This window comes from Nipponia nippon, unplaced genomic scaffold (genome assembly GCF_047370975.1).
Source record: "Nipponia nippon isolate SJK-2023a ecotype South Korea unplaced genomic scaffold, ASM4737097v1 scaffold_1, whole genome shotgun sequence".
NCBI classification, from domain to species: Eukaryota; Metazoa; Chordata; class Aves; order Pelecaniformes; family Threskiornithidae; genus Nipponia; species Nipponia nippon.
The window spans coordinates 122,297,468-122,415,954 of record NW_028262290.1 but is presented as its reverse complement, the minus strand read 5'-3'; the positions used below and the strand labels follow the sequence as shown (position 1 = coordinate 122,415,954).

The following is a 118,487-nucleotide window of genomic DNA, read 5'->3' as shown; positions in this document are numbered from 1 at the left end:
TTATAACTTGCAGCATGTGGGTTAACAGACAACGTATTCAGGAGCAGCCCATCCATAAGAGAGGCACTTAGCAGGTGAAAGATGATAACTGCTGCTACTTGAATCCAGCCTTATTTCTGGAAAGGTGAGGTTTCCTCCTTTGGTGAAATTAAAGCCAGAGTATCGATTCTCTTCAACTGAGGTGATACTCGCTTTCCATCAGCCATCCGGTGCTCCTGGAGGCAGAAGAAAGTAGGCCATACCTTTAATTAGCTAAAAGGTTTTGAACGGGACATAAATCTCATACCAAGACTTTTAATTTTCCAGTTGTTAAACCTCGTACACTTTTACACAGACTTGCTCATGTACTTCGGCTACAACCCCTTTTGCTCATCTAATCCCCACGTGAGAAGCAGGAGCAGTATTTCTGTAACATGACAACGTCACCGACACTTCAGCCTCACCACTGAGGAGGAGTTTACAAAAGCAACTTGCAAGGGATTAGGCTGAAATTCTTCTTGTAATGCTTCAAAAGGCATAGTGAAATGCTCCCGTGTTTTAAGGCATTAATGGCATCTCCCATTAAGCAGCAGGTTGTGTAGCCTGAGTACTTCTGGAAAAGACACGTAAGCCTTATTAAATAAGGAAAAAAAATTAAGGCGATTTCATTTTAATGTAGGAATGTTAACATTAATTTGCTTGTCTTGCAATAATTTCTGGAATGGTTGCTTTTAAGAACCTAATCTTAACAAAGTCATAGGAAATGGAAGAAAGAATTTAAATTAACTTACTTCATCCATTTATAAATTGTTTAGGTTAATCACAGTAAGCCAAACAGGATTCAGCCATACTTAAACACAGCCTTTGCCCAAGTATAAACTGTTTATTGTATCCATGACACACAACCAGAAAAAATTCATTCCTCATCTGGGGAACAGTCTAATTTGGTTTTATTAGTTCTAGAGGAAAACATTTTGGCAGAAGAAGGTTCGCTTTTCAATGTAAAACATTCTCAGGAAAACTCTCCCGAGAGTGACCGATGGATGCAGCAGAGTCTCATGACCTTCACCACATCAGCAGCTTGGCCAAAAATTGGCTTCTAAGGCAGGGCAGGCCCTTCCCCAGTGGGATCAGGGCTGCGCAGGGAGCCAAGAGGGAGCCTGAGCACCAGCAGCAAATGGTCAGACAGCTGAAGCTTGAAGAGATGAAGCCTACTCCATGTGCCTTCATGTGCTCACATTAAGAGACGTTTAGTAAGAAAGACCATCCCTTCACCCCACTGTAACATCCTGAGGTCAATAGGTTTGACTTCAGCACTTTGACCTATTACATCTATGGATTACAGGCAGATTTTTAGTACGGACAATGTGCTTTTCATACCAACATATGGAGAGTGATCACAGACTAGCTTAAAGAGTGGTTGTTCTTTTCTTTACGTGTCTTCACATTGCTTCTAATGATACAGAGTATCAGGTTCAAAAATCCTAGTGAGAAATAAAATGGGTTTTTACAAAGAAATTTTTGCCTTTCAATTTTCCAATGAGACTTTTGACAATCCTTGGGGAGTCTTGATTGCCACATGGGTTGACTAGGCTAGAGCTCTGTATTTTTGCACTACTTGCCCTGATGTGCAAAATCAATCATATTAGCTTCTAAAAGAGATGGAAATTTATTTCATGGACAAATGCATGAAATAAGCTTTGGATACAGGGTCAGACAGGTCAAGTGATGATGTTCATCTTTTTTAATCTCCTTTTCTGTATGTGCGGCCAATGCATTAGCAATTGGAATGTATGAATGCTATAGAGCGAACGGTTTGTCTTGCCATCATAGCAACACATTTCTTGCTTGAGCCACACATTTTGGCAATAATAAAATTATTAACTTGAGGATATTAAATGCTCTGATGAATACCTTGTGTATGCTTGTGACTCCATTTTGGTAAGAATTGCATTTTTAAATAACTGCTTTAATTGTCTTCCAGGAGTAATTAAAACGAAATTATAGGTATTGTGAGCTGCATGTAGTTCTTTCATTAAGACAAAAATTATAGGGGATGGGCTCTTAATCGGGCATGGGGCTTTTTTTTTTTTAACATCTTATGCAAATATCTCCTACATGATTGCCTCATTAGACTCAATACTCTGGGACCTTGTCTTCCAGTTCTAAAGAAACCCAGCGAACTAAATAGTACGGGTATTTTTTATGAAGAAAAACAGAAAACATAAAAAAAACACCCAGAAAAGAAACCCCTTCAGGAAGAACTACACAACTGAAAAGAAGGGTGGCTGGAAAGGCCAAAATGTTTAGTATTTGTTTGGTTGTATTAGTCCTCTCTCTAGCTGCAATCAGAAAATGAAAGATTAATTCTCATACTAGCACAGGATAAGAAAAAGGTGGAAAACACTCTAGTATATTGTATTGTTTCAGCCTGACTGATCTGGACAAAACTCATCCTTGCAGTCTCAGATCCATTCATGCTTGTCTTTGACTACCCTGACTCTCCTGCACAAAATAGGAGTGCTTGTCCGACTCCAAATCCAAACACACATCCCAACCACATCATGGCTCTGTACTGAGGCGAGACTTTGATGGTCATCCATCCTCCCCTTCCCAGACCCCTGCTTTCCTGCAGCATCAGCACCTGGGCACGTGGCCCTGCCAGACCTTTCAGCACCCTCCAGCCTCAGCTTCACCCACAGCCAACCTGAGGCTCAACTACTTGAGGACCAATTTCTCCGAGCTGCAACATGCCCCAGAAAGGATTCTTGCAGTCACATAGCTTGCTCCCATCTTGCCAAAGGGACAGTGGTGGTACTTACCGTTTGAACAGGGGTGAGAGAAGCAGGGCACCCGTTCAGGTCCCCGCGTCTCAGGAAATTACAGAGGGTGGGAGGAATCAAACTATTTGAAGGCAACTGGAAAAACAATGAGAAGAGGGTAGCAGTCAACACGGATTCATCATGTGGGGTTTTTTTTCCTACAGGGCAGTAGCTCTTGTAAAATGGAGAAGATATACAATACATATCATATGGCTTGAGCTTAGAAAGGCTTTTGACATCACCTCAAGTGATATTATTAGCAAACTAGGGAAATGTTGTCTAAATTCAAGTACAGAGCAGATGCAAAGCTGGCTGGGTCCTTAGGAGATGTTGAGTACAGTTCCACAGCGACCCAGGTCTAGCCCATATTCAGTATTTTAAATAATAGCCTAGGTGATGGATTCAAATATATGCTTATTAAATCTGCAAACTGTGTTGCACTGTGAGAGGCTGCATGGGTGCTGCAAGATGGGCTGACAATTCAAATTGTTCTTGACAGATTGAATAAATCATAGAATCATAGAATATCTCAGGTTGGAAGGGACCCATAAGGATCATTGAGTCCAAGTCCCTGCTCCTTGCAGGACTACCTAAAACTAAACCGTATGACTAAGGGCATCATACAGACGCTTCTTGAACTCTGACAGGCTTGGTGCCATGACCACTTCCCTGGGGAGCCTGTTCCAGTGACGAACCACCCTCTCAGCAAAGAACCTTTTCCTAATGTTCAATCTGAACCTCTCCTGATGCCGCTTCATACCATTTCCTCATGTCCTGTTGCTGATCACCACAGAGAGGAGATCAGCACCTCCCCATCCACTGCCTCCCTTGAGGAAGTTGTAGACTGTGATGAGGTCACCCCTCAGCCTTCTCTTCTCCAAGCTGAACAAACCAAGTGACCTCAGCCATTCCTTATAAGTCTTGCCCTTGAGACCTTTCACCATCTTGGTCACTCTCCTCTGGACACACTCTGATAGTTTGATGTCCTTCTTATGTGCCCAAAACTGCACAGAGTACGCGATGTGGGGCCACACCAGTGCAGTGTAGAGTGGGACGATCACCTCCCTCTACCAGCTAGCTATGCTGTGCTTGATGAAAAAACATGATCCTCTTTAGTGGGGACACTTACAAAGGAGTAATTAAGTATACAGAGATCTAATGGGGAAAAGCCATGTAGAGCAGTTGTTGGCCAAAGAAGCTCTAGGGCTCAGAGTGGGTCACAGACTTAAGAGTCAATAGCATCTTGCTGGTACAAAAGAAGGTGAACATCACACTGTGATGTACAAGCAGCAGTGGTGGCTGAGAGATGTACAAAGTAATCCTGCCTCTCTTTTAAACCCTGACAAGGTTTCAGAGGACTGCTCTGTCTTGTTCTGAGCAGCAGAATAGTCAGAAGACTTTTAGAAAAGTGGCCTCTGAGGAAATGTGGGAGGAGTGACTGTAATTCAAAACTAGAAAAGAAGATGGTTAAGGGGCAATAAGATAATAATCTTTCTTTGAATACGTAGAAGTTGCAAAGAGGAAAAATATGTGTTGGCCCTAATCATGGTGGATAGATCAAACAAAGCAGGGAAAATATAGATTATCCATTAAGAAAACGTCATGGGAAAGCTGCAGGATGTCCAGCAATTTTGGTCATGAATTATAGACTAGGCAAAGGTTAGACACTAGTTCTCTGGTATCACTGATCCTATCTCAGGAGGGAGGTCATGTTGTTTCAATGACAGCTTGAGATCCTTTGCTGCCACAGGGGCTGCAGTTCTATGTTCCATCTGTGTCTCCAAAGATCTGAGTTCAGGGTGGTCCAGAAGCTGGAAATTTTGTTCTATGGGAAATTCCAAAATGTGCTGGGGCACGGGGGCAGGACATCCTCTTTTGTAACTCACTGTAGGTCATCTATATTTCTCATGGAAAGGAAAATATTAAAAATACCCAGACATTTGGATTGCTTCAGAATAAAATCAAGCCTGGAAACTCGTCACTCTGAAGCCATACAGCTTAAAAGTGGCTTGCATGCTCCTGAGTCCATTTTTAACCTTGGTAAAGAGCAAGAGTAAGGAACCACTGTTCAGCTGAGGGGCTCAGAGTTGGGGAAGTGCATTTTTCATGGCACCCTGAGCTCCCCATTGCTCAGCTTGGCTGCCCCAAACACACTAGTGTTGTTATGGGTTACACAGCATGGAAACACATTCCCGTCACTATTTAGGTGGGATGAAAAGAAATGATAACAGGTCTGCATGTATTTCCTTAAAGTCCATTGAAATCCAATGTTTTCACAGGACAAACAAATGATAGAATCATAGAATCATTAAGGTTGGAAAAGACCTCTGAGATCATCGAGTCCAACCGTTAACCTAACTGCCAGGTCCATCTCTAAACCATGTCCCTAAGCACCACATCCACACGCTTTTCGAACGCTTCCAGGGACTGCGATTGCACCACTTCCCTGGGCAGTCTGGTCCAATGCCTAAGCAGTCTGGTCCAATGCCTAAAGCCTAAAGCAACATTTTCTGACAAATCATTTTTGTCTGAAAAATCCCAAGAAGTTTTAGTTCCAATTCCCTCCTCTGCCACATCTGAGATGTCCAAGAGGGCTATTTGGAAGAGACATCCTGTGTGTGGCACAAGTTGGTTACCAGAGGACACACCAGTAGATGGAGCACACGACTAGGCAGCACTGCTCTTTGGCTCTGTAAAACCAATTAATATTCTCACTGTTCACTGCTCGCAGCTCGAGACAACAGAGCTGGGGGATAGAGGCCCGGACTAACCATGGAGTGCTGCCCAGCTAGGGTTTCCTTGCTGCCATGCTCCAGATGAGAGACGAGATCTGCTTTGATGTTTACCACCAAATTTCTTGGCTGGCTGACTTTATTTATATGGTATTTAGGCTTAGCTCATACACTTCTATTTATGCCATCATAATACTTATCCCCACAATTTTCTGTTTCCCAAGTGTGTAGTACATCCTACCTCTAATCAAAAAGTTCCTGCAGCTTTTTGCAAGTTCCCAAAGATTTTGCACTTTGTTTGACTGAGTCTCCCCTGCCACAAGCTCTTAAAATCACCTAGTTCTTCATGCATGTCAAACTCTAAAACTTCCAACATAGCTTCATCAGCAAATGTCATGAACATAAGTGTGATCTTTCTGAAAGGGGCAGTGATGACCGTATGAAGCTAGATTAGCCCAGAATCAATACCAGTACTTGAGTGGTATCTTTCTTTCTCCATCACTCGTCCTCATCTTTCACTATAGTCCTACCTACCTTACCTTTTCCATCTTGCTTTCCATCTTATGCAGGTTTTCCCAAATGATACCACATCAAATACTGTAAGAGTCCAGCCTAGAAAATAAATTTTTTTCCCCAGAAAGCTCTCTGGTTAGCCTAGCACCATCTCCCTCTGCTAAGCCTATATCACACTATGTCCCATTTTTCACTCACTGCTGTCTTCCGGTAGTGACTCCTTCAACGATTTTTCTAAATTCACAGTGCAAGTTTTCACAAAAATAGAAGTTTTAAGTTCCTCGGGCATCATTCTTCTGTAAAATAGGACAACCAACATTTCTTTCTCCCACCCTTTGTCTTATTTATTGTCCCAAGGCTAAATTGGTCTCCCACGTTGTACAGTGCACAGTGAAGTCCTGATCTTGGTGTTACCATCGTTCTGACGGGAGCAGTGAGTGATGATCATCTGAGCACCTAGACAAATCCATTGCTGAGAAAGAGAAGGCAAAATGTCACTTCAAGATACCAACCTGAACACTGCTTTTGCTTCAGCTTTCAATCTTCCCCCTTCTGCTACTCTGACATTTTTCCTATGGTGCCAAATACTGGAAGACTGCCTCTGAAAAAATGTCCAGGCATGAGAGAGGGCACAGAAACAGAGCAAGAGTAAAAATCCATATCACCTGGCACAAAAGAGGCAAGATGCCTAAAGCTACAGCTGCCAGTGCCAGCGCCTGCCAGATTTGAGGAGTCACTTCCCAGAATGACGAGCTGGGTGAAAGTTTCTTGGAAGAACAGTGCTGTGCAGAGGACAATATAGACCGCACAGTCCCAAAGGCAGATGTTATTTTTCATGGCCCTCTGCTATTTCATGGGGAGTGCTTTCATCATACTTTCCATTTTTAAATAGCTCTGCAGAAATTAACACTCTCCAAGTTACTCACAAGAAAGAAATTATTTCATCAAAACAGAACATCTGTGTTTGACAGAACTATTAAGGGTCCATGTCCTTCGCTTTCTATTATTTGCTTTTATCCTTCATAAAATAAAGATTTTACTGATTTTTTTTAATGAATTTTAAAAATGTGATCCATTGTACTTCAATTGTACATGAGCTACTAAGGCTTAAAGTGGTCACCTCTGTTGGACTTTTTCAAGATTACCCTTTCGGTATCACTTTTATTATTGAGAATGCTTTAAAACAAACAAAAATTGTTACCGTACTACAAAGCCTCCTGCCTTCTGAAAGGGCTTGTCTAGGATCAGTGGATGGACCATGCTATGTTGGAGCAGATTGCTGCGGTGTCGGGGTATATGCAAGTTCTTTGATGACCCCACGACAGGTACCGGTTCACCGCTCCACTCCTGCAGCACAGCCATGCGGCACATTCACGTACAACGGATTTAGCAGAGGTTAATCGTTCGCACGACCATTGTTTCCTTCTGTGGGTTTGCCTCGAAACCTTTGACGTTCTCTTTATTGTACCTCTTGCTGTGCAAATTTCCTTGTTTTGTTTTGCTTTTCAAAGTAATTTTTGGTTGATTATTGTGTAGTTACAGAATTAGAGTAATAACATCTAATTGTACATCTGAAGCAAAAACATGTAATTGTGGGAGAGTAGATTCAATTTAAAGACAGAAAACCCTTCCACCAGGGTTTCTCATGGTTTGCACAGTGCATTTGCCAGGCAGTGCTGCTTTGATTGCATCTAACCTGCAATTAGCATGTGCAATTAAGACATAATGAATGTGTGCAATTGCATTATTTCGGGATGTAACAGTAGCAATATTTAGCAGTTACTGTACTAGACACAGTGCTTATAAGCTCAAATGATTTATAGCATTTACCAACTATGCCACAGGAGGGAGGGCAGGCGTGTGAGTGGGCCTTACCTACAAGTGGTTTCCAGGATGAACACACTTCACTCTCCCATTGAAAGCCCATGGAGGTAGGCCGCAGGGAAGAGAGGCTGCACAGATTTGGTGCTGTTGAAAACAGGGGACTCAAATGACACTTTCAGCTTACCATTGGCTTGTCATAGAGCTCACGTGTGACATAATAGGAGAAAGCAGACTTATCATTTAGTATTTCTGATTTATTCTTCTCCTCTGCCTTCAACATTTCGTATCAGTTTTGTAAGCCCAATCATGCTACCCAAGGATTTAAAAATAAAAATTATTTGAACATAAACTAATGCTGTGATCTGTGTGTACGAGGAAACGTCAGGCACATAACAGGTTTTTACATGCTCTTACGTGGCATTCTGGGAATGCAACTCTACCAGTTCTACCAGGCTTCTCCTAAAGGACATTACTTGTCTTTTAAGGGTCAAATGATATTTGAAAAGCATCTTAATGCATCATTGAAGGATACAAATGAAAATACATTTCAATTCAGTCTTACAGAAATAAAGATAAATCTGAATCTCTAGGCACAAACCTTGAATAGATAACTGCGATGTTCTGAGTGCCAAACTGCTGGTGTTGAAATGAAAGATCCCAGCGATAAAACTCAGGGCTCAATCCAGCAAGAGTTTCCAGTTAACTCAGTGAGAATTAGAAGAACTAAAATCATACATAACCAGACTGTATTGATTTGTATTAATCTATCACAGAAAATCGTATTCGAAGTCCTGAGACCAGGACTGCTTGTTCTAGGCACAATGATTTGTGTGAGTGATTTTGCACATGGACATGGCACAAAATGCCCAAAGTTCTCACAAGATGCATCCACAAAACTGAGACTAAAAACTGCCTCAGTATCCCTTCTGTCTAAATACTTCCTTCCTTTCCTAAAGCTCCATGCTGAAAAAAGATTATTAAAAGTAGACACAAGAAATTACAAAGATTGAAAGAGCCAGTGGATCAGCTTATACTGATTTATAGCCGTACCTCATTACTTCCAGAACTTGGCTTAGCATCCTGAGGGATGGCACTTCTCGGTAACTAGGATAGGGAGCTCATGGGCCAATCCCATCTAGCTAGAATAGTAAATAAATAAATAAAATGGCCATTTCTGCAAAAAGAATTTAACTTCTGCATTTGAAAGGAGGAGTAAGATAAATTGTGACACATTTTCATCCAAGATGTTTATTAAAGATGATATGGGCACAGCACACAGATAAACCACATCCTGAAGCAGGGTTAGACTAGGTTTCACATTTTAAAGCTGCGCTGGCAGTTTGTTGTTTCTCCATTTGGAGAGCTCATGCATATATGTCTCTGCAGTTTTAGATTGACAAATGACAAACACAACCTGTATTTATAAGGGTGTCATTTACTTCACTTTTTATTAAAATCACCAGCTACAAAATAGACATTTTGTACATACTAGTCCTAAATAGGTAAGTATGAGAAAATGACATTAGTCCTGAAATGAGACCATCATATTGCGCACCTGGGACCGGATAAGGGGTCAGCAATAATAGAAAATATAAGGAGATGAGATAAGGTACTCACATCACACTGGAAGGTTAACCTATTCCTTTGAAGAAATCAGTGCACATGTTGATCGGAGACCTATTTTCCGCAAACATTAAAAAAGTTCCATTTTGCTCTCATTTAAAAATACTATAGCCACTACTGCTACAGAAAGGAACTGATAACTTCAGTCTGACATGGGCTGCAAGTGTCACAGTAGCTGGAAACAGAAATGCACTAACAACATGATGAGAAACAAGACAGTAACACTTTTTTGATGGTAGCAGTGTCGCGAAACACCATGGACCAAATTCTTAGCTGACAGAAGGTGACATAGCTCCCCCTGAATCAAAAATCAAGTACTCACCAAGAATCTGGACCATAATCAAAACATCCTGACACTATATTCTGCCTTTCCCTTCAAGGTCAAAAAAAGAGAAGGAGAAGGGGTAACAGTCCTATCTAACTCAAGAAGCAACAGCAAAGTCATCCCATCGTTCCAGCACCCCTTGCGTACTCTGCACTCCATCCGGCGTGGCTGGGAGGCTAAATGAGCCTTATGGGCCCTGAATTTAGTTAAGTGCTTCCCAAGCTGGTATAGCCAGAAGCACAAGATAATAAATGATAAAGTGAACTGCGGGTATTACAGGGCAAAATCCAGGGACCACGTCATTATATTCATTTTTATGTTAATATCAATGTAGGTTTTGGCTTAAAGTCCAGTGGCTCACTATAATAGCACAAGAATATTCACTTCCAGGACACCGCTAAAGGCATCTGTCAAGTGCTGCAGAGTGACTCTTGCTCCTATCTACTGCTCTAATAGTGTGACCTCCTTGGGTATCACGACTTTGTTAAATTTTCCATATCTTAATCCTGGAGATCAGAAGTAGGAATGTCACGCAATGTTGGATCCTAGTACAATGTAGGAAATGAAAACAAGAAATCATTGTGTTTAAAGACAGCTTTCAGCAGGACAGAAAACATTATAGCAGAAAGGTTCATATTGGTCAGCGTGACCTCAAATACAGAATAAGGAACAAACATCAAAACATGGAAGATAAGTAGGCATTGATTACAAGGTGAAAGACGTGGTTATTTCAATTAGTTTGCTGCAAGAACTTCTCCCCAAGAAATAAATTTCTGTCTTCATAAAATGGATCATTTTATAGAATAAAAACAGATCAAAAGTAAACTGTAATTCTTAACACAAACATAAAGTTTAGAATTTAATTTTGCAATTTAAGATTGACCAAAAATACTCAAACTGTTCATATCCTAAAATCCCAGGCAGGGTTTCACTGATCACCACCACCTTAATCTCAGTGCCAAAATATAAATTATACACTGATAACATAAAATTGAGTCATCTCAAATCTGTAGGAAAATACAGACAGACAATGACAAATATGTAATTTTGCTATACTCAATATACAGTCACCATGCATTAAAAATATATATCTTTCAGGTAAATATATTTATTTTTTCTCTGTTATAATTTTAAAGTGCATCTAAAAGCTTCCAAATAAATCTTTACACTTTAAAAACAGAGGAAGGTGAACAGCAGTTCAGAAATGACGTGTAGCTCTGTTTAACAAAGAGATAAGAAGTTTTAAGTGCTATTCCAATATTCTCAGCTCTGCTAAAGTGGTGGTGGTATTTTGGGTAGGCAACACTGGCAAACAGTGACTGCGCCCAATCATTGTACTTCATAGAATCACAAAATCAGTTAGGTTGGAAGGGACCTTATAGGTCATCTAGTTCCACCTGCTCAAAGCAGCGTCAATATTGGTTGCCTGGGGCTTTGTGCAGGCGGGTCCTGCAAACCTCCGAGGATGGCGACTGTACAACCCCACATTGAATGTGCTCATGGTGGAAAACCTGGGCAATACATCTAGGTAGGGGGCTTGAGGAACGCTTCATACAAGTCCACGATGTTCAGTCTTATCAGTGTAATTACCAACCAGGCCTCTACCTTTAAACACGTACCACACTAAAATATTGAAAATATATTTTAAAGCTCACTGAGCTAAGTCCACTCCTAAAAGTAACTTCAGAGGAGTATCACCTGCATGTGTAAGTGACCAGTTTGAGCTACACTGTGCGCAGGCACTCCATAAATAGCTGCCCTCCGTGGGACATAGACACCATTTTCAGAAGTGCTCCCTTCTCAAGGAAACACTTCCCAGAATGGTGGCAGTGGTGCTGCAAGCACTGGCCTGCCCCTGGCCACTCTCAGCCCTCATCAACAAATACTTTCCTGTGAAGGGGTGTTCTACCTGCAAAGCTCTCAACATCACTCTGTAAAATGACAGTTTCCAAACTATATGTCAAGCTTTTTACTACCTTTCACAAAATAGCACCAGAATGCTGCTGCCATTCTCTCACCATAAATACCACGTGAGCAGCACCTGGTGCTGTGGAGCTACAGCTACAAGTCCTTAGCAAGCAGTTCAATTTCATCCAGCAAGAAGTCCATGTCCTCTCGACTAACTTGTGGGCTGATCACCACCTGGCGGAAGAAGTTGACTTTGCCCTGGTGAGGCTGGTACCCAAGCATCATGCTGCCCTTCTTCATCATCCTTTCTTTAATTATAGGAGCAACCTGAAAGTAGAGACAAAAAAGGGTTGATGTCACACTTAGAAATACAGCAGGTTTGGGCAGGAACTGTATTTTGTGACTTATGAAGTTTTTTTGAAGTGTCTGAGTTTTGCACCCCTTGCCAGTCTTCCCACTGCCTCCCCCAAGAAACATTAAAGCTCAGACCTGCAGGTTTAGAGGCAGACTGTGCACTGAGAACCTCAGGTTCTGGGACTCCTGGCAAAATCAGAACAAGATCTAAAACCCTCAAAAGCCTGCTGCTTGGCACATTCATCTGCGACATGGGAAAGCTTGGGTTAAGGTCCCTAGTCTTCCTGATTCAGATCAAAGGTTTGAACTCAGGAAGAACATCAACTGCAGCTGGTAAAAGGTGGGTTTTCTCTCCTTGTGTTACCTAGGCTAAACCTGACTACTTGCCCTTGATAGCCCTTCTCCACATCTGCAAAGTCGCTCTCCCTAGAGGACACTCCATTGAACTGTTGTGAAACTTAAGCTGCCAAAGAAGTCAATGTGATGAAATATTAAGGGAGAAGGCCTGATCCTGGAGCTTAAGATTTCACCTCTTAGATTTAAGGCGTAAGTAGCATTTGGCTACACCACTCTTGTGTTGAATGGGATGATATCTCATAGATGTCTCACTGCACAAAAAAACCCATGAGTAAGATTGGCAGAGTCAGGTCCTTATAGCTGAACACTTGATCCCTCCCAGCAGGGCTATTAACCTTGTCCAATTAATCTTGTGCTTAACTTTAAGCGTGTGAGTTGTTCTGTGTTCTCATCCTTGAAATCAGTCATAAGCTTAAATGCATTGCTGGATTAAGTACTCTGTTCCTTGGAAGACAGAATTCAACATAAGTAAGTATTTTGACAGAAGCAGTAGTTTTAAAAATGTGTTGCATTTTAATATATTACTAATAACACTAACGTATTTCAGAACAGTGCATTCCTGTTCTTCCTTTTGTGACGGTTTGACTTTGAACTAAGCAAATAGGTGTATGACCTAACCTTGATTTCTGCATTAATTTGTTTCAGCTCTAAAAGTTACTGCCAGAAACTACCACCTGATCTGCAGAAGAAAAATGATGATGCCAACCCTGCCTTAATAGCTTTATTTTTACATGGCACATTTTAGTAGGCAAGTCCAATGCAGTTTGCTTAGAAACAGCTAAGGTCTTCAACACTAACAGCCTAGCTTTCCCATATCCGTTTAGTGGTACATGTCTAAATTACCATTGTTTCAAGATGTATATTGAATTCAGAGGAGAAGTGTTTATGGTTCTAACTTACTTTGCCTCTCTGATTTTGATTTATCTTTGTCACAAAGCTATGTGGTTTATTTGGTGTTTGTTTTTTAAACTATGAGAGTGATAGAGTCAGAATTCTAATTGAAGTCCAGAGTGTGACATCAGTCTGAATTATGTACATGAAAGCAATGAATATTCTTTCAGAATGCAATGGGCAATCAGAATTTTGTTTTTCTGCATATTGCTGCAAGCAAAAAGTGAGAAATAAGTTGTGCAAGTAGTTCTGATACACATTTGGGAAACAAGGAGATAACAATGAGGACAGGAATACTGAATTACAACAGAAATGTTAAGAGGCATACTGTGATACCTCCAGTCACATTCAATAGCACCTTTTCCCATAAAATCCATAAAATCTAACGTGGAGCTCCAGGTGTGCCTCCTGCATAAAGATCTTAATGAAAGCTACCAATGAAAACACAATTCTGCTGTGTATCTGCAATGTGTACATCATTTAGAAACAGAAGTAATCAAATATATCCCTATAACATCACCCACCTGGGTTTCTGTCTGCCTAGCAAATGATTCAAGGATTCCTCAGTTTTCTTGTTTTATAGCTCAGAATTACATCAGACTAACCTCATTTAGTCCATACTCAAGAAAAAACAAAACAAAAAAACCCAAAACACTAGAGTTCTGCTTGGATAGAGATGGTAGCTATTTTGCATGAGACAGCCGCCTTCGCCTTGAAAATTATGTTACTCCTCAAACAATCCTCTCTACTTCAGACCAAATATTCCAAACTGCATCCTGTACAAATTGCTGAATGCAGTACTGTGCAGTGCTAACACTAGGGCAAAATCTGGGCCTTTCATAATTGTTCTTGCACAATTTGCCAGTGGTGGAGTCAAATGGGAAAACTCTTGGTTGGGAACACTCCTGGTTATGCATGCTAGTGAACAGACCTGTAACACATGTTCTCTTAAACAGTGAATAACTTTGGCATGATAAAAACTCTCCTACTTCTCCTACAGTTTGCATGTGTTGAACCCTTTAACAGCACACGTGGCTATTAAGAGCTCTAATCTTCCATTTTTAATCACACCAGGTATAGGCCGCGATCGCAATGACGCTGTGACAATGCTCAGAAGACATTGTGTCCAGGAGGCATTGTACTGGGCACCGTATACATACAGAAAAGAAAAAATTCCTCCACCTCTGTGCTTGACAAGAACCCCCAAGTGACTTCTGCTCATGCAATAAAGACACTACAAGTGCAAGCGGAGAAGTGAATTCTTCTTAATACACTTTCTCAAACTCTTCTTTAAGATTCAAATCCCTATGGCAACTTTTAGCCTTTATTGATGTTCCATCAGAGTTATTTCATCTTTTGTATCACACTATTGATTCTCTTCATCTCAACACCCAGTGCTCCACAATCCATCATCCAAAAATGTGCAGTAGCACAAATGGAGACCATGAAAGCAAAAACATTTAGAGCTTCAGTAATTTGAGGACTGTAAATACACTGCATTTCAGGAGGTCTTCTCTCATGGAAAGGAAAGGTAGAAAAAGCTCACTTTCCTGATCTCATTTATTATTCATCCTCCATGCTAATGAAGTTGTCCTCTTAATTTGAAGTGTATCCATCCCTTTTTGAAGGCAAAACAAACTCTTCCTACCTAAAAGAAACAAAACAGAAAACTGTCTTATGGGCTTTTGACAGGATTATTTTTGGAAAGACTTTCCATCAAGTATTTTGCATGTTCTGTTTGCTAACGTGATGCCGTCAGTGTAAAAAAACTATCAGGGATCCTATCCACAGAAAGCAGTAAGGAATAGAATATATGCACAAATGCTTAAGTACATGTCTCACAAAAGAACCATTAAATGATACATGCATGCTAAGGCTTGGACTTGAGGAGCACAGGGTATGACTGCTAACTGAAGGTAAAGGCAGCTACCACTTTGCAGCAGAAAAATTAGACCTATAAGGAACTAATTGCCTAGCGAGCAGTTCAATGAGTCTAATTCCCACTGAAGTCAATGAGACCTGAGGATGCTCAAATATCAGAAAGAGCCGCACAGCCCCATTCAGGATAGGCTCCTCGGAAAGCAATTTAGTGAGAGTGAGATTGCTTTACCAGTCCAATTATTTTACTACAGAGCTTACTTCAAATTGTAAATCTAATTCTTTATGTGGCCTGTCAGTGAAGCAGTCTTAGAATTTTAAGTGCAGTGTATCCTAAAAACAAAGTCCTCTTCTCTCCTTTGCTCCCTTCACCTCTTCCTTCCCACCACTGGCCTCCCCTGCCCATCCATCCTGGAGATTATTATTTCAAACGCTCACTACAGCAGCGTATTAGCTGTCAGACATGCCCTTCTTCCACCTAGGAAGGTGGGGAGGAGGTGCAGTGCGTGGAAGGCCATCCTGCAGCAGAGCTGCTCACATTGCACTGTGCAACCAGAGGCCCAGGAAACTGCTTTGCCTGAGGACTGATAGATGCATCACAGTCTCCCCGTGCAGATCTACACAGAGGCTGTAATACCTCAGGCTTCCCTTACTATTAATAGCAGACGTTTTTTAAACTAGAGCAAAAATGACATAGTAGTTTAGCTCCTTTTCCATCTACCTGGGTGACAGGATAATCTCTTCTCCCACTCCCAGCCAGCACTCAGCCACATTACAAACAACAGAAAGTTTTAGCCCTAAAGTTTAAGCTATTTCTATGAAGAGTCCAGACCACAGCTGACCCTCATAGATGTTCACATGGAAGATGCCAATGTTCCTTCCCAGCACGTACACACACAGAGAGCAGTGTGATAGGTAGCCAGGACCAGCTTGGACACTACAGCTGAAGTATCTAGCGCACCAGGAGGATCAGGAAAGCAATATATCTCCCTCTCCATATCTCAAGTATCCTTGGGAAGAGTGGTTCTGCACAATCATAACACAGGGCAATACCTTAAAAACCACTGTGCTCCTCCTAATTGACTCATCAATGGCATTCAATGCAAGTTTCTCCAACACTTCAAGAATTTCCACCAAGCTGAGGCTGTGACTGCATAACACACTTCAGCAACCACCATTAAAGACTGCCTCGCCAATAGAGTTGAGCACATTCTCAGCAGGAGAAGCACGTACCTAGTGTCTCCAAGAGTTTGTTCCCAAGTTTGGAAACTTAAAATCCTCCCAGAGGACTTGATGAAACACCTGTTTGAGACAATTTCTTCTTCTTCCAGCTAGCAAGGTCTCCGAAACCATTCTCATCATGGTCAAGCTATGTGAGCCTGGCTCTTAAGCAAAGAACAATTTCCTAGCACGTGGGTTTCTTGTGTAAAGTGAAATCTCCAGAGCAGCTCTGTTAAATAGGAGATGTTCCCATCATGGCACAGTATTATGCTTTGGAATTCATTCACTGCCAGCTGCCTCCTGATGAACAGTATGGACATTTGTAATTAGAATTAGTTTGTAAAAGTTTATTCTAACCACAAAAAAAAAAAAACAAAACCAAAAAAAAACCTCAAAACATACGAAGATAACTGTGTGCCTAGCTTTTTCAAATCACACAATCCCATTAACTTCTAAAATACGTACCCCACTATTACCAGCTTATAGTTCAAGTCCTATACTTAGTCCAAAATAGCTGATGCTTCCTGATGACAAGGGACAGAAAAGAGTAAGATAGCTCTTTTGTTCATTGGAGGTAAATCTACTGAGTCCTCAACCCCAACTACACTAATGCTGCTGGGTATGAATAGCCAAATAAGTTGTCCTAAGGAGAAGCAAAATTTTCCAACAAATATGCTCTCTTGTTCTTCTTGCTTAAATAAAGAAATAAGCACCTACTGTTTTTAATTAGCCCTTTATTTTTCTGCTCTAACGCTGTCTCTGACAATTGCAATTAACCGATATGCTGAAAGTGCAAGAAAGCTTAGGTTGAACAACTGCAGAATACCTTGCTGATAATGGAAGACTATGTCCAGCCTTGGTTATGAATTTCTTTCTCTGTGCCCTCCCTTAATCTGTAAGGGATCTCATTTTAGACCTAATCCAGTATTTTCAAACTGTCCCATCACAAATGATTTTCTGTGCCTCTAAGACTGTACCTCTGTTACCTGAATGCTACTTGTACTGCTGTCATTCTCACAGACTCTAGTCATATTAGCCTAGTCATACCAGATGTTGACATATCGCAACAGCTTTTCCAAACTGTAGGCTAGAGGCTATACTCTTTAAAAGCAACATTCTGCAAATTTTATATTTAAACACTAAGGGAACAGGAATGAGTTGTAAATTGATAACAATGCTGGGTAAAAATATTTTGCTAAGCAATGAATTTACAAAAAATATTTTGCTTCAGGGGAAAAAAAACCTGTGAATTTGACAAATAGCCCAAGTAAAAAGATAGCATTAGCCAGAAAAATACAGAAACTAGAAAAGCCTAAAGGTTTTCTAAATTTTTAAATGAAAAATATTTTGAGTATTTGTTTCAAAACATTGTTTTCCATTAAAACTTAAATTCAATTGGAAATTGATCCATTTTTCTTGCAGTGAGTAGAAAAGGACTACGGAAACCAAACCTAAGCAAACTGCTGCATTTTAGCTTGTCTGAAAACAAAAATTCTTTCTGGTCAACTAAAACCAAGAACTGCTTCCAGTTTCCTAATTCAATGGCCAAACCAAAAAAATCCATTATTTGTACAACCATAAATATGTGGGATCAAAAGTGCTGACACTGCTTAACTGAAACATCTGTAGAATTTTTGGCCCCCAGAAAAGACAGAAAGTATGAGAAAATTCATGGGACTGCCTGTTCTGTCGGCAAAATTTGGCCGGAAATCTCCTGTGAACAGCTTCTAGTCGTATGGATGACTCTAAACGTGCTAGCCCAGCAAGTGCTACAAAGTTAGAATGCCTATAAAAACTGGTGTTAATACTGGCAACTGCTATCAGAAACATTTTTTCCAAATCTTTTGGACGGTTCCCAGGTCACTGAACATCTACGCAACATAAAGCTGAAGAGCTATTCCAGCTGCTGGCAACAGTGACTCCCAGTCACTGGACCCCATTCTGCTCCTCCTGAAATTCATTTCATAATTGCCAGGGACTTGAATGGAAGCAGAATGCAATTATCTAAATTTCCTCCTTATGTGTCTGCTTCAGGTGGCAGTTTGCAAACAGCCTTTGGTTTTTACTAGAGAAAGCCACACTTGCAGTAAAATCAATAACCTTTCTAGGGATCCACACAAGTAGGCTAGACAGTGTTGGAAGGACAGGAGCATATTAGCAGCTCAAACTATTTCTCTTCCTCAAATACAGCCTTGATGAAACTTTCCGAGGTACCGAATACTGCACTAGAAATTGGCTGAAGATTTGTAGCTAGAAGACAAAAAAAAGTCACCCTTTTGACAAAATGGAAAGATCACATTCTCATGATTTCACAAAAATGGAAAACACATTTTGTGTTCTTGCCTCAATTATTCCTTGCAGTGGAAGACAAGTTTGTACAGAACAGTCTCTCTCATCTGACCACAAAAATCTATTTTGGCTACCCCAGAAGGGGCAAATTTTCATTTGGAAGTTCAGGATTGTTACTTAAAAGGCAACTTATTGGCTATTCAAAGTCTGACAAGTTACGCTTCCTGCAAGAAATGACCAGTTTGGATTAATCTATATTCATAAGAAAACAACCATTGTACAGCAATTGCCACAAAAAAAAAAAAAAGTAAAAAAACAAACCAAAACAATTCAGTGAAGTATTTGGACACAATTTTAAACTTTTACATATGGGCTATTAATTTCAGTGGGTCTTCACAATATTGTTTCTTATCTTGCTTAAACGATAGCACAGTGGTTGAAGTACTGGATATAGACTCAACGAATAGGACTGGTCCCTAACCCTGCCAGAGGCTGTTTGGAAAAATCAGTCCATCTCTTTTGGGGAACAGGTTTCTTTTTCCCTTCACAGGAGGCACATAACCCTTCAGGGCAGTGAAGTCTCTATGCGTACATACATCTATTGTAATCGGCACTGATACCTCGTGGGTGCTCTGTACACTAGTATGATATATATTAAATAATTCCTGTGCCAAAGAGGTCTTTCAAACATCTGTCACAGCATATCTGCTGCATTTCCCAGTGTGACTGCAGAAGATAACTTTGATATCAATGATACCAGTCAGTATTAAGAACAGTAGCTGGCATTTTAATATCGATCATTGGATGCAATACGAGTGAGCAAAACACTTTCCTTGGTTGGTTGTAATCACAAAACTAGCTAAATACTATAAATATTTGGAAGTAGTAGTGCTTTCAACATATTATAACACTGAAAAAGTATATCCTCTGCTGTTAAATATCTTTTCTTGCCTTGTGCTGCAACATCAGCTGCTGGCTTTAAAACAACAGGCTTTTTCCCTTTTAGTGATAATTAAAAACAAACTCAGACCATTTGTCAGCTGTCACCCCAACCGGGACAATCGAAATACCAAATATTTGCACACCCAATCACAGCTTTGTTCCTGTAGCCAAGGCGCTCCGTAAAACCCAAACATGTTTTTCTTTTGTCTAGAATTTGTTCTGGGCCCACATCCCTAAACCACTAATAAATTATTGCCGTACACTATTGCGCCAGTGCTCCCCGTGTGCCACACCAGGCAACAAAAGGAGAACTAAGCGCATTTGTCAAAATAGCAGTAACCACTTCCACATTCTTCGGAGCAACTAACATATCAAAGGAGAACAGATGCTGCTGTATTTTTGTCCCGATACCAACATTCTCCATGCACCTTCAACTCAGAGCTGTGCAGTATGTCTACGCTATCATATTTTGCACATCATCTTCTCACCCGTTGCTTTTTGCCAGAAGACGCATTAATGAACCCAACAAACCACTGAAAATGACCTGACTACTAGGAGATGGCAGGCTAGCTTTGGATTTTTATTGCCTTAAATGACTTCTTTAGCCGGTTATTTACACAACAAAAAATAGCCTTCAGACAAAGGCTTTTACACTAATGGTATTTGCCTCTGAAAAGGAGGAGCCAGAACAGACAGCACCCAGAACAGAATCAGCTCTTAAAGATGTTTGTGTATGTTTTTACTTACAGCTAAAATGTACATTGGTGAACAACATGGTTTTCCGGGTGCACAGTCTTATGTCTTCTGTCTGAGCACACGTGGCTTTTCAAGACAATTCACGTGGATTTCATACTATTTTTCTGTCATTTCTGTGTTGCTTTACTGAGGTCTTATTAACAAGCCATGTGGAAAGCGTAGGTATTAAGAAAACTCCAAAGGCTAGCACACAATGCTATGAATCCAGTGCTTTGATCCGTTTAAACACAAGCTGAGTGCTACTGGTTTTATAAAAACAATTCTATTAAATGCTTTCATAGCATACACGAGGTTCTTCTGTGCAATATTTTGTTAAGTTCCCATTTTAGTGACTAGGTTTTCCAGTCTTTCAACCCTGCCAAAGACAAACTGCCCTTCTCCATCCAGAATGAAATGGTAGCTTGTCATCTTGAAAGCAAGAGTAACTAACAAAAAAAATATCCTTTTTAGTTTGTATGCATAGGGATGAGCTTCTGTGGTACTCCATCGGGGGAAAAAAGAAATCACAGTGCAATGTGAATGTCTGGGGCTGGGAGGAGCACTTTACCATAGGAAGATTACATTACATGGTGACACAAGTTCAAAAACTCGACACACTTCTGGTGTAGAAAAAGGAATGTCGCTTCAGAAATTTGGAATGATTTCCAACTGTTAAGATCTTATTTACTACTTGCACAAGTCAGCTTCTGGCATAAGGTAGCAGCACCTTCTGTATTTGCATTACAGTAAGGATCAAAGAACAGTAATGAGTCTTTGTTCATATTCTTTAACCTGATCTAAGGAAAAATGAGTATTGCAACAAAACTAGATATCTTTTCTGTCTTTTTTTTTTCTCCTTTAAAAACATCATAATGACCTTCTCAGAGGCTGCTTACAGTCTCTTGGGGTGGATGAGGGGATGGTGTCTTAACTTTCAGTTATTAGAGTTGTTTTGCCTACCTGAGACTCATTTATTTAAAGCCCAATCTGGACATGAAATAAAGGCCACCAAACCCTGCCACAAGGAGCCCTATCAAAGTCAACAGCATTTTCCTCAGGTACATCTCATCCCAGGGCAATGTTCATTCCAGCTCAGCCTTCCTCCTCTCCTCATCCCCAGTGAGCCCGTTTTCCTTTTTTTTTTTTTTTATCCACACATTAAATGCAACATATGTTACAAACCTCTGTGCTTAAATGCATGGACAATCAGGAAGCCTGATCCCTAGGGTTTCAAAATTTGCAAATTTTCTTGCAGTCTGAAAGGGTGGAAAAGTGAAGGGAAAACACCTTTGCACCTGAAAGTATTTGTAAACTAAAGAACCAAAATATAAGTAATTATGACTAATAAAAATCTTAGCTAAATGGAACTAGACTGCAGTCAATCCCTAGATAATTTAGGGACAGTCGGAGAGGGAAAGGCACACGGGGCTCAAAATTTAGCATCCCTTTTGCAGAGATTTGTAACAATATACTTACTTGAAAAGGAATACATGGAATAAAAAATTTGCTACCCTTGGGCCTACCCTACACCCCTATAGATATGGCTTAGCATTCAGAGGCACAGCTTAAATCCTCTGATCCTGTACACCAAATTGTTTTGAGAACCTTATTCTTTCACCAGTCTGACCGAGTATTCACTCTGGACCATGGCAAATGCCACAATTTCCCTTAGTGCCACAGCTACCTATAAATAACATCAGAAAGGTAAAAATTGTACAATTAGAAGCAAAAGAATAGCAGGGTGAAAAAAGGTGAAAAACTTGCATGTTTTTTGTCAAGCTTCTGCACCAGCATATATATTTTTATGAGAGAGAGCACGCGTGCAAGATCAATCTTTTGATCTCTGAAAGCAGTTACAATCTACTATATAAAATTCATCCATTAAAGTCTGCTAGATTTCACTTCCTTTATGAAAAAAGTTCCAGGGAATTCAATAAATACAAATAATCTTCCTACAAAATGTATAAAGTCTCCGATTGATCAGTGGCTCAGGCAAAAATTCTCTATATTAATCAACATTCACCTACAGAAGTGTGCCATTGAAGTCACTGGGAGTTTTATAGCTGAATTCACCTGCAGTAGTGTTAGACTAACACATGTTTCCTTATAACTCTATTAAATTTGAAAGGAAGGTCTAAATGTCTACTGAATGGATATCAATCTCAAGTATTTTCTACTGCTTTTAGAGGAACTCTTCCTGGTTATAAGAAATTTTGCAAGACTTGTAGGTATTTCTGACCATACTGACCCCTTTGGAGAGTAACAAGAAATTCCTCCCTTGTAGGCATGAAAAAGAAACACATTCCATCTCAGTTCTCTTGAGACGCCTACAGTTAGAAAGGAATCTGTGCTTAAATATCTGTAGCACAAAATGAAATCTGAAGTCCTAGAGAAAACTTTGTATCTCAGTGCACATGAAGGAGCAGGATTTCTTCCCGCTCACCCCCACAAATATTTCTGACACCACTCACAACATCACGCAAAATATAAAGACTGCTTAATTGAGCAAATGGTGAAAGCTACACACTTTTTCTGTGGCATTACTAATTATTGATTTTTCTGAACATTTCTGAAATTTCTGCTTCTCAAGCAACAGTAAGGAAGGACAGTTTTATGTGAAGGAAGGACAAAGAGTTTAGGCCTCAACCCTTTTTTCCTCTATTTGTAAATTCAATGCTTTCATGCCATTTCTTAAAGATGCATTTGATGCAGTAGGAGGGAAGCACAGCTCCCCTCTCCTTCTACTGAAGTTGGTGATAGGACACAGAAGAGTGCTAACGTAATAAATAGATACTCATTTAAGTGGAGGCAAGCTTAAGATTTATTGACCTGAGAGCAAGAGGTCAATATTTATTCAGAGAACAATAAATCTTGATACTTGGTTCCAACAGATGTTAATCCAATGTATTATTAAATCCATCCCATTAAAGCTAATTAGATTGTGTGTCCTCATGAGCCTTGTTGCCAATAGTCATTAGTATTGCATGGGTCATAATTACTGTGCTTTGATAATTAAATCATATAATTTCCAATAAAATTAAATATCTGGGGATAGAAATACTTATTTTTCTCTACCATGACTATATTATTGTACATTTCATTGGGTTCTTCCTTCATGCTGCTGTAGACCTTCCTTCCATTCTTCTGCCAGGACCAACACAGCTAAGGAATCAAAAGCTCTGTTTAAGCTACACCACTTTTTAAACTTTCTCATTTGTCTTAAAAACCTGATACTCCTGAAGCCACATCCATCTACTATTCATGCACTAGGCAGGTAAGGAGCAGGGACACAAATCAATAACTAGCTGCTGTCAGGAAAAAGAAAAAGAGAAAAGAAAAAGGAGTCATACTCCTAAGTATAAGTGAAAAATTCCTTCTATTTTGGAGTTTTACAGTGCTTTCCATCCCCACTTTTCAATGTACTTCATAGATAAGAGGAAATACTATCATCTCAATCTTCATCTCTGGAAGGAACTGAGGCACACAGAAAGGAAATAACAACCAAGATCTTAACCACAACTCTATGCCAAAGCTAGACATCACTCAGGTACATTAGTGAGTTAGTGAGCAGGACAGGGTACTTTTAGTGCAAATTTGTCTTGCAAATACTCTTGCAGAGTACACACAAACTTGCCACCATTTGGGTCAAAGTGGTTTCCTTCCTGAAGGAACCACAGCTGAACTCAGGCATCAGGGTGCAGTGCAGAGTGCCCCACTTGCAGTGCAGATGACAGCTCCTCCAGTGGTTAGCCCTCCATGCACTCAGAGCACACACCTAGGGCTGGTGACTGCTGTGAACTTCACTGTTGGTGAAGACTTAGCGAGGACATGAGGGATCACAGAAAATCAAATCCTGGTCGTTCTATCTTCTTTATGCCACACACATCAGTAATACAGGCTACGGTTCCCAAGTTTCAGCTCTGTATATTGACTTATATTGATCCTTGACAGTATTTTTCCATCAGGACCTGCATTGTTTACAGACGGGAGTTGCTTATTTCTGTAAAAGTCTCACACCTAAAGAGACTAATAGCTTGAGAGGAAGTGTTAAGTGCATTGAACTGTACATCATGTGTTACCCAAAGACATGGCCTCCAGCACTGAAGGTAAAATGTGGAAAGCAGGATTCAACTGCTATCATTTTGGCAGTCTAAAAGTTGGACATCTAGCCTAAGCTAGTCATCTAGGCTTTGCCTTTAATTAACGGAGAAAATGAGGCACCTCCAGAGAGTGATTCACCTCATCCTACAGCAGGCATCTAAGATAGATGGGCTTAATTTGGAAAAGCTTCTCTCCTCCTCCATGGGCTTCAGTAGAAGACCTCTGCCTAAGTTTTAGAGGGCTAAAGCAAAGTAAGATGAAGTCAATGCAGACAGTTTATCTCAAAGATATCTAAAACCCACATTCCTCTGCTGTTTCTAGGCTATGAAGAAAATTCTGGGACTGTAGAAAATGTATTATGGGATGCTTAGGTGAAGGACCAAAAGTATGGGAAGAGAGAGGTCAAGGTGGACTGGGGAGGAACAAGTGCAGGGAAAGTAGAGGGAAAAGAAAATAAACAGGGCAGTCAGATACAAACAGACTGCTGGTCAGTAGACTCACCTAGCTGAACCCTGCACTTGATCACAGCAAACTATCCTATATTCTTATTAAATCCTATTTCTTTCTTCTTTGTGGATGTGTGAACACTAGTGAACTTCAAGATGGACAAGCCAGCTAACAGGATAAGAGATCTGAGTGACTGCAGCCTGAGAGGTTTGCAGACCAAGGTGCCAGCAGCTGGACAGACTCAGTATTTAAGACTTGCTAGCGGAGAGACCATAACGTGCACATACTTACCCCACAAGATTTCAGTCCTTACCAGCTGAAGAGAATTGGGTCATTCATACTGTTCATATCTGTATGACCATTATATGTGTTTATGGGGGGTGCCAGTAAAGACATTGCTCTCTGTGCTGATCTGTGTGGTCAGCTGTGGTATACTGTGTATTTTGTGTGTGCGTGTACATGCGCGTGTGCACATGTGCACCTATTGTGTGTAGTCACTGGACCTGGGGACAGGGAACCACAGTGACCTCATATCTACTGGGCTGAAAAAGGAGGAAGCCCCCTGGGTCCCGAGGACACCTGAATTCAGCCACCTTCTGACATTGTACTGAATTGCCACTGCTTTGAAGTCTTTTCTGTGGTTGCCAATTTTCACTGAAATTGTGGGGATGTGTGCTTTGAATTATTTTCTATACATAAGAACTCATTTGCATTTGATCCCAAGAGCATCCCATTGGTCCCACACATGCATACTGATCACTAGAAAACTCTGCCTTCGGAGTGGAGGTTCATCTGGCTTCATCTGGCATGAATTTGAAATGGAACTTCAGACTAGGATTAAATCCACAAATGCTTTTACCTCATTATCCTATCGTATGTTAAGTTCTCTGAGCTCAAAAACTTAAAATGCACAGAATGAGACAATGTGAGGTTTGCAGTTCTGATTCTGTTTGAGGAAGAGCCATCTTTAACTAAGAACATTTGTGAGAATACGTGCTAACACCATAACAAGGGCGTGCCTTTGCCATGTTGATGCTACTTCCTTTCATAGGTTCAGAGCCAGTTTTTATAAATTTAGTGCATACAAATCCCTTTGGTGCACTGCTGCCAAGCTGGCTATGTGTTCATGCACAGATCCATTTTTCACGTATGCACAGATTATTTGCACGCATGTATTACACGCATGCAAGTGTATACACGCAGCTGTGTAGGACCAATTTAGAATGAAAGTCAGGCTTGCAGTAGACTCCTCCAAAAAACACAAACACAAAAAACAAGCCAAAGAAAAAACTCCATCTAGTACATGGCACAACCTCCAACTCTCCAACATGCTACAGAGCAACTGACTCTCTGCATCTAGCGTCGCTACAGGCTACTACCCTCCTACAAGCTTCAGACTTGTCATTTTACTTCCCTCAGATGATTCTCATTATAACTGGGCTGAGTGCTGAGTTAAAAAGCCAGTGTATGAATCATATCATCAACTCAGTTGTCTGGAATCTTGCTTTTCCATGCATTTCCTCATTGCTACACGGATCACCAGCGTAAAACATGTTGTAGCTGCATCAAATTTCGTTTTGCTCTTTTTAACCCTACAATTGCTTGTAAGCAGATACTTTTTTACTGTTATCCAGCTTCATAACCACTGATGATCTGTGCCCTCACTGCCTGCCTCACAGAAGTCACAAAGAGTTACAAATATTTAACTTGAGGTTGTTGCCCAAGGGGGAATCTCTTTATCCAGCTTCTGGGATAAGGCCTCAGTACTGAGTGTCTGTGTTCTGCTCAGGAAGAAAAAAAGAGGACTCTCAATTTAAGCCTAATTTAAGCCATACCATTGCTCCATGCATCGTCATATCTCCTCCATCTTCCTGCATGTGAAGGTGGCTCCACAGCACGGTATCTTTTGCCATAGTCATCTCCTGTGGGACCACTGGAGCAGCAAACGGGCTGGTTCCACCAGCTTTTAACGCTGCCAGAGGAAGGATGTATGCACAAGCGTGGCTCAGAGCACTAGTCCTGAGACAGGCTTCTGCTGCCTTACTTACAGATGTACACAGAGGACAAAAAAAGTCTCCTAGCTATTAAGACTTACTATTTACGTGACAGCCTCTTCCTTTCAACTGTTTATTTGAACTACGCTATTAGCCCGTAATGGCTACCGTACAGTCCCGTGTGTTGTACATTCCCCTTCTACTATCTAAACACTGCACCTTTGATATTTTCTACCTACCATCACTCTACACAGTATTGTACTAGCTTTCCCCATGTCCCTAATCTGTCTAAATCCATCTATCAGCCTCCATTCCTGAAAATTATACTTTGATTTTTTAGTAAAAGGAATATTTTTGACTGATTCTCCTCAGTCGAATTAATTTTTCCAGTTATAGAATCCAAAATACATCTTGCAATCTTTCCCTTTGAAGCCCAAGGTGCTCCCAAGGTACTGGATTACAGCAGCTTTTATAAGTTCAGGGTGGGCAGCAGGGAAATGGTTTCTCCTTGGTTTGTTTTTAATCTTATAAAAATCTGTAATCATGTTTTCACAGTAGTTCTCCCCCTTCTCCATTACTACCTTGTACAAACCACCAGTAATCAATTTCTACATTCAGAGCCTGGGTTTCAGTCCCTAACAACTATTTTAAGAACCAGTATATTTGAATTTCTGTATTGTGGAAACAACACTAATCCCAGCTTGGAGTTATGGGATATTTTATGATATTTGGTGATCACACAGATGAAAGTACTAACTATGTGTTTATCAAACAACTGATTCCAACAGGAGATATGAAGTTAGCAGCACCACTAAACACTTTTGTTTCTACCTTAATCTTTAAGAGGATTCTGCTAAATAGATTAATCATTCAGGGACAGAGGAAAAAGTTTAAAAGCTTGGCAGGAAAAATGGTCAGTCTCAAGTGCCTTCATTTTCCACTGTCAACTGTGAGTTTGGTAAGCAGAAGAGAGCGTACACCTTGGGCTGCTTTTGATCACCATCTAGTGCATGCATTAAGGAACTGCACAAATTTAAGGAGTGACTTCCTGATTTGAAGTCAAGCAACGGTAGGATTAACAGTTCTTTTCATCATTTTTAGAAGACATCAGATAGGCTTAGTGAACTTGAAAAAGCAGGAATTTCCAGATGTCCCTAGCTGCCGGATGAAAGCCAGATGTTTCATAATGACACCATTTTCTACTAGTGCTGTGACTGTGATGGTCTACGGATATAAGGAAGGCAAGACCTGCACAGGGAAGTAGTATCTTTTTCAGGCCAAATTACATAGTGAGAAAAAGCAACATGGTTTCAGGCAAGGAGTCCTTTCATCAAGTCTCTGTGTCTTTTCCAGGTGTAAAAATGTTACATGCATTTCATTGTTGTCTGACTTTTAGTCAAGATTGTAAGAAATACTACATGCAAAATATTTCACTTACAAAAAATGGATTGTGTGTATTGTGATGGTGCTTCAACATCGATACACACAATGGGAACTTCAAGACCAGTAAATCGGTAAGACAACTGGACAAAGGAAGCCCACCAATACCATTGGGGATGAAAGTCCCTGGCAGCTTTAGGTTTTGATCACTGCAGGTGACTCAGGATAGCTCGTACAATGCTTTCCAACAGCACTGGCCAAGCAAGTAGCCTTGTCTTTCAGAAAGCATCCTGTGACTCAACACACAGGAACTCAATGTCTTCACACTGAGGAACCTGAAAAGGCTAAAACAAAACAGAAAATACCTCTTTACTGAAACAGGGTCATACCTTCAATATTAAATAATAACAGCATAAATTTTCATCAAAGATTAGCAGGAGGAATTGCAAATTACAAAAGACACACTTGGAAGAAGCACTTGCATGTAGACAGCAGAAGAGCCTTCTTTTTAAATGGAAAAATACTACTTTTCCCCACAATAAAGGCAGGCACACTCCTGCTAATCCTTGTGAGGCCAGGTCAAGGAGCAAAGATACTTTGACATAATGACTTACCAGAAGCCTACAGTAACTCTTATACAATATCTACCCATGCTAAAATCCACATAGAGCAACTAGCCAGAAGGGATGTCTTTAGGTATCCCTTCATGTCTGAAGTTCAGACCATCAGCTAAATTGTCACTTTGGGAAAAAAACAAAAAAAACCAAACACAAACACCAAACATCAAAAAAAACAACACTCAACTGCTATTAAAACTGTATACTAACTCCTTGAACATTACTGGATTCAGGCCCCATATAGAACATTCAAATGCCTAGGAAGGAGAGAACTGTAAAATCTTTACAAGCAGTTTCATATTTTATTAGACACTGACGTCGCAGTGATAATTATTCAAAATAACTTTCTAGTCTAAACTTTGTAAGCAATACATAATTTTATACAAAAGATTAAAAAAAAGGGAAGAAGAAAAGAAAGGAAAGGAAAGGAAAGGAAAGGAAAGGAAAGGAAAGGAAAGGAAAGGAAAGGAAAGGAAAGGAAAGGAAAGGAAAGGAAAGGAAAGGAAAGGAAAGGAAAGGAAAGGAAAGGAAAGGAAAGGAAAGGAAAGGAAAGGAAAGGAAAGGAAAGGAAAGGAAAGGAAAGGAAAGGAAAGGAAAGGAAAGGAAAGGAAAGGAAAGGAAAGGAAAGGAAAGGAAAGGAAAGGAAAGGAAAGGAAAGGAAAGGAAAGGAAAGGAAAGGAAAGGAAAGGAAAGGAAAGGAAAGGAAAGGAAAGGAAAGGAAAGGAAAGGAAAGGAAAGGAAAGGAAAGGAAAGGAAAAGGAAAGGAAAAGAAAAGAAAGGAAAAGGAAAGGAAAAGGAAAGGAAAAGAAAAAATCTAGTGCTGCCTGGAAAGTAGGAGATAATTTGTGCTTGCTATAGTTTATTCTTTAACAGCTCATGCCTTCAAAACAGAGCTGGCAGTATTACTGAGGAAATCAGGTTGATTTAAGAACTGGAAGAAATTTCCTCCCCTCCTCAAACATAGGTTTTTTTCCCTGACTGCACCAAATAGACATTAACAGCGTGTGCACTAATTAGCAGTTCCAACATATTACTGTTGTTCTGGTGCCCCCCAATGGTCACCTGGCTTTACTACTAGCTACGGCTTAAAAACCTCTGTTGGAAAAAACATATGTTCCAGCTGTAATCCTCACAAGTAGCTCTTCATACGGCTGGACCAGAGCTCTGAGCCCTGACACAGCTACCGGCCCTGCAGATTTCCCATCCGTGGTTTCCAGATTCGGGCATGCAGTGCAGGTCCTACAGCCAGGTGCTAACCACCATCCCTAACCACTGCCAGCAGAGCGCTTTGGCAGCTTGAGCAGTGAGCCCTCCAGGTCAACACAACTACCTCATAGCTAAGTGTTCATTGTGAAAATTAACCTGATTCACAAGCACAGATGCTACATCCAGGGTCTCTGTAGAAAACTGCATTATATTAATCAAACCGAGGCACCGTTCAAGCAGCTAAGACACACGGATACCCAGAACTGGCTGTGCCTGCCCTCTCTTCCCCAGTCACCCCATCCCGTTATCACACACGCTGACCTAGCATGCCCAGACAGTCCCCATCTCATACAACAATATCAGTTTTGCACAGAAATGCATCCTGTCCTAACTCACCAGCAGTGGTGGTGCGGACCCAGTATGATACATCTTCATTTCCAAACATATCGTGGCACAGAGAAATTAATCATTGGTCTGTAAATGAGCACTTCCCTCTGTGAACTGATCACAACCTGACTATACTCACTGCAGCCAGAGGAAAAGGATGGTTCCAATCACAAAGGGTGTTTCAAAAGACTTAATTTCCAAAAAACTTCAGGTGGGAAATATAGATGAAAGGTTAAAGCTCTTTAAGAAGAGATTAGATGGCCAAAAGCTGCAATCTTTCAATCAAGAAAGAAGACAGCTTTATATAAAAGCCCATTCTGGTTTATTGGCAAAGTGAAGATAGCAAAGCAATATTTAACAAGTTGAAAGGGGGAAACAGCTCAGATAGCAATCGATACAAATGTGACATGGAGAAAATTTATCAGAAGGAAAAGAAATCCTTGACTGACAGGACTAAGTAAAGAAGAAACACTTTAGTATGTACATTAGGGATGAGTGAAGTCCTGCCTATGGTTAATCATTAGAAATGCAGGCAAGGCAGAAGCCTTCAATAAGCTTTCAATTTCTGCATGGAGGGATTCCTACCACAAATCTGATGAACTTTCCAAGCCATCAGAAGCTATTGGGATGTTAAAGATCTACTGAGGGCAAATTTTTAGATCTACAGGCCTGGATGGCTTATACCCAAGATTAAAAAAGGCTCACTGAATCCTTGGATAATTTTTGGGATACCATGGAAATTTCAGAAAACAAGCACCAGCATTAGAAGTGGTAAGGAGATGGATCTAGTGAAATAAGGATGCTTAAGCCAATACGAACATAAAGTTAAAAAAAAAAGAAACACTTGGTCTGGATTTAATTTATAATGAATTAAAGGGTAAGAATACATAGGCATTTTAAAGTTGATAGAAACAGATTTAAAATTTAGTCTTTTGTGTTCAGTTACATTTATATCTTTGCCAAACACCGTTTTTTTGGGTCAGCCTGCCTTCATTATTTTGCTGATATTACAAGTTTTCTTGATGATTTACTTGCACTTAGAGCATTAATAAGAAAGCCTTACACAAGCCATTTAGATGAAAAACAGCAGGAACAATTCACACAGCAACAGCACAAAAAATTAGGACCACACAATAGCAATAAAGTAAAACTAAGCAAGATTTGACTAACTACCATATCTCCACATGTAGTAAATAGGGCATCAATCAAACGTTGGTGCTAGTGAGGCTCCACAGAGATCAGGATTAGCCTTGATGCTAACTGCCATTGTTGGTTTTCTGGAAGTCAGTCAATGACAGCTGATACCATTTGCGAGTGAGAGACTCACAAAGGGAGAAAATGGAGGAAGACAGACCTGGAGTGCTCAAACCCACCCCAGCAATGGTTTTTAATACAGCCAAAAGGTAAGTTGCGAATGTAGGAAAAAAACTACAGACAGCTCAGAATGAATTACTAGCCTAAAAACAGTGACTCTGAAAAGACTGTAGCAGTCCACAATAAAACAAAATTCATATGAGCTTCCAGGTCACATATCAGAAACCAAGAATCCTTCCTGGCAAGAAACCGAGTTCTCTGAAATTCTTTTCACTCCACATCAGAGCCAAAATCAGCTTTAAAAAGTTCTGTCAAGAGACAGACTACAAAGTTTTGTAATTAGGTCATTTATGTGGCTGCTTTAAAACAGTCAGGGTTGCTCTTAAACACAAATCCCCAGATCCTAGGACCACTGGTTAATCTGGTATGTCAGTCCGTTTTCCATGGGCCAATGGGGAAAAAAAACCCCAAGACATCTTGACAATTTCTTGTGTTCTTGAAATAGTCACTTATACACACAAGAGAAGTTTTCATTTCAGCATTCATCATCACAATATTTATATTTTACAAAGCCTCAGCAGCTTGAGCTCCCAAAGAAATACAGTAGAAGAAAAATGTTAACATGATCCATGATTTTGTAAACAAGTGCACAGGCATTAAGGAGGCAATATTATCTCCACATGCAGTAGTGGAAACTCAGGTGCTGGAAACAATGCATAGTTCAGATGTTCACTTTTTTTTTTTTTTTGTAACAATAATGAAAAACTGGAAGGATGCTGATGACAGCCACAGAAATGATTGAATGGCTAATGAAGTCTTAAAGATGTGGATCTATTTAGTTTATAAATAAAAGAATGAGAGGTGACTTGATAATAGCTTCTGTGCATGTGAAAAGGGAAAAACAGAGTAGAGAAGGCTATTTTAGTGTGGAAAGGTATTTTTTCACCACCTTTTTTCCTCCCTTCTAAATCTCCTTTCATACAGGAAGGCTAATTAGCCATTGAAAGCAGGTGCCAAGGAAAATGGTAGTTTTACCATTCCTTGATATTTTCCAGTCAAGAATAAATGCCTTTCTAGAAGATGTGCTTATACAAAAGTTGCCAGGCTACCCAGAGAAAAGTCCCCAAAATACAGAGGTGGCCAAGTAATTCGTTCTGTCCTTAAGTACTTTTTGATCATAGGCTCCAGTTTTATGGCTAGATGCAAATCAGCTGCCAACATGTAAATTAGTTTACTCATTTATTTTTATAAATCAAATCCAGCAACCTAAAGCTTGTTAAACAATGGCTAACACATTCCTGTCCAGCAGGCTCAATTCAGTTTAAGTGAACTTTCAAGGGAAAAAGGTAAAGCCAGCTGATGCCTTCCCACAGATCTCTAGACTGACTGCAGCTGGCTCATCTGGTCTCCCCAAAAGAGGGAAAGGGGAGAGGAATTGCATCCCATGTCCAGATGCATCTCTTCCAGCACACATGGTCTGTTCAGAGAGTAAGAGCACAAACATTGTACTGGTAAAGAGCTGCTGCTGCAGGAAGCAGCAGGGAAATGCAGAGGAAGAAGGGAATGGCAAGGAAAGGACAACAGCTTCATTGCCCTTTGGCAGAGAGCATGCTTTCCTCTCTACTACTTCCAGCAACCAAAAAAATGCATCTTTTGGACTACCAGGAACAAAGTAAGGACACTTCCATGCACTACCGCTCTTCCACAAAATCTACATAAGGCGTCAAACATACGCAGAAGCGTAAAGCCATAGATGTTTCATTTGTACCCTAAAACAGCCACTAAACAATTCTTTCATCAAATATTCGTAACCCAGGTATGTTTGTCATTCTTTTCTAGAAACATTGCACATGCCCTAATGCCCATATCCTTTGCAACTCTGCATGACATGGGAGCTCCCCACTTATACCTGATATAACAAATACCATGAAATATTTCCCCAGATAGGCTAAACCAGTGTTGAAATTGTCACCCATGTTTTGGACTACAGTGGAAGTTTACCTTTCCTCTGAGGCAAAATAAAGGCTTATACTGTTAAGCAGCTTCTGTTTTCTGGCTGATAAGGCAAAAAGATATCTTATCTTGTTTTTCATCAAATACATAGTAACTCATGCTGTAGGGGTCCATTAATTAAGGGTGAAATTCAAAGATTTTTTTTCCTTCTGTCCAATTCCCTATAAAATGACCCCAAAAAAATCACTGTGTTATTTATCTTGTAATCACTATTATTGCACTACAGCCAATTCATTGCTGTTATTTATTGAACATGCCAAAACCAACGGAATGCTAGAAAACACTTGGTTCATTCAGAAACCACAGCAGGTACCAGCTGGCAGGGCAGAATAGTCATGATGCCACCAGAAAGATTTGTAAATGGAAGGAAACTTTATTGTGTAGCATAGAAAGGGTTCGTTTAAAAGGCCACTACCAACAGCCACTAGCATTCATTATTCATTCATGAGATGGTCATTTAGCCCACCCGCAATTTCTGATACTCAAGTACCTTCATACAATATTTAAAGCATTCAGAGAAGCTCCTATTACCACACCCTTGCAGAGGGAGAGGCTGCAATTAAAGAGGTGCCAGCCAAGAAATGGTGGCTTCCGTTCCACTTCACAGTTTTACTGTGTGCAAAAGCAAGAAAAATCATGCAGTAACAATTAAACAACTGCTGAAAATAATTTTTGTTTGGCCACATTCTTTGCTTTCATTCTCAATGAGATTCACCTTATGCAAAGGACCAATGGGAGAGGCAGATATTACTTTTATCCTGCATATATCCTTCAGCACCAAAATATCAAGCATTAGCAAGGTTAAGGAATATATTTAACCATCACGTATCAAGGCAGACGGTCTGCTGGGCAATCACCTCATCAGTCCCTAGTGCACCCTAAAATGTTCACTGCAAGTGTTCACCTAAAAATCATCTGTTGTTCCCTCATTTGCATTCCTCAGTCATTAACCCCATTCAGTTCAAACTCCCACTGTATATCAGAAAAGACAAAACTCCTGATCCTCTGAACTGCATACCAAAATCCTCACAGGGACAGGGAGCCACAGCTTGGACAGCTGCAGGAACAGCAGCTCTAGGAGCAGCTTACAGGCACAAGGTGAAACAATGATGGTCCTCAAGGAGCACCATCGCCCACCGTGGGATGGGACTGACCTGGGCTGCACGGCTGCCTCGCTGCCTCTAACCCCGAGGGCTCTGGATCAGCCAGTACACCCCGCACCAGCCCAGTTCTGCTACAATCACATGATGCAGCCCTGCGATCACAACTCAAGAAAGACCCAAGGGCCTCAATTTGGCCAGGCTTCCTACAGTTTCATTCCAAGTTTTTTTTTCTGTCAGTAGGATGCTGCAAAAGTCAACCTTTCTTCCACCTCCTTCACATAGGAATAGAATTTATCCCCTGTGTAAACCACAGAGCACCAATTCCACAAAACCCTTCAGCGACTGCTGTTTTCCTGAGACAAGACTATACATCCTCCCCATACCCACACAATACCACCTGTGCAGCCCCAGGGTTGCAAATTATTGCGTTCTCATCACCAAGGGACCAGTTACCATCCTTCAGAGAGCCCCCAGGGCTTCTCATATGAAAGCAGTAAATTCAGAGCTGGTGTGCAGACCAGCTTCACAGACCCAGAGAGCATGCTCAGTGCCCCTGTGGGACCATTCTGCAGCCACCCAGCACAGAGAGGAGATAGCCGTGAGTCGAGTGTACTGGAGACACTGAAATGCTAATACCTCTCAATGACTGTTTTTCTCATTTCACAGAAAATTAGGAGGTGGAAGGGGAAGAAAAGGGAGTTCATTATTCCCCAAAATGCCAGATAAAATCATTTCAGTCAGTGCGTTAAAATATGATTACCATTTGTTACAAAAAGAAAAGATGATGGGGGGAGGAGACAGCTTTTATTCAGGTAAAAACTGAGCACAGTATGAAGCTTCCAGTGACCTCAAGACTCCGGTACTTAGACATTCCCGGGATGCTTCAATTATTGAGTTCCCTTGTGATGTATATTGGGTTTCATTTTGATCCACAGGCTATTAAACATGATCTATGACACTTTCAGAAAAGCTGTAGTTTGGAGTTCAGCCTGTAACACAAACTTTTTTTTTCTTCCATCATTGGTTATTAATGTGCATATGGCACTGAGAGAGCATAATGAAGAGGTGCACAGATACGCAGGAGCACAGTGCTGCTTTGCAAGAACACAGTCAATAGGGTCAACCAGAACTAAATTAACTGTGTTGAGTGTCTTCAAACTCTGCTTTCTTATTAAAAGCAGTTCTCTTCACAGGCAGGCACGAAAGGCCATTTAAAATATTAGTCAATATGTTCTAACTCCAAAATGAAGCAAAGGAAAGGAAGAGTAATTAGTCCTATTTAAGCAGAGGAAAATATATGCTGTTTGGGCAAACAAGTACTATGTAGTCAGGAATCTGGATGCACTAGCTGAAACCAACAAAATATGTCAAGGGTATAGCAACTTGCCATAGCTCAGAATGGAAAATATTTGACTGTAAATAGGCTAAGAATGCATACTGTATTTTTGTCAAAGAATGAACCATAGATTTAGAGGTCACCATTTCTTAGAAAGCGTTTATTTGCGAGGTATAAGGTTGTGTTTGCTTTTGAAGGGTTCTTTGTTTTGTTTTTTTTTTTTCCTAAAAGTAGCCAAAGACTATTAAGATGATAGCAAAAACGTTGACCACGTTTAAAAGAAACTGGAACATACAGACAATAGAGACTGGAAAAATGGGCTGACAAGAATCTCATAAATTTCAAAGGGAAATGCCAAATTCCTGCACCTGGGGAGGAACAACACCATGCACCAATAAATGCTGGGGGCCTCTCACCTGGAAAGCAGCTTGGCAGAAAAGGACGTAGGGGCCCTGGTGGACACCAAGTTGAACATGAGCCCGCAATGTGTCCTTGCAGCAAAAAGGCTAGTGCAGCCTCGGCTTCATTAGGCAAAGCACTGCCAGCAGGTCAAGGGAGGTGATCCTTCCTCTCTACTCAGCGCTGGTGAGGCCGCACCTGGAGTACCGTGTCCAGTTCTGGGCTCCCCAGTACAAGAGAGACATGGGCGTACTAGAGAGAGTCCAATGAAGGGCCATGAAAACTATTAAGGGACTGGAGCACCTCTCCTATGAGGAAAGGCTGGGAGAGCTGGGACTGTTCAACCTAGACAAGAGAAGACTGATAGAGAGATCTTATCATTGCATATAAACACCTGAAGGGAGGGTGCAAAGAAGACGGACTCTTTCCAGTAGTGCCCAGTGACAGGACCAGAGCCAACAGGCACCAACTGAAACACAGGAGGTTCCCTCTGAACATCAGGAAACGCTTTTTCACTGTGAGGGTGACTAAACATTGGCACAGGTTGCCCAGGGAGGTTATGGAGTCTCCATCCTTGGAGATATTCAAAAGCCACCAGGACATGGTCCTGGGCAACCAACTGTAGGTGTCCCTGCTTGAGCAGGGGGCTTGGACAAGGTGACCTCCAGGGGTCCCTTCCAGCCTCAACTGTTCTGTGATTCTGTTAACAAGTTTTTCTAAGAATCTAGTTACTTCAGTAATACTATGCCTTATTACACCCTCTCCCTTTTCAAGAATAATTTTCTTTTACATGATCCCAATATATAAATACATAATCATATACACATGTACACACACACATATTTATATTTAAAAAGTGCATATGAACAATATTGCATTACAAAATACAGTTTTTTTCATTTCTATAGCAGTAATGTTCTGTGTGGCAACATGACTCCAAGTAAAAAGTGCTTATTTTTATTATGCTATTTGGAAACGATGAGGTACAAGCGAGGATGACATGTTTAAGTACCCCTAATGCAAAAAACAGAGGATAGAGGCTCTTACGTCCATGCCGTTTTTCCTTATTTTATCTGTAAAATATTGATAATTCATCATTAATTTACCCGCCTTTCAAATATATAACAAGGGTTAACTAGTGGGACAGATTCAATGTAGATTTCCGTTGGCTTCCTATACTCTGAAAATAGTTTAATGCTTGCTTTTAAAAAATGTCATAGAGTTGATTTAGTGTTCAGATTAGCTGTTTTTCCCTATTAGCATAAGGACAGGCTACTAATAACAGAAAATGTTATATTATTCTTTGTTCCTGTGTTCACAGCAATGATCATTATTTTGCTTTTCTCCCTTGGTCATTCATAGTAGGATACACCATTCCAATGCTTCACTTTTACCCTAGTATAACCCTTTAATCAAGATGACCATTATCTCCAAATTAGGAGCACTTAGATATCTTACCTTTTCAAGTCTTCACAAACACAGAGAGAACCATTTTCTAAGGTATGTCACCAACTGCCTACTTAATTTATATGAACCATGCCACTTCCACTTAATCCACCCCCAAATTCACTTTTCTGGAAAAGAAATGGGGTTTAGTTTTACCCTTTTGGTCCTCCTACAATCTGTGAGTCTCATAACAATGGATGCAAAATGTCCACTGCCCTGGGTAACATGCTGTCTCTATTTGAAAGCCACACAAATTAAATAGTACTGTCTTTGTTCACACACAAATAGCAAGAAGTGCTTATGCAGTGCTTAAGCACCCTTTAGTCAATTGAATCTTTGGCAATAAAGCGGAGAATGCAGTCCCACTGAATCCCCACGGCCTTTGTTTCTGTGATCTTTCAGTTAGAAAATAAGGCTTTTTAGATGCTTCCTGTATGTAAACAGAAATATTTATTATGTGTGAAACTTTCAACAGTGCAAAGGTTCGAAATCTGCTTGTTTGTTTTCTATACCTGAACTGAAAGCTAGAATGACTCTGAGGTTTTAACGAGCCAGTATGCAAAATTTGTAAGACATTGGACAAGTGGAACCTATGCTTCCCCTGTAAGAAGGGAGTATATCTACACAAAACATACCCCACTATTGTAGGTGATTCACTTGGGTCCTGAAAGAACAATCATGTTAACTAACTAGTCCTAGTGAGATAGTTTTTAACCTGAATTAAGTACCATACCTACATGTGGCCATACTGCTCCTAGTACCCGAGCTAGCTAAGTTACCTTTCAGAGAGTGCTACATACTGTGATGAAAATACCTCTTCCATTGATCTCCCTGGAAGGTTTGGGTCCTTTACTTTGAATCTGTCAGTCTCTCATGATTTTATTTCCTCACAATATTCTTCTCCACTTTGTCTATCCCCTCCAGCTTCATTTCATGCCATTATGTGTATTACCACACGGAGAAATGATTGGACCCTCCATTACCCTTAAAAGGATTTCAGGCAAGAAACAACTAGTGTGAAACCTACTTCACCTCTGGAGATCTGAGCAATCTTGCTCTGCAGGTGGCTCAGGGAAGACGAAATCCTTGTTCAGCCTGAATGCAACATATGGAGCTGCAGCAGATTCCCTCCCCACAGCTTCAATCATTTCTGTAGGCTGAGCACTAGGGATCAATAGACCTCAGTCCCCAGTGGGCCTTGAACATGCACAGCTCAATGGTAAGTTTCTGACAAAAGTTGCCCTGCATTCTCATCTGGTAAACCATACAGCAGCAAAGCCATTTAGGTTTCTTCTCTTTGTTCCGAGAATTGAGGGGTAGTTTTAACAGCTGTGTAACAATGCTCTTACAATGGAAATGTTTTGCTGCCAGATGTGTTATTATTGCTGGATGGGATGTAAATACCAACAATTCAAGATACCACCTGATATTACAAGTCTGGGAAGGGACTGAGGCATAGAATATAAACAGTCAACTATCCGAAGGCCAAAACTTAGATGGTTAAAATGAAGTGGAAGGTAATTTAGTGATGTTGATTCTTGCTTATTTGCCTCAATTGAAACAGTACCACCGACCTAAAAAAAAGTAAAGATTTCTGCATGAATAGGACTTCTTTTAACTGGAGCCCAACTGGTACTACCCACTCCTGAAAAGCCAGTCTGGAAGAGGGGCAAAGCAGAGAGCTAGAACAGAAGTCTCTACAATTGCCATATTATGAATTACTAAAATATCACTTAAGACTATTACAGAAAGCATGGGCTGGAAGCAGTTCACATCTTTGCCTTGCCTTATTACATCTACTGTAGGTTACAATACAGTCATACAAATATACATCCTTTCTATTCCCATACACACATCCGATATGCCAGTCATCCCATCAAGGAGCAAGCATGAGATCAGGTCAGTCTCACAAACCATAATATGTGGCTGAAAGTTAAGCCAGTGTACAACCCCACCAGTGTAAAATATATACTGAAATGTTGCCAGCACCTGGGTCTAATGCTAAGGTGAGATGCACACCGTCAATGTAAAACACATTGATCCCTACTTCTCCTGATGGAGACTTTAACAGTGAATTTGGCCCCTTAGTCTAGCACTACTACTTCAATACTCATGCAAGAATAAATATAACAGAGAACAAAGCCATAAATTCCAGTTATGTGCAGATACGCAGTCAGAACGCAAAGTGTTCTATTTTGAATTAACAATTTTTTTAAAAAGGCACGTTATTTTTGTGTTCTTTCAACTCAAATCTACGGAAGAGACATTTAAAACAGTCATGATAAATATCTTTTTTAATTAACAGCTACAGACACTTTTGTACTCATGAGTTATATAAAACTGCAGAAAAAAAATCATATTAAAAGGGAAAGTGTGCAAATCCCTCATTAACAGGGTGTTGAAACACTGCTATAATTTTCCTCTGCTATTATATTCCACTGTACTGTTCCTTCTCATTTATCAGAGCTCAGATCTCGCTTCTTAACAATAACAGTCATTTATATGCAGCTAAACTAGAAAGATTTTATTCATCTGCTGCTGTGTATTATGTACTATTAGTTGCAAAATAAGAGATGTTGTTACTTTAACAAGTGACTGCTTATTTTATTATTAAATTTCTGAGCACCATCCTCTGCTGAGGAATAGTCACACTACAACATAAGTTCGGGTTATTATTCTATTACTCATTTTGTAGTTTCAGGGCTTATTGTGCCTCTCTCCCCTAAGGTCTTTGCCTACAGACCTGCTTCCACCAAGCCTCCTGGTCTCACCTCTCCAAGAATGCTGCATTTCTGTCCCTCTTGAACACAATACTGAGAATTTAGCTGGACTCATTGAATTAGGAGGAGATTTTGCAGCTCTTCCCTCCAGCATCCTGTAAATAGAGGCCTAAACCAGCATACAGCATGCAGAGGATTTAGTGTTGGGTTCTTCTTACTTGTGTTTATGAACTAAAGCAGCCGAGGTAGGATCCTGGCATCCCTAAGGTTCCCCTCCTGAATAATGAAGACCAACAAGTCTTTCCCAAGGGTGCTTCTGACTTTAGGTCGCCTAAGTCATGATCTGGGAGTTCCCCTTCTCTTTCTCCATGTTAAAAATTGAAGGAAACTGTGCCAACTCCTCAAGCAGCTTCCTTGGGTAACTGCCTCAAGCTATATAGGATGACTCTGGAGCTTCTGTTGACCCTGAGGATTTCCCCGACAAACCAAAATTTCTTCAGACAACCCTTTTGGAGGTCCCCATCTGATTTGCTGAAATGACAATCCATTGTCCTGGAAGGTCTTTCTTTCAGACCTGCCAAAGCAATCTCTTCCACTTCTAGATTTTTGTTTCTTGAAGTCCACAACAGATTTGTAAGTTGCTTTAAGAGAAAGCAAAAGGTTAAGGGATGGCACCATCTCTTAACAATCCTCACATTTTTGGGGGAAAAAAAACCAAAACCAAAACCAAAAACCACAACCCAGAACTTGACCCACTCTTTTTCTTTCTGTTCTTTTCCAAATGCATTTCTACATGATTACATTATTTCAATGCAACAAGAAACCACATGGGATCAGAAACAATTAGATCAACATACAGTATTCACAAATGACTGATGAACAGCTCCAGATCTGCCAGTCACAATGATTTAGCCAATCTAACTCCCATATACTTCTGCGTAAATCTCACCATTGATTTTCCTGTCGTTTGATGTGGCCCTCCACAGAAACCCATGTCAAACAGAGCTAGATGCTAGAGTCAGTAGGCTACTTGTTACCATAAAAATTACTCATGTAAGCAAAGTTCACAGAAAGGGGTCTCTACCATTACTCTTCAAACACACACATTAAAATATTGTTTAATTTTCTCATTGAAGTGTAAGAAAAACTCAAAGTATAGTACACAACAATGCCAGGCATTCAAGTAACAACATTTTGCACACAAATCCCAAGTAGCAATACACTTGCAGTGACGTGTTGGGGACCTTTCTTGTGCATAAACCTGGGCTTGCTGCATTTAATGTTGTGGTTATAATCTATGTCATTTTTCTCTTGTTCTTCCAAAATATACAGGGCAAATATTATTAATAGAACCAATTGGAGGTCTTGTTTTCCCTTCCCATTCAAACCTCATACCGTAGTCAATAGGTATTTTGAATACATAAAGAATACTGAATCGGGTCCTTGATTAGTGTTTGATTTATACCACAAAGACCACAAGATTCAGAGGTTGCCAAGGCAACACCACTTCAACCTCCTTACATTTCTGCTTTGATATAAAACCTCTCATTATATAAATGTATCACAACACCAGTCAGCATGACAGGCTATTTTACAAATATGCCTTCAGATAGCAGACAGCTATATTCTTCTCTTAAGGCGGGGGGAGGGGGGGGGCGGAGAAGGCAGGAATAAGGTTACCTTTTACTAACGGGGAGAGGTGAGGGGTAAAAATGACATTCCAAGCTATACAGGCTTTATTATGAAATTGTACCCTGAGACTTCTAATACAACCAATAAATTTTGTATTATTTGGCCCAAAATCCACAAAAGGGCAGGAAGCAAACAAAACGAAACAAAAAACCCCAAACACACCACACAAGTAGAGTCTAAGATGCTAGAATTTTGAGTAATTGGAGCTAACAGCTGCATATAAAAGCTTTACTGAACCATTGGAAATCTGATACTCCAGCATATATTGTTTAGAACTATAGACCAGGCAAAGTTTAGTAAAGCATAAAAGACCTACCAGGAACCTACTGACACTTTTTTAACCCCAATTTTGAGGTCTGAAGTGGTACTTTGCAATATACCACCATCCTTCTTTACTAAGCAGTATTCAATATGCAGTAGTCTACCTACAGTTACGCTCCAGGATCCTTCAGCAAAGCTAGGCTCCCACAGGAGGAGGGCTCTGTTAAAGATGGTTACTTCTGTGTCTCCTTCTTAGTCCTCTAGACCACACTGAGTTTGAGCAGACTATAAGCTGATCCAGAATGCACAAGGCATGGCTGACAGGCTGGGTTAGCAACAGGATGGCAATAGTTCCAGACGCATCCCTCCAAACCTTTGCTTGTACCCTAGCACCCTCTGTGCTGCCAGGAGGCTTTCCAGAGACAGTATTACTAACGATCAGTTAATTCTGCGTCATCTGGAAACACTCCAGCATGAGCCAAGAAAGCTGACCTTTGAATTTCTAAAGAGAAGACTGTTACAAGTAAGAATGTGCATGGATATTTGCAGTAATGGAAAAAATACGAAAATTGGAATGGTCTGGGCTTAAATTTTTTGCTGCTCTTGTCACTTCCATTTCTGGCTTGTAATCTCCAGTTACACGTTTCTCACTGTGACTCTGTGACGCACTGATCTCAGCAGTAAAGAAAGTGAATCTTACGGTGTGTCATAAGAGGAAGAGGAGCAAAAATACCACTAGGGGGCACATACAGTACTAGCAAAGCAATTGTTCCTTCATCCCGTCAATTATGCCAGTTCCAGGTCAGAGACAACAGGCCTCGGTTTGCAACGACAAAATAACACCACTTACAAATATTTCTAGTTGAACGTACAGCAGCTCCCCAGTTACCACAGAGTGCCCATTTGTATGGTTTCTACAAGAAGAAATCCCTCTTCGCTTATTTGTGAAGAACATCACTGAAAAACACCTTACATCACAGGTTCCTGTAGAGGTTATGCCGTCTGTTATGCACTCAGTGTACTGCAAACTGTTCAGGGCACGGACTATCTTGGACCACTCAATTGCATCCAAAGCCTTGCTGTACTGTATGTAGAACCAGTTTCACTACACAACCAAATCCTGCTTTAATCCCAAAAGATGAAAGTGTTGTAAAACTGTGGATGTGCACAGAATTCCCAGTTTCACTGGGTAACAGAGTAATGTACCATTTATGCTGTTCTTTACTTCCCCAGCACCATGTTGTTCAGGTGATGACTCAAATGACCAGTTAGTGGCTGACCCAAATCCTTCAGGCCACTCTTTCCTATCACCTTTCTGGTTTGCGTGTTGGAGACTCTGAAGGGGACAAATTTTATACCTGAAGTCCAAGGCCCCAGAATTTAAAACAAACAAACAGCGTACCACCAAAAAAAAAAAAAAAAAAAAAAAAAAAAGCTTCCGAGAGACACAGTTTCTGTAGGACAGCTAGAAGACTGACATCAGAATCAGGTATCATGCTGAGATCCAGTCAGCCCTAACACATTTCCACAAAAAGTGGGCCATGGAAGCTGGAGAAGAGCCAGTACAGCAGAAAACCTTCAGGGTTATTTTGCATAGGACTATGCAAATTCTCCACGAAGCTGAGGGCTTGAGATCAGAGCTATTTGCTTATCAAGTTTCACCAGCACTAAAACTCACATAACTAAGCTTAGAAGACAGCGTGTTATTCTGAACAATATTGCTGAACAAGCAGTTGAATAAAATCAATTACTTGCTCAAAGGATTTTTAAGACATACATTTCCTTAATTATTGTCAGATATGCAGGTCACCAAGAAGGAAAATTGATTTCTGGATAAACAGAATAACTGTGATGTTAAAATGTTGTGTGGAAAGACAAATTGTGAATTAAAACATTTTAATGCTCATTTTAGTGAAATGATGGGAATATTCAGGAAGCATTTGTAGTCAAGAAACTGTACACATCCCCATCTGCCCGTTGATGGCATAATGCAACCACCTCTCCAGTCTTCATCTTCTTATCTCTTACACCTTGCTGATCAGGATGCATTGCTTCTTGCCCAGCCATATATTTGTACTGATTAATGTAATACTAACATAATGACTATGGTGTTTTTATCAGCAGTGTTAGAACAAATTGACATTAGCTGGAAAAGTCAAGTCAGCCTTATTTTTTTGTGACCCAGTGCTGTCGTCTCATCTGCTCACTGATACATGTTGCACCCCAAACTGGCCCTCAGCATCCAAAAAGGAAAGTAACCCCAGACCTGTCCCTGTAGAGAATCTGGGAGGTGAAATAACGTATTTTAGTTGTGTAACAAGCTCGTTTCCATAATGCCGAAGAACTTCCCAGCAGTGCCTAAAGCAATGCAACTAATAATCATCATTTGTTGTTTCCTTTCCCCATCCCTCAAGAGAGAAATTTGCACCATTCGGTGCCTTGCTTTGCTAGGGAGTTTTCGTCTGTTTTGTGGTAGATTTTCTTTTGGGCTTATGTGAGGAGGAGAGAAATAGGTTATATGTTTTAGGATTTTGGTTTTCTTAGTACTTTGTCAGAGGAGGCATAAGAGTCAAGAAAATGTCACCTTGCCTCTGAAAAGAGTTGTTGAGATCTGCAGCAGTGCTCAGTTCTTGGGAGAAACTGCACACAAGCTCCTTTCCCTCCAAGTCCTCTCCCACAAAACACTGGCTAGGAAATCTGCATTTCCAGGGTCAGTCTATCTATATCAGTACTTAAAATAAAGCCAGGTATCTATTCTCCACCTTGAACGGAAACACCATAGAGCATCAGAGCAAAGAACCAGTAAGTTACACTCAAAAAGCCACTCACAATGTGTGTGCTCAAAGCCATTCGTTGTGCTTCATCCCTTCCCTCCTCAGTCCCCTCCCTAGATACATAAATCAAAAGGTGGTAGTTGTAGCATTATTTCTTCTATGCCTTCCCATTGCTCCCTTCCAAATCCTCACTCTTCCATGGGTAGAGGAGCTGTTACACACCTCTGTGTGAGGGTGTGTATATACATACATATGCATATATATATATATATATATATATATATGTATAGACCTTCCACTCTAACAAGAGGAAGGGAAGGCCCGTATGAAAGGATCACAGCCCATCCATGCTTTGTGAAAGCATGCTAAATGCAAACCCCTTGTGTCCACACTGTGGCTATGCATGGCTTTGTACTGCAAAAGTTAAATATACTTTCCAAAACAATACAGACAGGGTTAAGGAAAACCTCACCCCTAAAGACACCAGCATAAATTGAAAACAATTCCTATGAAAGGAAAGCTGCTGAAAGGAGAGCAAACATTATAGGAAGTACGCATGTATACACAGTATGTATAGCATGTATATACAGTACGTATACCATATGCAAGCATGCATATGGTATACACATCTATGTTCTAGTTAAATTCTAGTAGCAAATACTAGGAAAAAATAAATGTAGAACACTAAAGCTGCTACAGAGAGGAGCAAACAATGAATTAAATTCAGTTCCTCACAGAATAGCTTATTCAGTAAAATATAATACCATAGTGTCTATTGGTTTCTTAACTAAGTCTTATCTACTGATTCCCCACTAGTAACTTCAAAATTTTACTGCTGCTTTTTTTCCAAGATGTTCATGATTTTCTACCAGGATGCCAGAATCACCAAAATGCTCACCAATTAAGTTTTTCGCATTGTATTCCTGTCATCATTTATGGGTTGTTTAACATCAGAAATGCATTCTGAAGCACTTCCTCACTTGCATTATCATAGATTATCATAGATAATGCAAGACAAGTTCCAAGGACAGTGTCAAGTGTCTGAAACAGGTAATAAATACTCTGTCTAGACAAGACATGCAGACAACACTGTTCCTCTTCTCTCAGTTCTGCCAGCTGCTAACAGCTTTGATAGTAAGCTGAATACTTGTAAATGCCTGCATCTCTTACATTAAGAAAAAAATTAATTAGCCTTGTCTAAAAGAACAAACTTAAATCCTACCAACATCTATTTAAGGATTAAATCCCCATTCTACTGATAGGTTAATGGTGAGCAAAACCAATGGCTATTTCACATTCTTATTTGGCACACAGATAAAACAGTAAGCTACAGACAACTGTTCACGTGACACTCACCTGGTGTAGCTTCTGCCAAAATTCAGGTCCGTCCTCCATTTTTCTTAAGCTTGGTGGAATGTACCAAAAGCAAACGTTTGCATACTCCGGCTAAACAAGAGAACAAGTGATGGCTTATGAGATGTAACAAATGGGACAGGAATACATATTATAGCTTATCAAAAAGTTCTGCTTTATTTTTGGGGGGAAAAAAAAAGCCTTTGAGTTTTTACCCTTTTCATTAAAACTTCCTTCTCCAACCCACCTTTTGTTTCCCTTTTTTGAAACTAGAAATCGTTTTCATATCATCCACTTCTCTTCCTGCTGCCAGAAAAAAGAAACCTGTTGGGGTTCCTTTTTCGTTTCTTCTTCCTATATACATATTTAACTGTGCTTTGCTCACTAAAAACTTCGGTAAGGAAAAAAGCGTAAAGAGAAGCATAGAGAGGTAACTTACAGATTGCAAAACTGAAGAAACTTTAAAGAGAAGAATACATTTTCTTTTTAGTATTTTTTTAAATGGAAATTTCCTATGAGGCATTTTACACAAAACACACAAACTCAATTTTTGTCACCATTTAACACTTGCACACCTAGTCATTTTTCTACTGAACAATGCCAATGTCCTTTTATATCATACAGCACACTACATGATGCTGGAGTTAATGCTGGCTTTCTCAATTTCCACATTTTATAGGAATCTCAGGACCCCTTGCAGGGTATGTGCCATATCCTGGATACATCTTATCCAATACCTAAGCAGGCCCTTTGAGCAAAGACTGAGACTCCACATCTCTGCTTCCCTCCAGAGAAATTTTGCCTTTAAATTCAGCAGAGAGTTAGCTGCAAGACTCCCACCAAGAATGGCTGTTCACCATGCATTATAAAATAAGGTATTTTGTGCTTATGAGGTTTCTGTTTCATATATGATTGAGAAAATGTTCCCAGCAGACCAGTCCAGGCTAATTTGGAACTCTTTTTTTTTTTTTTTTTTTACTTCTACAGGTAGCAATAGCGTGAGGAATCAACGTGCCTTCTAATCCCATCCAACAGCACCCATAAAACCACTCAGTCAATTTTGATCTGCATTATTTGCAACACAGTATTTAACTGGGGTCTAGATTATAATACGGATTATAAACTCACACACCCCTCTCCCCTCCCACACGCCATCCTCATTAGTACTGTTTGAAAGAAAAAAGAAGTTAAAAGGGAGCTTGGTAGCTGGGTCACACCATCTCTTTGCCCCACTGTGAATGCGGCTATTACAATCCCAGGCAGTCTCCTGAACTAGGAGAGCCCACCAGCTGAGACATGTTCTTTCATGAAAGGGCACTGTGAACTGCTCATATCATTTTCCGCCTCGCTTCAAAGAATGCATTAAATACAATTTAATCATCAAGAAGAATATCGTTGTCAGCAGGAACAGAGCTGCAAACCTGCCACCTGCTGCCACTGAATGAAATAAAGCTCAGTTCTTAAAGTCCCATTTCTTTCCCCAAAGACCATGCATTGAGTACACACATAAACACAGACTTGAAAAGGCAGCAACTTCCTCATGAGCGCAAGCACTGGCTTGCTGTTACAGGGTTTATTTTAAAACTGTTTAAAATCAAATGGCAAGAGTAGACAGATGGCATATATTACCATATTGCTATTGCCTATATTGCCTTCTTGATTATCTCAGTTTCCTTTCACACGTCAAATACATCATCCCCCTCTGAAAATACCGTTTATCCTAGAAAAACTTAACTACCCCCAGCCATACTTCGCTCTACTTCTGGTTATCTTGTCACAGCTCTTATCCAAGCAGGTAAGCAATTATACCACAGAAGAGTTCAAGATGACTCAAGCATGAGTGGCATTTCCAGGCCATGGAGTGGTTCTCGTTACAGGGCTTTCCTCACTGCACGTATCAGAGGATCATCTTCCTGAGCTTCTTGTCCAAAGTCCAACTTCCTTTCAGAAAGGGCTCCATAACTGGGCCTAGCTGCCTCCCAGCAGTCTCTCTTTGACTTCTCCCTGCTTGTCCTCCTGCACTCCTGGAAACCTCTTCTTAACCCTTGCTCAACCTCCTTCTTATTGCCCATACTATAGCACTCCCTCCAATCCCATTTTTAATCCAGATGTCCTGTTCCTGCAGGAACTAAACAGCAGTCTCTGCTCTCACCAACAGCTGTCATATCTACAGTGGATCTGGGCTCTCTGCTAAGCTCTACAATAATGGAGAGCTTTTTAACAGACTTGCCACTTCAGTAACCCCATCAGGTGTTGCTGGCCCAGAATTCTTCACTCCATGTAAAGTTTCCCAGCATGCACTTTCAAATTAGCAGTTTTCAAAGTTAAAGGGAAAAGTTTATATTGTATGACTAGTATAAAATATTTTTTATATTTCATATTTCTTCTAGCCTAACCTGGAATGCTTATGGCATCAGCGAGTGTAAACCAAATCTCCATGTGTGGCACTTGCTCCGTTTCCCTTCCTCCTCCATGTGCTCTCTTCCTCCCCCTGCTACATACCCAGCTGTCTTTCATACACATACACATCCAACAATGCAGACCGTTTTTCTGAAAATGACAGGTCTTTGCAACATCCCCAGATATTAGCCTTATTAACGAAAGAGCTGAGGATAGGTGGAAAAATAGCGCTTTAACTCTGCCCCCTTTACTCACTCTCCCCTAAGCAAGATCATCAACAGGTAATAAGCTGACAGGTTTAGCAAAGATGGGTAAAAACCACAACTTTTGGGTAGTTTTTAGGAAGTTGGGTATAGAAAGAGAATTAAGGAAAAAAACATGGACTTTAATGATGAAAAGTCCATTTTCAGGATTAAAATATTCTTCCATCCAACACATATTCTTATCCGTAAGTCCGGCAAGCACTGCTTTTCTGCAGCCAGACTCTTCACTTTCACAGAAAAGTGCTCCATCTATACCCCCTGAGGCAATGCAGGCCCAGAAGCTAGGAAAATAGGTAAAGTGACTGTAGGGAATACAGAGCATGTTATGTGTGTTCAATCATAACTGTGTATCTCCAATACATAAACTTACTAAATTATATACTTCAAATACAAATTGGCAATTGGCTAAAAAGAACAAAATAAAACAATAGACATCCCCCTTCCCCCCCAACAACAGTTCAGTTCCATTTTCACTTACCTCCAAAAGAAGCCGGAATCCCTCTCTTTTCTTGATTTCCTCCACTAGATATCTGTAATTAAAAATGCAGAGTTTTAAAGCATAGAACAAAACAATACATAGAGACGACAACAAAAAAGGTCTTGAATACGTATACACTTCTTTTTTTTCCTTCTTTTTTTTTTTTTTCTTTTTCTTTTTTTTCCCCTCTAAAGAAACCATAGAGTTAAACCTCATTTCTACCTGCTGTGAAAATGCAGTAGCTATCAGTTCCTGGAAACAAATGAAGGCTACAGCCAGCCAAGGAGCACTGAGGAGAGGCCAAATTCTGTCCTCAGGCACAGATTTTCAGTGGAGCCACATGGCACAAATTGATCCTATTTGCATCAGGCTGTGAACTTTCTCAACATAAATTTCCATTGATGTTGCTCTCTACAAATTAATTCCTCCATCTCTTTTTCTCAAGTGCTGATTCTGTGCTGCCATGTTATTTCATGGTCATCCTGACATTTATTGCACTACTATTGTCACTAGGACCTCTTAGTTTAGCTCAGAATTTAAAAGTTTCCACGTACTTCAAGCCCAGCAATTTCCCCAGTGCTTCCTTGTTCCACACTGTACACAACAGCGCACATTTCCATTCAATGAGCCACTGCTGATGCACAATAATCCCTGGGCATCCTACGCATTGAAACAAGTATTTCTTTTCTCTTTCACCTGTCAGTATGAAAAACACAGAAGTCTTCAATGGGAAAACAGGTTTATATCGAACCTTTGGATCCAAACAGCTTCAATTTATAGAAGTTTTTTAAAATGTGACCTCAACTTTGCCATGGCACACATCACACAGAAATTCTGAAGCAAACAGGACACTTAGACATAGCTGGGACTTCTCTCTTTATTCCCCCCTCAAAGCCTTCCCAAGGAAAACTCCAAAGAAATCACCTCAAATTCACACAGCTTTTCCATTTCAACAGAATTTTAGTCTTCTACATGAAGATTTTGCTGTTTAACTAATAAAACTGAGACAGTTAAACTACTGATTGTGTACAAATCTGTTCTTTTGTTGCATTTATTTGGCATTTTCCTGCCTGCAACTGCATTACTGGTCATCACACAAATAATTCTTTTATCCACTACTTAAGGAAGAAAAATATTGTCAAAATAACCCCCCTTGGTTCTATCCACATGCCTGAAACCTGCCCCCACAGGGACACCTCTAGCACAGTTATATCTGCCACGCCTGCTATTCGGCAGGCGTGCTGCAGAAACAGGTTGGCTAGGGAGGCAGTAAACAATACCCTAGATGGTATATACATTTTTCAAAACAGAGCATGGGGAGTTGTCATGCTGTTTATCATTAACAAGTATTGTGTGTGTGTGTGACTCATTACCTCTTAGCACACATCCCTGCAAAATGATTGCTGTGGTACGGTGCCAGTTCCCATGGCACACAGCTCTACGGGCTGCGCCGCACTGTGTGCTGTTGAGATGTTTCCTCTCACTATAATAAGTCAAGGTTCTGGGTCTTTTCTGCCACGACCATTTAGATCCTACTGCACGCATTTGTTTGTTACATGGCTGTTAATGCCCACACTACTGTTTAGGTTGAAAGAGAGGCATGCCGAAAGGTAAGTAGGATGCTAGCTATCATGCGAGCGTGTTGGGGGGAACCTATTTCTGTAGGGGAATAGTCTTAAGTAAAACAAGCTCAGTGCTTTTGTCCTGTTGATTAGAAGATACTGGTCTGTGCCATAAAACCAACATTCAGCGAAATCAGCAGGCTATTCACAAGACAGTGGCCCTCTATTTTTTTTAGTAAATCATGAAAAAGAAACCTACGTATGATCACCTTTTTTTTTTTTTTTTGAGAACTTGAATTGTTAGAGCTATTTTACAATGCTTAATACCCTTCCCTCTTACCACAAGTGCCTTGGTTTTTATACGACCATCTGACATAGGATATCTGATGTCGGTCAAGCTCACAACACCGTTAATCATGTTCTTAACTACATTGCCAATAGCCTAAGAAGGCAGCCATTAGAAAATCCATCAGCCATGATTTATCTTGCCAGGACCATTTGATGGCAGTGGAGAAATTTACTCTGTGCATCTTTCCACAGTTGACAGTGGAGTTTTATTATCATGTCACGGTTGTAGAACGTCAGAAGAGCTTGAGTCTCAGTGAGGACTCGAGTGCACAGAGAAGCGGTATTTGCTATGATTAAGCCTTGCAGAAAATGAGGGGTGGAGATCTGCCGTGAAAGTAGACATATGTCTGCTAAGAGTGGGTGTCAGAAGAGGAATCAGAAAAACTGCAAAGATGCTGAAGCATAAAATGCAGAGGTGGTTATAGTCGTATTCTAAAAGCAGTTTACTTCTATTTTCTTTTTAGTGTACTTCATAAAGCAACATCCCTGCATCAAAAATAACTGGGGGGAAAAAAACCAGCAAAACCTTTTCTGAAGTGATCAGCAGGATGCTCTACTGTAGGTATTTTAAAAATAAGCCTTTCCAAATACGTAGCATCACAATGTTCCTGAGACAGCTAATACACTGAAAACATGATTCTTCTCCAGAACCAGAAGAAATTAATGGACTAGCCAATAAGCAAAGTTTGATGCAACAGAAATACATGCCTGTAATTACCCTAAAACCTTTGTAGCTCTGCCTGGCCACGGAGAAAAAAAAAGTAATCTTGCTCTTAAGTTCTATAGTGAATGGACTAGTTCCAGAATTAATCCAGGTCTGTGTTCAGGAACACAGAAATACTGTCTTTGCAACATCAAAGTAAAACCTACTGTAACAAATCAGGAGAAAGGCTGCACAGCTGTTGAGTAGTTAGGAAGCCTGGCATAGTGCCCAGTAAACCTGATGCCTCATCTGCGAAGTGCCCACGTCCATGCAAACTCAAGATAGCAATGCAGCTACTGTAAAGAATATACTTCATCAGATAATGACTAAGAATTAAATTTCTTCTTAAAGAAAAACAAAACAAAAAACAAACACCACCCCCACCCAAAGAAAAAGAGACACTCCTTAGAAGCACTGCCAGCTGAATCCTAATGTTCAAAGAGAGTATTGATCCCAGAAAGGTCATTAATCACTACACTCTCAGTCAAACGACCTTGGGCAGCGACCTTGATAAGGCTGAATTCTCCTACTGATAGTGGAATGAATTACTTACTCTGTACAGACCCAGAACAGTACAATGCTTCAGAACAAAAACAAGGTGCAATTTAACCAGAAGATATTAAGGAACACTTAACCAGACAAACACTGAGTGGCTTTAAAGAAATAAAATAGAGAAAAAAGCCACAGCTCATTTGGGCTTTTGTGGTTTTGCCTCTTTCTTTTTATTCCTTTCTAATCCACTCTGGGTTTAGGTCATGGGTATTTTTACCTTTTCTTTAAGTGACTTCATTAAAGCGAGACTATTCCTTTAATTTGCACTGGAGTAAACATTCACTTATTTTCAACTTGGTAGGTTATATCAAAAATAAAATGGCAATATGATATGGGTGACTGTTTTTCAATATTAATGATTTGACTTATGTTAGTGTGTAGCTAGCCCAGGAACTGGTGAAGATTTCATTGTGGTTCATCTTGTACAAATTCTGAACAAATATGATACTTCAAGTGGATTGTTTTTAATGGGCCACTATCTTACTTCAATATTATTTCTTCTATCAGAAGACAAAACAACCTGTGTATGGAAGCTTCTTCCCAGAAACTGAAAGATCACCATCACTTTAGAAACACCTTCTAGCAAAAATTTTGCAGAATTCACTTGTGAAACTCAGTTCTGCAAGACCAAAAACTTAGTAAAATTGCACAGGGCAAGTGAGGGGAAGATCACAAGAAAAAGTTGCTTCAGTCCCTAACAGAACATCCTGTAAGCATTAAGAACTTCAGCAAACTTGTGGAGAAAAAACAAGCAGTATCTCAGAACAAGATGACTTCATATACCTCTACTACATCCTAACATTAACAGTGTCCTCATATGAATTTCCCCACATCATCGGCTTTCTGCTTTTCCTCAGTCATGAGGAATGAAGTGAACAGAAGAATGGCTAATTCACTTCTTACTAGACACAGCTCAGAGCCTGGCACATATGGGTGGTGCTTTTACATTAACACCAGAAGACACAGTTATGAGTTAGAAGCGGGTGTATTGGTAAACCTGTCCTATGTCTGGTTCAGACAACATAAATGTTAAACAATGTAGATCAATAGTCTAATTTAGACTTCTATTTTACCAACATTATTCTTATTGCTAAAAGTAATAATTACTATTAAATATTGTAGCAAATGTGATAACATTAATTATTATTGCTGTTAGTTCCTCCTACTGTACACAAACAAAAGGAGAGGGGAAAAAAGTAACAACGTGGTCTGTTCCAGTATATGGAGTATCAGCAGCGTCAACATTTCAGTCAATTAAACAGACTACACATATTCAAAATTGCGAGGTGGTACCTAGCCAAAGCCAGTGCCCTGTTTACTCTCTCCTCAAGGCCTGTGGTTCCCAATGCTTTCCACATCAGCCAGAATTTGAACGCATCCGGACGCCTGCTGCACTGAATGGACTTGTCACCAGTGTCATAGCTGACATCGTAGAACTTGTCCTGCTGGAACAGGTATGCGGCCTTAGCAGAGTAACACTTCTTCAGGAGGCCCTATGAGAAACACAATAGAGACTTAGATTGATGATAAGCATTTTCAAACCTTTTTATCTTCACAAGCCAAAGCCTTTTTTTCCTGTCTGTACCAACTGCTTAGTAAAACAGAACTGGATGTGCAGTAAAGTATCCAAAGCTTATGGTGTGGCTGAAGAACCCTGGATGAACCTGAATTCAGTGAAGTCAGCACTGACAATAAGGAAACTTTTTTGTTATTATTTTCTTCATAATGTCACTGAAGACTTGCAGGTTGAAGAGGAATTCTGAGTCAGATCTCAAGAAACCATGGGCGTAGGTACCACAGAAACAGTTGCCCAAAGACTACATGGGTGGAAAAGAGGGAGGAGAAGGAGTAGCCTATGTCCGCTGCTCCAGTCTATAGATTGGAAGAACAACATGTCCACACATGGCTCAATCTATTCTTTCTTTTTCAAACAAAGAACTTTATATATGGCACAGTTAGTTGCAAGTAGGCAACTGACTTTTTTCTTTAGCCCCAAGAAATAAATGTTTAGCCCTTACCAGAAAATAAAGTCACTGAGGATTTAGCATAGGCTATCTGACTGTTTGAGTGGAAACACCATGAGGAGATAAGTACAGCCCCAATATTTGTCTCTTTTCACAGTTCAGATAATTTTAACATTTGAAAATAAACCTCAGAAAAGGTACTTTAGCATACCGTGATTATGGTTTGTTAATGAAATTATTTTTATTCAGCAATCTCCAACCTCCAACTTCTGAGAGGCTGCCTGGGCAGAGATGAACAGCAGAAAACAGACAAAGATAAATGAGTAACGTGGCAAGTTCCAGCAAAGAACAAAGCTGGGAAACAGAAAGCACAGAGACTGTTATACGTTTAAAGGTGCAGGGGAAGAGAAGAGGCATAGGACTGGCCACTGGCTGAAGAATGAAATATTGAAGTATACTCTGTAACACTATGAAGTAGAGAAGGGCTGGCAGAAAGCAGGCTACAAGAGCAGAGATGAGGGTGACCCTGCAAGGAGCCCAGGAGAGAGAAAACATTGTAGATTTGTCAGTGATATTAAAAGTGGGTAAGAAAAATAAACCACAATCTATAAGATAATACTAGAATAGAAATTCAGATGAGGTTAAAAAAATGGCTACATCATCTGATTCAGATCTGCAAACATGTATTGAAGTCACAGTTGAAGCAGAAGTCTTCTGTGCAGAACAGACCAAGGAACAGAAGTGGACAGCATGATAGAAGCTGCTAAACGGTATCTCAGAGAGCACTATTCATTTTCCAATTCAACATCACTCTTCAATTTAAACCAACTGAAAAAGAATTTCACATTTCATCTTTTCTTCTGCATCTGCTGCAAGTCTGATTTTAAAATGGCAGACAGGATCTGACATCACTCTTAATCAGTGTCATATTCCCATAACAGAGGTACAATTCTTGATCTACATTACAATACTCTATTGGTAACTTTGGAACTGGCAATAAAATAAAGAAAAAAAGGTCAAGACAAAAAAAATCCAAAGGAGAAATAATCCACTGGCATATACAGAATAGGTCTCCCACTCTCCTAGCCATTTCAATTCCCTCCATCAATTCCCTCCATCAATGCTGAAAACAAAACAAACAAAAAACCAACCTGTGCACCTATTCATAGAGCACAAAAGGAGAAACCAAAGGTTTCTCCACAACTTCTGTATGGGCTTGTCAATCCCATTGTAATTCACTGGCTTGCAAAAAGGACAGCAAATCCAGTCTGAACTCCTTAGCCACAGGACCAGCACATTCTGCCTTGTGAAAAGACAGTTTACATGATGGCTTGGGAAAAAAAGGGGCGGCAGCTGCTCTCCCTCTGCAGTCATCAGGGTGATAATGTGCTGCTGCAGCACAGGATAGCTGTAGCTGGAAAGCCAATGCTGGGTGCAGTTTTTTGCAGTATATAAGATTCTCACACCTACTTTCCAACCTTCTCAGAAAAAGAAAGGCAAGAGATGACATTAGAAACCAAAGAAAAGTCAAGTACTGAAGCATCCATCCTTTACAGTTTTTCTACAGCTTTGTGTTCTCTGGGTAGCAGCTGCACAACAGGAGCAGACGTCTGTCGAGCCATTGTGCCCTATTCATTTACATTTCCATACCTTGATTTTCAGGGGAAATACAAGTTTATGAGACATGGTATTTAAAAAAAAAAAAAAAAAAAAAACAGGCAGCAACATCCACATATTTAAATTAATTGCTTTGTCCCTTACTAACATTAAAATTTTGCACAGTGTTTCTGCAGTGAGAGTGTACAGCAGGGTTGATCAATGTGGGACTATCTTCTGCCTTATCAGAATGTAATACAGCTGCACAGTAGAGGACATCACAGGATATTAGTTCCCCTCATGCTTGTCGTCTGAGAAATAATAACTTTTGTTTGTCACAAGAAACCCAAACTCAGTTGGTAATATTACAGAAAGACTGAGAAGTTCACCTAAGATCACAGTACAGCTGCAGAGTTTCATAGTTTAAAAACAAATGCTCTAGAGTGAAAATGCAACAAGAACAAATAGTTCAATATCTCTGAGTGAACTCAAATTCCTGGGAACATATTTCATTTAAAAAAAAAAAAAAGCGGGTACTGTCCTACTCTCCTGGTGCATCCAAAGCTGACAAGACGTGCTGGCTTGATGATCCTTTTCCATCTGCTTATCTTACTAATAATGCAACACGCTCAAGAAATCCTGCTGAAGATATTGCCTACTGTCAATCTCCAGAGGCAAGTACAATGACATCCTCCAGCACCTCACTAGAGCAGACGGAAGAAGAAACAAACATCAGGCTTTGTGAGAAAGAAAGAAATACACCAGACCAATGCAAGCAGTGAGGTGGAAGAGAAAGAGAAGGGAAGAGAAAGGGAATGTTGCAGAATAGAGTTTGGGCAGGGAGGATAACAGAAGAGGAAAAAAATCCAAGATAAATTTTATGCTCAAGAAAGCAATTACTCCTTGATCACTGACGTCTCAAAAGTAATAGACCTAAACATACTGAAGACATAAGTCATCTCAGTTTTCCTAGTCAAATGATGGAAAAGTAGGAGGAAAAAAAAAAAAAAAAAAAAAGGAAAAAATATGCTTTCTAACTTAACATTCTGAGTCCCAAGAAGATCCCAACAGTTTTCCACACAGTAACTGAGCTGCTCCATCTGTTCAGAAGAATTGCAAAAACTTCATTGGAACTGCCCCATTTGACAAGTTTGAGATCCTTTCTTCAGCATCTTTTATCTTTCTGCCCTTTGCACAGAGACTAATGGTAGTGCTCTGCCTTATACTGGGGCTGTTGAAGTCTGGAAAACGGAAATACTATTTTCATGGAGGCGCCAATCCACTATGAAGTTTCAAATAGCCTTTGGTTTTGATGAAGTCTATGGATAGTTGCTGTGTGTTCTAATTAATGTCAAATAAATGAATAATTATTGATACTGAAAACAATATATAAAAGAGCTCGTTTCATAATTCAACATATTTTTCTCATTGAACATACTTACCTACAGCACGCCTTTTGATCTCTTTCCATTTCTATTGCTAGTTAAAAGTGAATTTCAATTTCATTAACAAAACATCTTTTTCTCCAAAACAAACACCTTCCTGATTTGCCTCATCTGAAGCAATAAGGATAATATTTTGAACGGCATACTTGAAAATTCTCAAAAGCAGTGCAGTGCAAAAGGCCTGTAATTCACTTCAAGAGGCGAGAAGGAGCTCTCAGTGGTACTAACCCCAAGAAGAAAGCAATGGGATTAGAGTATTTCCTGCAGCTGCCCTGGAAAGGAATCGGGGAAGTAGACATCTCTGTGATACTGCTAATGATGAGGAAGAGATTACAGTATAGATAGCTACCATGATCACCTTAATCAATTATATTCTGTGCTAAACTGGGATTTCATTAGCTACAATCTTTGAGACTTTATTTTTAACTAATAAGTGAAAATTCTGCTCATTACCTAGAATTGATTGCTAATTACCTAGTGCAACACACTAATGAGTCACAGAACTTTGGCATTGGTGATAAATATTAGTTCTCTATTTATACAGTGATAGTATTCACGTTTATATGGATTATAGCAAGGACAAATTGGAGTAGCTCTGTGGTCTTAAGGGTGCATGTACAACCCAAGACTGATACAAAGCATTTTAAGAACATATAAGAACAAAGTTGACTCACCAGTGTTTTGAGAATATCAGTCCATCTAGCTTTGTGTTTAAACAGTCACTGCAATTCACACCACAGCAATACGAGTGTTTTCTAAGTCACTTATTACAGAAGTGATGAAAGTTATTCAGGGTATAGCAGTGAAAAAGGGATAGCTGTGCATTTCTTGCGTGCTTTAAGCACTGAAGAACTACTGTCATTGATCTGAGCTTTTACAGAGGATTAACCAATCTCTCTTTCCCTTTGGTGAAAACACTTCTAATAAAGTCAAACACGTATTTCTCTTTTCTATCTCTACCTTATTTGGAAATCATTACCATTTTTTTTCACTAAGGCTGGAAGATACTCTTTTATCAGCATTTCACTGCAGTTTATCCTTTTTTTTTAAAAATCTGTATAGGAAAATATTTAAATACAATGTTTCATGCTAATAACCTAGCTGCCATGTCTTAAGCCTATTAACACTGCTAAACCACATAGCTTTATTGATGCTATGTGGCAAAAAAACCCCAAACCAAACAAAACCAGTCACTATCACCTTTCTTAATGGAAAATCAGGGTGTTAACTGCTACATCAGAAAGGTGATGATTCCTTCTAAAGATTACCTTTTCATACATAAAGTAACATACCAAGCTTGGGCTTGTTAAACAATCTATACCTTAAAAAAAAAAAGGGGGGGGGGGGGGGAGGGAGAAAACAGAGACAAACTGTTTCCAAATGGACCTCAAAGCAAATGGGAAGACAGGACAACAAAACTCCTTTAATCAGACCTTCAAAGGGAGCTAGGGCTTGATTCACAAATGGGACTTAATGTCTATGCCTAATATTTTGCTGCTCCGATTTCTTGCAGAATTCACCACTTCAGAAACTACCTGAAGTTCCTTGAACATTCACTAGCAGAGCAATATGTGCCAAACTTCCAGCTCCCACTGAATCATCTTAAGCACAGTGTGAAGGAATTACATTCACATATAAATGTATGCTTCATCTGCAGCCATAGGTATTTATGTCATTTAGGAGCAGTGGAAAAATCTCCAAAGTGAGGAACCAATACACGTACTCTTCCATACTCTTACTGGCGTGCAAATAGCATTTTTAATGGGAAACTGGGTCCAGCTGCCTGCTCCAGATCTGGTATGGAGAGGATCAAAGTGAAGCAAGGCCTTTCTGCTGAAGTGTCTTAAATATGCATTTAATCGTTTTTTCTTGAAGTTTTATATTCCAACACTTTAAAAAGCTGATAAGAAAGTACTCAAATTTTTATGTTCTTCTGTTTGCATATAAAGACTGCACTGGCACACACACAAAACATGTAAGTACCAATTTTCCAGGAATTCAAGACAAAGTAAAATGCGCTCTCCTCCCCATGCAGAGAAGTCTTCTATTTTCCAGAATGTGTCTCGCTGTACAACAGGATCTGATTGTATGATCAGTAATACTTGTGTTTTCACCCCTCAATGGCCTGGAATTCAGGTCTACAAGTATTTCCAGCTGTGATTTAGAAGTGGAATAGGATTGCTCTATCAGACATTACACTCCATGGAAGGAGAATACAGAAAAGCTGCCAGAGTCCTGAAATTGGAATAGTGTTTGTAAAGTGACTCTAAATGCCAGGGCAGCTAGAATATTTCATTCCTCTCCGTTTCTTTCCTCTTTCTTCCTGAGAAATTGCCACTATGCAGCCCAAGTAGTTTAATCATTACCTGAGGCTATATCTATGTACTGGGTCTAATTAGTTAAAAATATAGCACTGAATTCTTCCCAAGCCTCCAATCAAGACACCACATTAATCTTAGTCAATAACTTCATTATACTTGTTTTTCATCCTGGAATAAAGATAAAGTGATGGACAGGTAGTCCTGGAATCTAATCCTCTTTAATCCCACAGACTCCAGTCTAAGGAAAAGACGAGGCACACTTCTCTTTCCTGTCCTGCCATGTCTTACCCCTGACTTGGAGAAATCGGCTCTCCAAGAGAGCCCTGATTAGCATCTATGCTCTTTGGTCCTCATCAGGACTTCATCTTACTACCAGGAGTTAGTAACCAATTATATGGACAGCTAACCACCAGCAGCTGAATGGAAATTATCAGCTGTTTTGACAGAGATTTATAAAAGTGATTTACAAACCATGGCCACAAAATACTGATGCAAACCTCAGGGGTTCCATATCCTCATGATGTTCAGCCATCCATAACCTATGAAGTATAAGCTAGAATTCAACCCTGATAGTGGAGAATGGGCATAAGCTTTAGCAGGGCTGAGTTTGGTATGGGGCTTGAAATAACTAACCTCTTACTGGTTTCTTTATTAAGATAGAAGAATTCCACAAAGATATAAGCAGGGACTTCTGCCACATTACAGACTCATCTCACTTTTGTGCCACTTGAGACCAGAGCTTTGTTGTTTGCTGGCTATACCTTTTAATTAGTCATGGCTTTTGGAAAGCCTAAATCACCCTGGTGGTGAGGAAGAACTAGTAGAGTGAGGAAAGAAGGCTCAGCACCTTTACCTGCATGTGCTCTGACTCCTGTTCCTCTCCTTTCCCACTCTGGTGCACCCACATAAGGGGATGCGAAGAGGAGCTCTGCCTACTTTAAACAGAGATGCAGTACTGCTGCAGTCCCAATGGATGACAGCTATTCTGACAGCTTTGATGAGCTCAGTGCTTAAATGCTGCAGACCCATGTGACAAAATACTCAATTCTGAATGCAAATCATGTACAGAAGTTAACTAGAAAGGGCACCAGCTGCAAAGTTTGACCACTGGTGAGTACAGTGACTTGGATCAGTTTGACCCCACTCTCTTATTCACCCTTTGTTAATTTTGTGGTGAAATTCAAAATAATATCATTCAGCCTTTGCACTGCAGTGTAGTAAAACTGACTTGCAGTTGTTTTCTAATTATTTCCACTTCCATATTACAGCAATGACAGCCTACTGCATTAAAGAAAAAAAAAAAAAAAAAAAAGGACAAGAGGACTTACAGAGTTGTCTTTCACCAGAAAAGCACAGCACTGGATTCCTGCCAACAGCATTTTATGGGGATTCCAGGCGACAGAATCAGCCCTGTGAAATTTATAAATGGAGAAAGGGAGGTGGAAATTGCACCTATAATCACGGGTACTAGAGAATCAAAAATGGCCAAACACAATCTCAGTAGACAAATCAGGTTCCCCATCTTTTCCCTCCCCCCACCCATAGGTTCAGAAATCTCTCCAATTAATAGTAATACATGTTTTGGAAAACGCAACTCTCTTGGATGCCAACGGGCCATACAACTTTCATCTCAGTCCCTGGTAAATGTGTCCATGAAATAAACTGACTTACCTGTGGATGCCATGAAGAAGTTTGCGATGCTTCCTTGATATCAAAGCCGAGCCGCCCCAAGAAGCCTGTTGAAACATTTATAGAGCCAAGACAATATTATTTGTATTATATGTATTACAATATTTCTTTTGATAATGCTTCAACTAATAGTTTCTGAAGATGCTTTATCTCATTTAAAATTTAATTTACTACATGGTCAGCAGGCTAAATTTTACCTTTAGTATCATCTACTGAAATAAAGACATCAGCCTGGGACTATGCCTAAAATGGAGGACCCGATGATTTGTGCCACTATGTGAGCCAGCAACTACACTGCCCCTTCTGTGTAAGCAAGAGCATGAACTCAAGTGTCCCTGAATAACCAGACCCATTCCTGATACTGAATCAGAGATGCTTCCTTTCCCCCAGCCTAAACCTAAGCAGTGGGAGCAGAAAGCCCCATTTTGCATATGTTCCTCCTGCTAGCTGTTTTCTTTGCAAGACATTCACAAGGGAAACTAAGCACAGAATGATAATCTCTGCCAATTGCAAAGTTCAGGCTCAGATTTTCCACACAGTTTGGATATGAAAAGCAAAGTCAGTGAGTAGGCAATAGCAGCATTTCTGTTACCAGCAATTCAACTGACATGAAAATGGAATAAGACTCACCACATCTCCCTCAGGTCATCTAAGAAGTAGGTGTGTGGTCTAAGAGAAATTTAGGCCTTCTCTGTAGTGAGGAGATCTCCACTGAAACTCCTTATTGAGTGTCATCTTATCTATTCTAGATACCTGTCTTTGGGTGACACCTTTTGCAGATATCTCTCTCCATGGACTATAGAAGGAACCCAGGTAACAAGCTTATATTGCCCAAGTTTAACTTCTGGGCAGCTGGAGTCAGGGAAGGTGATTCTCATCCATGAATTATGCAAGGATCAGATTTCACACACCAGCTACTATGAATTTTCAGTTCTCAAACAATAACATTTGTCCATGGGGGCGGAGTGGGGAGAACATGGAAAAAATGGTAGACATGTCATACAGTGCATTTGAAAAATAATTATTAAATACAAAAAAAGGATTTTCAATGTTCACGCAGGCAGAATCCACTTGAACAAATCTCCTGTGATATAAGAAAGGCTCAGGGGGCATCAGTCCACCAAACACACCTGGACTCAGCTTATTTAAAAAAAAATTCATACATTTTCAGCTAATGAAGAAGTCACTGATGTGAAGATTCCTGATCTAAGCATGGAGAACGCATGCTTGTTTGACTTTTGTTCCTTTTTTTCCTTGAAAGAAACAGATGTGATAGCTGATCTATGAATTTAGCATCAGTATTTGCTTCATAGGCCATACATTAGGAATAAGACCTGTTATCTCTGGGAGACAGGAACAGTAAAGGCTCACAAGGGAAATGAAAGGTTAATAACTTGTCTTAACACATGTCATTCTCATTAATGCAGCACATCAATGCACCACATCATATTTTATGTTGTCATGCTCACAACACCCTTGCTGAGGAAAGGGCTGCTGCTCAATCTACACGTGGGACTTAAGGCATGAAATTATTTGCCTCAAACTTCACTGTAATCCTGTGATAGAACCATGACTGAAACTGGGTTTCTCCAGCTAGCCCAAAATAGCCATGTTATGGGAGGACGATCAAATTGATCTTCCTATTCAGACAGATTTTACTCTTCTCATTCTATGATTCAATAAAGTCAAAATAGTCACTAAGTTATTCCCGGATTTTCATAATTCATAAGCAACCCACTGAAATATAATAAATCTTTAAAAAGTTTGCATCCAAAGGTGTCTGTATTTGAAAAAGTTGACATTTTCACACTGTCTCTGAAAAACAGGACTAGAAAGGCCCTCAAGAGGTCGTCTCAACAGTGTGCCACCCTCAAAGGCAGGATCAGCCATATCCATCTCATTTCTGTCAAACACTTGTCTTTTCTAGAGATTATTAATCAATGAACACACCTAGCTTGTGATTAGCATCAAAGTGAAAAATAAGGTGCAGAGAGACATCAGCAATTGCTGCCTCCACAGCACTATTGGCACTGCTTTCTGCCTTTGTTTTTAAAATTACTGCTGAAGATCTGGAAGAGAGGCATGATAGTAGTGGAGATCTAGGCCTCTTCACCACCTTTCAATCTCTCCTTGAGACTCAGTACTATAAGATTAATTTGTGCTCCATGCTTCTTTACCCAGTTCAAAGACCAAGCACTTAAGGATCCAGGGCTGGCAAAAACCCAAAATCAACAAGAAGGCACCTAAGAAGACAGAGGATCACTGGCTTTGTCTGGTTTTGAAGACCTCTTATGGTGGAGGCTGCACAACTTAACCACTTAATTTGTGATTAACAGTAAGAACCCTACTGATTTAAAGTGTCAGTCCTAAACAGTGTTACCTCTTGTCATACCTGCAATGGCCAGAGGAACAGATTATTCCTTTCCTTTTTGCGGCAGCTTTTAAAGCATCTGTAGACTATTACGTGCTCTCTCATTGTCCTTTCTAGTTTAAATAACATCAGTGCTTTCAATCTTTCCTCATTGGTCATAATTTCTAGATATGGCTCTGTTTATCTTCACTGCTTTACTATTTTCTAATGTTTCTCCTGTAGGTCCTTACCCTTTTTGAAATGTAGCTTTTTATTTGGACACAATCTAGATAAAGCAGATGGAGCACCAAGCAGAAAGAGAGAATTATTTTACGTCATCTTCTTTATTAAATTCTGAAAGACATTTAACCCTATTTCAAAATGCTTACAATTGCTGATTTGTGATGTACTGCAAATCTCAGATCTTTTTCTGAAGATCTGTTGTCTAGCCAACAATCCCCAGCCTGTGTTTGTGCAGTTGATTATTACAGCTTAAACTTAGAGCTCTATCTTTATTGAACTGTAGCCTAGTTTTTCCACTTTTTTTCTCCAAACTGTCAAGATCTCTTTGATTTCTAATCCTGTCCTCCCACTGCCTCTTGCAGCAGTTTTATGTCATTTTCAAATTTAGTCAGTGTATTCTTTTTCATCCAAGTTATTAATAAAAATACCAGATAACTTCTAACCTAGGATGGACCTTTGTGGAATCCTGCTCAAAATTTTCTCCCCTTTCAGCACTGAACCACTGGTAACTGCTCTCTGGGCACGATTTTCCAGCCAGGTTTTCACTCACTACCACAGCTGCAGCGTGGCATGTTTCTCTGGCTTTCTGATGAGATATTGCAAAGACACAATAAAGTTAACTGCTTCTCCTCTATCCACGAGACTACAGAAGGAAGGTAGATTGATCAAACTAGATTGACACATTTTGTTTACAACAAATCCAGATGACAGCAATGCAGGGTAGCTCAAAACACAAAGATTATCACCTGTATCCCATGCAATGTAATTGGTCACTAGGTATGAGAAAATTACTGTGTTTCATATGCAACAAACTGCTTCCAGCTGAACAACGGGAATCAGAGTGTTCACAGTGTGATTAAACTAACTACCTAAGCACAGGCTAATAGGCCAAACCTGATTTTCTGTACTGGTCTAGCCATAGGAAAAAAAGTCAAAGTAAGGAGCAGCAGGGAAGAAATACTCATACATAGTATTTAAAGCTACATGAACACAATACATGACATACATAAGTGCTGGAGCTTGAGTGCATATTGATGATGCAAAACAAGTCATTAAGAAAGGCATCATAGATGTATGACAGAATGCAGTAAGCAACTTGAATGTGTGTATGAATACTGTGATGTGCACAAAATAAGCCTGGTTATAGTCTCTGCGCTTAGGCTGTTGAATGGCTTGACTGCTGAGACAGCCTGGGCTTATTGGTATCATCTTCTTAAAACAACTTTTTCCTTAACTCCCTTTTCCTCTTCAGGTTTGTCTCCATGTAAGAGCTTATCTACTATTTCTGACTTTATTGAAATTTATCTTCCTGAAACCCACTGATTTTATGTTGACGTTCTCCCTTTTGCCCTTCCTAAGAATCATGAGCTTTATCATTTCATATTTAATGAAAAGAGTCTCCCTAAGGCAAACATATCAATCTTTGGGATCAGAAAATATTCTGCAATGAGATACATCTGTGTAAATCTGGAAATAACACCACTGACATTCATATAAGATATTCTTATAAACAGCTCTTGAGGCCATTTGCAGTAGATAATCCCGATTCCCATGAAAGATACACGAAAAGTCCTAAATTAGACAGAACTTCCCGTTTTTTAATCTTTGCTTTAATTGTACTGCATCTTTTTTTCCTCCAAAGTTATAGCAGGCCCAAACAGCAGTACTCACTTGCTGTAACTCATAAATAACTGCATTTATGTTATATGATTGCATAACGTGTAAATCATTCAACAAGAAACCAGGCCTTTCAGAGGAACGTAGATCCTCAAAGCTTTCAAAAATATTACATGCTTGCCTATAAGGCTAGAAGGAGGTAGACTTGCTTAAAAACAAAGAAAAAAATCCAACTCTTCACTATGTTTCTTGTACACTATTTCTGAATGGCAGATGCGTGGTCTCACAGTACCTTTCCACATATTATTCTAGTAAACTTATTTCTAATGGTGCTGTGAGTGAAAAAAAGGTCACATTATGAATTACAGTCTGCTCATTTTACCATAGCACATTTGTATATATATGTATGCCTGATGTCACTTACGTGGAAAGCTTTCTGTCTTTTCCCCATACCCTAATCTCATATAAATACAGCTAGAAACTTTAAACAAAAAATAAAGAAACAGCCATCCACTCAACTCTTCATAGAGGGTGAAAGAAAAGATGGAAAAAATACTGACAGAACTCCTGAGAACCACTGAGAGGTTCATAACATGAATCACATCTTAACAGAACAATTGGTTTTCCAGACCATAAACCCAATTTATTACTGGACATTTGTCCTTCTACTAGGAATCAATTAACATCTGACAACTACAGTCACTGTTCAAACAGAAAATTAACTTTAAGATATTCACTGACATTTTTACCTTAGTTTAACATGAGGCAAAACTGGAAGAAGAAAGTTAATTCTTTACAAAACACTATTAACTGCCTATGAAGTATATAGTTCAGAATATGGCCCAGGCTCATCCCACCTAATTTTAGTGATTCAGCTGCAGGGAGTCTGTTAGAAGACTACTCATTGTCCTCCTACAGCCATTGGAGATGGCTCCAGCCATGTCTATTCAACTCACCTAAGATGCAACACAGATTCTGAATACATTGCTCTTTCCACCGACTATACGCAGACACGCAAGAGACTACCGCCTAATGCGAACGCTGCGCTTCTGCTGAAAATCATCTGTGTCATTCTCCCCAGCACACAGTCACGAGGAGGCTTTGCAGGCACTTTAAATACTAGGGCTAAATTCTGCATCTTTGCCTCCAAGTCAATAAGAAAACTCTTTTGACTTACACATACAGCAACTTTATTTATTAATGTCTGTGAGACATTTATTTGAAACACTCATCGCTGCCTACGTGATTTTTCTTTAGATACTCAACGTTATGCAAACACTTCAAAAATTTGGAGCAGGTCTAAAACTCTCCATTAATGTTGCTCCAGATTCTCTCATCGCTCCATTGCTTTTAATCTAGCCATTCTGGATTTGTGGCATTGCAATTATAAAGAGAATGCAATTTTAGAAAATATGAAGAGATCTAGTTTTAGAAAAACACATTTACAGCTAACTCTTTCAGGTAATAAAAAGGCTCAATGATTATTCCAAAAAGGTTCATGAATGGATTTTAACATCCAAACCTAAAATTATAAAGGAATGAGAAAAGAAAACTTTCTGAACAATTTAGGAAAATACAAGGAGATCTACAGGGAACTCAAGCCTGTAAATATGAAACAGAATAATTTATGACTGGTTGAGTCAGAAATATACCTTTATTTTAACCTGTATGAACCATACACTACAATTCTAATGCGTCCATTCTCCAATAGAATGTAGAAAGAATCCAAAGTTATATTTGTATATAATCACCCTTGAAGCATTTTTAGGAGGTAGCAAGAAGAAGAAATTGATTTTAAAATAATTTTGAAATATAACCCGGCAATGACAAAATAGCTTTGACTGCTTGTCACAGCCAAATTATTTGCTGTTTTTCGGCACATGTAACAGAGACAAATGAGAATGTATTTCTGTTCCCTATGCAAAAAAATAAAAAGTTAGTAGAGCCCAACTTACTTCTACAAAGAAACATCAACAGTTAAAGAAAAATAGCAATCATAAAAAAGCAATGCTAAACAAAACTACACAGTATACAAACTCACGTCAACATGAAGCCAGAGGCCATGCTTTTCACAGATATCTGCAATTTTATCCAGAGGATCAAATGCTCCCAGCACTGTTGTGCCTGCTGTAGCACAGACAAGAAATGGTGCTGACCCCTGCAATAGGATTCAAAACAAAAAATTGTCATTTGCACTGCTTATTTCCTCCAGTATATCTGCAGAGCTAAAGTATAAAAAGGTCTAGGAATGTAGGACAACGATGCAACAGTCTACATTTTAGTTTCCCAGCAGAAGGTACTGCATTTAAAAGTGCTGACTCTTTTTGAAAAAAAAAAAAAGAAAAAGAAAAAAAAAAGGCATTTTCCATTTCCAGTTAACACCATCCCAGGGCAGACTTCACCAGCTTCAGACTGCTTTGACAGATGCTAGTTTTGTCAAGATCAAAACATACTAGATATTTGACATCTCTCTTTATACGCTGATTGTAATTTCTCAGTCTTCCACATTTTACTACCATATTTGCTGCCATTCTGCTGAATAAAATAAAGCTACTAGCTCAGCCAGCAGGCTACCCATGCAAGGAAAGGGCTCATCCCTCTAGGGGTTCCACCTGCGTCTCTACAATGTCCCTATTCTTGCCTGGTGAAGAGGAACCTTCAGTTAGGGAACATGATTTGCCTTAGGCAGCACTGGCACGCCACAGACAGTGACTGGGACAGTCATTGCCTGGTCTACAGCAAAGCGCTGTTGTCTTGCTCCTATTTCTGTCTAGAAAATAGGAAGGGTTGTAGATGGTAATTGAATATTAGGAGAGAGACCTTTCAGACAATTTCAAGGTTAGACAGGTGGAATAATGAAAACTATTGTCATGTTGCAGTCTCAGACAATCTTCACAAGCCATCCGTTTTGGTTTCAGTGGCTTTGCTCACTGCTTTCCCATTCAACTAAGACCAGGGATGCAATTACAATAGCAGCCTAGGCCACATATACTGGCTGGCACCTGCCCTTGCGGATGTATGTGCCTATGCCTACTTAGGAGCAGAAACTGAAACAATGAAAAGAATTGGTAGAGTCTGAAACAACTTCATGAAATTGAGGGTATCAGCCCTAGCAACAACTGTGCGGTCTCACTTGCTGGCAAATACAATGCAGAAGGAGCTCCTCTGCACGTTTCTGCACCTGGCCTGCAGCACGACAATATAGTTACTGAAGACGGACTAAAGATGTTATTAAATCGTATAATCTGGGATCCCTGGAGTTCATCTGCAGTGAATTAAATCTCTCAGATGATGCAAGTGTCTCTGCTGATATGACTCAATGTAGCTTCACTGAAATCAGACATCAGCTGAAAAAAAAAAAAAAAATCAAACTCTACACGAGTCTTTTATGTATCTTCACTTCAGCTGAAATCTGATCTCTCTTTAAAAAAAAAAAAAGTATTGCCACTTTTAAACATCTACTACAGAGACAGACAGGGTTGATTCACATTTACACTCTGACAGTTTTATACTCCTTTAACAGTGTAGAGTACTGTTAGAATGGTACGTAATTATGATCTATTTATATTTTAAAATTTCTTTACAAATTGCTAAAGCAGTCAAAAGTAACCTTGGAATGAATTTAAATTAATCCCATATAATTAACTTTTTGGTCATTCATTCCTAGTACAATGTACCACAAAAGTCAATCAAACTTACAAACCAACCTGAAGCTCAAGTACAAAACACTTGCAAGTGAGGCAAAGATGTATCTGCTGCACCTAGTTTCTGTTAGTGTTCTCGCCAATTTTCTCCTGCAGCTATGTCAAAGTCAAAGGTCCCCCAGCAGCCAGTAGGTAACATGACTGAATATGGGGACCAGTCTAGGATCTCTACAAATTCCAAAGATTGTTACTATTACATTTTTCCCACAAAAGGAATTAAATTTTTATTCTTGACAATGTAGTTAAATAAATCTTCCTGACTAAATTCTCTAAAAAAGACCTCAGACTCTTGCTATTCATAGTCAGTGATCATTTTGTGCTCCTGTCACTAACAAATACATCCTCTATTGTCTAGTCATTAGAATATTTACTGTAATTCACTGAAGTGTCCTTCTGTAAAAGTTGTAAAGTAGCACTTTATCAAGGACAGACACACTTACTGAAGCTCTGATGAAATAGAAAACCTTCCAATGTACCTGTAACTTCCATTAAAATGCAAGTGAAATAGTGTTCTCCTGTAAAGCTGAGCTTTTTAATATAGAACATTTGTTTTTAAATTGCAGAGCACCATACCGAGGTTGACCTTTTTTTTAAATCGTAAATGCCAGATGATTTCTTTCAAATAGCCATTAAATTTATTATTACATCAACAAACAAGAACTCTGGTTTTGCAAGAGCAAAGAGCTCATTCTCCTGTCAGCCTGCTTCTTCTTGCTCCATTTTATTTCAGTCCTTTTTTTCCCCCAGCCTGCTCAAATGAGTAAAGTACAGGTTGTCTTCCACAGATAATGCAAAGTACAGAAAGAGGCAAGCAAGAGGGTTTGCTAGGTCATTAGGGCCACCATGTATCAATAGTTACACTATCTAGCGTGAAACTCAAAGAAGAGATGGTTGGTTGGCAAAAGATGTATCTAAATCAGATCTTAGCGAAAGCTGTTGTGCCCATGCCAGTGCATGACAAGACAGCACTGCCTTGGCTTTTCTATCAGCCACAAAAGTAGGTTTCCCAAGGTAGGATTCCATGGTAGGCATCGTCCACACCATGGACATTGCACCAGTTGCTTGGTATTCACAGATCGTGGACTAAAGGCTGAGCTTTGAATCCTACTGCTCTGATACAAACTGGAAGTGAGAAATAGGGTGAGCTAACCAAGCCACAAGAAGATGCTCTGTGCCTTTAGAATTCATATTCAGTCCTCCAAGCTTTCTGAAATAAATTATGTTGACTATAGTAAGTGCTGTCTTAAAGATTGTGGGAATGTATGTTAATGTTGTCCGAATACACACACCAGTACATTTCCAAATGCTGGCCTTTGACTTTATACTTGGCAAAGTCCTTGGGGGAAAAGAGTCACAGGATGGAACTCTGCACTCTTGATACAATACTAGAAAGGACCAAATTTAGCATTTGTAGCTTGTATAATAGTTTTAGAGACTAAGACACACATTACAGTTCTTGCTCACTGAAGAGGATAGAGCAATAGCTGGTGTAATTAACTGAAAAAACTACAGTTTTTGTTTACCATTTAAGGAAAACAAATATTGCATCCATTTAAAAAAAGATCAAGGACAAAAGAAATCCTAGAAGAAGCGTGCTAAATACTTCAGAGCAGTGTTGTACTCAGGACTTTTGTTAGTAGTAAACACCCTCTGGAATTTTTCTCCCTTGTAAGAGTGTAGCACCTAGAAGTCTTGGCTTGTTCCACAAGTTTGTGGCAAACAGATTGCACCTGTAAGAAAGACACGGTTACATTAACTGCCCTATTTTTAAGATTCCACTCACTCTCAGTTTTCCTTCCTTTCACTCAGACACAAGCACACAGTCTGCATACACTCCTCCTCTCCTTCATGCTCTCTCTCCCCCTCTCACCTCTTTCCTGGCCCGTTGGACTTGTTTCTCCAGTTCCTCAGGTATCATCTTACCTCTAAGGGACACAGATTTAAAACTTTTTCAGTTACATTCAAATAGGTTGGTTATATACAGCACTACTGCATTTTAAAAAGGCTCAGAGACCACAGCCATGGCTTTTGCTTGCTTACCTTTCATCTGTTTTGAGGAAGTAAACATTCTCTGTACCAATACCCAGGAAGGAGGCTGCCTTCTTCATGGAGTAATGACACTGTAAATAAGAGAGACATGAAAAAAAAAATTAAGTATGCAATTAAAATGAAAGAAATAAATTCCTTAGCATAGGGAACAGTGACACTGAAATTAATTTAATAGTAGCTAACAGTCATGACAACAGCATATCCCGACACAAAAAGCAAACTTACAAAGCTACACAGCACTAAGACTATCTTCTATTTAACAACTGACACACACTGAAGGCTGAGGAAAATAAGACAAAAAAAGCTATGCACCATGTTTAAAATGTGGTCTTAAAAAAAATAAAATGGTCTATTCCATACAATTATTTTAAAGCTGGTCCTGCATTAGAATGAAAAGTAGAAATTTTGAAGTGTCATCAGGAAAGAATTGTTGCTTCAAAATGTTTTAATAGAACTGAGTCAAAAGTATCAATGAGTGTAAGAGTTAGGAAATACATAAGAAAGGTCCAAAGGCTACTGAACTCAACAGCCTAGAAGCAACCAATATGTCTGAAAGTCCAAAAGCGCCAGCCCTTGGAAACTGGACTCTTAGTTAGGATGTATCTTATGATATATCTAAAGCCTCTACCACTTTATCCTTGTAATTTTTCTATATGCTTTCTCTAAACATCAGCTGTTAGCCACTGCCAGAGACAGGATACTATGCTAAACTGACCCTTGGCCTGATCCAACAACTCTGTTCATAGGATCAAAGAGGTCAAGTTCCAAGACTTACCAAAGCCTTTAGATGTGGTACAATTGGGACTTTAAGGCTTTCAAAGCCCTACCTCTGAAAAAGGATCTGAAAATCATAGTGTTGTGAAGGTTGTTCACATGAACATAAATCTTAGAAGCCATAATGAAAGCAAGCGGACTTTAGACAAGGACTCAGCACATCTTCAGAAGTTAATATGGATTTTGCAAAAGGTTCCAGTCTGGACCCATCTGCATTTTGCAGAAAACGAAGTTACTATTTCAGCAAAGAACTTTAGCTGGGTCTCATCACAGAGATGTCTTTGAATGAGTACAGATACATGCAGCACACTTTTCACTTTGTACTGAATAAAGGGCATTAGTGTCTGAAGCCTGTGAAGTGAGTGTAAAAGAGGCCCCTTCACCTGCTCAAAGGATGTTAGAAAGGGTGTTTATTCAATCAGAATGTAGTAAAATGGCTCTGGTGAGAAGGATACTCAACCCCACAGGTCACACTGTACTTTTTACAAGCTTTTTTCTGTTAAACAAATATTCAAGGTATATCTTACCATATTTCCAACATCCACCTCTATAAGGACCTGTTCTACTGTGGATAGTGTTATTCAAGCATAAGAACATTTTGTCTTATTCCAGAATAAGTGTATGCTGATCTCGGCTTAATCCATCTTCAAGATTAGCCTAGGAATTCAAGATACAGTGACCTTCTTAATCTGAAGATATTTTTAGATGTCAAAACCAGTCTGAATAACCTGCAGCATGCCAACTGCCTACCCACTCATAGCAATGGAGTCACTTTTGAGAGTATGCAGCATCTCATAGGACTACACAGTTCTTCTGAGAATCAAGATCATCCAAGCCTTGGATTATCACTGCTCTTCTCAAAAAATAAAATTGGCTGTTTTTCACATTATTACTGAAGAGTTAAAATAACGCATACTCCAGCAACCACGAAGATGTCTAGAATTGTTACTTTTCATACAGGAGGTGAAGCCAGGTGGTTAATTAATTCCATTTTCTTCCAGAGAGTTCACACAAATGCAGTTACTGCAGAACATAATTATGAAAAATGTACAACATTTTAATGTGTGGGCATGAATATATTAAGGGTATTAAAGCCTGTCACGCTTATTTTGATGAGAGAGATCATCCCAAAGGGCTCATCTTCTTTTTGAGAAGAAGGTTTCCTCCACCATCACCCACTTTTTAAATAAAGGCATACAAAGACATTACCTGGTGCTATCAGGTAGTTTTAAGAAAGTTTAATTTTGTAACATGACACATCCAGAAAGCCTTTAGGGCTCCTTCATCTAGACTGTTACAAGAATAACAACATGCACAGGTAGATAATTAGTCTTACATTACATCAAATTACATCAATAATGGTCATAATGATTGTAGAGTGGCTGTGTGTTGTTCATTAGAAGCTTGGAGATGTTTTCAACTGATTAGTGAATCACTTAAAATACAAGTTGCCTCCATCACTGATTTCTATCCATTAGGTTCAAATGAAAGGTATGAATCACCAGGAATAATCTGATTGCTCCAAACTGAGAAAGCAGTAGACATGCAAATTCAGTATGCTAGTAAACAGGCAATCACTAAATCATGCATTTTATTATAAAAAACGGTACAGGAGACTGGGAGAAAGATAAAAGACGCTTGAGCACCTGAGAGATTATACTAAAAAGCAGAGGGAAAGAGAAGAACAAAGGGAATACCAAAACAAAACAAGCTGCAAGCTACATTATTTCTCGCCTCCACAAGTACTTCTGCGCCTCTTGGAAAATTTTGTCAGGTCTTCAGTAGGACAGAAAAGGGACAAGACTTATACTACTACATAGACTTGGAATATGCTTTCTTTGATGAAAAAAGTAGTCTTTCAGTTATACTGATAGAAAACATACAAGATTTTTTTTTCCCCACTATCATTACTAGAAGCCATTATGCTAAATTACATCAAATCATTTTAAGAAAAAAATATACCAGAGAACATTTAGCAGCTCCAGTCACAACAGTGTCAACCAATTCACTTGTTCACAGTTCCCCTTCCAAAAAAAGACAAAGAAATATCCAGAGAAAAAGTATTATTTGTATCTAGATTATATACATAATTTTAAATACTGTGAGTTCAAATTACTCTTGCCATGTCTTTTGCAGTTTTGTTTGTTTGGACACATTATTAAATCTGTAGCCATTTGTAGCAGGAAATTAATGCCTTTGAGCACAAACTCAAACTGGAATAGGGCATTTTAGATGTGCTGCTGTACTGTTTTAACTATAGCTAGACATAGTTTTCATTTCCTAATAACATTTGCAAAGGCAAGGTACTTTCCCCCTGTGCTCATTAAAACAGAAGATAAATTTGTATTTTCTTGATTTTGAAAAGTTTCCTAGAAACATGATTGCATAAAGCAATTACATTATTATGAGATTGTTTTATTACTCATTTTTGTCTGTTGTAATTTCAACAGGGGACGACATGGTGAGTTAATGTGTTCTCTCACTTTATTACTTTTATTACTTTCATGATCAAGTTGCACTGGGGAGGAATTTAGTTTCATTGCATCTAAAAAACTGCTCATATCAGCATGTACATTTCAACTGTTTACACGTCATCTTCTGCCCTCAGTTACCTCAAATTTAGCAATTTCTACCTTCCAGATCAATGCAATACATTCTTGGGTCAGAATAAAGTTCAGATGGGACTCAAATAGCAAAAAGTGATAAAGAGGTGGGCTGACATCTATAACTACAACTGTATTCAGCTCCCACAGAGCCACAAATCATGCCTCAAGAAAGTGGGATATAACAATTTATCTACTAGTGCTACTGTCTCAAGAGTAATTACTCTGTAATGGTCCAGCAAGAGAACTACGGACTAGTAGCATAAACAGTGTTCATTGTGTATCACCATAATTTTAAGTAGCTAAGCATTTTACTTGCAGGAACAGGGAGCCTTTTTATTCCTGGAGGCCAAACAGAGCATGCGAGAACCTTGGGTGGGCCCTGCATTAAACATACACTTTCATGTTACCCAGGAACATACAAAAAATACATAGCCCCAGATCACATAAAATTAAGTCACTGACAAGTCCATGCATTCCCCTGCTCTACAGCAAGGCAACACTTTCAGTCTGCCAAGTGCCAGACTGAAACTTTGGGACTTGGCAACTCAAGGCAAAAATAATTTCATTTGAACACAGAGTTAAAGCCAAGCCCTAAAATGAAACAAGTGACTTGAGCAGCCATGTGTTTTGACTCCCTATCAATACTCTCAGTTCATTATAGCCTCATGGCTTCTCCATGCCAACACTGTTTGCCTGATTCACGTCGAAGATAAGCACAGGCTGTTAACTTCTCCAGGATCATTTTGCTTCTCCAGGTATGCTTCAGTTAAAAAAAAAAAAGGCACAAAATGCTAAATAAAAGAAGCATTTCTGTACTTATCTTCAGTGGGGGCTATTTATTACATATATTCTCAGTATGACATATCTGAACAAAAATTCCAAAAGGTAACATAACCTGGACTCAGTACAGGTGGATCTAAAATAAGTGTATATGAACATGTTCATGTCCTCCCTCATAACCATGAATAAACACTAGAGATCTTCGACAACAGTCACAATATCTAACTACTAAAAGTGGCAGTTTTACAGCAGGTGGTTATTGAGTACTAAAGACAACATGGCTTTGTGAATCAAGCAAAGTATTAAAGATCAAGCACATTGCCTTACAAATAATTTACCAGTTTACTTTTCCTGGTCAATTCTATGTTTTATGGTTTTGGTCTTTCTGGTGAAGCAAAGGCAGCAAAATAAATTTACTCTGGGGGTCAAATAAAATTCCTTTTGTCATGAAATTAAATGCTTGTTTGTTTTAGAGTACAAGAGTATACATCTTAGTTAAATCTTGAAGTGAAATAAAATGTTACTTCATGATAAAAATTCTATGTGCTTCACTTCAAAAGCATTGACGGAACATGTTTCAACCTCATTTTTTCCTCCTTAGCTATTTTTAAGATGTAATGTGCTGGATTAGGTATGAACTGGCATGTCATTTCATATACACACGTTTCAGAAAGAAAAAAACCTAAATATATTTTGCCTGCGGGGGGAAAAAAAAAAATCCCTTTATTTGGGACATTTGGATTCGGTTCCAAAATATACGTGCTGTCTTGGACAACTTATGCAATGCCTTCATCCCTCGGGCCTCTTCAAAATAAGCCTCTCGTCTATTTACGCTGCAAACTGTTTGGAGCATAAACTTAAGAGCTAAAATTATTCTAGCAACTATATACTTTTTAGTACAACAAGGTTCTCGCTTCCATTGGGCCCTTTATATAGTGAAGTCAGAATTAATAACAACTCTGTACTAATCAAATGATAAACTCAAACTTGGATGGACAGGCAAGAGAAAAAAGCCTCAAAAAATTAGCTTCAGAATAAATGTATGAATATAATTCAATTTCCCACAGGCAGTTTGGGCAGATATTATTCAAAAACTTTAAAACTAGCCACGTATTTTTAATTATTTAAAGAAGAACTGTCTAAAGATGAAGCATTTTTTTCCAAATGCTTTATGGTGGGTTTGGTTCTGTACCACAACCAATCTGTATTCAGACATAGGGCAGAGTGAGAGCTGCAGAGACCGTCTCACAGGTCCACAAGTGCTCAGCTTAGTACAAATTAAACCTGCAGAAAAAAAACCTTTGACATTCAAAACCTACCTGTGGCTCCTGCTAGACTTTATGCTGTGGGAAATCAAATGCTGCAGACCTCCACAACACGCCACATGCATTCTGCTTCAGGTTTGCCCCACATACAACCTATTCTTATATCAGCAGTTTCCAAGAGCAGGAACATCTGTGTTCGTTTTCCGAAAGCAAGGAAGCTTCTGCAGGGAAATTTACCACCAGACTTCTCCACTTAGCTCTAATATTCCACATCATATATTGATGACAAATTTATTGTACCAGTGCCCCATCACATATGCAAATGATATAATTTTACAGCCATTGAAAAATGAAGTTCAAAAAGCTTTTTGTTTTATTTTTACCTCTTCCGAAGTGAACAGGACTAGTCTTGGCAAACCTGAAAGCCCTTTTGCCTTTATCTCGGGACAAAATTTGTATCTTGCTAAGTTCATAGCATACATATTAGAAACAGAGCCACCTGCAGAAAGAGACATGCAAACATCACATTAGCCACAGTCCTAGCACCTGTCCTGCGTCTGAGTGCTTGACCTGTTAGGGTAAAAAAATAAACCATACAGTTAGCCCATAGATGAATCCATCATAGCTTATTTCCTCCCCAAAAGCCTACAGACATAAAATGAACTTTGGGCTCTGCAGCATGCATGGAAACAGAGCGTGTTTGAATGCTCTTTGGGGATATTTCCTGAAGAATAAGAACTGTGCGCAAACAGTCCTCCCCAACAGAGAATACTTTGCAACAGCTCCTTCCCATTTACACTGAAGCAGTGCCAGCTCAGCTGCCTGCACTGAGCTCAGCTGTGGCTGCACCGTACAGAGCCTAGGAGATCTCTTGGGCAACCAGCCCTCAGAGTATTATGGGGAGAAAAAAGCCATTAGAAATAAAACACAGTGAGTGGGAACTGGAAGATCTGCAAGATAAGGATCTGGACAGGTTTTAATTCACTTAGAAGAACAAAACCAAAATAATAAGAAAAACCCTTACATAAAACCAGCACAAAAAAGTAGAATTCATTTATCTTTTGACAGTATCTCAAAGTTTTAATCAAGCAATTCTGCCACAAAAGCAAGGATTCTACTGAAAATACACATCAAATCTGACATGAAAAAAATCCAAACCATGAATATATATATATATTTTTTTTAAATTAGGGGATGTTTAGTTTATTTATTTTTCTATTCACATGTAGGCTAGAATTACTGACTTTGTTTTGGTTTTGGAAGGGCGTTTAAATCCATATACTCATTTAACTACTCACCCCCAAATTAGATAGAAAAGCTTTACGTCTAGCCTAATAATTTGTTATCCAAATAATCGGTGGAATAATATAATTATGTTTCATTATTTCAATACAGTGGGCTGGAACGATGCTTTACGCTGCTTTTTTGCATTTGAACATTATCAAGAAGCTTAAGAAATATTTGTTTGGTTGGCCTTATCGTAACATTTAAAAAAACTAACAAAACTCAACGGAGTTAAGCTCATGACACTCCCACTAAGATAAACTCTGGCTCCCACAGTTGCTAGGCAGGATACACAGATCAGCGCCCTCAGGCACCACTGGCTGGTGTCTAGCATGTCAATCAGCTCCCTGTCTGTCAACCAATTTGACTCAGTCCAATGAGGCTGTTGGTATTGTTGTTAATAAGGTCAGGAAGGGCATCAGTTACACACCATTAACTTCCACATAACTATATTTAATGTAGAACTGTTTTCATTCATTCGCTGATCACATTCACAGAATTATTACTAGACACACGTAAGATAAGCCTGGATTAAATCGTTGTGTGTGTTCATCACTGGATTTTTGCATGCATTTTCAAATATTCTACATGAATCCAATGTTTATGAAATTACTGGTATTAGTCGGTTTATAATGACTCAGCTTGAAATCTGAACTGTTCCTACCTGGATTAAATATACCATCACCTTCTTCCCAGCCTATGAACTCAATCATTTTCTTGATGACTGCTTCTTCCACCAACAGAAACACAGGTGATACTTCATATGTATATCTGAACAAAAATAAAAGCATCATAATTGGTATCAAGACTACAGAACTCATGCTACAGAATATTGCTAAAACTAAATAAAGGTTTCTTGCACTTTCCTCTAATTTATCAGAAGCTGATCACCATCAGCAGAACTCTAAACTAAAAACACTATGGATCTGACCCAGTAGAGCAACTGCTTATCTCCTGATAGCATCACATTGACATTTCCATTCTCAAAGTAATACATCAGAGTTTGTTTTTAATATAGGTCACACGCTTAAATTTCAGCTATAATGATCTATTGCAAGCAACAATTACTTTTTGTTTGGGCTTTACATTTGCAAGTAAACAGTAGACAGGTAACCATTTGCATTCAACTCTGTGCAGAATGCTTCAAAGGAAATGAACGACTAAGTCTGATTAATTCATTTTTATGCACTAAGTAAGATAAAAGTCTGTGTTTAAAAGCATTGAAAAACAAAGATCTCTCCTCTTGAGCACCACCTCACAAGCTAGAAGCAAAGGGCTCATCAGATTAGCCAACCTTCTTGTGAGCTATTTAGCCAATCCAGACTGTTTTCTCTCCCAAATTCCTGCACAATTCCTACCTTCTCTGTAACACTGAAAACGGAAATCAGAAGTGGGGGGAAGCAAGAAAAGTTGTTATTCCAAAAACATGCTAATTCATCATCAAGAGGACAAAGAACTACACTTACACACTCGGGTTCAGTGCTTCTGTAATGAAACGAGCCACTACCGAGTAATAATCTATTCCAGCGTACAGCTGATTGAAAAATCTTGGATGACCTGAAAATACAGACGAAAAGCAGGCAGTGACAGGATATACATGAAAAGAGAATATATCACAGGCCTCTCAGTTGAACACTGATCCCTGCAAACCACAATTCACTCCATTGTTCCCTCAGTATTTTCTGGACTTACTACCCTTTTCTTAGGTTACACAGTCCTTTGAAAGTAAATTTAATAAGCACTTTCAGGTCCCAAAACAAGGTTTGAGAGATTTAAGTAGCGCACAGAATGAATGTGGGTTGTTCACAAACCTTACAAATTAAAAAAAGAAAAGGGATTGACAATTGAGTATACGCAGTGGCTTTTAACAGTGGTCTTGAGAGGCCATGATGGATGCTCGGCCAAATTTTGCTAAGCAGTGTAAATACAGTAACCTGCTGATCCCAGACAGCTATGCCTGTGCTCCCCCTGAAGTCTCAGTATTAAGAGAGAGAGGCAGTATAACAGCTTGGAAAAACTTGCTGCAGACTTAAAATGACAAGAGAATTTGTTTACCTGCCTTGAAACACTGATATAACTAATTATGAGAAAATGCTGTACTACTGCAGACTATAAAAACAAGTCAGTTCAGCAGTGGGATCACCACCTAAATTTTAATCCACAGCATAGTACTTTTACATGCAAAACCAGGTAAACTGTATGGCTCTATTTATTCTATATCTGGGGCTTCAATAAATGTTTATACTTAGATTAAAGACTATTTGCACAGCATATTTTTATATACAATATCCTTTCTAAGGTGACATAGTGTAACAAATGAAAATCTAAAGGCAATTTCCAAAAGTAAAATAAACAGAACACCTTCCAGTAACTCAGTAATTATATCTGCATATTATTAGTGCACTCCCCCTGTAGATCAGCATTGCTACTTTTCTATGGTTTTCAAAGGCATGCGTTCACTCTCAAAATTATTTTACGGTTTTGCTTTGTAGCAACAGTGACTGTAGCAGGGTACATGCCCTGGAAGTGCACAACTAACTGTATCAAATGTCCTTCTCGCCTTCCAAAACACAGCCTAAGCTATGACACATCTGAAATCCCGAGCTACTGATCCACAGCGCTATTTCCTGAACAGATGTTGTTCATCTCTTCGCACTAAGATTGAATTATACTACACATGCCGCAGAAAGGTTAGCTGTAGAGAACTAATCCTGCAGAGATGTGGTGTACTGTCTCTGAAACACTGCAGGCTCTCTTCTCACAGCGTCTGGAACAGGAATTACTGCCTATCAGCAAATTAACACCCTGTAAGACTATTGCTCAAAAAGAACAATAGTAAATATAGGGTAATCATCAGTAAGAATGTACGAGGGCAATGCTGGCGACTCCACTCCTCACCACTCAGACAGCAGGAAATCACACACAACGGTCCTTCTCCTGCCTGTTTTGCTAGACTGTTTTATTATACCTGTCTAGGTGACTTTCACAACGCTTCAAAATGACAGACTCTACCACTAATGTCAATAGCATTACAGGAATTAGTTTTCAATTAGTTTGCCATGATCACACATTTTAGTCAAACCTATGGTGGCCAGCATTCAGTCAAACAAGGGAAACACGGCCAAACGTTTGCGTACTTGTATAGGCAGGCAGCAAACAAACATTCACACTCCTGGTTTCCTGAAAGGTGACAGAACTTTGTAAACATTATCTTGTCTTCCTAAGTTAGCATACAAAATAACTTCACTAGAAATCACATTCCTACCAGTTTTGACGCTGTATCGTATAACATCCCGGCAGACTTGCAAGAGTTTCTGATGAGATTCTCCAGTGTCCCTCATTTCCAGGTCAAGAATCTGCTTCAGTGTTTCGGGGGCTTGCCATTCACAAACCTAGTGATGGGGAGGGGGGAGACACCAGCAGTGAACAGGTTAGCCAAGAGGAAGAGGTTTTAAAGGTACAAAGTAAGCACCACATTCAGCACTGGTTTCACAAAACTGCCCATTGCAGGATAGCTTGCCACCAGAAAATATCTCTGGTAAACTGGTCTCATGGGATCTTGGTTTTATGGTGTCTCAGGCATTGCTTGACCATAAAAATTAGAGTGGGGAATGCTGGAAGGCAGAAAAGCAAGAGGCCTGCGGGTCCTTAGCTAAGGATTTGTAATGACAGCATTTTCAGATGCTGTTTTGCCAAGGGGTGAGAGCAACCAGTGCATGCCCAAAGGCAAGCATGATTCATTTGCAGCTCCTCTTCCCATACAGACTCTTAAGCAGGGGTTCAAAGAAACCCATTGCAATCTCATAAAATGTTGCTCTTTCACAGTGGGACCACATCTACTGTTCCTCCTTCTCCAATACCAGTGCCCCTGAGAAGCAAACAAATAACTTCCCCCACCTCAAACAAGAAAAACACTACACCCATTTGTCATCTCAAAGAAAGTGACCATTGAACTCCGAGATGAAAAAACTCATTATTTTCTGGCAAATATGTATGCTAATTATGTTATTGAAAGGTTTTATAATATGATTTTTCTTAATTTGTAAGTCTGTCTTTTTATTTCAGAGCCAGGCACAGACTAGAAGCAATTTTGAGGCTACTTAAAGTGCAATAAAATACAGTTTAGAAAAAAAATTATTTACTGTTCATTATCTCCATTATGAATTCTCAACAACACTCTATGGCTTTACCTTTGCTGTTACATCATTAGCTTTCTGGATGACTTCTTCCATTATAATCTTACAGGCCTCTTCCACAAACTTCTCTCCTGCTTTTGAGTCCATTATCGGACCATTTAGGATGACCCCATCCACCAAAACAGCATTCTTCTTCTGGAGCATCTCCTGTTTGCAAACACCAACTGTAAGATAAATAACTCGCCATTAGAGCAAGGCCTGGACAACTAAATCAAACTAAAAAAATACTACTTCATTGCTGAAGATTTAGTCAACTTAAGGAAAAAAATTCACACGGACTTTTCACATGTACAAAAATCCTAGATTTTGGTGGAAGAATCTTTACAGACAAAAAACCCAATGTGTTACTTCAAACATAGATTGTTATTATGTAGGTGATAATAGCCTACTGTACGGTATCTACTGCTTTCTGTAGCATACAAAAGCATGCAAGGCACCTTCCAAACACAGAGGAAAATACAGTTCTGGCCTAGAACAAGATACAGCTGAATAAACAGAAATAAAGGGCAAGATAATAGGCATTTTTCTTAGCTGAAAGTGTTTCCCTCCACATGTCATCCCTCCTGCTCCCCTTTTTTCATGAAATATTTTTCAGCTTCATTTCCCATATCTTTATGCTGCTGCTTCCTACCAGCCAGTCCTATTGCTCTGAGTCTTCTGTGTCCTTTGCAAAGTGTGTCACTGACCCATGCTCCATGAAGATAAAACCTTTTGAGATTGCTGTCAATATACCTGTACTTCTCTCCTTCTTGCCCTTATCTTATTAAGTGCCCTCAGTCACTAATTACAGTAATTTACTGTGCGGAGTATTTGTTTATTCACTTCTCCAATGATGATCTCTTTCCTCTCCCTCACCTTTATCCACAAGATGTACTCTCCTGATGTGTTCCATAAACACATTGCTACTTCCTCCTTTACATTACTTCTGAAAGCACATCCAAGATGCTTATACGACACTGGCCAATAGCGGCAACCATGTATCTATTTCATGTATTGATTTCATACGACAAGATCAGGATTCCAGTTTTAATCAACATGAGGATAAAGATGAAAGTGAGACATTTGGAGATATCAAGGGAACAGACATTTGAAACAGTATAGCGCCGAAAGGAGAAGCGGTAACTACCGTATCCAAATTATCTGGGTTACAGACAGCATCTGCCCACTGATCTCGCCTTAGAATAGCTAAGATCTATGAAGTCAGGCAGCATTACTTTGAAAGGTCATCTTCATCTACAGTGAAGATGGTGGAAGGGTAAAGATGTATAAACGAGAAAGTTCTATGCCCAAAACAACCTTATCTTCTGGTTTACTTTTTGCTCCAGTTAGAAAGTACAGAAGAAAGGTAGCTTTTTCACAGGTATAAACAAACAACTGAATTTCCAGGAGACTGCAGACACTGCAGTCTGACACATTCATCATGCTTATCATAATTACAGTTTCTCGTGCGCAGGAGGATAGAGAAGAACAACAATGCTGCCTAGAAAGGTGCATGACTTTGAGGTCCATTGATTGCAAAAGATCCTGTCAATCCCATGAGCTTTTATTTACTGACGACTCAGAGAAGCTACTCTGTTCACTTTCACTTACCAGGAAAGATATGACAAACAAGATAAAATTCTAACATGAGATGGAACCTCAGGCTTCCCATAACGCTGATGACAAAACTGAGACCCCCACCCTCTGCATTTCTGAAATTACTTCTATTTTTATTCCAAAGGGGCAATATACTAAATTTTGCTGAACAGAGTAGCCTTCAGCACATTGTTATAGGAGTGGTATAAATGTTCTTGTGGGACAAGTATGGAACAAGCAGGTAAAAAGTATTACATCTTCAACAGGCAAAGAAGGAAAAACACAGACGTCAAAACTGTCAATTCTCATCACGCTTCCCAGCACACCACAGCAGACGCACTGTACAGAAACTGCAGCTTTGAAAAAGTCTTAGAGGTTTCTCTCTGAAAACAGAAGCTAGTAGGTCAGCTTTACAAGACTTAAAACACCGGGTATTAACAAGGAATTGGAAGGCATCAGGGCTTTGGGCAGAGAGAACAGGAACTATTTTTGGATTGAGAGTTAGTTATTTGATGCATAAATAGCTGCCTTAAGTACTAACCAGAGTTTAACATAAACAAAAAAAGAATCACCTGGAGATGCTACCATCTCCATGTATGTCAAAGGTGTTTTGTTTCTATGGGAAAGAGGACAGGATCTAAAAAAAAAAACTGTATGGGAGATTAATATCTATCGCAGAGCACAGACGTCAATACTTCCTTTCGTTATGAGAAGAACAGACAGTAGAGCAAGAGAACTCACTAACTACCTTTTTTTTTTTTGCTCTGCTCTACCTCTCAGGTCTCTGCTAGAACGAGAGCTGTGCAAAAGCTTTCTGTTGTTATCTCCATTAGGTCTATTTCTGACACTTTTGCACAGAGACGTGATACTAGCACTTCCATGACTTTACAATGATCTCTTCCAGGGACTCTGTGAAAAGCAAAAGTAGAACTTTACATTACTTTTTCTACCAGGTCTTTAGGGGGCTGGGTGATAGGTCCAACAACAGCTCCCTATTTGAAGCAGGTCTGTTCACCTCTACACACAATTTGATAGTCTCCATAGGACACTTTGTGGAGCCTGAGGAAGACAATATCCGCTGGAAAATGGGTGATGGTCTACCCCTAGTGCCAACACATCTGGGCCTCTATGAAAGAGAAAGCCAAAGCAGAAGGGTCAGAAGGAAGGGAGGGAAAAGAGCCTTCATTTTAACAGCAATTTACCTGTGTAAGGCTCCAGCAAAGAGTTCAGGACTTAACCCACATTATATTTCATGAAATAATACACCTTGCAATTATTTACCACTTTCTCAATTTTTTGGTTATCACTTAGTATTTCAATCTGAACTTGCTGAGCTAAATTCTGCCCTGGAACATACCATAAGACTATTACTGGAAATTAATAAGAACAACTATTTCACAATCAGCAGCTAAATCAAGCCCCAAACATACACATTTTCTGAGGTAAAGGTCTTCAGGTTTTGCAAACCACTGTTTGATATACTATTCCCATCCCTCATGATTTTACTGCAAATCCTGTGATACTTAATATTCTACTTATAACTGTCTGACTTCTGGAGTTCTTATGAGAATTCCAAACTCTTCCTTACTGAAAAATAAATGTGTTTCCTCTTGGTTGCAGTAAAAACCTTGAGGAAAACTAAGCAGATGACAAAAATCTGAATTTCTGTAAGATTTTTTTTTTCTCTTTATCACATTTTTTAAAAGATCCTATGACCCATTTATTATGTTTTAGGTGGGTGAACCTCCAGAAGGATTCAAGGTTCACATTTTATGTCACAGTACCCAAGTTAAATAGCACGCCTTTAACACCTCAGAGTTCAGCATCCAAGCAAAGAAACACACAGACTATCTTTATGAGCTGATCATTCATGTTGCCTCTTTAAAAAACAAACAAACAAAAAAATCATACCTCAAACACTCAAAACATTGTTTTCCAAGAATTTGGGGCCTTTTACATATCTGTCTCAAACACACCTGATTACACTGAGGGAATGTGTTCCATACGGAGCTCACTTCATAGAAACAGCATCTTGTCACATATACCTTTTTCGTTTTCAAACACAATAGGCAAACAATGTAGAGATGTGGCTGCAATAAATATATTCTTTTCTATTTAAGAATACAGAAACAGACTCCTAAGCAGACTCAGAAAACAGACTTCCAGAAGATATATCAATTTCAGCCAAATGGCTCCAGGCTTGAAACAGAACTAAAAGTTTACCAAATGGAAGTGCTTTAAATCAGAGATTAAGGATTATTGACTGTTCAAGATACTCTTCTGCAAAAGAGAAGACTCGATCCTGCTCCAGTTGAAGGCAATTGGGCATTTATCCACTGGCTTCAGCAGCAGCAGCATCAAGCCTGTAATTCTCACATTTCATCCTGAATGAAATATTCTATTACAGAAGCCTAAGGATTTCCAACCACCATTTCATTTTTATGATCAATATTATTTTCCCAGCAGAAAACATAAATTAATAGGAGGTGAAATAATTTACAGAAAAATAAACATTTTTTCAGATGTTTCTATATCTTTATGTAAGCACTACCAAGTATTTTAAAAGCTCCATCTGTCTTTCCACAAACATATAGAAACTTTCACTGCTAAATTCTTGCACTACAAAAAGAAACTGGAGCTTTGTACTTGGCATGTTCTGACAACATTTGGGAGAGTAGAATAAAATGCCCAGAAAGATTTACTGCTCACAAGGAAAAGGCAGAAACAGGAGGAGGTGGTTGTGAAAGAGTAGCTTGTGCTTGAATGCCAGAGCCAAAGCCTGTTCAGTCTACACTGTACTAACACCACTGACTATTCAAGAGAACGCAAAAGGCTGGCTTTGAATAAAGGCTGATTTCTGCTTTGTAACAAATGCAATAATAATTGCCAGCATTAATCAGAAACAGATTTTAAATTTCTCATTCTGTATGATCTAGTCATGGTTCTTCTTTCAGAATACCTCAGTATTTTCTTTCATTGAAGTTCACTTGTTTTCTTTTGCTGGACACAGTGTCAAGACTCCACATCACCATGTTTAATGGATTACCGTGGTGCCATATCGTGTATCAAAGTATTAAAACACAAACCTGTCCTGTACTATGCAGCTATTTGAGTCCCTTGGCATACATAACCTTTAAAGACACTTTTGTTTCTTTAATCACTGCTTCCTGTATGTCTATGACTGAAGTAAAGCCACTCCAGTGGCTTTAGAAACAAAAATATATTGTTTCCTAGTAAACTGATTTCCCAGGCCTCTTGTCAAGTAAACAAGATGAGGGTTTCTTAGAATCCAGTGTATAAGTTGACTTGGTGTCCTGGCAAAGCCATCCACGTGAAAAAAAAGTAGGCACGGGTATGGTAGGGCTCATGCAATTGTCCCTATACTACGTCCCTGTTTTGCAGGTTTACGGACCAAGCCTGTGGACAGGGAACAAGTTAGGTGCTTCCCTTCAGAAGGTCTCCAACAGCCCCCCCACCCCCCCACCCCAGGAATCCTCTGACTGTGAAAATGCAAACGTGACCTTTACAGAGCAGGACCCGAAGAAAACAAAAGTGCTTGTGTCCAGGCTCAAAGGCTCCTCAATAGACTCTTTGAGCATGCTGCTAGCACTGAACTGGCAACACTACAACAAACGGGTCCTGTTCTCCTTCCCACACCTGAATTTCCCATTCTGAAAGGCAAGGTTGGGAGGAGAGAGAGAAACCTGGAGAGGAGCCCCAGCGATGAATATCTGACAGGGGATGCAATGTCTGCGCTAGGAGAGAGGTTCTGCTGTCAGAGAGGTTTCCAGAGTCCCAGGGGGACACGCTTATTAGTTGAATGCTCGTGACATGTCGTGCCCATTCACTGAGTGCCAAGTGCTTGCTATACACAACAGTACTAGGCAGGATATGCTAAAAAAAATAAATAAAAGAAGCAGACAAAAGTTAAGAAACAAGAAACAGGAGTTTTTCTGCAGCCAAACCTGAGGAATTGATGTTAATATTCAATAATGACTTCTCAATGCCCTAACCAAATAACTGCAGGAATGATTCACGCTGTAACATTTCCAATTAGGAAGAAAGGCTGTGGAGAATTGGAATTCACCTTGATGAGAAGCTGAGAATCAGCAGATGCCAACTATGAAATGGAAATCCCAACTCCCTGACCCCAATAAGATTCTCTCAGCTCACATGTTCTAATTTTTAACATCTGCCAACAGTGTAGGGAGCATCTAAGAAACAAAATGGCTTTTATTTTAATTAGAAGTTGCACATTGATAATGAACATTTAATGAATGTTCCTTTTTCTGGGGGAAATTGAATATATTTGCAACATCCAAGTCAACCACAGGCACTGTGCATGGGATAGCAAAGTTAACAACTTCATGAGGCTGAGTTCAGACAGAAGTGGCGAATATATGTGTGACCCACATAGAATATAAAGAATCCCTGAGATGTCGCTGCTGCCCACTGGAAAAAATTGAAGTGAAAATACAATTGGGTTTTTTTTCCAAATGGAATTCCTGCAACTTGATTTAAAAGAGTCCACGACAGCCTGTAATTTCATGCAAGAACTATATTTTTAGTCATAACATAAAAACAATTTTTAACTCCAGTCTTTCAAAAATCAACTAAGAAAGCAGTAATTTACTAAAACTGAATTTTATGGGATTCAATGCACGTTAAAATGTAAAAACAGATGAAAAGTCTAAATTTCATTTTAGGAAGTTTTACCTCTACATTCAAGTTACAGTCAAAACAACTTTTTTCTTCTCACTTTTTCTTAACATCATAAACACTTTCATATTTTCTGTTTCCTATGAAGGATTGCCAATTACTGCTCATTAATTCATGTCTATAACATTGCTCTGAGATACGCCCTTACTTACTAACACAAGGAAGGTAGTGCATAGTAAATTGGGATGTAACTTTCCAGCCCACTACGTCCTCTGAACTAGTTCCTATGTAGACATTCATAATTTATTAGCATATTATATATAGTAAAGTAGTTCAATCCACTTTCAAAATGGAGCAAGCTGCCTTGCACAGACTATTATAACATTGCTGGTCAGATCAGCACAGACCAGTCATACAGATGAGGGACCCAGCAGGGCTCTGGACCCATCACTCCAGGTCATGCCTGCCTTGATTTTCCTATGTGGTTTTGGGAAACCACTCCTGAGCTGCAAGAGGCCAAACTGCTGGGTGACAATACACCATGGCAAGTCCCAGCAGAAGACACTGGCAGTCCTTTTTGAGGGCAACAGCCTGGATGATGCCTGGTAGAAGCACAGATCTGACCATGCTATGCGTGCTAGGGCTCACCAATGAGACCATGTGATCCCTGCCCAGGCAAGGCAGTTGAAAGAGGCCCAAACAGAGTCTCCACACCACTTGCAGTCTGACTTCACCCATGATCCCCGTCTTCCATTTTTCCTCTAAGGAAGGCAGAAGATGGATAACTTATTCTGGGGTTTTTTTGACCATGCCAAAACTTTAATCAGTCATTTCAGATCAGCATCAGCACTGCAACCAAATACCAGGTACATACAGTGTTTGTTGCTTGCTCTTTCCCCTTCAAGGCAGGTTCAACAGCTTTTTAATATGATATATTGGCCCTGGCAAGGGAGTAGGTCAGCTTGAGAAAAATGAGTTTAAAAAGCTCAATGAGACACAAGCTATCTTGCAGTGTAACTAGCGGAGGGACACCAAGCTGCTTATGAGACAACCGTTCTTGTTGAAACCCTGACATTTTCCAATGGATAAGATCATAATTATGAGGCTTTTCAGCTTACATAAGGTGAGACGTGACAAAGGGCAGGGACATCCAAGCTTTAGAGCCAAAAGCTATTCCAAATTATCTAGATTTAACCAGCTACTTTGTAGAGTTATTGCTACTTCACTGACAAAAAGCCTTGGTCACTAAGAACCACTTTCCTCATCATATTTATGGCACTGAAAAACCTTTGGTCCAGTGACTTTTTCTTTAAAGACACCTCTATTTGCTGACATTTGACAAGTTTTTCATTTAAAAAAATCAAGATCACATATACTCAAGAAACAGTAATAGACATGGATAAACATACATTTGAACCAGGTCACCTTTTACCCTAAGACTAGCCCTGACAATAATCATCAACAGAAACAACCTCCATTGACATGCCACAAAATAACAACCATTTGCCTTTTAAATTTATTATTCCCTCATTGCACATGCACAAACCCCATTAATGGTAAAATAAGATAACTTGTGTGCACAGATAGGAGAATAAAAAAGGTGGGAAATGGTTCCAATTTAGCCATGTCCTGCTGAGTATCCTTGAGCTATCAATGCTTTATGAACAACTGCCTCCAACAACCTCTACAGTTCGTGACATGAGACAAAGCAAAAAAGGCCATAAGAAATTTAACTTTTGATTTTTGCAGAGCCTGAAGAGGTAGTTTCTGTAAACATTTGGGATGAACATTAGGCTTCACTATGCCGAATCTGACCTTGGCTGGGGGGTAAGTCAGAGAAATACAAAGACATGTATTTCAATGTGTCCATTTTTTTGTGTCTTGAACATGTAATAAATGCTTATGGAAATACGAATGGTCTTTATAGAAGCAGGCTGCTTAAAATAACCAAGGGCAGGGAAATTAAGGCTCATGAAGTCTAAACTGTTTAATAGGCAATAATAGCTGAATCAGTATGCAACAAGATCTCCCAATGCATTAAAAAGTGACAATTCTTGCTTGTATAAGTGACAGCTTAAAAGATGCCTTAATCAAGAAAGAAAAAATAATTTATTGAACTTCTCAAATGTCAAGTTAAGCTTCTTCACTAAATGTTCATTAACTGCCAAGATAATTCTTATTAATTTTAAAGCACAATGAATGCACTCACACAAAATAGCTTTATTTGATGCAAACTTCATTTCTTGCAAACCTATGTTTCCCTTCCTCTGATGAAGTGATATTAGCAAAGATCCTAGTATCTTTTTTATCAGATCAGATTTTAAGACACGGGAGAGATCCTATCCCTCTGGTCTGACCAAAATACTAACCCGAGTGTCACATTACCAGAGCCTTAAAGTCACTCTAACTTCCAGTATGTTTTACCATGCTTCACATTACACCTGTTTGAGATGGCAACACAGCAACATCTTACATGAAATAAATGTTTGCTGACTCATCTCCCATCTGCTGGCAGATGCAAACCACATAACGCCCCAAACTTAACATATACACACTGAGCAGCCAGCAATTAAAAAGATAAAAAGCAACATATTGCATAAATGCTGGTTGCTCCCTTCCTCTTGTGGTTTCCAGCTCCGACTCTATTTGTTGTACCTGATGAGCTAGTAACAACTTGCTTGAGACTCTGCTGAACAGACTCAGCCTTTATGCCCTACAAGGGAATACCTCACCTATTTTTTTTTCTCCAAATACAGAATTCTCCGGGCTTTCCTCCTGCCAAAACAACCTTGGAAAGCTACCCTGATGCCAAATGACTGAAGGATATATGCAGTCAAGACCTGTTTCTGTAGCTAGGCATAGGAATCTACAACTTGGTCCCCACTCACACGTGGGATTTTGCTATCTTTTGTGTTAGTGGAGGCATAGCCTAAAGAATCCTCTTACCCATCCCTGTACAGTCAGTAAGGCTGCCCTTGTGGACAGTGGTGATAATGTCTGAGAGAAATTAGGCAGTTAAGGGTGTTAAAAACCAATGTCACCACCCAAGAGTGCTCCCACTGCATTCACAGCCACAGCAGCCACTGCAAGGATAACTCTATGCACTGCGAAACACATCCAAGTCTCCACTGCAACTGTGTCCACTTTGCCAGCTGCTCCAGTTGTGCAAAGCAAACATAACGCCACTGCTGCAACAGGCAAGTGCCTCCCAAACGTCTTCCCATACAACCTTAACAAGATCCAGCTAAGAGCACACAAAATCAGTACTGAAAGGAGAAAGACTGCACATACCAACCTAGAAAGATCTGTTTTTAATTGCGGATGCACCCTTGCTAGGAAAAAAGATTTCAGGAAGTAGCGAAGACCTTACCACCTCAAGAACCCAAGCCTCATTTCTCCAACAGATCTGAGTAAAGAGCAAAATCTTCCTCCAGATCTCAAATCACCTAAATCCACAATCAGGCTACAATCAACATCCCCAGCAAAGGCTACAGTGCAGCCCAACTTCCTTCACCACCCCCCTGACGTGAAGTTCATTCACCAGACAGAAAACAGAGCAAATCACCAAAGGTAAAGGGAAGAAGAGGGGATGAGGAGACTAAAGAATTTCTGATGACAGGGAAGGAGGCATAAGTTATAGATGCTACTCATAAGGAAGGTAGAAGGACTGAAAAACCTGCAGCAACAAGGGTGGGGATCGTGTTATCACTAGACTCATTCTGTCTTACCAGCACAAGCCAATGGTTTTGTAAGGAAATTAGACTCTTGGTAGCATACTTTGGGCAGTATTTGAACAAGAATGCTATTACTCAGCTGAAGGGAACACCAGGATCTCAGTCTTAGTGACCACTAGAAGCTTATCTTTGGTGTTGCCTTGGGAGAGATTATTAAGATAAGCTGCATCTGAAGGGAATCACTTTTGGAGCTGCTGCCACTCATACAGTACTGCTGCTGCTACTCTTACAGTACAGCCTTAAGCTACTGTGCACACTAGAACATATTTACTGCATACTAGAGTTGTCATGTAACTTTACAAAGCTCATTCAATTTACAGCAAATTAAGAAAAAGGGAATCATTTTCCATAAATATTAAGTTTCTCGAGTTCTTATATTCTCTCAATTTCAAATATATTATTTTTGTTTGAAGATTTTCCACCAAGGGAGTGCTAATGACTTAAGTCACTCATGAATGTAAGACACTGAACTTTCGGAAACAAGCCAAGGGACTTTCTCAGCCTCAAAGTAAAAACTTATTTACTGTCTCATCCATGCTTAGGGTAAAACTAAAAGAAACCTACTAGATCCCAAGTCTTTTTGACTGTTTTCATAAGAGATTCCCAATTTGGGATAAGTGGAGAAACTCTTATCAAGAATATCGATCTTGTGGGAGGGGGGACTGCCATCTGCAAACACTTTTACTATTTTCTGACTTAGCAACGAGTTTCCACTCACAAAATCAAGGAATTCCTCATTTCTTAACCTTGCAAATAATGGCACACCTAAAGCCTAAGCGTACCACAATTTAGTCTCTTCTCATTTTCCAAGCTTCTACAGAAGTCTCATTATTGTATTTACCATAGGTCTTCCATGTTCCCAGCTTTCATAAACATATGGTCAACTCTTCTTTTTCATTACATAATGATGCAAGGCCTTCCTGTTAATGCAGGTAAACAAGCTAACTTGATAATACATTTATAAAACAGGATTAACTTCTCCCTTCCCGAGACCTTTTGCTCCAAAGCAAATCACTGTATTGCCACGCCTGTTTTATTCTGATGCCCGAGGAAAAAAAAAAAAAAAAAAAAAAAAAAAAGGCATCACTCTTTGAAGATCACTTATTTCCACAAAAATACTGTGGTGCAACGCTTTTATAATAATTGTTGCAAACTCTATACCTTATTAAACCGTTCTGGCTATATTACTGCTGCACCTTAAGAAAGGAGGTTATAGATAGATATGCAACAGGCCGCCTTTCTTCTCCACACGTTACCCGGGAAGTTCCTGAAGCGGCGGGAGCCCTCCACGAAGGCAGCCCTACCCCTCCCGAACCGACCCTGCCTCCCTCCTCCGCCCCGAGGTCCCTGTCCTCCCCGGGCCCGGTGGTAGCCACGGCAGGGAGGCTCCGGGAGCCCCCGCAAGCCGGTGGCCGGCAGGAGAAGGGGTTAAAAGCCCCGAGCGGGGCAGAGAGCCAGGCGCTTCCCTCCTCCCCGCCTCCCCCGAGCCCCTCCGCCCGGCCGAGACCGCGGCGCCCCGGCGGCCGCAGCCTGAAGCGCGGCGGGCGGGGTCCCCGCCCCGCTGAAGCGTGGAGAGAGGGGTGAGAGGGCGGCTCTAGCCCCGGCAGCGTTTACCCTCCATCTCGCCTTCGCGGTGGGAGCCGGGTGCGGGACGGAAGAGGAGGGGAGGGGAGGGGAGGCACCTCCCCGGCGTGGCCGTGGCCGCTCCCGCGCCGAGCCGTCCTGTGCCGCGCCCGGGGCCGAGCCGAGCCCGCAGCCTTCGCCCCGCACACCCGCAGCCGCCCGGCCGCTGTCTCCGGGCCGCCTATTAATACCCTCGGCGCCGCTGGCCCGCCGCCAGCCGCCTCCTCCGGCGGGGGTGGAGGTGACGGGGCACGGCCGGGCGCACCGGAGCGGGGGGAGCCGCCCGCAGGGTTTCCCTGCCCGTGTGCGGGGACCGGCGGCGGGCAGGCTGCGATAAATGAGGAGGGAGGTTTTTAACGCCCGGGAGCATTATTCCTTATTCCCGAAGTCGGGGGGGGGGCTTGCTGTCGCTGCCTGTGACAGGGTGTCAGGGTTTGTGCCTCAAAACCCTTCCGGGGGGTGAGCGGCGGCAGCAGGCGCGCCCAGCCCTGCCTGCGCCCTGCTGCTCGTCAAAGCCCGGCCTGGCACCGCCGGCCCTTGAGGGCTATTTTAAGGGCTATTTTAAGGCCTCCGAGTGAGTTGTGGCTGACCTCCTTATTCCAGTTTATTCCAGGACACCAGCCCCATTCAAGGCGACACAAGTCTTCTTAATTCTCATCCCTTTATTTCCTCGTAATTGCTACCTTTAAAAAAAAAATGAAAACAAGCTTTCTTTTTGACAAAAGGCATTAGTGCTGTTGTCACAAGAAGGTCTGAAAGCGTCCAAAAATTGACTAGCAAAGCCCCCAAAAGCACATGTCTTCCATTAAAATTCAGGCCTGATTAAAGTTTGGCAAAGATTTTTGGAAGCTGGTGAAATATTCAGGCGTGAATCAAACATTTATTCACACTTAGTATCCTAATTTTCCTTGTTTGTGAGGAAACAAATGTATCCATTTTCCAGCTTCAACTGCAGCCTCTACTAAGTCATTAATAACTTCTACAATTTGCAGAAGGCAATTTTGTAGCCCAATAGATATCCTGCACTGCAGGAGATAAGTATTTGAACCTCATTGTGATAGATAAAAATGGTAGATATCACTAAATTAAAAGTTCGTAGGTGCCTGGGAACACGCGATCATGGCCTGACCGCATTCATCGTGGGTAAATAAAGGACGGCCCCAGTCAAACCTATGTATTTCTGCTGCTTCAAAAGACCTAATTTCCACAAACTGAGAAAAACAGTAAGAGGAACTGACAAGGCAAAAAGGTGAGAACACTGAAAAAAGGGGCTTTTTTAAAGACTCTATTAAATGGCCAAACCACAATGATTTTTCAATCACAGAAGGCAGTAACTTTCCCATAAGAGCTCAAAGGTAGCAGTTAGAAATAAAATGGAAAACAAAGAGAAATTATATCAATTACAGTAGATACAAATTACAAGTTACAATATCAAAAATTGATATGGGAAATTAATAGGCAGGGAAAAAATGGTTGTAAGAGCTAGACAAATGAGACATTTTAAGTGTGTTAGGAATAAAAGAAAACCCAGTGGTGATTCTGGCCCATCAGTAAATGTAATTCGTAAGTGGGTTTGTGCTGATGTGGAAAATGTAAATATGTTCAATAAGTACTTCTGTGCTACAAAAGAAACAAGTAGATGGATCTCAAGGGGACTATGAAGAACTGCTCCAGCCCGCTAGTAATTAAGAAAGATAGAAATCATGACCATTCTCCTATAAGCAAACTTAGATAACTTTTACTCCCAGTTCCAGAATAGATACTTGGGCTCTTTCACCTGTTTTAGTAAACTTCAGAATACTTGTGAAACTCCAAAGGGGTGCTAATGTTATACTAGTAGTCAAAAAGGGCAATTGCAATGACAGGAAAATATGGGCCAACATCAGAACCCCAAATAATAATGGGAATAACTGATCTAATTTAAAAAAGATTTCAAAGAAAGGAATAGAAATAATTCCAGTCTTTTTTATGAAGACCAAGTCTAATCCAACCTCTCCAAATCCATTCTTTGATGAGATTGCTCATTTGGTGAAGTGCATATTGATGATTTAGACCTTTAAGACAGCCTGAAAGAAAATGTCATACCCCATGATATCATTGAAGCACGTGTTAAATTGACTAAGACTTGCCTAAATGACTGATGACAAAAAGCAGCTGACAGTGAGGAACCTTCATCGAACGGGTGTGTTTCTGTGAAAACATGGTCACATCTGAAAATGACACAAAGAGGAGAGAAAGGGTAAAGGTAACAAGGACCAAGCAACCATGTGAAGTAGTCTGAACTGAGCGGCAAACTGGGCCTTGTCAAACAAAATACATTTGCTATAACTAAATCCCTGTAACAAGCGTGAAGGATTGTAGATGCTGTGTACTGAGAGGGAGATGGCACTTGCTGAAAAAGATTTAGGGGCTGTAGTCACCAACTCATCATAAACGCTCACTCTGACACTGGTAACAGGAAGGATTAATCTGCATCAGGGGAGTAGGAAGTAGGGGAGATACAGTTTTATCTCTGGATATATCACTGATGAGACCAATCTTGTATACAGTGTTCCTGCCCATGTTTTGAAAAAAAATGTTGAAAAATTGGAGAGGGGGCAGATAAAGAGCTGAAAATGTGATTTGAGAACTGAAGAAAAATGCTGCTGAGTGAGACTTAAAGAGCTCAATCTGTTTATCGCATCAAAAAGATTGACTTGATTACAGCATATAAGTACCTCTATGGAGAAAAAAAATACTGAATTCTGAAGGGCTCTTTAACCTAGCGGAAAATAGCATAACAAGAAGCTGTGGTAGAAACTGAAGTCAGACAAATTCAAATGAAGCACAAAATTTTTCTTTTTGAGGTGACAATACATCACTGGAACAAGCTAACAAGGGCACTAAGAAATTCTTAATGGTTTTATGTCCCCCAACCAGGACAAGATGTCTTTCTGAAAGACAAGTTTTAGCCAAATGCTGGTTAGTGCCCTCAATACTTGTACATGCATGAAATTTAATGACATAGGATACAAAGGAGATCAGATCATACGACTAAATGGTCCTTTGTGATCTTACTTCATTATTTTTGGTTGTACGCAGTAAATATAAGAAGGAATGGCTACTGGTGAGCACCTGCTTAAGATGATATTCTTTGTCAACCAACTCCAACCAGTCTCTATGAAAAACATGACTATCCCGAGTGTGTAGGATTTTAAATTATTGCAGTATATGAGGCATTCTTGGCAAGCAGAGTATGAAATATCAAAAGACAATCAACATTATTCACCTATTTTCATTTGTCAGTGTATTAAGCGGACAAGATTTCAATTCACCTGGGTCACAAAGGAGCTCAGAAGAGCTTAAGGAGAAGCCGAAGGAAAGAGCAGAAGCATGAATCCATTAAAAACACTGGCCATCAGACTTAGGTAACATGATAATTAAACTGGAAGCTTTGAAATGCTGGCAGACAAACCAGACAACTAATTCTATATGCAATATTATACTGGTAAATATACATCAGTTTTAAATATTTATGGGTTTCTTGCCCAGCTTGTGTATAAATGAATCAAGTTACCTCACCTGAAACTATGATCCCCCATAATGAGCTGTGGTATGCAACAAAGACTAAAAGGTTTGACACTGACAAGTAATACCTACCTCTCTGGAAGCAGCCAGGACAACACAACTGAATTGTGTTGTACATAAACTATTGAGAACTACATTTAAACATTAATGAAATAACATTCTTCTTAAATTGTTGTATTTGCCAGAATGTGAACCTGCATCTTCTCTCTTCTGCTTATAAAGTTGATGTTCACCTCAGTGCCCCTTCTGTTCTCATGACCTGTCCCTCTCTCTGAAGTTTGTTACATGAAGACACAACCTTTTCGTCAAGTAAGGAACCTCCTCTAAACTATGCAGAAAACCAATGGCTGTAAACAAATAGTTAAAACAGAATAGTAGAATAATAATACATTCCTTAACTGAAGGAAGAAAGAATAAAGTGGGGAGAGGGAGAGTTCATTTTGGAGTTACCATGTAAACATTTTTTCAGTTCCGTTACCCCAAAATTCAAAACAAGGGTGGTTTCCAAACAAGAAAACAATTTTATCCAAAAGAGACTCAAAGATTTTGAACTGCCTAATTTTGGTATGCAAACCTTAGCACCCATTGAATAGTTCTAGAAATTATTTAGAAAAATGCCAGGCTCTTTAGATGGTCTTAAAGATGGAAGCTTTCAAAATTACCAGATACTTTTGCAAATCTAACCTGAAAGGTGCATAAAGTAGGGTCTTAGCTCTTTGTGTGTCTTTTCCCCAGGAGATGCTGTGGTCTCCATTTTTAGAATTACAAAGAATACTCAGCTCCAAATGGAGTAAACAAAAGCTGCAGGATCCCTGTGCTTGTGAAAATCAGATCCTGGGGCATAAATAATTGAAGTGTCATGGTTACCTCTATTGGTATCAACATCACCTATGGAACTCAAACAGTAGTAGTCTGGTGCAGGTAACTGAGACAGAGAAGAAAAAGCATTAAGAGGTTGAAGGGCATTCATTACCTTTTTGATGCCTAGAGGAATAATGTTGCTCTGGTACTGGAGGCCAACCAAAGGTGAAGACTGATCATTCTATACAGTAAAGTGAAGAAGTAGTTAGGCTCTCAAGTTGCAGCATCTGATGCCTTCAAAGGAACAATATTACATTAGCTGGCTGGCAAAACACATTGTTCAGAACATCAAGGCTCAAAACTACAAAATATCAGTAGGTGAGGCTCAGACCCTAAAGGCATCAGCAAAGACAACAAAGCCAGCAGAAGGAATACTGAATTTAAGCAGCAAAATATGGCTACAGGACACTTTCCAGATAATATATTCTGCATATCAAAGTGATCAAATGTCGTTCCCTTGAGACACACATAGGCCATATCTTCTTCTGGACATCATATATTCAGATGTCCAAAGGCCACACATGCTAGGAAGAGTCTAGATGGAGGAAAGCACGGGGAGCAGTTCACAAGCAGCAAAAGCCTCTGCATCCTTAGGAGGCAGGGCAAGGAACTGTCAAATACCAGAACCCACTGCTGTCCCTGCTGGTGGTGCCAGGGGCAGGATGAGCAGGAGACAACAACAACAGCCTAAAAGAGTCAGAGGCACTGAAAAGATGTCCCACCGCTCCACTGCAGGCCTGGGCTGGACATCCCACTCGGGCCTGTGGCAACCTCATGTTGCTAGCTTTATCCCCACTTGCTGCTCAAACAGAAGCTCACTTAAATTGCTGGCGAGTCTTTCGTGGTTTTATGGACCCAGTTTAGACACCCATGTTGTGCATTCAAATCAAATCACATTTATATTTTCTTGAAAAAAAATGTAAGGGACTCTAAATAGGGCTATTTATAACCCTTAAACATGCAAACTTTCAAGACTGACTTTTGTTGATTCAAGTCAATAATGATAATTACAGATCTGACTGTTATTATTCCCATGTTTAATAAAAGAAGCCTTGCAACATACATTATTAAAGGGTAGACTACCTGAGGTGCCTGATCTCAAAATTGTAATACTATTTTTGAATAACTGATACATTTTGTACGTTCTCCCTTAATCAATGTTGGCAAACGAGATCATGTCATATCCCTTCTCTAATGCTGATTTTGGTGGGAGGCAAAAGAATTTAAAACCTCATAGGAGGAGGAAACTTGCAGGATTTGGGAATCAGCATACTGTTTCACCCATTATGTTTTAATTAAATATTTTCCTGGGGTAGATATGTGCTCTAGGAAAGATCCTCATGATAAAATCATGCTTAACAAATCTCATTACTGAGGTTTATGAAGTCACTTGCCCCTTCTGTAATTCAGAGGGATTAAATCACTCCTGCAAATGAAAAATAGGACGATCAACTGATTAGAGCAGGGCTTCTGTTTGCCATTTGAATCAGGCAGATAGAAGAGGAAGCAGAAGCAATACGGAAATCATGTTCAAGAATTGTAAAAAATCAGGATATTTCAAATCTCAAACTCTAATTTTATCTCAAGATCTCATTGATTACAAAGAAAAAGACTACACAAGCTTCATTCTTATCGTTTATAACATTACCAAAATCTTTTGATAGCTATATAATTCACATTTGCCTCTTTCATTGTGTTCTAGAGAGAGAAGCCTAGGGAAAAATGGCTAATAAAAGCAAGGTGTTCTCATCCTTATTATATGTCTATACTTGATGTTTTTGAATAAACAAAAAGATACTAGAAGTGCACATAGCTTTTTCCTTTTCTTTTCTTTTTTTTTTTTTTTTTAAATGCAAGAATCTTAACATTCTATTTTAAGCATAGAAAGAGAAAGAGGATCACAGAGAAGGGATAGAGAAAAATTAGACAAACACCAGGTACTGCTCTACTGCGGTCACTGCGGATAGTGTGGGCATGTATGAGCTATCTTTAAACTAGCAAGCTTGGATATTGCTAAAGAAGTAGCAAAAGTAACACAATGCTCAAGGCAAGCTGCAGACTCTTCCTCAAGGCTGGGTATTTGGCACATGGCCCACACAGAGATACACACTGCTGCAGCCGGAGTGCTATCCTGCACAGGGCTGTCACGGATGATTGTATGTGCTGGCAGAACAGATCAAAGATCAGTCCTTGGTTTATCTTGGAAGTTAGGAGATAAAATCCACATACGAAGATTACAAAAGTTGAAGATGCGATTAGTAAAAAGACAGGATTTCACTCATCAGCTGCATCAATTAGACTCTCCCACAATGGCTCTTTTCCAAAATCTTTTATAGATACTTTTGAATCAGGCTTCACTAGATATCCTTGAGACAATAAACTCTGAAGAGCAGAGCAATAGAGATGATGAAGCAGAGAAGGGGCAAACTCTCCACTTTCACATTTTGTAGTGTCAGGAATCTTAAGAAAACCCTATATACCTGTTTTTCCACATAAAGTATCTTGTTTGTTCCCCAAAGCATGTTTGTTCCCCACCTAAAAAACAAAATCTCTTGCGATTTTCCAAAAGAATAAAAACTAGGAAATTTTGAGCAGGCTAAGCAAATGCCATCCTGAAATACCTTTGTGGCAAAAGCTGTAATTGTCACGTTAGCAAGCCATAAAATAAAAGGCATGAATATTGTTTCTAGAATCAGGATTTTTGTTCTTTGTAACTTGCAGCCACCAGAAGGTAACATGAGGCCAAGAAATGCACTCAGACAGGTCTAACACTCTATCCAATGCAGGGCATTGTGTGGTACCATTTGGAGGCAGATACAGATACTGCAGAGCGTAAGTGGAACACGTCTACATCGTCTTTCAGAGCATGAAACCATAGTAAGTAAGGAGGGCTAATGCATGAGCTTTCTGTCTCTGTAAATTTCAGGAAAAGAATGAAGATCCCATTCAATATCAATTCAAAACAGATTTTATATTAATTCTTTCCTGTTGCAAAACAAGAGTCATGGACCACATAATATTCAGAAGGATGCAAAGCAGCAGGCAATTTCAGAACCATACTGAGCAGTGTTATTTAGCAAAGAAGGAGCCTGTGGGTTCTGCAAATGAAAAGATTCCAACACTCACTTGCATGGCAAATGTAGAATTCTGTGTACAGTGTACATCAAGCATCATGAAACTGCACTCAGGGAGAAAAAAAAAAGCTTCTTTGAGCCATCTTCATATCTGATGTGACCTTGTACAATTTCACTGCAATGAGCACTATTTCTTGTATTTGTGTGAAGACCTGCTATGTCTAAAGAAGTCTGAGGTAAAACGAAATTGCTGTAAGCAGGGACTGTAATAGTTGATGTCACGGCTGGGATACAGAGACTAGGCACAGGCAAGAAGCAAACAGATGTCACCAGCCCACATCCAGAACAAAGTATTTTTTTAATGGTAACATGTTTTAAATAATGTAAATACTGCATGTAGATTCAAGAACCAATTTCAGTTAGGTGGCTTACTACTCTTCTGTCTTTCAGGAGAAACGAAGCAGACATAGGGAGAGGACTAACTTCTACAGGACAGTATTAGCTATATGAAACCAGAAGGCGCTTCGGGCCTGTATCAGCTCTCTCATGATAGCAGAAGCAGAATTTAAGTAATTCAGTGGCCCTTTTGTCTGTCTGTACACTGTTGGTTAAAAAGCACAGCTATGCCAAACCTTGTTATTGTGATAGCTGGAAGTGGTTTTAACATTTAGGCCCCCCTGCAGAAAGGAAAGTGACCAGTTACTTCCAATGGACACACATTCAATTGCAATTCGAGGCTGTCCTGATTCATCTGGTTTTCATGCAGCTTTCAAAACACTGAACTACATCATTGGCTGCAAATAGGCAACGTATGCAACAAGCTGGCCTTGTAAATTCAAACTTAAGACCAAGAAGCAGAGATGATTGGGAGTGGGGCACAGTACAGCACATATAAGTAATGTCTGCAATTTTTTTTCTTTCCAGTTATTTCTCCAGCAACAATTTTCTAGTGAGCAAAAAAGGTTAGTTTGTGACAAAGCATCTTTTCTGAGATCAAAGGAGGTATAAACAAGAAATATAAGCACCTCTCAGGACAAGAATTATGCTAAGGAGCTCACCCCTCTTAGCATCTTCAGCTCTTACATAACTTTTCAAAAGTCCCTATTCTTAGATTAAAGAAAACAGCTTGCATACAGACAATATGGTGTACAGAAAGGTCAAGTCACTGCCAATGTCTTGCTGAAAGTTACCTCTAGACTCCTGAGAGATCAAGGATCTGAACTCCCGTCTCCTCCATCCAGCATAGTGCCCTGCACATGGAGTACATTTCATGTTTTGAGACTGAGAATGAGCCAGCAATTTTAAATTGTTACACAGCAAAAACAAATGGAAGTCCCAGCCCCTAACTAGGAGAAAAGACTATCCTTGTTGCTGAAACGCTGTCACCCATTTCTGCTTCTTAAGGACTAGAAAGACGGCTTCCTCCACAGAAGGCGCCCATGAAAGGCACCAGGTGTTTCTGCTGATAAAGCTGAGGCAAAGCTAGGACAGATCTACCTGAGGAAGGAGCTGATAACATAAGATGTGGGACTTAATGAGCATAGCACAACTGTTATTCTGGAGTAGAGATTTGATGTGAATACCTACAGACCTTTCGCAATATGAACAGTATATTAATAAAAAAAGAAACTAGAGTTTCCAGCGTAGAAATGGCAGTGTGTAAACAAACGACAGGAGAACTTTCAACAAGAGGGCCTTTTGACTGTTTTCAGCCACATTTTCACTTTGGCAAAGACATTCATAACTGAATAGCTGAACTGGAGCCTGTGCACTGCTATTTCTTTCCTCATCAAACACTTTGGGAGTGCTATTAGATGTTAGGATTATGTGAACTGGTCTCCTGAAAACAGCAATTCACATAGTATTTTTGAGAATTTTTTTAGGAAGAAAATTAGAGAACAACTTAGTCAGCTGCAACCCAAAAGTTGCAACTTGAGGACAATTGCTCAAAGTCCTGGCTCTTTCAGTTAGGTAGACTCTTTCATGAGGTATGCTGGTATCGGGCTGCCCAGGCAGGAAGAAGGATTCATTATTTCCAAGAATTTTTTTAATTTAATCATTCAGAACTGGTTTTCCCTTGAGACACCCTCCATTCAAACTCGTAAGGCATTCTTTGCCAAGACGTCTTTTCACTTAGGTTCTCTTTGGATTTAACAGGTTAAGAAATGCCGACTGTGATTGCTCACTCAACCAGTTATATTCAAAATAGTAGAGATGACAAGACTGCAAAGTCTTCTGTACTTGACAACACAGAAGAATACAGATACAAAGACTTACTCTACAGGCATATCAGAAAGAATGGAGCCAAATGAGTCACAAAATGCAAGGCAGGCCAGCAGTGCAATGGAAAGAAATCAAAATGAACTTCCACCTTGTTTTAGAAAAGATGCCAGTACCACTTTACAAATAAACCAAACTATAGGGAATCTCTGACAAGTATATAAATCTAAAATGTACAAGCATACATACTGTTAAAAATTAAACGAAGAGAAAATGCATCATTTTAACATATTCTTTTAGTGCCTACTTATGTAAAGCAATACAGAGTGGTGTATAACACATTTAGGGATAAAGATGCCATTAAATTATATACTTCACAACCAACTGTGGTCCATTAAAACCAGTTACATTCCCTCCTGAATCATAACCATCTTCAAACATTTAATGTCAACAGCAACATAAAAACCAAAATATGTAATTTTACATCAGCTGTGTTGCATCTTGCATATAAGCAACCCATTTCTAAAGGTTTGTCTAGACAAAGTTTTAGTGCTAGTGTGGCAGTTCAGACATAGAAAAACTAACACAATCACTGAAACAGGTTCTCTTACCTCTGGTATTTAGAAGTGCTAAATCAGTAGCTGAAATCAGCATTTTGCCTTTTAAAATATGGCTACTTATATTGATATAGGTAATTCTTAATTGTGTAACTATTTGATTCCTCTTCAGAGGTCAATCCCTATAGTTTAGAACTTTTCAATAAAATTTCAATAATATAATGATCCCCTAACATAAATTGACCCACTATAACAAAATGAAGTATCTCAGATTACTTCCAGTTTTTCAAGATGACCCTTTAAGGCCATTTTCTTTTTATTACAGTATTTGGCCATCAAAAGACAACACTGCTACTATTTTTGACCCTTCTCTGTAAATTCATTATTATATTCTTTAATTCTAGTCCCTTGTTACTCAGTTTATTTGCAGTGGCAGAGTGGCAATAAGGGCTTTTTTTCCATTCTGGATGCTTTGGTTGATGAAGGTAATAATTGTGCCATTAGTTTTGAAGCAGAAACCTCTGTTGATAGCAAACGGGATTTTTTGCTTAACAATTCTAGCCCTGAGTATCTTTTACACTTTACTGCTCCCATTTTCTCAGAGGCTAGTTTTAAGAACTGGCGCAGTAACGGAACTTCAAGTATCCCAAAGAGTACTCTCTTTTCTTTTTCCTTTCCTAAGAAAATGAAAGTTTGTTGGAAGAAATACATAAGTGTCTGACCCAGCACAGAATCATTAGAAAAATCTCATATTTTTAATTTTGTTACTCTGAGGCTTTTTTCAGTTTTCTAATTCTCACAACAATAAAAGCCAGACACTAATTAGTTTTATAATAAGGCAAGCTATCAAAAATGGAGAGAGTTAATTAGTATTTCTCCCTTACCAGTAAAAAAAAAATCAATTCAATAAAAAGGTTACAGCAAAATGGTAACAGGACTGCATTCAGGATTTTCCAGAATCTACTCAGCACTAAAAAGAATATGGAACTTCTGGTATATTAAGGCATTAGAAACACAATCTTTCCCACCTATCGGGAACTATGCATGAGACTTTCAAATGTTTGCAACTCAGAGTTCAGTTTCTCTCTTTAGAAGGTACCTCGTGATTTGTGTGCTGAAATACCAGTTTCTGCCCCAGGACAACATAACTACTAATGGACTCTTTAACAGCCCCCTCTTTGCTCTGCCCTGCTCCAGAATGTTATGTACAACCTCTTGGTGTAAAGAATGGGCTGAAGCTTTCACTTGATTTCTCATTTACAATGTCTACACATCTGCTTTCTTCTGTTTTGTTTAAAGGCTAAAAGCATATGGCCCTTAGTGGTCTTGAAACCCCATAAGGTAATTTTAAGAGACATTGTCTATGATAAAGACTCTAAAAGTTAACCTAGTTTGACAGCAGTCCCACCTGGAGGGGTTTAATTTATAAAAATGAATAGGAAAGGCCAGATTTTCTATCTGATCCTTGCTACTATAGATAACGACAGTGAAAAAGAAGATAGACGCATGTGGTGGCAACATAGGAAAGCAAACCAACAAGATTGTGCTAGTCTCTAATGAGCCCCTTCTCCTTCACCCTGCAGGAAGGTCCAACAGGAAAACAAACAAACGTAAAAAGAAAGTTAGCTTACTTTCAGATTATTTTTTTACGAGATTTGACAAGATCTCTGTAATGGTGAGTGAAAGGTCAACATAAGATGGGTCTGAAAGTCTGTTTCCAGTCAGTTTCTAGCGTGTCTCACTATCACTATATCCATAACTGATACTAACAGAGAACCCCGTTAGCTGTCTCAGAAGATAGAGGCCAGTGAGAAAACTAAATGGACATGGAGGATAAAGAGCTGTCCAAATCATGATGCACCTTGCTCAGGCATTAAGGGTTAAGCTGGTCACAAGTTTTGGGGCCAAAAAATTCTTTCAGAGCAGATTGGCAGGGAAGGCTTGGAAGGTTTTGGTCTCTATCAGTAGCGTGAGGGATTGTTTACTTTGTAGGATCTTCTAGACTTCTTTAGGGGACAAATTCTCCTGAAACTTTAGAGTCTGAACACACTGGCAATGCCCCAATCTCTTCTGCTCTTTTCCTATGGTATGGTGTGCTTTTGTGGTTCTGCCTTTTGTATTATGGACTTCTGTGTTCTTACAAGTTTAGGGGAAGTGTTCTGTGGCTCCTGGGATATACACAGAGTAGCATTTCTGTTGACTTATCTGTACTAAACATTTATCACAGGGCTGCCTGCTACTGCAAAGGACTAAATTTGATGGCTGAAGTGCTACCTTCAAGATCCCTGTTCCCTTTCGGTGGCCCTTCCAGTTTATGCATTAGCCAACTTAATGGGCAGCTCCCAGGAAGCGTGCTCCAAATCTCCCCTGCCTGGCCAGCAAGAAGAAAACTAGACAGTTTCCAGAGCCATCAACACAACAGAAGCTCAATATTGCTGTTAAAATAAACAACAAAAGCAGAGATTTCTCAGTCTGACTGCAGCTGCTGCTGCTTCCACCATATCTTTTCTCACCCCAGGGAATCAAACTTCGCACTGCAGATGTTTTCACAATACGTCCTCCCACCCGGCTGCCTGATATATTAACACCAGACTCAAAACAACACAGGTTTTCCATCTACCTCTTTCTCTAGCTGATTGTAATCCTTGGTCCGCAGATTTTAATCCTTTCCCTCCTGAAATCTGTCATCTTATTTTAGACATTTTTTAATCTCAAGCAACCTACTATCATTGCCACATACAAAATTCCACAGCCAATAGTAACGAGCAGTGCTGAGGACAAATAGTATAATCAATGTGTTACCTAGATCCTGCCCTGAACTAGTTTAGGAATTACAAGGAGAAATGCTGTCCCCACACAAGTCAAGAAAATGCATTACTATTAACTGTAACAGAGTCAGATTTTTCAGCCATGGTGACTAAAGCGCCAAGTAAAGCACTATGTACTGTAAACCCCCTCTGTGACTACTGCCAGATGACCTGAATCAATTAGCTAGGTATATGGAGGAAAATATGAAGACAAAAGTAGATCCACATTTATACATGTGCTTACACACACCCTCCTTCATCCATTCTCCTTCTCTAATCCATCAATATACCTGACCCACTTTCTAAATCCCTGTTGTTGCAGATGTTGCTGATGCAAAGCCCGTTTCAGCTCATTGGGAAGATACAGTCATCAGAAAAATAATGCAGTGCAGCAGTGTCTTCTTCTGTCAGGAGCAGCTGGAATTATTGCTTACTTGGTCACCCCAAGGCATTCATAATTGGGAGGCAGGAGATGTGTGTGCCAAGATAGGCTGTAAATGACACTTTTTATGCCAAAAGCAGGTTGGGAATGTCTTTGTAAGTACAGCAAATGGTTTCATTTATACCTTAATGAAGGCAATTTTCTTGGATTTCATTTTTGCAGTTTGCATAGAAGCATTTGATCTGGTGCAATGAAGATTCAAGTAACATACATTTATGGTGGCGCAGTACCAAAACCTGTTACTTCTGTCTGCAACGAATGCTTAATTCCAAGATAAAGAAAAAAAATCTCCACAACAGCTCACGTTTCTGAGTATTCAGATATGAATCTGAGTATTTAACTTCACAATGAAGTAACATTAGTTTAGCCAAAAGCATGATTTTCAATTAAAGTAATTTAAAATTTAAGTTAATTTAAACACGAAATGTGTTAGTTTAAACCCCACTCACCAAGTTTAAAACAAAATCACATTATCTCCCAATGCACCTGATATCTTGCAATACCAAAGAACGTGGGTTTCCACTAAGGTGACAGACTGTGAATGGGAATGGTGGAAGCATGGGTACACATTTCTTTCTTCCAGGTCTCCTACAGGAATAGTAACTGCTGGCAGAGGGAGGGGAGCAAACAGCAAAGAGATTTTATAAGAGCGTAAACCAGTGCAGCTGTTTTCTTAGCAACTGACTTAGTCTTGACTGCAAACACGCAGTTCTAGCAGCTTCACCAAATGGGTGATAAGTTAGCACTTGTCACATTCCCTTGCTTGGCCATAGTCCGAGTAGAGCTACCTGTGATGAAAGGAAATTAGCAGTCTAGCTCCAGATGAAGAAGGCTTGTGGGCAACGTTGCCTCTCTCTACTCCTTCAGCTATACTGCTCACTGCATCCAGCTCAGGTTCACCACTAGGACTGTGCTCTGCAGTTTCCCAGTGGGGCACCGTCCCGTCCTCTTCTTTCTTCAGGGGCAGGCTGAATAGATCAATTCTTCACTCTCTGAACAAGCCTGTCAGGAGCCTCCCCCTTGACAGAAGGAATTATTACTTATTACTTGCTACTTACTACTTATTACCTATTACTAAACTGTACAGGCTCGGTGTATGGATGGAGAGTGGAGGAGGGACCTTTTTCTTCTGGCTGAGGAGGTCCATGTCAAAGCCAAAGCCCTTTGCAGGACTATCCCCATGCATTTGACAACACTTTGGCCATTCCTGTGAACAACTCAGCTGGGCATGGAAAGTGTTACAAAAGTCTTCAATATGGCACATTGTAGACCACTGACTCCCACCCATTTTAGTCCAGGCTTCACTTCAGTGAACCCTTTTGCAGCTGAGTGGCTCTTCAGCAGTATTGCTTGATCTCTGCACCATATGCATGTGTGAGTGCAGGCCAATAGCACCCTAGAGGTCTATGTGTTGAGTTTCATTACATGATACAGAAACATCCTCCATGACCTCAAGTGCCTCTACACAGCATTCAGAGAAGTCCCTCTGCAAACGTCAAGTTGCAGGATTGGGGCCAAAGACAATCACACACAAAGCTGTGCCATAATAAGCTCTTTCCTCATAGCTCTTCCTATAAAACTTAGCTCCACATGATCAAATATTACTAAAAAACCCCCACATATTTTAAAGATATTATAAACTTCATTGTTTATCAGAAAACATTTTAACTGGAATTTTCCAGCAAAAAATATGACCTGGAATTCCCAGATGCCTTTATATTTTAACCCAAGTGAGTGGATGATCATTATTCTTCTAAAAGCAGAAAAATAAATTAAGATAATAGTCACGACACAGAGAAAGAGAACACTGATCCATTTTGACACTTACGACTTTCAGATCAGAGACCTATGAAAACAGTACTGTGCTGTCAAGATATAAAAAAATGAGCTGGATGAAAATCACCTAGGGAATGCTAATTAGGCCTGTGCTTCTCTGTCCATCCCTGACATGCCATGTGTTGAACTTCTGCTTCTTTCCTCTGCAACTGAAAGAGTGAAATCTCTGACATTTGTTGCTGGGCTGCTGGGCTGGTTTTGGCTGGGATAGTGTTAATTTTCTTTATAGTAGCTAGTATAGGGCTATGTTTTGGATTTGTGCTGAAAACAGTGTTGATAACACAGGGATGTTTTTGCTATTGCTGGGCAGTGCTTACACAGAGTCAAGGCCTTTTCTGCTTCTCACACCACCCCACCAATAAGAAGCTGGGAGGGGACACAGCTGGGACAGCTGACCCCAAATGACCAAAGGGCTATTCCATACCATATGACATCATGCTCAGCAATAAAAAGCTAGGGGAAGAAGAAGGAAGGGGGGGGACAGAGTGATGGCGTTTGTCTTCCCCAGTAACCGTTATGTGTGATGGAACCCTACTTTCCTGGAGATGGCTGAGCACCTGCCTGCCAATGGGAAGTAGTGAATGAATTCCTTGTTTTGCTTTGCTTGCATGCCCAGCTTTTGCTTTGCCTATTAAACTGTCTTTATCTCAACCCATGAGTTTTCTCAGTTTTACTCTTCCAATTCTCTTCCCCTTCCCACCAGCAAGGAGTGAGCAAGAGGCTGTGTGGTGCTTAGTTGCTGGCTGGGGGGTTAAACCACGACCTGCACCGACCATTAATAAAATAAATGAGGTTACAGGAAATATATTTGTTAGGTGATCTTATAACTGAGCTGGAAAACATGCATTTTTAGCAATGAAAAGGAAGGCTTGTACCAAAGTACAGGATTATGGCTATGTGATCAGAATTGTACAGGACAGAGTACCTCAAGGCAAAAGCCTGAAAGGACTTGGCTCAGAGCAGGAACGTGCAAATGCAGAGTTTCCATGGGAATAAACTATTTTGGTCCAAAAAGAAACTACTCGGGATTTGAATCGGGGCAACACTTCTAAGGCAAAGGCACCATGTGGTCATCATTTTTTTTCCCTTGAGGGAGCAAAGGTCTTCCAATCTTACCCCACTTACACATTCATAGTCACAGAATATGAAACCAATTCAAAGCCAATGGAGTAAGTGGAGTAAGTATTCACACTTTTTCTTCATAAAAAACTTTCTTTACTATTGCCGGAAATTTTTAGCCATTAATAGCAAAGGTTCTTTTTCTTGCTGGTCAGCCTTGTTGCTAATTGTCATCATTATGACCTTGCCATCACATGATCCTCATTACAATGTGTTACAATAGCACTTAAAATACTCTAGAAGTTCAATCTTAGTAACTATATATTGTAAACTAAGCAAGACTGTGTACTGACCTGAGTTCTGGACCGTGATCATCGATACCATTTAGGTGCTAGCAAGCTCCCAGCCCAGTTCTCACCCATGCTGACTCCTACTCTCTCACATCCTATGTGGGCTCGGTTTTGGGGTGGAACAGTATTGGTATGTCCTTATTAAGCCATTTGAGCTCAGTCATCATATTTGAAGAGGGAAAGAGAATTTAGCCATGTGAACAGGAGCTAGGCTACCTGGCCTAAAGGCAGAGAATGCTCCAAGGCCCATTTTATCTAGCATTAGAGACACTGGCCCTCCACAATCTTTACGTTACTGTGCAGCAGAGGCCTGTCTTAAGGCCAGATTGCCACACTAATTGCCACCTGGAAAGCCCTTTAGATGGCTTTGTGTCAAATCCATTGGTAGTCAGAGAGGGAAGCCGACCTTGGATGTGTCTTAGGCTTCACAGTACACTTACATGTGTACTTATCTACCAGATGGAGCGCTCTGATCTCACTCTGAGCTCAGTGAGTCTCCTCACTGAGACTGAAGCAATTTTAATAATTGACATGTGGTCAAGAGGTGTTATTTTAAAAAAAAAGTTCTCTGAAAGAGAATAGGTATATATTTAGGTGTGATAAAACTAGAACATTTTCCAACAATGAAAGTCATTTGACACTGCTCAGGAAATGTAAAACTTTTACTGAAAGACTTCAGAGCATCACAGTTTAGATCACCAAATTACATTTTTTTCAAGAGGAAGGGAAATGCAAATTAACTGTTGTATTTTGGAGTCATTGATGATCTCATGTGAACTTTTTCCACAATGTTTAATCTAACAAGGACATTTTTCAGCTCCAGCAATCTATGCCCAAGTGCAATGAATGTGAATATTCAGTATTTTTTAAAACAATAGTAAGAGAGTATCTAACTCTTTTGTTTTGATCCCTCTTCAGGAAATGTTCTCCATATTGGTATTTTCATAATGTTACAACTGAATCAAGGATCTGCGAGACATTTTGAATTGGTTTAACACCATCAAGTAGATGAAATGCTGTGAAGTGGGCAAAATATGAAGTTGCATGTCATTTAAATTGAGGCCAAGTGAAACGTGAAGGTGCTAAGATGGGTACTTGGAAAAGAAATTGAAAAAAACCCAAGAATATCAAGAGTAAGGTTTCTCAGAAATACCATTCCCTGCAATACCAGTGACGTGTGCAGACCACAATCAGGTCAGAGTCCCTGCAAAACCAGAGGGCAAAGGATGGGAAAAGTCACAGAGTTCTCCCAGACAGCTGAGATGAAGACAGGTCTCAGGAAAGAAGAACATACCATTGCAAAGGCTAAAGGCCAAAGGAAGCAGGCAGAGGGCCAAGTTCAGGTCTCTCTGCCAAGAGAATCCAAAAGAGCAAATTCCAAGTCCCAGAAATATCAGACAGGAATCCCTAAACAGAGATACCCGTTCAGAGCATATAAGGACATAGTACCCACTGGGTATGTGCACACAGATGGAGAGGCCAAGACTGTGAAGACCAGAATCAAATTCCCAGAATTTAGTGTTTAGGGTATCAGTGCTCAGGCATAATGGGAAAGAGACACGGTCATGAATCAAAGAGCCTGGATTTAATTTCTGGCAGCTAACTGGAAGAACTCAGGGTCTCAGCGCTACAGCCTCTGGACCTGAAAAAAATAATTTTTTTTTGAAAGTTCATATGTCAGACAAGTGTGTAGAAGATCAATTTGCAGGAGGGAAATAAAAACTATATTCTCTACAACACAGATAATCAACAGGGATCTGTATAGGGGACACTGGTAATATTCTCAAGTTCTGTGATTTATGCAGCCAAAGTACCTGCTTTCTGTGCATTGTGCCTTCAGACTCCTAGCATAGGAAACATTTTATATCAGAGTCTCTTCTGTCTATTAAGGAAGGTATTCACATAGCCTTCACTAAAGGACATTGGTGTGTTTTGGTTTAGTTCTTTTGTAGTCTTTGCAAGCTGCTTCATTCCCAATATTCAAGTCCCAGCGCCTTCATTATGTGATAGAGGAGTGGATCTGGTAAGCCTGTGGCACGGAGGGATCTTGGCTTCTGCTGAAGAAGTTCTGAAAGTCTCTTTCAAATACTGGATCTCATGAGAGAGCATATCTGTGCTTCATGGTAGCACTGTGGCCTTGCCCCTCCACCAGCCCATGCACCAGGTGCCACCACAGGCAAATTACAGATCACATTGGTCATGCACATCCTCCATCACCAGGTTCCACAAAGCAGGAGAAAGAGCAGGGTGTTATATAGTGGATGGCTAAGACAAAGGACGAGCAGGTGAGGAGAACGAGATGTGATGCAATGGCAGGACCCTTTGAGCAATCATGAGATTTGACAGGTCTGTGATTTCCTTAATCTAAAATAAAAAGAACACGCTATCATTTTAGGCGGAAAAGAGCTTGGGGCCCTTAATCCTAATGACAATCATCATAATAACATCCTAAAAATAATCCTAATACCAACCCACAATAACTGAAAGGTCAAAGAAGGATTGCTACTAGGCTTAGCAAAGGAAATGCACTTACGGTTTTAATTAATGATATCCAACCACCTTAAACACTGTTCTTTGGGCTCTCTTGAGCATGTCTCAGAAGGCATTCACTGGGCCTCCCCACCCTAACCTGCAGGGAAGGAATTGGTGATAGTCACCAGAGCTAAACATGCAGACACCAACATAATGAGTCAGCCTGAGCTGCCTAAATTTGATCATACCCCTCATGTATTTGCAGCTATGAACACTGTGGGGGCTAGTTCTCAGTTTCTCAGACCACTTGCCAAGCAGGAGACACTCACAATGAAGCACAGAAAGAAGGAAAAACAGGACAAGAGGCTTCCTTGATGGAAAACATCTGATCGGATTTCTCCAGTATCAAAAGCATTATACAAACAGATCTTTCCGTATCCATCTTGTCAATAATTTACAATAAAATTAGCATATACTCAAAATCTCCTACACACAGATGGACTAGAAAACTTCCATGAAGCATTACACAATCAAGAGAGCAAGTGGATGTTAGATGCAAGAGATCAGGGATCAAGAGCAGGAGCTGCAGCCAGTACAGACAGAAGGGTCTAATAACCAACTCACACTGACATTGACTGAAGCTTCAGCTAGCAGCAGAGAGCAGCATGAAGCCACCATTGAATGGAACTTGCTTTCTGATGTTCAACTAAGAAAGGAGACAGCTGACAGGACTGAAATGGGCTCTGTCACAGTTAAAGGACCAACTTTATTCTCTCACTGGTGCTATAAATATTCCCTTGGTTTAACTGGTTTCCAGCAGTAAGTGCACAGACACGTCAGGAGAGAGATACTGGCTTTTTTAGCAGGATTTCAAAATTGCAGTCTCAATGACTCGCTTTTAGGGGGGCATGTAAGTGCTAATCCAGACTGGAAAATTATGTTTTTAAATTGCCTCCTTTGAAGCCTCACACTCGTAGGTAGCACATCTTGACAAGCAAAAGAGAATTATGGTATTTACCAATGTGCAAAAATGCACTGTTGCCTAGAAATATGTATACTAACATTTTTGCTTTATAGTGTATTGATAGAAAGTGAAAAATATTACCAAGTGCTCAGCTAGCCTTATGCACTGTGAAATGCACTGTGCTCTGCTCTGCTTTCTTGTGCAGAGCAGGCTAACAGCTCCCCAGGCAAAGCACAGAGATGTTTTGTGCTGCATGTGACATTCTTGCCTACCTTGTACATTTGAACATACATTGTATTGAGCCTGCTACAACTATCCAAGATTATAGTAAAGGCCATGTAGATTTCTATAGTGACAAATCAAAAAATAAAACTGTTGTAAGAACTGTATGAAGAAAAAGAAGTCAAATGTGAAACCTTCTGGCCTGCAACAAAATGGGTTCTGATATCCAAAGCAGCGTGCGTGAGCTGGAGCTGTCAGAGGAAATGCTGCTCAATTTTCCAACAACTTCACTATATCATCAAAACTTGCATATGAAAGCATCCCATAAAAAGCACGTCTCAATGCAATCCAACATGTTTTCAAGCACTGCACTGTTACAATCTGGAGTCCTACTAATTAAGCCTTGCAGGTGGAAAAAAAAAAAAAATCCCCTGCAGAAATAATTCAGATTTTCTAAACTTTTCTCTAACTAGTTTTCTTTGTGTAACTCATACAACTGGCACCAAACATACATTACTGTGGTTTTCTTGGCATGAGGTTGCAATGGCAGAAGGCCACATTGTTCAAGTGATAAAGCTACTAAGTAGCAGAGGCACAAAAAGGCTAGGGCATCTACATTTCACTTGTCTCTGTATTTACCACCCAACCCTGAAGCTAAGATACATAAAACTGCTGGCTGCCTCCTTCCCCAGTTGGTATGTAAATCCTCAAGTCCCTCAAGGGACTCAAGTGTAAACGTGAGTGTTCCCCAAGTATCTAGAGTACTTCTGACCATGCACACAGATACTTAACATCCCTTGGCAATTGAGCACCAAGCCCTGTTGGGTCCCACCAGTTGGTGTTGCAGTTGGCGGGTGATCCAGGTGGTGGTCTATCAGCATGCCTAAAGGAAGAGTGTTACTCCTGCCTTTTGAAGCACAGCTAACAGATGAACTCTATCGCTCCTCCTTTTGTACCACAATCTAGTGGTAAATTCAGCAAATGAAGCAGCAGAAAACACACATTCAAAGCCATCTTCTGCCTGATGGGATTCAACTGGCCTCTCCAAAAAGCTGCTTTTACAACAAGCGTCTGGCTATTTTATGGGGCAGGAGTCCTTACCATCTCTCTGGCAGACTCTGCTTCACTTTGCATAAAAAATTAAAAGATCACTGGGTGAAGGAAAGTAACCTGACTCTGTCACCTAGCGGTCAGGATTCTCCCCAGGGAGTTTGCAGTCCCAGGTCAATAGAAGTGACTACAAATTTTGCAATGAAAAATTACAATAGACAGTGAAATCCACCTTGGTGAAGGGATGGTGTCCCAGGACTTTCCATGGGGAGATCACCGGATACAAAGCATACCCCTCAAACCTTTAGTTATTTTACAAAAAACAGAATGAGGGGGTGTAAAAGAAACACCATCCCTTATATTCGGATCAGGGCAGTTTCATCAAAAAAGATGGGTTGAATCCCATCTGTCAGAGCAGAACAAAGTGCCGTGTCTCTGTGTGCTGGTCCTAGCCTCTGAGCTGTTGTGCTGCTGCATCATTCTCAAAAAAAAAAAAAAGGACCAACACAAATCCAGGCTTAAGAAAAATGCATACTGCAAGCTGAAGGGTGGCTGAAGCATAACAAATCTCACACTCTTATACTGATTTGTATTCTAGCACTTGTACCCAGGGACACTGGGAGCCTCCGAGTTTGGTTAGCTTGCTATCCAGCAGCCATTTTACAGGTGAAAAAGACACCTGGAGAGTCACTGTTCTGTAGTGTTTACACAACCATCGTCTGCTTGTTTTCTTTCAGGAGAGAAATCTCTGAGTCATCAGCATCATTATTGTCTCCTTTTTGCTTACCTAGCCTCATTAAAAGTATTAGACTGATCAGCAAGGGGCAGCAATTTAACCAATGCATACTTACAAATAAAGCTTCACCGATTTCTTCCATCTCCTCATTTTTGGCACATGAAGAAATGCTGTGGCCTGATCTTCCCTACATAGGACTTCTGTTCTTGAAGAGGCAATATTTACTATTTGCTGTCTCAAATACAAAATGTGTACATGTTTTAATCCTTCCCATCAGCCTAACGTCTCTATCTATAGTAGGTCTAAGATGCTTATCATTCTATTGGCTAAGTAACTGCCCCTTACATGGCAGAGAACATTAAATGCTCCTTAAATCCCATTACAGTCAGAGGAAGATGAGTCACTGAGTGGCAATTAAAATAACCATGGCATTGAAGTTGTTTTCAGTGACTACTGCACAAAGCCTATGGAAAAAGTCAGGATGAGCGACACCAAGAGTCTATTGGCAAAAACTGTCTCTTTTCAAAATAAGATAATAACAGTTGCTGGGATTAATGATCTAAAGATCACAAAGCATATATATGCTTATACAGAAATAAGATGCAAACATCTCTGAAATGCAATGAAAGCCATTTTGAAAAGCTGTCATATAGTACAGAGCAATGTTATGGAGCACAACAGTCTACTCTTCTCATGCAGCTGAAGGATAGATTTGGCCAGGGAACATTAAAGGTGAGGCCCATTTTGCCTCAACAATAAAACTAATGTAAGGGCTACGGACAATGAAACCCTTCTCTTCAACAGGGAATTTAGCTTAATTCTCTTTCCTGCCCTGCTGGGGCACTGTTTGGTGTTGACCTGGAAGGGGGAGTTACCACCTATTGTCCTGAAAAGCACTTTGTCATTTCAGGAGAAAATTATTTTCCTGCTAATTTGCTATATGAGCAGGCACCCTGCCTGGCCTGCCAATCTACCTGTAAGCAGCTTGTAAGTCTGATGTCATACCAGTGTTTTATAGTAGAGGATAGCAGCAGAGAATTCTTTACCTGTGGGTTTGACTAAGCTGATACTTACATCTCTCAAGTGAATGTTGAAGTCCTTATTCCTCTCATCTCAATGGGATCTCTGCCAGAGAGGTATCAAGGCATAAGGATGCAGCTCTTGGGATTTCTGCTCTTCTAAACAGCATCTTAAAATTCTACAGCTATTGTTAAAGAAAAACTAATGAATAAGATTTGGTACAAAGTAACACGGCAGGCTTTAGATCTTCTGTTTATTGCATTTCATTTAGTGAACTTCCTTGCATGGGATTTAAGATGTAGCTTTCTACAGCAACAGCAAATATTTTGATTTCTAATAAAAAAAATCATGTTGATTATTCAGGCCAATGGATCCACAGCAACCGTGACATTACCTGTGACAAGCGATGGGAACACTGGATATTTTTCGCTAGAGATAGTAAATAGCAAGACAGCTGAAAAATGGAGCCAGAGCTGGAAGAGATTAATGAGAAACTAAATGATTTACAAGTACCACGTCCTCATTTGACTGGGA

At 39.9% G+C, this 118,487-nt stretch overlaps 1 protein-coding gene across 1 annotated transcript; it reads right to left on the bottom strand.

Annotated features, from left to right (window-relative positions):
• Positions 1 to 9,359: 9,359 nt before the first annotated feature.
• On the bottom strand, positions 9,360 to 94,855 carry GADL1 (GAD like acidic amino acid decarboxylase 1). Its single transcript, XM_087740721.1, has 15 exons — positions 94,708 to 94,855; positions 83,120 to 83,289; positions 82,195 to 82,321; positions 80,396 to 80,486; positions 79,594 to 79,700; positions 78,029 to 78,144; positions 72,212 to 72,291; positions 72,042 to 72,096; positions 68,509 to 68,625; positions 62,240 to 62,304; positions 61,897 to 61,978; positions 54,536 to 54,735; positions 50,078 to 50,129; positions 46,940 to 47,029; positions 9,360 to 12,053 (listed from the first exon to the last, which is right to left on the bottom strand). The coding sequence occupies exons 1-15, from the start codon at positions 94,712 to 94,714 to the stop codon at positions 11,880 to 11,882; spliced, it is 1,533 nt and encodes a 510-aa protein (XP_087596847.1). The 5' UTR covers positions 94,715 to 94,855; the 3' UTR covers positions 9,360 to 11,879.
• Positions 94,856 to 118,487: the final 23,632 nt, after the last annotated feature.

Coding starts and splice junctions, on each gene's coding strand:
- GADL1 (XM_087740721.1), bottom strand. Junction 80,487..82,194: donor ACGATACAGCGTCAAAACTG/GTAGGAATGTGA, acceptor CTGTATTTTCAG/GTCATCCAAGATTTTTCAAT. Junction 47,030..50,077: donor GATTCCGGCTTCTTTTGGAG/GTAAGTGAAAAT, acceptor TCTCTTGTTTAG/CCGGAGTATGCAAACGTTTG.